Source organism: Harmonia axyridis, chromosome 6 (assembly GCF_914767665.1).
Source record: "Harmonia axyridis chromosome 6, icHarAxyr1.1, whole genome shotgun sequence".
Taxonomy (NCBI): domain Eukaryota; kingdom Metazoa; phylum Arthropoda; class Insecta; order Coleoptera; family Coccinellidae; genus Harmonia; species Harmonia axyridis.
The window spans coordinates 23,416,023-23,541,661 of NC_059506.1; the positions used below are offsets into that span (position 1 = coordinate 23,416,023).

The following is a 125,639-nucleotide window of genomic DNA, read 5'->3' on the forward strand; positions in this document are numbered from 1 at the left end:
ACATTCCAAACACAATTTTATTATCTAAAATATCTTGAAGATTCCTAGGACCAAGCAAAAAACTACTAATTGGATATAAATTTGTTTGAAGATTGAAGCGAAGTTTCATGATAAAATGACATGAATACGATTTTGGGTTAGCTCATTGACTTCATTTCGATGATTTTATTATTTTTTACCGTGATATTCATCCTGAGATTCTGCAAAAAGTTCAGCAGTGCTCGACATTGTTGACCTATATTGGCTAGGTTTCTCTTACTCAATTCTGTAGGCACTTGGCAAGATTTCTTTCCTTTACTTTATGGATTTCCTTCCTTTACTTTATAAGTTTTTTTTGATTTCAACTCGTATAATTTTCACAGTGGTAGAAGGTATACCTATCTTGAAATTCATATAAACCTCTGTTATGTGTAACATTTTCATGAAAATACTCAAAAGTTATGGGGAAAATGTTGTGGTAAGTGCAAAACGCATTCATTATTCAGTTTTGGAGTGAATGCGCTAACTAAACGTCAGAATTGAATCTCCAAATTATCCTCATGATTATATGCAGTGATATTTCACTTCGCGTAGCTCGTTAAAATGTAATAGGAGAAGTTGCATATAGTTTGAAACTTTGTTGTGTGGAGCAGAGTTCAACTGTATTCAGTAGAAGATGAAAGTATTTCTATCGATCCATATATTTGCATTTCAATGCTGAAAGTTTCACAATAAAGTTTATTTCACCTTTTACCATTAAATATCTCGACTCGAATGAATCATCAGAGTGACAAAATGGCGAATGAGCCAGTTTCTGGTATATCTATTTCATTCAAAATCCTGATATGTTTTCATTGTGGTAGAAAAATTCGCTATACTGTCCGACTGAAAAACTCTTCACAGTAGTCGGATGGAACTTGTGATGTGGTTCAAATGATAAACAGGGAAGTTCATAATATTTATATAATTTCATCTATACTTACAGCTATAACTAGATTGTACAAGTTATAAAGATTTATTGTGTTCTTTAATTTTGAATTTGAGCCATTGTTCCCCAAACAGATCGCTCTATCATTCACCACAATGTCAGTAATTTTTGAAATTGGAGCCGGTAATAGTCTGAATTTATTATGACATGCTTAAACTCAACTTGATGAGGTTCGAGCCGAGGAAACGAGAATGACTATTATTAATTCTATCGATACTAGTTCACCGTCTGTACTTAATATAATATAATCATAGTAATGAAATGTTTATTGACCCAAAATGAATACAAGATACACAAGTGAATAAAGGTTAAACATAAGCACCACCTATAGAGATGACAGTTCCAACTGAAGATAATCCTTATATCTTCTGTATTAGGATTGCTTCAAATTATTTTCAAATTCACCTTGTTGTTACTCAGAACAAAATATTTACCCTTAAACAAATTGAATATAAATAATATACAGTGATAAACCTCTTAATCAACCAAATTGAATACAAACAATATACAGTGATGAACTTTTTAGTCAATCATTATCGTCAAATTTGGGAATTTCAATGTTCACAATAGGCGATTCCTAGTCATAATCGGGAAAAAATTGTCAAAATCGACAGGTCAACACTTTTTAATAATTTTTTTTCAGGTCTTTTTTTTGTATTATATTCATTCAATAGAATGCTTTATCAGATTTTTATTATCCATAATTCACATCATCATTCTACTTTCAAATTTAACAATACTCTTTATCCTTCTCAAGTTGTTGGGTAATAAATTATAGACTTTGGTAGCCAAATATGCATAAGATATTTCGTCTTATTCTTTTCTTACATTTGAATGTCTCATAGTCTTTCATTTTACTTCTTGTAGTAAACTCTTGAGCAACTACACTAAAATGAACTGGTGCACTATCATACATAAACCACATTGCCTGTCTTGGTAGACTTGGTACATCCTTCAGAACTGAGGTAGCGTTTGTGCTAAAAAGTTACGGCGCAACAAAGAACTTTTTCGAAAACCATCAAAGGATAAAATAGTCCAAGGATAAACCTCTTGAATTTTTGCCGCATGTTTACCAAACACCCTGTATAGTTAATCGAGATGAATCATTGAGTTTGGATGTTGAATGAGAATTTATGCAAATTTTCATGTCGATTGAAATATCGACCAAAAACCAATATTTCAGTGACCACATATTTCATTGAGTTCTTTGTTTTTGATATTGCATGTGAATATAAAATAGCAATTCAAAACTTTCTGTATATTTCATATAGATCGTTTCGTGAGAAACATAGAAACTTCAAGCAGAATATCGAATAAAAATGGAAAAAGTATCTGACATGAAGTCCGAAGCTATCTAGTAGTAATACAGATCTATTCATAATTTTATGGCGCATGAATAAACGAGCGTTCAAAATATCATGACTTCACGATGATGCTTTAGTAGTATATATATTCTGAAATAAGTTGCAAAATGTGCTCCTATTCCAACACGAATGCGAAGGCAAGTCCAACACTCACGCATGAGTGTTAGAATTGCCTTCTGCATCGAGTATTAGACCATTTAACACCACCAGAAAAAAAAAATAGCGAATAATGTTGCGAATCATATCACTATATCCAAATTATATTATATTGACAATTGATGAGTAATGAAATTTGATAGGATCGGACAGTTTTGATTGATGAAACAGTCCCTCACAACAGGCCAGATATAGGTACTGCTTGTTGATAAACATCAAAAGGCAGCAATACTCATCGTTGTAGCAATACCTAATAACAACAATATACGTCAAAAAGAGGTCGAAAAAATTTCAAAATATAAGGACCTCGAATTTCAGATAATGCGCCAGTGGGGAATGATATCAACGAGAACTATTCCAATTATCATCTCAACAACAGGAATAGTTCCCAAAAATCTCAAGAGAAATATCAAGCAACTAGGACTTAGTGAGTATATAAGTAATATAATGTAAAAAGCTGTTCTTTTAGGTACTGCAAGGACGGTGAGAAAATTCCTAGGAAGCGAAGGACAGGTCCAAGGATCGCGTGTAAGAGGACCAGAAGTTCGACGAGAACCAGGGAAACCACAAGGACCGGACACGACCGAGCTCTACCCTTCTGATATTTCAAATATCTGGGATTGAGTGAATGTTCCTCTTAGCGAGGAGTGAGAAGCTGACGGCGAGGAGAAATCCCACGCGTATAGGCAAAAGTCGGGGATAATAATATGGTTTATTCTGTAAGCTACAGGGTATAAAGATATAATCACAGAGGTGTGAGCCTGTACGTGACTTCTGAATAAACAAAATATAATACAGTAGCCGGTATTCAAATAATTCCAATACGAATAGAAAAACAAATTCAATAGATTTTCTAATGAAAAGTGGCGTATATTATTGAAAACAAAATGATTTCAGTTTACACTGAAACTTCACAGAATAAACATTCATTTCATTCCGAAGAGAGCAATGTTGGATTATTATTGGAAGTATTTAACCCAAATGTACTCGTCATTTATGTTATACTGATAGAAGATTTCAGATGACCCTATAATCTGATATTACGGTTATTCGATATCACAAGTAATCTTCCTCTCGAAACATGGTCGATCCGATTCAGTCAATTTCCTCATTCGATTTCTTGATGTCAATTCCATTTCCCAGATATCAGGAAAAAAACAACTGAAAAATTCCTATATCCTATTTGTACCTTTCGTCATACGAAAAGAACAACAAAAACGATCGTTGACAGAATTTATATTCTTACTGTGGGGTATATATGGATCTAACCGAAAATTGGGGCTATTTTTATATCGAATCGAGGTTACATATTAGATTTGAAATGGATTTTCATCAGAAAAGAGCTTACCAATACCCGTTGCTACAATCTCTGAAAAAAGCAAAAAAGGAAATTCAAGAAAAATCTTTGTCATGAGATTCTACCCAACTTATTCGTTTTCATATTGAAAACATTTCAAGCTGACCGGTTTTTTTTTGAAAATACCGATGTGGCACTAAGTTTTGAATCGGGAATTCTCGATAATTCCTTCTTGCACATCTTGAATTCATATCCAAGTGTAATTTCGTTGTCTGTTTCTAAATCCATTCAATTTAATTTTGTTAACTTTTGAATTTTCAAATAATAACTGCACATAATATTCATGATATGCAGTTATTTCCTAACATATCTACAATACCTACCTACTCAAAATATTTTGTACGTTATCGACGGTCACGCCGGAAAGATCTTAATTCCCTCAAGCGACTGAAAACGGATTTAAGAAATACAGGGTGTCCCAAATCCGATGCTCACTGAAAGCATTTCGAAAACTATAAGACTTGGAAAAAAAACTCATGGGCCCCCGAGCTCTTTTTTCGAAATAAAAGATATCAGAAAGCAGATCATAGATATCTCGATTGGTTCTCGAGTAACAGAGCTTTTCTGAAAATGACTGTTTCAAATATTCCGCTATATCTTGGTTTCTGTTCGAGAAATTAAAAATATTCTGAAACGTTTTTTTCAGTAGTTCTTACGGTTTATATAATACTTATAACAGATCATTGTGATGTCCCATCAAAAAATTAAGACAAAATACTGAGTTTCTTCGAAATGGATGACATTTGTGAAAAACCGATAACGAAGTATTTTTTGACAATCCTGCGGCTAACAAGCTGTGTTGAAAAATATAAGGTGTCCCATTTGAGAAACACCAACTTTGCTCTAATCTCTAAAACGGTAATTAATTTCTATGACCTGTTATGAGTATCATATAAACCATAAAAATCACTGAAAAAAAATGTTTTGAAATTAGCTTGTTAGAATGTGCTTGATTTTTCAAGTACTTAATAAATTTTTTTTTTTGGTGGAAAATAAAATGTAAACACTAGTAAGTGTTTACATTTTATTTTTTAACAAAAAAAAATTATCAAGTACTTGAAAAATCAATATGATTTTCTACCAAGTAAGGACTGAATCCATTAAATACTTGATAAATGAATACTTGACTTGAGTTGATATTGAGAAACTACTTCTAGACTTGAACTTAACTTGATTTCAAGTCAAGCCAAGTCAAGTAGCTTGGATATCAAGTCAAGCTGTGAATCTCTAATTGCAGTTTTGTTATCTTTGAAGGTGCTATTGTCGGTGCATGGATAAACGTGCGCTCAGCTTGATAGAATGTGCTTGATTTTTCAAGTACTTGATAAATAAATACGTGATCAGAGTTGACATTGAAAAACTACTAATAGACTTGAACTTAACTCGATTTCAAGTCAAGCCAAGTCAAGTAGCTTGGATATCAAGTCAAGCTGTGAATCTCTAATTACAGTTATGTTATTTTTAAAGGTACTATTGTCGATGCATGGATGAATGTGCACTCAGCTTAGAATAGAATGTACTTTATTTTTCAAGTATTTGATAAATGAATACTTGACCTGAGTTGACGATGGAAAACTAATACTTGGCTTGTACTGAACTTGATTTCAAGTCTAACCAAGTCAAGTAGCTTGGATATCAAGTCAAGCTATGAATCTCTAATTATGTTATTTTTTGCTTGATAGAATGTTCTTGATTTATCAAATACTTGATGAATAAATATTTGACCTGAATTGACATTGAAAAACTACTACTTGATTTGAACTTAACTTGATCTCTAGTGAAGTCATGTCAAGTAGCTTGGATATTAAGTCAAGCTGTGAATCTCTATAGTGTAAGTGTTAAACGATTCTAGGGCACCTTGTATAAATGACAATTTGGGGCTTTATTCAAGCAGAAATTAAATTATTATTGCATTGAAATTACTTCGTTCTTGAACACCATTTCGATTGATCTCATACTCATAATTCCCAAAACAAAATCCATCCATCCATCCATCCAGGCAGGTTATTATGAAAGGATCCTAGTTTTCTTTCATTTTTCCCAACATAAACGTTTGGAATCGTTAAAAAAGTCTACCCTCTCAAATAATCAGAGTTTATGTTTCGGAAATGATCGATCTTTCCGTTGGAGTTGCAGCATTTTTATTTTCGATTCATGAAATTTCCAAACTGCAGTTTTATAATCCAGATTCCGAGACCTTGTATAATTCACCCACCGAAGTCGAAACAAAGTTTTCCTCGATTCAAGGGACAATTTGCGATCAGTTTTCACGTAATTTAAGTTTTACGACTTCTGAAATGTTTTGCTACAAAGCATGGCAGTTTCTTTTTACTTCATCATCAGGAAAGTTACACCAATTATGCACTACAGAAGAGCTGGAAAACATCGAATAAGAGAATAAATATCTTGTTTCTTATGGTATAGTTTCTAATCAAATGAGTAAACATTGTGTTACATTGAAAAAATTAAATATTAAAGGTAATAATCTACTTCAAAATAAGTATTCATCAATATTTTTTCAATTCTGGATCCTTTATAATGGACTATATATGGCCCCGCAGTTTGAGGTCAGGGTATAAAAGTGACCTAAAAACCTTGTTAAGAAACAAACCACCTGAAGTTTTTACATCTTGCCAGAGACAGTACCTTCATTCCTAAGGGTCTTACAATCAAACTTTCAATAAGAGGCAAAAAGTCAACCAAACATAAACAAACAAACAACTATTCCAGTTTACGATTAGGATAGATGTAACATCCAAGCACCATCCAAAACATTTCTTAAAAAACATAGAAGCTTTTGTAGTCTGCAACTTGGAAAAAATAAAGGTTATCATACCATATTGATCACCCTATTTCAGGAACCTCATCCATGGCGTTAAAATATGAATCAAGGAATAAAATTTAGAGAAAATGATTTTTCCGAAAACTTGAGGACCTGCAGTAGTGTTATTAATTTGTCTCTTGTTTGAATTAATTCTAGATTAATTTATCTGATTTGTTGTCCTCTACGATTTCGTGCCAACCTTATCATAGCCAGATTTCCAAAATCGAGGAGTAAGTGACAAACCTGGGTTTTTGTCAGCACTACGAGCCTCAGCAGTTCTCAGTTGTTCTATAGCGGCGCACACAACACTATTATTATTATTCACTGAATCGGAGTCATTGCGGCTCTGTTAGCCTTCCGGGGACTGCGACCAATGGAATACTTCAAGAAATGGAGATTCAAATTGAGCACATCGAAAACAGTTGCAATCTACTTCGGAGGAACAACAGTAAAGAAAGAGAGAGCAGGAAACGTCAAAATAAAAAACCAGACGATAGAATGGAAAAAGGAAGCAAAATATCTGGGAGTAATACTGGATGAAAGAATGGATTTTAACAAACAGATAAAAGAAAACAGAAAAAAGACAAGGCAATTGCACGGCAGATTGTACCCATTGCTCAACCCTAGAAGTAAACTTTCTATAGAAAAGAAGTTGAAGATAATGAAAATAATGCTAATGCCAAGCATTACGTATGCAGGAGTTACCTGGTACAAAACGAAGGACAATAATAATGATCAGTTGCAAAGTACACTAAATTCAGTATTAAGAACAGCGGTTGGCGCCCCATGGTATATAACTAACCAACAAATCAGAGAAGAACTGAAAATTGAAACTATTGAAGAAATAGTCAATAAGCACAAGTGCGTGAAGGAAAAGATCGTCAGAGCTTTCCTTCTTGAAGAACAAAAATAGTAGTGAAAGTTATGAAAGCCCAACAGGGTGTAAAAGCTGCTCCCTCTAAGAAATAGTATGGAATAAATAGTCAATAAGCATAGAAAGAAGACAATAGAGACGCTGAAAGAGCACGAGAATAAGGAATTAAGAAAGATAATACAAATTAAAGTAAGAAAGACCGATAAGAGGAAATACCTCTTTCAAAGAACTAGATAGAAGAAAAAAATGACATGAAGTAGGGAGGAGAGCCTCCCGATCAGACAACAGCAGAAAATAGGAGAATGAAATTAGAGGCGAAGGGAATGTAAATTCCGGACCTTAAACAAAAAGATGATCTGAGGAGGTCATCGATAAGGTTAACGCAACCGACGACATCCTTAAGAGTCTTGGCTATTACTTCGTGAGTATCCAGAACTGATTTTCCCATGTGAGTGGTTCTTAGGCCAGTCAGCCTCGGACATCTGCACAATATGTGCTTGGCTGTTTCTACCTCCATTTCACAGATCCTTCAGATCCAATCTGCTGACTTAGCCATGCGGTACAAAAGATATTTCCACCGACAGTGTCCTGTCAGCAGGCACACCATTATACCCGAAGCTAAGCTCGTGGTAGCTTCAGAAGCTTTCTGATATAGGTCGATGAGAGCACTTCAAATTTCTTTGCCTGAGCAAGACCCGGAGGGTTTGTTTCTCCAGAGGGTTTTTCTATTGTCCCACTCCCATTGTTAGACCGCTGGCTCATATTGGTCTTTTTCAAGCCCACAGCAGCGCTCAATACCAATATGTGTCAACCTTGAGGCCCATTTGCAAGTTCATCCTCAAATCACTAACTTGTCCCAATAGCCCGAATGTTTCCACTAGTATCACTAATGCCTGCTAAGTACTCTGCTTCACGACAACCCAAAAATGCTTTATTTTTATGAACTGTATCTGCAAAATTTTCACCATTTTTGTGGCGAATTTGAACAATTTCAATGCTTTGTTGAAGCGCGTATCGTTCCAGTTTTAGTACCTAATGGCATAATTTTTACTTGTTAAATGTCAAGTCACAGCTGCCTAGATAGCAACGATTCAAAATAAAACCTCTAATTGGAAAACCTTGTTCTACACCGTCATTCAGTAAGTCCCGGGCCTGGCGCATAGATGGCTGCCCCAATGCCATACCACCCTTTTTTCGTTAATAACAACCGTCAAAAGATGCTTGTCAAAATTTCGGAACAAACAAACTTGATTAGCGTTATTCATAATTTCCAATGAAGTAGTGATTACCTAGGTTGAAAAGCCTATTTCGAAAGTAAAGACGAATATTTTTTCTGGAAAAGTATTGAAGAGTTCGAGGAGGGTTGGAGTACTTATCACTCTTGACGAATAAAGTATCATTCTCAAGATGAATTACCAATTAGGTACACTAATTAGATGAACTGTTATGGCATTAGCAGGAATTTATTTATATTTAATATATCTAAATTTATTTTTAATGAATATATGCACGAGACGTCAGTAGGCTATTTGAACGTTGGGAAAATTTGTTCCTCCTCGAATCAGAAATTGAGAAATTTTCCTCATTTTAATTTTGAAGTCGGAAAATCGGTGTTGGACCACACTGTATACGTTTCACAACATCCACTTTTCTATATAAGAGCGCTATCGTATAAAGATGTGTGCATTCAATTGTTCAAAAGGTTTCTCCATATACAAGAAACGGCGCAGTTTATATTCATACCAACACCGTCTACGAACGTGCAGTTTTGCAGGTGCGTTGATGCGCGCTTTCATTTATCCTTGTCAGAGACCTGCTTTACCCTTCACGAATCTCGGTTTACTATTCGAAATCGTCTTATGTCAGGTCGAATGAAAATAGTCCCCTGAGTGTCACATCAATTTTCTAACATGCAAATGCTAGCTGGAATGTGCGATCCACTTAGGAGTATTAATGATCCGCCTCTGCTCATTTGGGGGTTTAATGCCCTTAACGACCCTGGGATCTTGTTATGAGAAGCCGAAGAAGATTCAGGGTTGATTTGCCTGAGTATCCACCTGAACTGATTCGACTTGGAGATTGGGAAATCGTCCAACGTCAGTTTTCTACCATATAACGCTTAGATATTCAAATAAAGTGTGTCAAATTGGGAAGAGAACGCATGAGGAAATATTACACTGAAATACTTCCTGGACAAATCATTTCTGGTGTCTATGGACCACACTGGCCTATGCGAATCCTCAGAAAGTAATTAAGAAGTCATAGATGCAACCTATTAGTGTAACCAAAAACGCCCCCGAAGTGGAACAGGAAATATTAAGCCAAGAAGAAAAACCAAATCGGAACATTCTTGTTTCCAAGACGATTTGCTAAATACCGAGGTTTATTTGAAAGTATTGTTAGCAATAATTTCATAAATTCCAATGGAATTTGTTACCCAGCAATGTAGTCAACACCTTCAGTGTAAAAATATCAAATTCAAAAATGCATACGATAAAATTTGCTTCTAAAATAAAAATTCGATGGGAGCGAGGATTTTCCTCAATAATTCTTCATACAAGAATTATTTACGAATTACGTTCATTTTTTGGCACGCTGTATACGCGCTATCGTACAAACGTGTGACATTCAATTTTTCAAAAGGTTTCTCCATATACAAGAAACGGCGCAGTTTATATCCATACCAACACAGTCCATGAACGTGCAGTTTTGCAGGTGTGTTGATGCGCGATTTCATTTATCCGTGTCAAAGACCTGCTTTACCCTTCACGCATCTTGGTTTACTATATTCGTAATCGTCTTATGTCAGTTCGAATGAAAATAGTCCCCTGAGTGTCACATCAATTTTCTAACATGCAAATGCTAGCTAGAATGTGAGATCCACTTAGGAGTATTAATGATCCGCCTCTGCTCATTTGGGGGGTTTAATGCCCCTAACGACCCTGGGATCTTGTTATGAGAAGCCGAAGAAGATTCAGGGTTAATTTGCCTGAGTATCCACCTGAACTGATTCGAGTCGGAGCTTGGGGAATCGTCCAACGTCAGTTTTCTACCATATGACGCTTGGATATTCAAATAAAGTGTGTCAGATTGGGAAGAGAACGCATGAGGAAATATTACACTCGAATACTTCCTAGACAAGTCATTTCTGGTGTCTATGGACCTCACTTGCCTACACGAATCATCAGAAAGTAATTAAGAAGTGATAGATGCAACCAATGAGTGTAACCAAAAACGCCCCCGAAGTGAACAGGGAATATTAAGCCAATAAAAAAAACCAAATCAGAACATTCTTGTTTCCAAGACGATTTGCTAAATACCGGGGTTTATTTGAGAGTATTGTTAGCAATAATTTCATAAATTTCAAAGGAATTTGTTACCGATCAGCAATGTAGTCAACGCCCCCAGTGTAAAAATATCAAATTCAAAAAAGCATACGATAAATTGCTTCTAAAATCAAAATTCGACGGGAGCGAGGATTTTCCTCAATAATTCTTCATACAGGAATTATTTACGAATTACGTTACTTTTTTGGCACGCTGTGTACGCGCTATCGTACAAACGTGTGACATTCAATTTTTCAAAAGGTTTCTCCATATACAAGAAACGGCGCAGTTTATATTCATACCAACACAGTCCACGAACGTGCAGTTTTGCAGTTGCGTTGATGCGCGATTTCATTTATCCGTGTCAGAGACCTGCTTTACCCTTCACGCATCTTGGTTTACTATATTCGAAATCGTCTTATGTCAGGTCGAATGAAAATAGTCCCCTGAGTGTCACATCAATTTTCTAACATGCAAATGCTAGCTGGAATGTGCGATCCACTTAGGAGTATTAATGATCCGCCTCTGCTCATTTGGGGGGTTTAATGCCCCTAACGACCCTGGGATCTTGTTATGAGAAGCCGAAGAAGATTCAGGGTTAATTTGCCTGAATATCCACCTGAACTGATTCGAGTTGGAGCTTGGGGAATCGTCCAACGTCAGTTTTCTACCATATGACGCTTGGATATTCCAATAAAGTGTGTCAGATTGGGAAGAGAAGTCATAAGGGAATATTATACTGGAAAACTCCCTGGACAAATCAGTTCTGGCGATGAACTAGCAGCATATGACTTCACCTTTATGATTTCAGTATATCCGAAGAGAAAGTAGCAGTGGTTTCGATTTTAACGAATACAAACACACTGACGTGAAGACTTTCGCGTAATTATTCTAGGATATTTCGCATGTAGATTTTTTACATAGGCGTTAACTTTGCTTTCGCCGTTTTTTCCGATATTCGAGTCTTCATTGTGAAAAACTTCCATCGCTGACCATTACTTACTCCCATTTTGGGGCAGCGTACGAATCCCGCGTTGAAAAAACTGGTCATCTTTTGAAGCGATCCACGATTAGATCCAATTTTTTACTTCTTCATAAGACCGGAAGTGCTGGTCAGCCAGGCCGTGTGCCAATGATCGAAAAAAGTGATAGTCCGAGGGAGCAACGTCTGGAGAATTCGGCGTGTGGGATACGACTTCATATTTCAACATTTCCAAGTACATATGTGTTGATCACTTTCGCAACATGGGGTCGATCATTTTCATGCACTTTATCATTTCTCTCGTTGTATTGCGGCCGTTTGTTTTCCCATGCTCAAACGCATTAATTACATTCGATAACGATTGCCTGTGATTGTTTTCGTCGTTTTTAACAACTCATAATACATTACGCCGAGGTGGTCCCACCAAATACTGAGCATATCCTTGGCATCTTAAATATTCGGTTTGGTCGATTACGAGGAAGCATTGCCGGGATATACCCATAATTTTTCGCACTTGGTATTATCGTAATGAACCCATTTTTCGTCTCCAGTCACAATGCGATACCGAAATCCCTTCCGTCTTAGCTTTGCTAGCAGAGGATGACAAATGATTACAATCATGGATTAGACTGAAAAAAGGGCCTGTTGAATTTTTTTGTTTCATGTTTATAGCACCGAAGAACTTATGAGAACTTGAATTTATAAGACTGCGGTTGCCAGTATCTCAAAATCGATGCCGAAAATACTAATTTTTTTCTAACTCAAAGGGTTTATGAGATCCCCTCACTAGACAACAGTTTTGGGACAGTTATTCGTGCAATACCCTGTATTTACTTGATCCACCGGAAAAATCAAACTTTACATTACCTGTTAAGACAGTCGAAGTGAATGAATAAATAAATATCAAACGTCTTGAACAAATAAATGAATCGAGTTCATTTCTCGCTACTTTAGCATTCATTCTGAAATATTCGCGATCTCCTGTCAAGTAAGACATAGTGAAACTTCTTGAAATTAGACTTCAAAGAGATCTAATCTTCCCATCGTTTTTACAATTCTCTCTCTCTATTTCCGCCTCGCCCGACTTCATGGTAATCCAACGGAGAATAAGCAGAGTCAGATGTGGTTTTAACCTAATCCCTTCGGTGCTTTTTACCGCTCTTCAGGATGCTGAAACCGTTAGATGGGTAACCTTCAGAAGTATATATGTGTCGAGGAACACGTGTAAAATTTTCGTATGTGTACTTCAAAAGTGGTTCTTGACGTGCCATGTTATCCAGAGGTGGTAAGTTGATATCCTGAACGTATTCAGAATGTGCAATTTTAGGGTGAAAACCTTTTTCGTTGCTATTCAAGGATCGAGAATAGGGTCGCTTCCGTGGGCGCTGCATAAAAAGTTGGGAATTCGAATGGAACAGAGCTCAATGCAAGGGATTACTGAATAATTCTGTTTGAGGAATTCTAATTTCAAGCAGAAAATGTTCCGTTTGTCGAATAATTTGTGGTATTAAAAATGGGAATAATCTGCAGTATCAACAGGAGGAAACGTGTTTTGCTACAATATTATCCCTAGATTAAAGTATTATCGTTCATAAATAGTTCTAAACTTCGAAATTAACACCAAGATTTGCATCGCCCTTGAGTTGAAGCACGTTAATAAAGGGTGTTTTTTAGAGCTATAGAACTTTAAATTGCAATAAAACAACGATGGATTATTCGATTGACATGAATTTTATTTATCCGCAAGATAATCTTGTGGCATTACATTTCAAATATGATTTGTGGCATACGACCGCCACGGCTAGCTCGGATGTTGTCCAATTTTCGATGAATTTTTCCAACATTTGTGGCCGTATATCGGCAATAACACGGCGAATGTTGTCTTCCAAATGGTCAAGGGTTTGTGGCTTATCCGCATAGACCAATGACTTTACATAGCCCCACAGAAAGTAGTCTAGCGGTGTTAAATCACAAGATCTTGGAGGCCAATTCACAGGTCCAAAACGTGAATTAAGGCGGTCACCAAACGTGTATTTCAATGAATCGATTGTGGCATGAGCTGTGTGACATGTTGCGCCGTCTAGTTCGAACCACAGCTCCTGGAAATCATGCTTGTTCAATTCAGGACTGAAAAAGATAGTAATCATGGCTCTATACCGATCACCATTGACTGTAACGTTCTGGCCATAATCGTTTTTGAGGAAGTACGAACCAATGATTACACCAGCCCATAAAGCGTACCAAACAGTCAGTTTTTCTGGATGTAACGGTGTTTCGACATACACTTGAGGATTAGCTTCACTCCAAATGCGGCAGTTTTGTTTGTTGACGTAGCCATTCAACCAGAAGTGCGCTTCATCACTAAACAAAATAAAATGGACATAGTGCGCGATACGTATTCCGCACAGAACCATTATTTTCGAAATAAAATTGCACTATTCGCAAGCGTTGTTCAGGCGTGAGTCTATCTACGATGAATTGCCAAACCAAACTGAGAATAAATCACTTGACAGCTGTTAAATCGGTCGCCATCTTGAACAGAAATGCCAACTTAAAGTTATATACCTCGAAAAACAACACCCTTTACATGCACTAGCAAATAGCAATAGCACCTTCAAAGAAAACATAACTGTAATTAGAACCTGAATTCCAGTTTATGAAATCATGACTATATGCGTCCCTTCGTAATTTCGAAAATTTGGGATCTCTCTGATACAAAAATGATGAAAACAATATATAAGTACTGATTATTTCTATAATGAACCACAACAATTTTAGTGATATTTTTGTTACCAGAAATGAAGCCGCGACTAGACGTTAAAGGCCTACTTCGATGTCAATAATTCCTGAATGGACTATATCAGATATTGCATAAATATCATTGAAATTCTGGGAAGCTTAGCACACGACAATTCCTTTGCATATATTGTACCTGTCACAATCTCAATTTGGTATTGATATTTGTTTCTCATGATCCCAAAGGGATGACAAAATAGTCAGAAAGAGAATAAAATACGTGACGATTCCAGAGAATATATTCGAAAAATATTTTGAGTATTGAATGATTTATTGATATAATGAAGATAAGATTTTTCTGAATGAGGGTGAAAGTTTTCAGGGGGTGAATCCTTGCTAAATATTGAAAGAGTTCTTAGGTCTTTCCTTGGAAAGTTTAAAGTGCAACAAAAGATACTACTGCTTATAATGGATCAGAGTACTGTAGCAGTGAATTTGAGAAGCTCCTTGAAAAAAATGGAATAATCCATAAAAAAACAAATACGTACACGCCGGAAAAAGATGGTAAAGTATCAATCGGACATTGATAGCGAATATTAAATGTCTTATGTTTGATGAAAACGTAAAGAGGTTGCTGTAGGCATGTAACAAAGCAAACTATATAAGGTACAAATATGTTGGAGCAGGCTTCCTCGAAATTATGCTGCACATTCACTTCTAAACCGGAACATTCACCATTTTGTCAATTTTAGCTATTCCTATTGAATTAGGTCTGTAAGAAATGTTTCCCATATCAGAATGAATAAGATGGATAGAATGTTATGACAAAAATTTGTTTTGAATTTCCTTTCTCCTGAGATTATAGCAACCAGCGATGAGTAAGCCATTTCCCGATAAAATCCTAAAGTCAAACAAGTAACCTCGATTCGACATCAAAATAACCCCTATTTTTGGTAGGATCCAACACACAGTAGAAATATAAATCCTGTCAACGATCGGTATTCACGTTTTTTCGTATTTTGAAAAGTAAAAATAAACAACAAGGGAATTTTCTTGTTGTTTTTTCCTGATATCTGGGAAATGGAATTGAAGAGATCAAATGTGGAAAATGACCGAATTTTTCCAGAGTATTGAAAGATAACGTGGTATCGAATAACCGTAATATGAGAGTATGAGGTCATCTGAAATTTTCTACCACTAGAAATGACCATTTGGGTAGTGAAGGGTGTTTTTTTTAGAGCTATAGAACTTTAAATTGCGATAAAACAACGATGGATTATTCGATTGACATAAATTTTATTTATCCGCAAGATAATCTTGTGGCATTACATTTTAAATATGATTTCTGGCATATGACCGCCACGGCTGGCTCGGATGTAGTCCAATCTGGACGTCCAATTTTCGATGACTTTTTTCAACATTTGTGGCCGTATATCGGCAATAACACGGCGAATATTGTCAAGGGTTTGTGGCTTATACGCATAGACCAATGACTTTACATAGCCCCACAGAAAGTAGTCTAGCGGTGTTAAATCACAAGATCTTGGAGGCCAAGTCACAGGTCCAGAAAGTGAAATTAGGCGGTCACCAAACGTGTCTTTCAATAAATCGATTGTGGCACGAGCTATGTGACATGTTGGGCCGTTTTGTTGGAACGACAGCTCCTGGACATGATGGTTGTTCCATTCAGGAATGAAAAAGTTAGTAATCATGGCTCTATTCCGATCACCATTGACTGTAACGTTCTGGCCATCATCGTTTTTGAAGAAGTACGGACCAATGATCCTCAGAGGAAAGAAAAGATAGAGGTGCCCTTAGAAGTAAATAGCGTTGTATTGTAATCATTTGCAACAGCATGATGATAAAGTGAGATAGGACAACAATAAATCTGCAAAATTGACAACTAGAGGGGCGGTAAACATTTCAGTGGCGTAGTCAATGGTTCTCTTACTGCCTCTTATTAAGTTTTCGGTGCTGAAATGTTCGGAACAAACATATGCATATTTCGGCAAATTGTTCATTTGCAATATTAATACGTGGCACAATATTTTGCTAATTCTCTATTTGAAGGAAACCTACAAATGTTGAATTAAGTTTTCGATATCTCACAAATACTACGCCATAGACGAGATATATTCTACGCCTATGGACTCAAAACGTGAACTAACCTATGATAGGTTAGGTTTTCATTTCCGATGTTTTACACACTATACATATTTTTCGAGTATTTACCATGATTAAAATTAACAATATGTAACTTAAAATTCACAAACTTTGTATGAAATAACGCCGATTACAAACGTGAAACTAAAATGAACAGTTACCCCTTAACGCACCTCTAGTTGACACTTGCAATAACAACAACAGAACCGTGTTGCCAAATCCTCAGAATATTCGCAAAACATCTATGCCACAGAACGGAGAAAAGATTACTTCTTCCTCAGAATGGCAACGCAGTACATTATAAGTGTTTGTAAACAAAAATGTTATAGCGATGTCAACAAATGCTATAAGGCACCTCTTTCTTTTCTTTCCTCTGAGGTTAGTTCTTAGTCCTTAGGTATAAGGCATAAACGACCTCATTGATTTATTAGTGTTCAATTCTTAGTTCTAAGGTTTAGTCTTAGTCCTTAGTTCTTAGGAACGGTGCATAAACCCACCATAAATAAACAAAATTCATCATCAGATTTTGAAGATATGACATTTCAACTACAAAAATTTGAAGAAACACAGAAATGTTCAATGACACACTACTAATTCCGAAAAGAAGTAGATAGTTTGTAACATAAAGGTTTTCAGATTGTAAATCTCTCCTATGAATATTCCTTTATTCTGATGATGATTCAGAAATGGTATTTTCTTTATTTTCGAACTTATAGAAAGGTTTTCTGTTATCATTTTTGGATAGTAGGTATCAACCTAACTAAAGGTTCTCAGAACGTAAATTTGGGGTCTGACGTCTAAGAAATAAGTAGGTACCTGGTTTTTGAAAGAACAATGCCAAGAAAGTTCAATAAAAATGATTTTTAGTTGAAGGGAAACCAAAATTTTAAATATTCAGCACAAATTGTCTATATAAATATTACAAGAGAGCTCCATCAAACATTTTTCGAAAATTCTTCTTCGAGTCCACATATTTTGTGAATTTCGTACTTCTATACGTACTTGTAATCAAAATGAGCAATAGTGTAAGAATAACGGAAGTCCACAGGTGAGTTTTTATTATCTCTACTGTAGTCAAAATTTTCGAACAATTAAGCCACTTTTTTGAATAACTTTTTATAGAAATAAAAATTAATACCACGAAATAAATGAAACATCAAATATTCCTTTCATGAATGAGTATCTAAACATTGTATGTATTCGATATCATGTAATTATAATTATCATTTATATTTTTGTAGAACTTTGAGAAGAACTAGATCTGTTCCGATTTCAAGGATTGTGTTACCGCAACAAAATATAAATAATATTTCACTGAATGGTGGAGTGAATATATCAGCTTATAATACAATGAGAATAAATATTGGTCATGTAAGAAATGGAGGAAGGTAAGAACAAAATTTAAATTGTATTGTGTTCATTATTCTTGAATGATCATATTACTATGTGTACTTATATTTTTATAGGCCTGCCAGAAGATCAAGATCTGCTCCAAGTTCAAGGATTGAGTTATCAATGCAAAATAGAAATAATATTTCACTAAATCGTGGCGTAAATATGTTATCTGCTAATAATACCAGGACAGCAATTAGTAATGTAGGAAATGGAATGAGGTAAGAATGAAATCTGAATTATACACACCGGCAAAATTAGAGTAACGGACAAAATCTCAACGCAGATTCTAGTTCATTTTCTCTTGAACGATTTGACCGATTTTATAAATTTTTTTAAAATGGTATTTTGATTCTTCAGGAGCATAACTGTTGAGATGCCGACCTCATTTATTTTTTTTATATACAGTGGTAAACAAAAAAAAATTGAAAGTAAGTAATTGAATTATCATATTATAATGTGCATTTATATTTTTGTAGGCCTTCAAGAAGAACTAGATATGCTTCTTGTTCGAGGTTAGATTTACCGATGCAAAATAGAACTAATATTTCACTGAATCGTAGTGTTAATTTAGTTGCTAATAAAACAAGGAGAACAATTGATACAAATGGAATGAGGTAAGAAAAAAAACTGAATTTGAAAATTTTCGTCTAGGATAGGAAATATATATTTCAGAAATGTTTTTACTCCATCGAAAATCGTTTAACAATTCAGTCTATCAAGGGTCTTATAATGGCATATCGGCATCCTAAGATTGCATTGATCGAGTACTTTTGAAAGAAAAATTCGCTATGAATATTAAACCGCTGAAAAACAGAATATTATGTGGATAAAAGATATTGTTTTCATTCCATCTGGTTAAAAAACTCTACATAATATGCTAGGTAGATATGCTCTCAATCATTCATTCGATTGAGTTGCTTCAATATGGATGAACTCATTCAATCCAAATATTTCTGCACTTAATTTTTGTTGTACTCTTTGAATCTGCGTTTAATTTTGTAAATTTGATTTTGTTACATCAGTTGGTGAGTTTTCATTTTTGTTACCTTCTATGAATTTTTGTTTAATATTAGTTGGTGATATCAACTTTGTTCTATATAATATTTTGGTCTTATAATTGGGTGTATCTCATGTTTGGACAAATGAACTTTATTATTATTATTCTTATAATTATTATCAAATAATAATAATAAAATCGAAATAATAATCGATAATTCAATAACACATATTTTGAAAATTCAATAATTTTCCACTACAAAAAGTACTCTTCTCTTTTTTTTTATTGGATACAAGGATGCAAATCGATTCGAAAACTTCATCATACAGATTCATCAAAATTGAAAAATTTCAAGGTTTCTACCTATAAAGTATAATTAAAAATACATTAAATCTTGAGCGTCTGACTTTTGAAGGTCTTATTTTCAGTAAGAAAAATTTGTCAACTTGACCCAAAATGTTCAGTCAGAAATGTTATGATTCACCATTGATTCTGGAACGTCCTGTATATTCGATATAAAATAATTTCATCATGATTACTCCAGACTTCATGCATTTTCTGTCTAATAATTACATTATCAGTATTTCTCGCTTTTCCTAATATTTGTCTAAAATATATGCCGAAATATTTTTACAGGTTGCAATATGCTTCTGGTTCAGAAAACCAGCGAAGGCTTCTTCAAAGGCTGGCTGTTCTGAATCAGCGGATAACTGAAGCGGAAGAGTATATGAGGATGTTAAGACGGTAAGAATGTAACATATTTTCACTCGATAATTTTTTTTTTTTGTAAAGTCAATCCAAGATATAGATGGATTGATTTGTTTGAAAACAATTTATAAGTATATCGAAATTGTATTGGAATCATTCGGAGAAAAAAATGTCAAACCTCTCCTCAAATTTTAACAGTTTACTTTTTGAAATGTACAAAAGCCCTTTACAGTTCCGAGATACAGGGTGTTGATAGAAGAAAAAGCTTCCGAGATACAGGGTGTTGATAGAAGAAAAAGCTTTTTCTTACAGTTAGTCCAAAATGAATGGAGTTTTTTTATGCAATTTAAAACAGCCAATCTTCTCGTTGAAAATGAACTTTTAATATTTCTCGCATGTTTCAAATAAGCCTCTGACTATTTCGCAAGGTTTTGCAGGAAATTTAAATTCCTTTGAATTATTCTTCAGAAATGGTCTGAAGCTTTCAACATCACCTTCTTGGATAAAATAGGCCCATAATATTTTAATTTATTTTCTATAAATGAAGAAATATTTGAAAATCAACGGAATTTCAATTGAATAGAAATCAAATTAAAGCAGTTCTTCGAAATGACCACCATTGTTTTCAATATCTGTTTTGAGTCGCATCGAATTATCTTCAATCATTTTGGTATTACCGATATAATATAACGGTTATTTTCTACTGTAACACTGTAACTGTAGGAGTCATATTCATTAGAACTATCAGTATTTTACACCTACTTCTGTATATAAATAACAAATATGGGTATCTACTTCTTTTACCCTTTCAATTTGCTGCTATTATTTCTCTTTGAAATTATCGCAGAAATTTCCTCTTTACACTCAGGTGCAAAATAACGCATCCAGTTAATATTTGGTAACATTTGAAGTCTCTTATTTTTTTTATTATTAGCTCAATTTTCAAAACTTTTCCGGTAAACTGTAGATAAATTATTAATTTCAAAAATTAAAATAATATACAAATTTAATTTTGTATAATCCGTTCCTTTTTATTATTCCACATTTACTTCAATCCAATAAGTTTGCATTAATTTTGAACTGATTGATTATCAATATAATTGGACAAAATTTGTTGACTTCTCATTGGTAGACTGAGCTTTCGAACTCACATTATGGCACATTGAGCAAAGCCATATCGTAAAAATTTCTTCATTTCTTTAAATTGGGTAAGCTGTTTATTCATCCCTTCAAAATGATTTAGTGCACTTAATGTCATGAATCTAAAAATGAAATGTTGAGAAGGAATGGCCACTGATGAGAATTGGCAATTTGAGAATATTTGACCACGAAATCATTTCACAGGATATTTCAAAATTAGGGATTAACAACCCTGTATAGTGACTAATGAGCCAGCATCTAACGAAATATTTAATACGCAAGTTGAGATTGAAAATTTTATCCTCAGTTCTATGAAAGAAAAAATTGAGCTAAAAATAAGAAAACTTGTTGCGCTTTTTTTGCACGTGAGTGTATAAAGATATTTTCATCTTCATTGTATTCGGAAAATAATAAACAACTTCTTTTTCACAGATCCGCATCTTATTTGAGCCATCAGGTGCAGGTCAGTCTACACAGACAGAACCTCGTGGATATTGATTACAACAGAAAGGGGTAAGGAATTTTTTTTATAATTTTTCGCTCATTATGCATTTGATTTTATTCGATACTGATTCTTCTGTGAAAGTGTATTATGCAAGGATCATGTAATTCAGGTTATTAATACACGAGCATTAACCCAAGGGCGTAGATCTTTTTTTTTTTCTTGAGGGGTGTATCCGAAAAAAAATCTTTTGACGACATTGTTTACTCATATCTATAATGTTAAAAGAAGAAGTGTGATAACGAAGTTTGAAATTACACGAAATAATTGTTTTTATTACCAATTCGATTGTTCTCATCTTATACTGGAAGTTACGAAGGGAAATTAGAGATTCCTTGGATAATTCTAAAAATAAAATGGCCCTCAAACATGAAACTCAATTTTATACATCTTTTAAAACGGTCACCTGCCAAGGTCAGGATGATCTAAATTTTGAGGACTCATTTCTACTTGATCGTGTGTGACAATTTTCAACTCTTATTAGATGAAACAATTCTCGTATCGTAATTCTGATACCACGTTATGGACGAAAATAATAATATGTATTCTATGCAACTTGTTTTATGATTATATTGATCAAGAAATACCTGAATCTTCCGAGTTAGATTAATCCTTTATTAGCAATGATATAATTATTTTGCAGATCAAATGCCCGTCTAGAAGTAATCATCGAGGTTCCGTCTGATGAATATTCATCAGTACCACCGATAAAGGACTTGAAAGCTTGTGAGACTAATAGAGAAAGACTGGCAATACGAAGGTCGAAACAAGCTAGAAGGTGAGAATTCATTTAAATTTAAGATCAGAGAAAAAAGTTTGGAATCGAACTAAAAAAAACCATTTTTTTATGCAACCAAATATTATATACCACAAACAAATTTTCTCTAGCTGTTATGTACAAGTTGTTATTCAACATTGCCATTTTCAGATGTTCACAATTTTTCGGGTTTAACAACTCCTAATACTACTACTCTGAGCTGATCCCACCAAATACTGAGCACGACCTAAATATTCAGTTTGGCTGTCGACATGGAAGCATAGCCGGGATATCCCCATGATTTTCTGCGCTTGGGATTTTCGTTATAAGACCATTTTTCATCTCCAGTCATAATGTGATGCACAAATCCCTTTCGTCTTTGTTTTGCATACAGCTGTTCACAAGCTAACAAACGCCGTTCAACATCTCTCGGCTTCAACTCGTACGGCACTCAATTTCCTTTTCTCTGTTCATTCCCCTTACTTTCAGTCCTTTTGAAATGGCATGTTGCGTCACTCCCAAGGATCCTGCCATATTTTGTTACGTTTGACATGTTTGATATTGATCGAGTAATGCTTCCAATTCTGTATCTTCGAAAACCTTCTCTCTTCCACCGCCATACCGGTCTTCGACGTCTAAATTGCCGTTCTTGAAGCGTTGAAATCACTCTCGGCACGTTCTTCCGCTAAAAGCGGCCTAACCATAGGTATTTGAGAGTATTCGATGAGCATCAGCCTCAGATTTCTTCATATTGAAGCAGAAAATTAAAACCTCCCGTAAATGACGAGATTTCGCTCGTAAGCTGACATGTTTAATCGATAATAACTTAATGATGGAGGTACAAATCGACTAATATTTCGATAGCGTTATGTTTACAAATACCTGAGCGTATTGTATGACATCTACGATCTATTTATTTCGACTACTACTCACCACTACAGCTATCTATTGCAAAACGGCAGATGCAAAAGTTGTACACCAAATAATTCAATTTCACCATTCAAAGGCAATAAAGTCATGGTGAAATGAAATTAAATGTTAAATTAAAAGTTGAATTCATTGAATCATTCGAGAAAATTCCTATCTAAAATTCACATGATAAAATCGGACATTTTTTTTATTCAAGATCTTTCGCTTATTGCATTCAGCCTGAATGCACTGGATCTTGCCCATATTCTGGGAGAGAATATGTATTTTGTTTGCAGAATAAAAGCCTTTATCATTATTATTATTATTATTATCAAATAACAAATTGGCTTTCGGGATAATTATGGTTTGACACAAAACAATTGTCATTTGAAACTTTAATTGTTTCACAGAAATTTCTGAAATTTATACTTTTTTTTCTTTACTAATAATCTGTTTTTGTTTCAGGCGATTGGTGTTCAATACCATTTCGATGATACTCGTCGTATTTCTTCCACTAATGGGGATCGGTTTCATTCTGTATAGTTACCTAAATGGACTCGATCCCCCGATTTTTACAAGAAATATGGTGGGTTGAGAAATTAAATTATACACTATGTCGAAAAAGTACCATTAATTCGATGATAATAACTCATAAAATGTAGACGACCTGAGTCATTGTAAAACCGAATAAGTACAAACGAAAGTATAGTTGACGCTTGAACTCGCTCATGCGATTACGCGACCTATCAGAAACGAGATCAGAAATAAAAAATTACAATATCTTAAGACGGGCAGTTCAAATCTGTATCGGAAGAACATTATTCATATTCTTGCAGAACAATAAAAGTGAACTACCTAATCTAATAGTAACGATTAAATGATCCTGAGGAAATAGCTGAAAATAAATCAAGAATTTCAATTCTAGACATAAAGGTTCATATCAAAAAGCCCTATCAAATAGTGAAGGTTATTTCCTCATCCGTCTCAATTATTTTGTTATTAATTCACTATGTTATCAACATCAGAATAACCTAACTAAAATATATTAACGATCATATTCAGAGGGGAATTTCTAAGAGGGAATTGTTCTTCCTCTATCCAGGTCCGCCGCCAAACATTTTGGCGACCCGGCAAAATAAAATTTTGCCGCCCTGCTTTTCTTAATTTATCTGAATTTTCTTTGTAGTAGCCTCTGTATTTCCCTCAGGCATCTTTTCAATTTCACATGAAATTATATTTTTCAACTTAAAATCACCCTATCAAATTTATCAAAGGTTGTTTTGTCGACTTCATCGAAAAATGTCCTAAATTTTTTTAAAAGTACGACGAACTATAAGTCTATAGTGAAAAAAGGTAATTGAAGGAAGTGCCTGAATAGTACCTATTTGTATTTTATAACTATAGTTGAGAGCACCTAATTTTATTATTTCACTTCTACAAAGAGTGGATTTTTCACTAAGAAATTATATTTGTCTCAAAAATTTATTTCTTGCTTCATTAACTGACTGCGTCCCTAAAATTTGGCGCCCCGGAAAAATGTCCGGTTTGCCGGTCCTGACGACGGCCCTGCCTCTATCACTTTCTGCCAAAAATTGAGCTAATTCGAATTGTATGCTTTTGAAATACAGAAATCATCTATTAGTGGTACTTTTCTCGATATTGTATAAGGTGTGGCATTTAAGAGGATGTATGTGCAATATCTTAGGAATCAAACAAATTGTACAACAATAGCCTGCCTTCAGATCATTAGAATCGAGTGGAAAAAATTTTGGGATTTTGACCAAATTGTAGGTTTATCTCCTATGTAGTGTGAGCTATCCGTGTGTGCATTGGTAACAAAAAATTTAGTTTTTTCACTGTACAGAGGTTGTTAAGAATGTTTTTGCAAACTCAAAAAACCTCCATAAAGTATTACGCATGTTTCTGAAATTTGAAATCACAGTCACAATTACTAAAGTTTTCCAACACCCCTTAACAAGTTCATATTTAATTAGTTCAGGAAATTATGACTAATTGAGTTAACAAGGGCCTCCCCAACGCCCTCTGGGCTATCTGGATAGATAAAAATTAATAATTATTAAAAATGGATTCCCTTTGATTTATACCAATTAACTCAATTACAAACTGAAGTAGATCACCGAAAACAATTCGTTTAACTTCATAATATGATGACTGCGATAACTTTTTTCTATTATTTCTTCCAAAGATTTGAATAACCTGTATAGTAAAAAAATGGAGTTTTGGTTACAACAATCATTAGATCTACGAAAAAAAAAAACGATACTTCACTTGACACATGTTTCCTCTTTATGGTAGTGGTTGCTATTATTACATAAGGGTTGAAGCTACTACTCGAAAGTCACTAAAATTCATCCACCTCGATTCTAAATATTGGTTTCATCCTGGTCATGCATCCTCAAATGCCATTCCGAATGTTTGGACATCATATGCCCCGGAAGGTGGTACTGTATGAAGAAACATTGGCCTGCACCGTAATGATATTGCTCCAGTAACTATTCCATTGAATTGAGTTACTTGAAGAACGTGACAAAATAATTATTTTGTTCTTTTACATAACGGTAACAAATATGGCTCAATTCCTATTGGACATTCTACTACCATGAAGGAAGAATATGAAACAATAGCATTAGTTTTGAGAAAAATTAAATACGAAGAACATCAGTGGTCATTTTGTGTTGATTTAAAAATGTTAACTTCTCCTTGGACAGCAGAGTGGTTATACAAAATATCCTTGTTTTTTGTGCTTTTGGGACAGCAGAGCTAAAAATGAGCACTGGGTTAACAAAAATTGGCCTTCAAGAGATGTCATGATTCAAGGAATACAAAACGTGATCAACGAACCTTTGGTTTCAAGAGAAAAAATCTTACTTCCGCCCTTGCATATCAAGCTAGGCCTAATGAAGCAATCTGTGAAGGCCTTAAATCGAGATGGAAATTGTTTTGGGTATTTGTCACGTAAATTTCCTGGCATTAGCACGGAAAAACTAAAAGCTGGTATATTTGATGGTCCTCAAATAAGGCAACTTGTTAAAGATCCACAATTCACTACATCAATGAACGAGACTGAATCTAACGCTTGGCGTTCATTTGTTCAAGTAGTACAAAATTTTCTTGCCAATCATAAAGCAGAGAATTACGTAGAATTAGTGGAAACTATGCTTTCAAATTTTAATGTTCTCGGCTGTAACATGAGTATAAAAGTTCACTACCTCCACAGCCACCTAGATCGTTTTTCAGAAAACTTAGGTGATTGTAGTGAAGAACAGGGGGAAAGATTCCACCAGGATATTAAAACTATGGAAGATCGTTATCAAGGACGATGGGATAGCCACATGATGGCGGACTACTGCTGGAGCCTTCAGCGAGACTGCCCTAGTAAACTCCATTCTAGAAAATCGTATAAAAGAAAATTTTTATGTGATTAGTGACTAATGTAATTATGTAAATTAAATTTTTGCAATAAATACTTAAATCCATGTGTCTTTGTTTTTTTTAACTGTCAATAGTAATATTATATATTATAACACTTATAACGTGAATTATATACACAATTTTTTAAAAAATCTCAAAAACTAGATCTGATAGACAAAATCTGAGAACTTTTTTACATTCTGCATCCAAAAGTTACTCAGGAACAGTTAAAAAATCGCAGGCACCAAAATGTGTGTTGGCCTGTGTAATCAATGATAACCTTTTTATAGAACTCTTAACTTGCAATTGTCAGTGCAATCCTTAATCAATTATCAGTGCATCCTATGCAAAATTCTATGGCCTAATCTTTGTGATGTGATAATGTTTTAAATTTTTTTTTAATAAATATCTTGTTGAGAATATCTTTTCTTTTAGATAAAATTGTTATTTCATTATATCATTATGATTTTTACTGGGGAGCCATTCAATGATTTTTTATGGGCTCCGATGACACTTCCAAGGTATATAACCCCTGGTCACTTTTAGAAAAAAATCGAACGGTGTTGAATCCGAAGGTCTTGGTGGCCACCGAATATTTCTATTATCTTACAGATTGTCATCGACAAGTACTTGGTTGATTTATAATTTGATAAGAAATTTATATCAATAAGCAGTTTTATTTGCTACAGAATTTTTTTCGGTTCGCATTTGAAAAAAAAAATACGTATTATAACTTCAGAACTAATTACAATGAAAACAAATGATCACACCAATAGATTCAACTGAAAAAAGTTCCTGCAAAATGTTTTTATTTTATGTTCATAACACCAGCAATAAAAAAGTTATGAAAACTTTTCATTCAAGGGGTTCTGTTCTGAGATCCCCTCAGTAGACAAAAAATTTGGGACAACTGATACATATTTTAGTTGTCAAAAAATGGATTGATTCGGTATTCCGTCCAATGATATCGGAAAAATGAGAGTGATTTTTTGCATGTATTTATTAAGAAACAATTTCATTCTCTAATTTTTATTTCGTCAAATACATTACGTTTTGTCTAACAGTGATTCAACATTTTCCAAATGAATACCATATGAAAATTAAAATATAGAACAATCTTTATTAAAATAAATGGTAAAACAAGAATAAGACAAAATATGGTTATTATTCTCTATACCTACAGCTACATTCAAATTCAGTTAATATATTTCATTTTAAGTTTTAAAAAATGAAGAAATTATAATAAATCTGGTTATTATTCTCATACCTACAGCTACATTCAAATTCAGTTAATACAACAAATTTAGGACAACTGATACATATTTCATTTGTCAAAAAATGAAATGATTCGGTATGCCATCTAATGAAATTGGAATTAACTGAGAGTGATTTCTTGCATTTATTTATTAAGATACAATTTCATTCTCTAATTATTATTTCGTCAAATACATTACGTTTTGTATAATAGTGATTCAACATTTTTCAAATGAATACCATATAAAAATTAAAATATAGAACAACCTTTATCAAAATGAATAGTAAAACAAGAATAAGACATAATATGGACATTATTCTCTATACAGTCTATGCCTACAGCTGCATTCAAAATCATATAATACATTTCATTTTAAATTTCAAAAAGTGAAGAAATTATAAAACAATTATAAAATCGAGTTTAATTTTCAGTCATATTTTTTGATACAAGTAGAATTTTGTCCATTAAATATATCCAGTCATTAAACTGCAACATGAATTTTGAAAATGATTTAATGAATCATTCTGGAATAGAGCATCGGCTTCAAAATTGAGCCGAGGGTATAGTATTCGATCATACAATATTAGGTGCTTTCAGAAACAATAGAAACTCTAACTTGAAACTGAAAGTTTGTTCTATCTAATTTCATATTTTTCTCTAACTTGAAACGATCTTTACTTGAAGGATATTCATTTCAAATTGAAAATAAAATGACAGTTCTATATTCCCACTCAGGGCCGGCGTGATTACTTTTGGCGCCTGAAGCAAAGAATTATTTGGCGCCCATGCAAGCATCAATAAGTAACTCATAACCACAACAAAAAAAATAGCACTTGCTCTGATGATAATACATCAGAACCTTTCCTTCCGATGAAGAATTTTTGCAATTTGCGTAAAAAAATTAAATTCTAGTGAATGAAGAATATAAGAATGTTTCAATATACAGGATGTATCACTTTTAATCGTTAAAAATTTAATGCGATATTCTCCTCGTTGTCCTGATTCGGAAAAATGTATATTATATTATATACCTCTATCTCGATCCCTAAGACAGATACAGGTTGAGTCTCTGACTTGTAGATATATTTCAACCGAAGATTCTTGAGGTCAAAGGAAACACTTGTTTCTTTTACTATTTTGTCCGATTCGCCTCGGTTGAAAAGCTACAGGCTGTTGAATATCCATAAAAAAATTTATTTTTAGTTATATCTCGCAAACAGAATGGAATAGAAGGAAATGACTCTCGAAATATAGTTTTTTATTGATGATATAAATCTTTTCCGAACATAGAATTCCATCAAAGTCCAGTCAACTCTATAAAGGCCGCTATACTACGTGAAAAAAAATCGAAAAAAAAAATGGTAAAGGAAAAAACGAAAAATGTCTTTTGATCTCAGAAATCTTTTGTTAAAATATATGTACAAGTCAAAGACTCACACTGTATAACATCACACCAAGTGTTTTCAAATTTTTGGATAAAATAAAACATCAGAACAAATACATATTTTTTAGTTTTTTTTTTCAGTTATTTTTTAGTTTCGACAAAAACTATTTAATTTTGTTATTGTAATTTTGATTAAGATTCAAGGTTTCATAAACCATAGTGAGTCTTTCAAAAAGAAATGCTGCAAATTGTATATCCAAAATATTGTATATGGAAAATAAAAAACATCAAATTTAAAAAACATATTCATAAGTCAAAAATATCGAATTACAATACACATTATATTTCGTAAACATAAAATCCAACTTCCACATGACACTACGTACGATTGAAAAATGATTGCCTAATACCTATGCTATTCATACCACAAGATATAAAGGGCGGTAGGGCCTGCAAAGTTTCAGTATTGCTTCAAAAATTAATTGGGAAATCAAACATGTGTTCCGATGAAAACATTTGGCAATCAACAATAACTAGTTTCGAACGCAAATCGTAAGAATTTTCCATATATTGAATGTGTAAACATCTGTTTCCAAACAATTCAAAAGCAAATGTAGGGTTGTTTTTAGTCTTTATGAAATGCATTATGATTTTATCCCTCTATCAATGAGGGCAATAGGAAATTCTGTTTATATTAGTTGGGCTGCCATGTTTTATTTATTATACAGAGGTGGTTTAATAAAGGCGGTTTGGGGATTTTTATTACAAGGGGATGTTGACAAACGTAGCGGAGCGGAACAACCTAATGTTGTATAAGAGAATCAGGGATGAAATATGATAAGGCGGTCAGCAAACTAGACCGAATTGCTGCCCCTCAAATGGAGACACCTGTAACGGTCGCTTCACTGTTTCACCCCTAACGCCGGTCCTGTATAAAACACATTGAAAGAAAGCCGGTTGATAATATGCGAAGTGAAAAACAACTATGATTTATGATTTATGATATGACTACAAACAAGAGTGCTTCTTACCTCGATTGAAATCGCATGATTACTAGGGTTCTTCCAGCAAACAGCGAATTAGAAAATTAATTCAATCAACACTCACAAATTCAATGCAATATTGTGTAGGCGTCATTCTAGTCCAAGTTATTTATTGATGTTCCCTGAATTCAGTTGAAAATTCGACAGCCGAATCATGTTCTGGTGCCAAACATCATTGTTGCTTCGTTCAAAATTTAAAGGTATATTTCTCTGCTCCAACAAGACGTTAGATAATTTTGAAAAAACAGTTTGACTGACAAGGTTAAACAAATAGAAATAACCTGTGATACTAGATTATCGTCTAGAACCGATCAGTTCTAGACCTAGACGAAAATAATACTATGTTTTCTATGCAACTTGTTTTATAATTATATTGATCAAGAGATACCTTCCTTTACCCTTATTTTCGAATTAACAATGATATAATTTTTTTGCAGATCAAATGACCGCTTAGAAGTAATCATGGAGGTTCCGTCTTATGAAGATTCATCAGTACCACCAATAAAAGACTTGAAAGCTTGTGAGACTAAAGAAAGCCAAGCAATACGATGGTCGAAAGAAGCTAGAAAGTGAGAATTCAATTTAATTTGAGATCAGAAAAAAAAGTTTGGAATCGAACTAAAAAAAAAAAAAATAATATTTGTTTTATGAAACCAAATATTATATACCACCAACAAATTTTCTCTAGCTGTTATGTACAAGTTGTTATTCAATATTGCCATTTTCAGATGTTCACAATTTTTCGGGTTTTGGACTGACGAGGCTAAACAAATAGAAATAATCTGTGATACTAGATTAACGTCTAGAACCGAGCAGTTCTAGACCTAGACGAAAATAATAGTATGTTTTCTATGCAACTTGATTTATAATTATATTGATCAAGAAATACCTTCCTTTACCCTTATTGTCGAATTAACAATGATATAATTTTTTTGCAGATCAAATGACCGCTTAGAAGTAATCATGGAGGTTCCGTCTTATGAAGATTCATCAGTAAACCACCGAGAAAGAACTTCTAAGCTTGTGAGACTAAAGAAAGCCAGGCAATACGAAGGTCGAAAGAAGCTAGAAGGTGAGAATTCAATTTAATTTGAGATCAGAAAAAAAAGTTTGGAATCGAACTAAAAAAAAAAAAAATTAATATTTGTTTTACGAAACCAAATATTATATACCACAAACAAATTTTCTCTAGCTGTTATGTACAAGTTGTTATTCAATATTGCCATTTTCAGATGTTCACAATTTTTCGGGTTTTGGACTGACGAGGCTAAACAAATAGAAATAATCTGTGATACTAGATTAACGTCTAGAATCGATCAGTTCTAGACCTAGACGAAAATAATAGTATGTTTTCTATGCAACTTGATTTATAATTATATTGATCAAGAAATACCTTCCTTTACCCTTATTGTCGAATTAACAATGATATAATTTTTTTGCAGATCAAATGACCGCTTAGAAGTGATCATGGAGGTTCCGTCTTAAGAAGATTCATCAGTAAACCACCGAGAAAGGACTTCTAAGCTTGTGAGACTAAAGAAAGCCAGGCAATACGAAGGTCGAAAGAAGCTAGGAGGTGAGAATTCAATTTAATTTGAGATCAGAAAAAAAGTTTGGAATCGAACTAAAAAAAAAAAAAATAATATTTTTTTTATGAAACCAAATATTATATACCACAAACAAATTTTCTCTAGCTGTTATGTACAAGTTGTCATTCAATATTGCCATTTTCAGATGTTCACAATTTTTCGGGTTTTGGACTGACGAGGCTAAACAAATAGAAATAATCTGTGATACTAGATTAACGTCTAGAACCGTTCAGTTCTAGACCTAGACGAAAATAATACTATGTTTTCTATGCAACTTGTTTTATATTATATTGATCAAGAAATACCTTCCTTTACCCTTATTGTCGAATTAACAATGATATAATTTTTTTGCAGATCAAATGACCGCTTAGAAGTAATCATGGAGGTTCCATCTTATGAAGATTCATAAGTACCTGTGAAAAGACTTGAAAGCTTGTGAGACTAAAGATACCAGGCAATACGAAGGTCGAAAGAAGCTAGAAGGTGAGAATTCAATTAAATTTAAGATCAGAGAAATAAGTTTGGAATCGAACTCAAAAAAAAAAATTAAAATTTGTTTTATGAAACCAAATATTATATACCACAAACAAATTTTCTCTAGCTGTTATGTACAAGTTGTTATTCAATATTGCCATTTTCAGATGTTCACAATTTTTCGGGTTTTGGACTGACAAGGCTAAACAAATAGAAATAATCTGTGATACTAGATTATCGTCTAGAACCGATCAGTTCTAGACATTCCTGCTAAAGCAGGAAGCAAGTCTACGATTACGAAAAGATTTATTGTCATAACTGCAAGTGTCTATAATAATAGCATTCATATATAATATTAAACATATAATTTATTGAGAAGGTTACATTAAACTTATTCATTTAAATTTATTTTAGAAACATGTCTGGCGCGGTCACCACATATAGGGAGTTCCTCCATGACATCAATCATGACGGGAAAATACCACGAACCATTATTTTGCTCTTTTCAAAGGAGATGATGCGCTATAAGGATAGGGTTACGTTAGCAACTTTATGCCTTCAAAATCATATGGATCCTTCATATGTATGGAAATGTATCAGTACCGTGAATAAGAATTGCACAGGGCCAAGGCGTCAGATGTTCATGGAACTGTACAATTCGATCAAGGGTAGTGCAGACAGCAAATGTCACTACTTGGCGTATGACATTTATTCAGGTCAATATCTAGACCTGAATAAACATCATTGGCACGGAGTAGCCAATACGGCTATTCTTATCGGGGAAACCCCCTCCCCTATAACAAAAAGACGGCCATCATTTGTTGTTTCCACCCCCGTGAAAAAACCACGGACTGAGCCATCCCATACGGTGGAACCAGGTGCCTTTGCACATGAAGGTGTCGCTAGCTCTACACTTATAGGGCAGTCAGAAGTTACACTTGACGAAATACAGGCGTTCATAGATGACGTCCAACATGTAGAGGGGGATGTGGCGGGCTCATCTCGGACGACCCGTACGGCAAACGCTACTTTCTAAATAAACAACCGCCGGCCGATGTGTATTTTTTTTTACGAGCAATTCGAATTGCAATAAAACAAATTTCATCATCCTCCTTTCATCGGTTCCGTTATTATGATTTTTAAAAAAAATTCAAAATCTTGTAACCTCACACCTAAAAATAGTAATAATACATCATGTATTGACTGTCATGATTATGGTCAGGTAGAAAGGGAGGAACAGGAGGACGAAAGATAGCATGCTCATAGATAATAGTGGAAGAGTCATATAAAAATAAATACAAATATAGAAGTCTAACATGGAACCATTTCAGAATTCAGAAGATGTCATCCAGAAGAATCTGCTTGGAATGCACCACGGATGAGGATATGGGGTACCATATGACGAGGTTTTTCAGGTGCAAATATCGGCCGAAAACTTATGTAAGACTACTCATACTAGTCATACATAAGTTGATTACACAAGGAGAAATTGATCGGGAGTCCATGTTTAACAAATTGAATAAGCATGATAAAGTAAAGGCGGTCCTGAAGAGTTTAGGAGGAAAACAGGAGTCCTTCGCCTCGGCCCTTATACAAAAATACAAATACTTTTCGAATACGCACTTCGATCTGATATTTGAAATGGCCAGTCAGTACGATACTTTCGAGTCATACTTGCTGCACTTAAATGATCGCGAGTTAGGATCTGTTAATTTCGAACTTCTTTTGGCTCAGTTTGAGATAAATCCCGACGGAGATATAAGGAAAGCCATCAAACTGAAGCCTAGAAGTGAACGGGCCTATTCTCCCGTCATGTTAAGTCGATATGGCAATAAACGACGGCGAGTTGACCAGCAAACCAGTACGTCGGAAGCATCAGGTAAAAATTAAAACTAATATAATATTATGGAAAAATGATTTAAACTGAAATTGAAAATTATAGGTATATAACTTTCGTACTGACCAGGAGGGCTGAGGAATAGGACATGAAAACAAAGTCAGATGTATGTATTATTTATTGTCTAAAATATAAACCGAATTTAATTTAATACAAATATACTATCAGACTATATAAAAAATAATATTTTGTCCCAATTTAAATGAAAGCATAGCAATTATATGCGGCAGCAACATCTACTGGAACGGGAATTAACATAAACAATAATAATAATTAAATTACGATATTATTTCTCACTTGCGTGTGAACCGAATTGTAATTCATACAAATATACTATCAGACTATATAAAAAATAATATTTCAACGCTATTGAATTGAATACATTTCAACAATTTCAACTATTGTAAATACTATGGCCTAAATATTTAAAATGAAGTCATAGAATATGAACAAAACATTGACTAGGATGTTTAAATAGAGATTTTCAATTCTTTTCCGTTTAGCTGCTGTAGGAGATAGAACTAATCGAGCGTTGTCCATTTAGAAAAATTACTTTTGTGAGTACCATCCTATATTAATAATTTTAAATAATTTCACCGATCGCCAACATTATTTATTAAAAATATACATTACAGGCAATAGATTATAATTATAATGTCCATTAATAAAATATTTTCTTACAGAGATAATAAAGATGAAAGAATGCAAACTGTGCAAAAATGAAGAAACGCTGGAGCACCATGTGGGCAAGTTTCTTCATGCGAGGGTTAGAGGGAGGATTTTCATGAAGGTGATTATCGAGGTCATATATCAGTTATTTCAAGAAGGGAAGGACTATGCAGAAATTCTACATATATTGAACAAAGCTCCTAACATAACGGCCATCATAAGGCCCTTCTCCCCAAATAGGCAGTTTATTTGTCCGGTGAGGGTGAAGAGATCTAGAGAGTTCGTCATTAATCACTTAAAACTGTTGATGGTAATGGTGAAGAATTATCCGCATATTCGTTCAACATGGACTTCTTTCCACCACGTGGAAATTATGAAAGCACCACTGGAAGAAAAAATAGTACTGAACGATTTCGAGTCCTTAATGTCTCGGCTGAACTACAGTATTACAGTGGGAACTTCGCCATTACGTAAGTATAACAATTAATTATATTATATGTAGTCAATACGACAGAGCAAATTCTCATAGAGCAGAGCAAATTCTCATAGAGGTATTCATAAATTCAACAGCATCTTCAGTCACGCCCGTCACACCACGATCAGTAACAACAACCACAACCCAATCCATAGAAGCATCACCAGGATCCCCAGTCACGCCCAGAACATCAGGACCACACACGCCCCCCTCAGCAGGACCAAACACGCCCCCCTCAGCAGTACCACAGACGCCCTACACACCAGAACCAGCACCATCATCTTCAGGCACAAGAAAAAAAAAACCAATCCACACCTAAATCTTCAGAAACAAAATTCACCCATTCCGCACTAACATCTTCAGGCTCAAGAACAACACTCGTCCATTCTACACCGACATCTTCATGCTCAAAAACCACACCCACACATTCCACACCAAGTTCTTCAAGCAAAAAAACCCTAAAAGTCACCCATTCCACACCGAGAGCATTGAGTCGTATCCTGCCAGAACCCACAACGAATAAACTCACACATTCAACGCATGAAGAACCTCACCAATCTTCGGGCTCAGATTCAGCTGCGGTTGCAGTGAGGAGTCTTAGAAATAGAGGTAATTCATTTTCTGAACAAATAATATCTCATTAGCTCTTTGTCGCGAAGAACCTCTTTCTCGGAACTTTGAATTCCATTACATTGACATTTTCACTCACAACTATAGGATAAGTCGGTAGATTTGGAATATTTTGTTGATTAGTTTGAGGTGGATGGCGTGAAATTATATTCGCTGCTCAACTTTTAATGTCTGTTGATCCCAAAACTAATCAAAATCTTATCACGAGTAAGCAAACTTCTCTAGAAAACTTCTTCGATAAAAGGAATTGATGCAGGCGAATCTTCAAGCTTTTTGCGTTTAAATACAACAGCTTCAACAGGCGAAAATGAATCTCAAAAAATGACTGTAAATGCAAAGGAACAAATAACCATTTTTTTCGTTTGTAACTCTTCCTCCGCCCTAGGATACGCCACTGATCAAACGCACACCTTTCTGATATTCTGTTATAATATGAAACTAATAAGCCATTGTTTTCGATCTGAAGTGTTGATTCAGAAGGACAAATGCAGTTTCGTTGATTTTCGAAACATTTGAATGGAGCCGGAATTTAACAAGTAATGATTTTGTTCGAGTATACTTTTGCATCTCTTAGCTCGTAACAGGGGGGTAGACCGTAAATCAAGTCGAAGAAGACCTGGTAACAGAGAAAAATTCAAATATGCGGAAGAAGAAAAATCTATCGCTGTATACAACAGATTTTCAACGTGAATTGATTTTAAGATAATCTCTGAGATGTGTATTTTTCATTAAACTAAAATCGCATTTATTCTTATTTCAAATACAAAATCAATAAAAATTAAAAAAAATACATTTTTTCGGCAACCGTCCGGGAAGTGCTCACTTCCCGGACGCTTTTTCTCTGAGAAAGTAGCATTTCCCGGCCTAGTCCGGAAAGTACGTACTTCCCGGACTAGGCCGGAAAAGAATCATAGAATCCATAGCAACCGAGATAACGGCTGACAGTTCATATGAAATTAGTTGTCAAAAATTTGCATGTTTTTTGATCGCAATCGCAATAAAATATGGAAAGCAGCAGCGATAGTGTTATTTTACATGGTTGCCGAAAAAATATTGTACGCAACACGCCCGAAAATGGTTTTTTTGGACTCACAGACTTCCAGGACTCGCTTACGCTCGTCCTGGAATTTTGTCTATTCGTCTTGTTACGTAAATTACTATTCTGCGGATGGGAAAAAGTAATTGAAAATATAATATAAAAAACTTTTCAGGAATGTGGACAATGCTTTATTTTTCTCACAAGTTTACTTTTGAAAATTTTTAACGCCTTCGGTTTCTGCGCCTACATGAAATTAACTTCTACAAATGCCTCAGGTCCTGTTAGTGTGGATATGAAATCTACACAGGGTACATTTTTAAAAGATAGGTGTAGGTAAGACTTTCTTGTGGCCGTTTCATGAATTTCAGAGCATGTATTTAGAAAATGCCTATTTTTCGGCTTTGAATTCAGAGCAGGTTTTTGTCTAATATTGAGTTTGAAATAAATCATTTGAAATTTCACTAGATGATTCATTATTGAACCCACTTCCATAGAGCTGAAATTATATTTTTGTCATTACTTCTTATATAGTAAATAGTTCTAGAGATCAGTAATATCTAATTATACTTTTTCCTAGTGTTTCCTGAAACAATGAATAGGACCCATTCTGTATTACAAGGAAAATATCTAAGATTCAATCAAATGCAAAATCCCAGAAAAATGGATATTTGGCCAATTTAGTATAATTAGAAAATCAAATTTTTTACAAAAAAAATACTTGTTTTTAATTGGATGCGAATCGATTCGAAATCTTCATCACAGAGATTCATTAAAATTGGAAAATATCGAGGTACCTACGCATAAATTATAATTGAAAATACATCAAATGTTGAGTGTGACACTTTTGAAAGTCTTCTAGTTTGTCGCGAAAAATTTTCCATAACAAAAAAAATTTCAACTTGACTCCATATTTCGAATCGAAAATGCAATGGTGATTTATTCACCACTTATTCTGGAATGCCCTATATATTCGATATGAAATAGTATCATCATGATTACTCCAGACTTCATGCATTTTCTGTCTAATAATTACATTATCAGTATTTCTCGCTATTCTTAATATTTATCTAAAATATGTGCCGAAATATTTTTACAGGTTGCAATATGCTTCTGCTTCAGAAAACCAGCAAAGGCTTCTTTTACAAAGGCTGGCTATTCTGAATCAGCGGATGAACGAAGCGAAAGAGTATATGAGGATGTTAAGACGGTAAGAATGTTACATATTTTCACTCGATCATTTTTCGGGAATTTTTTCAACAGATAACTACATATTTGTATTACTGACTATTCCTAATATTAATCTCAAATATATTCCCAATTATTTTCACAGAGGACAACATCTTCTGCTGCTTATCACAAGCGAAGTCTTCTACAAAGGCTGGCTGACTTCAATCAGCGGCTAGTAGAAGCAGAAGAATATATGCGAATATTAAGACGGTAAGGATTTAAAACATATTCACTTGAACAATTTTTTTTATTAGTAGAGCCAAAGTAAAGGTGGGATGATTTTTTCGAAAAAAAATCATATTTAAAAAGATAATTAGCCATGGAGGGTTACAACGCCCCTCAAATTTTCACACATGGTGTTGAAGTTGAAAAAAAAAACGGAATAGCAGAATTAAGAATAGATGCGGATGTTATGAGACGATAAGTATGTAACACATATTCACTTGAACAATTTTTTTTTATTAGAAGACCAAGGGACAGATGAGTTGATTTTTTTTGAAGAAAAACCATATTTGAAAAAATAATAAGCCATGGAGGATTACAATGCCCCTCAAATTTTCACACTATACGTTCTGAAAGATACAGAACTCCTAACCTTTTTCTGCACAGAGACACCTTCTTTTTTGAAAAAAAAATCATATTTGAAAAAATAATAATCCATGGAGGATTACAATGGCCCTCAAATTTTAACACTTTACTTTACGTTCTGAAACAACGAAATTATTGATTCCTCGAAACGAGACGAATAATAAGTGGTGGAAGGAGATCAAAGAGAATCAAATAAGTATTCAAGTTCCAAAATTAAGAAAGGTAATTATTTTATTTCCTTTTCTTCAAATTGTAGTGTCATACAGTTCTATTTCAGAGAATCATGAACGAAGAAAACAACAAGTTAAGCCTAATAAAATAGAAATTTTGAATAAGAAAGTGGTGAGAAGATCTAAGTCGGCTACCCGTTTGAGACCAAATAAAGTAAATATTAGATATATGAATGTACAACAAATTACTTCAATTTGGACTATGATCCCGAACACTCTTCAAGACTGAAACGCAGTCGGAGAATATACGCCATCTGAGAGACTGCACTAATTATTGCATATTTTCGACTTTATAATGAAATCTCAGGTTAACAAGATTTTCATCGACTTTCATCTTATATTCGAAAAATGCAACAGCGGAAACCTAAACAACGCCTCGAAAAAAACAATAACTCACTGATTTTTAGTCCAAGATCACGAACGGAATATCTTTTTAATTAGACCTTGAAGAGAAAAAATATAGAGATTTGCAACAGAGTAAAATTAACATACGAATTTAAAATACTGATATTCCTTTATTTTTCGATTGGAAAATCGTGCATAAATTCGGTCGAAAAAAATAATCAAAAATGCAAATATTCCATCTTTGCGATGAAGGAATTGGAAGAAGAGCGAAAACTTGAACCTGAATCGGAAGAGAATAAATGCAGTGTCATTAATTCTCGGAGAAATATTCCCACCAGGAAGAGATATTCAGAAAGGTTCTTATAGCCATCATTGTGAAATGGGCAGAAGAGACACAAATTGAAACACCTCAACTTGTCAAAAAGCAGTTCGAATGATTTTTTCATGCACTGACAATGTTCAAGCTTTTCAAGGCATTACATTGGCCATACCGATATACCAATACTATCGAATATGCAAGATTCTTTGGAAACGCAGGATGTTTTTTAAATGTAAGATGATGGAAACAGACGAAAGATCCTTCGCTTCCGAAGAAACATTCAAAAAGAAGAGATGCAATACTTGGATTCATTGCATTACATGAACGATTTAATCTTTCCAATTTTTTTTATTGATAAATTTGTGGATTGAAAAAGTAAGAGTTTTTAAAAAACATTTTTGAAGAAGAATAAAGTCCTTTATATATAAAGGACTTTATATATAAAGGACTTTATATATGAAGGACTTTCAGTTAGCGAAAGAACATATATGGTATGGTTAAATTCATTGCATTATTAGAACAATTTCGTCTTATGACAGGAAGTAAGGACCATAAGCATCATCCATTTGAGAATGAAAATTTTAGATTGCACTCATTTTGCTTATTTTATCACATTAGGATTTATATTTATTTATAAATCTGAGCTCCTAAGATGTACGAAGAATTAGTAAAAATGTCTTTCTCTTTTTTATGTTGATATATAAATGGAATGAAGAAGTAAAGGTTTTTAAAGAACGAATGCATAATGTTCATCAATTACGGAACATCAGTTCCTCTTTGGTTGCATATAATGAATGTGAAATGCATGATCCTTCGTGTCCAAAGGATCTGCGAGACCCCCAGAAAGGCAAATATTAATTGGTATAGCAGGAGGCTTTGAAAGCGCAAAATTCTTCATAAATGCAAGATTCTTCAATTAATATAAAAAGAGAAAAGCCAGATGAAGAGATAATCAAACCAGGATTACTTCAAGGATGTTCAGGCACTGATTTTTAAAATTATAATGCAATATTAGGTTAAATGGATCAAGGACATAAGAGCTTCTTGTCGCAAAGCCTATAACCTCTCATAAAATTGATACGAAAATAAAAAAGAAGGTTACAACATTATAATCAAATATCAGGTTGAATGGATGTTTTCATCTTGAATGAATACCTTCATTTTAGAACTTACATGGATAAAAAATAAGAAATAATAAAATTGTTGATGGAGGTAAGATGAAACCAACAACCCAGAAGTGCTTAAGCATTTCAAGGCATTACCTACATTTTATTCGCTATAACATCAAGATAAAAATGCAAATCACTTTGCGACGAGGTTTGGGATCATAAAATAAATTTGAAATGCAAGATCCTTCGTTTCCAAAAGATATGCAAGATCATATGCATCGCAGGATGTTTTTGAAACGTTCAAATATTGTCTTTTAATGTTTTGATGATGATATTTGTCTTCAAATCAAATGCATTGGCCACGGAAAACTTATGTAAGACTACTCATAATAGTAATACATAAGTTAATTACACAAGGAGAAACCGATCGAGAGTCCATGTTCAAGAAATTAAATAAACATGATAAAGTAAAGACGGTCCTGAAGAGTCTAGGAGGAAAACAGGAATCATTCACCTCGGCCCTTATACAGAAATACTAATACTTTACGAATACACACTTCGATCTAATATTTGAAATGGCCAGTCAGTACGATACTTTCGAGTCATACCTGCTACACTTAAATGATAGGGGTTAGGATCTGTTAATTTCGAACTTCTTCTAGCTCAGTTTGAAATAAATCCCGACGGAGATATAAGGGAAGCCATCAAACTGAAGCCTTGAAGTGAACGGGCCTATTCTCCCGTCATGTTAAGTCGTTACGGGAATAAAAGTCGGCGAGATGACCAGCAAGCCAGTACGTCGAAAGTATCAGGTAAAAATGAAAACTAAGATAATATTAGGAAATAATGATTAAAACTTAAATTGAAAATTATAGGCATATAATATTTGTCGTACAGACCAGGAGGGCTGAGTACTAGGACCAGAAAACAAAATGAGATAGGTAAATATATGTATTATTTATTGTGTATAAATATAAACCGAATTGAATTTTATACAAATATACTATCAGACTATATAAAAAATAATATTTTGTCGCAATTCAAATGAAAGCATATTAATTATATGCGGCAGCGATACTATTGAAACGGGAAGTAACATTAACAATAATAATAATTAAATAAAGATATTATTTCTCACATGAGTATAAACCGAATTGAATTTCATACAAATATACTATCAGACTTTATAAAAAAATAAAGAGAACGCCACTAGAAGAAATGTTCGAACTAAACGATTTTGAAGTAAAATAAACGTAAGAATAAATATAAAAGTTATTAGTATAACTCTAGTTTAACTAGTTGAGTCTTGAAGAATTATTTTTCAGTTATAAGGAGTATAAAATCAAAATGCACTATGAAAATGTAAAATAGGTAGCATTTGTTGACTTCTTTTTATGCTGGCCCTTTCAATTTATTACTTGTACTGTGTCTAATCACGATCCCATACAGTGGCGTAGCCAGGTAAGCAGGACCCTAGAGCGAATAAAAAATGGGAAAACCTTTGTTCAAATTCGTATTGAAGTAACTTTTTCATGATATTTTACATGAACCTTAAAAAGTTATCTTGCCATCAAATAGTATTCTATTTAATAGATTTCTAATTACATCTATAATTTCATAAGTGAGATATCATAATAATATAATATTACGTGATATTTTTAATATGATGTACCAACTACAATTGTCTTGTGAAAACAGAAATCATTCGAAAATAATCAAAATAATTAATATTTAGAAGGACTATTTTCGGCAAAAATTCGTTAAAACAAGCCCTTGCAAAGTGATTAACAAGTAAAATGATCTGGTTTTATCAAAAAGGTCAGGGTCTTCTTTATAGGTACGCCACTGATCGTAAGCTTTTGAATATTTGAATTTAAGGCTGACACCTCTTCCGACAATAAATAAGGGTGCTTTTATTTCTTATCATGTTGTAACATTAAACTCCCTAGCCTACAGTACATAATGAATCAGGAATGACTAAAATAGTATAATGCATTCATATCACACATATGCTATTGCTAGTAGTCGTGAAAACCACTTGTGCAACGATTGCACAAGAAGGCGCACAAGGCCATATCCTCGTAGGCCAAAAACTAATCGAAGGTAAGATTATTTTTATATTTGTTCATACAACTTTTTGATATAATGCACAAAATACAATTTTCTTGTGAAAACAGAAATCATTTGAAAATAATCGAAATATTAATGTTTGTAAGGACTATTTTCGGCAAAAAATTCGTTAAAGCAAGCCCTTTTTTCACAGACAGGTTCAGACACGTTGCGCAATGTGCTATTCAAACTTTAAACAGGTTGAAAAAGTTTGATTTAAACCCAAACCTAAAGATACATAAATCAAGTCAAGTCAAACTGTTTTTACATGAAAAGTTTGATTTTCAAACTAGTTTGACTTGAATACATCTCTGATATTTTCAGTTTGTGATAGAAATGCTCATTTTGAATGGGGCAATTACCACAAGTAGCAGTCGTTGGTCAGTATTGACATTAATCTTAAAATATTTTACAGACCACATCTCCATGATCACACATATGCAATCTCGCATTCGTGTGATGATTGTGCCAGGCGGCGGGACCAAGTGATGAGAAGAGCATGGCCATTGCCATATAGACGCAGAAGGACTAATCGAAGGTAAGATTATTTTTGAATTTTTTCATAGATCTGAGTTATAGCAGTGAACTCAAACATTATTTCAATAATCGATGGTTATAATTAGGCTTCGGGTAAATATGTATTGAATATCATCATTTATGATGATGTTCATGAGGATCAGGGACGTCGGCCTAAGAATAGACAGACCACATATTGATCACACTAGTTATTATTTTCTTATAGACTCCACGTGCATATCATAACATATGATGATATTTATGATGAACAGGAACGCCGGGATAGAAACAGGAAGCCTGGAACCTGAAAAGGAAAAGGAAGGGAGAGAAAAATATTTTATAGAGGGAACGCTGTCAACCACTGAAGCTATTCGGCAAAGCTGAAAATAGAATTTCGACTGATTATTCTGATTTTCAGAACTGAACTGGCATTTTATTATTCCATCGAGAAAAGATTCTTATATTCGGGTATATTATCATTTATAATATTAATGCGGAACGTAGGATCTGCAGAAGAAAACCTGGCACCTGAAAAGAAAAAAAGGGAGACAGAGAGAGGTTTTAGAGAGGGGACGCTCTGTCTTATAGACCCCATGTCAATATTATTATTTATGATATTGAACAGGAACGTTGGATTTGCTGAAGGAAACCTGGAGCATGAGAAGAAATCTAAGAAGATGAAAGGGAGAGAAAGAGGTTTTATAGACTCCATGTAAATATCTTTATTTATGATATCGCACATGATGATTAACAGGAACGTCGGTTCAGGCTCAGAAGACAGCCTGGAACCTAAGAAAAACAGAAGAAAGGGAGAGAAAGAGGTCCGTCACACCAGGACCTTCAGTCACCCAAACCACACCAGGACCCATAGAGGTATTAATAAATTCACCAGGATCTCCAGTCACGCCCGTCACACCAGGACCTTCAGTCACCCAAACCACACCAAGATCTTCAGTCACTCATATCACACCAGGACCTTCCGTCACCCATATCACACCAGGATTACTGAATGTTGTTCAAACATCGATAATGATGTGCCTTGTTATGATATGGGTGCGAAAGATTAAACTAGAACCACAATTGATTTAAGAGAAGTGGTTCCTTAAGATGAAATGAAGCTGAGGATGATCCAGCGCGTAAACTAAAATACATGGATGCACCACAAGATGTTACAGTAATCTTGTATGCAACGAAATGGAAGATTACATAGAAGAAAATTCACTTACCGAGAAAAAGATGAAAATATCATTTGACTCCTTTTTAAGGCTATTATAGAGAATCAACTGTTTCAATTCGTTCGAAACAAAGAGAAATTAACGTTAGAATATATCTTACTGATATTCGGCAATTGAATTCTATCGTAGATAATTAATAGAAAGAATGCAAAGGCCGAATAAAATCCGATATTATAAAGGGGTCCAATTTATTTGAAACGACGTAAAATAAACGTAAGAATAAAAATAAAAGTTATTAGTCTAACTCTAGTTTAACTAGTTGAGTCTTGAAGAATTATTTTTCAGTTATAAGGAGTATAAAATCACAATGCACTATGAAAATGTATTATAGGTAGCATTTGTTGACTTCTTTTCTGCTGCCCCTTTCAATTTATTACTTGTACTGTAATAATACTTGTAATAATCAAAATAATTAATGTTTGGAAGGACTATTTTCGGCAAAAATTCGTTAAAACGAGCCCTTGCAAAGCGATCCATAAGTAAAATGATCTGGTTTTATCAAAAAGGTCAGGGTCTTCTTTATAGGTACGCCACTGATCGTAAGCTTTTGAATATTTGAATTTAAGGCTGCCACCTCTTCCGACAATAAATAAGGATTCTTTTATTTCTTATTATGTTGTAACATTGAACTCCCTAGACTACAGTACATAATGAATCAGGAATGACTAAAATAGTATAATGCATTCATATCACACATATGCTAGTGGTGGTAGTCGTGAAAACCACTTGTGCAACGATTGCAAAAGAAGGCGCACAAGGCCATATCCTCGTAGGCCAAAAACTAATCGAAGGTAAGATTATTTTTATATTTGTTCATACAACTTTTTGATATAATACACAAAATACCATTTTCTTGTGAAAACAGAAATCATTTGAAAATAATCAAAATATTAATGTTTGTACCTAAGGACTATTTTCGGCCAAAAATTCGTTAAAGCAAGCCCTTTTTTCCCAGACAGGTTCAGACACGTTGCGCAATGTGCTATTCAAACTTTCAACAGTTTGAAAAAGTTTGATTTAAACCCATACCTAATGATACATAAATCAAGTCAAGTCAAACTGTTTTTACATGAAAAGTTTGATTTTCAAACTAGTTTGACTTGAATACATCTCTGATATTTTCAGTTTGTGATGGAAATGCTCATTTTGAATGGGGCAATTACCACAAGTAGCAACCGTTGGTCAGTATTGTCATTAATCTTAAAATTTTTTACAGACCACATCTTGCAGATCACACATACGCAATCTCTCACCTGTGTAATGATTGTGCCAGACGGCGTGAGCAAGTAATGGGAAGAGCACGGCCATTGCCATATAGACGCAGAAGGACTAATCGAAAGTAATATTATTTTTGAATTTTTTCATAGATCTGAGTTATAGCAGTGAATTTGATACAAATTACTAAAAGAAGAAACCAAGAATTTTGCCTCCAAGATGTTTCCTTCTAGCTTCTTCATGGTCCATGATGCCACCGCTAGTAGTCAATACAACATATTCAATACAGAAAATACAGAAAAATGCTCATTTCCTCTGAGGTTGGGTTCTCTGGTCTCTACCAGGGAAGTTCCTCTGTGGGGGTGTTCTGATCCTCCTATCTTTCTTAGACCTATTTCTTACTACTTTGCTGTGGATGGCGCAAGACACACAGTAGTGCAACTTGGCATAAAGTTTGGGCAATGTGTATTGGTTATATACTGAAGCCTCGGTGATATCTCTGACAGCGGCAGCTTCGACGATATTCCTAATCACGAATTTTTTGATTGCCTTGTCTTTAGGGACGCATCTTGCACAGTTGGTGCAACGGACGGGCTTAACATGACCACGTCCATGTTTGGACCTTCCTCCATTACGCCTTTTGCAAGTCATTTTGAACCACTATAACCGGAACGTTACAAGAATTACAACGCCTGTAAAAGACAAACTGTCTTGAGGGTAAAAGATTGTTGGTCCATTTTTCAATTTGTGTAATTGGGACATCGAATCTAGGCGAGATAACTCCGCATTTGTTTAATCTACCGGTTAAATTGACGATGATTTTGCCACTTCTGTGATCATCTACAATTTCGAATTCACCAATGTAACCCTTCTTCATCATTACAGTCAAGAACCTAATGATAACTTTGGAGCATGGCCTGATCAGAACTTGTCTTTTGCCACGCTTTTCAGCATTGTTGATAGATTTGAGCGCATCGCTCAACACGTTCATACGCACCATCCTGAATTATATCTTGTATAACCTCCAACACAATTATACTCCTGTAAGCTAGGTTACGAAATTCAAATATTATTTCAATAATCGATGTTTATAATTAGGCTTCGGGTAAATATGTATTGAATATCATCATTTATAATGATGTTCATGAGGATCAGGGACGTCGGTCTAAGAATAGACAGACCTCATATTGATCACACGTACGCAAGAAGTGAAAATCACTTGTGTTACGATTGTGCAAGAAGGCGTAACCAAGTAATAGGATTGTCACGCCCAATGCCATATACTCGTAGGCCAACTAATCGAAGGTTACATTATTTTTGAATTTTTTTTATACATATGAGTTATAGCAATGAGTTTAAATATTATTTCAATAATCGATGGTTATAATTCGGCTTCGGGTAAATATGTATTGAATATCATCATTTATGATGATAGGTATTCAATATTGAAAATGATGAACAGGAACGCCGGGATAGAAACAGGAAGCCTGGAACCTGAAAAGTAAAAGGAAGGGAGAGAAAAATATTTTAGAGAGGGAACGCTGTCAACCACTGAAGCTATTCGGCAAAGCTGAAAATAGAATTTCGACTGATTATTCTGATTTTCAGAACAGATCTGGCGTTTTATTATTTCATCGAGAAAAGATTCTTATATTCGTGTATATTATCATTTATGATATTGATGCGGAACGTAGGATCTGCAGAAAAAAACCTGGCACCTGAAAAGAAAAAAAAGGAGAGAGAGAGAGAGAGAGGTTTTAGAGAGGGGACGCTCTGTCTTATAGACTCCATGTCAATATTATCATTTATGATATTGAACAGGAACGTTGGATTTGCAGGAGGAAACCTGGAGCATGAGAAGAAATTTAAGAAGATGAAAGGGAGAGAAAGAGGTTTTATAGACTCCATGTCCATATCTTCATTTATGATATCGCACATGATGATGAACAGGAACGTCGACTCAGGCTCAGAAGACAGCCTGGAACCTAAGAAAAACAGAGGAAAGGGAGAGAAAGAAGTTTTATAGACTGCATGTCCATATCATCATTCATGATATCGAAATACAACGTCGATTCAGAAGAAAGCCTGGAACATGAGAAAAACAGAAGAAAGGGAGAGAGAGAGGTTTTAGACAGAGGACGTCTTCAACCACATAAGCTATTCCACAAAGCTGAAAATAAAATTTGCGATTTGCATGCAAAAAAAAGAATAGGATTGTCAGGTCCAATGCCATATCCTCGTTGGCCAACTAATCGAAGGTTAGATTATTTTTGAATTTTTTATTATAAATTTATAAATGAAAAAAAAAAGTCATTTATGATGTACTGAAAAAATGAAATGTTTGCCGAGAAATATTTGATTTCTCCTGCTTTACAAAAAAAGCAGTTGTATAACTATAATAAATATAAAGTAAGGGAATCTTTAGAGCCTATCTAACCTTTATTTGGTCTCAAACGGGTAGCCGACTTAGATCTTCTCACCACTTTTTTATTCAAAATTTCTATTTTATTAGGCTTAACTTGGTGTGTTCTTTGTTCATAATTCTCTGAAATGGAACAGTATGACACTACAATTTGAAGAAAAGGAAATAAAATAATTTACTTTTGGAACTTGAATACATATGAGTTATAGCAATGAGTTTAAATATTTTTTCAATAATCGATGGTTATAATTAGGCTTCGGGTAAATATGTATTGAATATCATCATTTATGATGATGTTCATGAGGATCAGGGACGTCGGCCTAAGAATAGACAGACCTCATATTGATCACACGTAAGCAAGAAGTGAAAATCACCTGTGTTACGATTGTGCAAGAAGGCGTAACCAAGTAATAGGATTGTCACGCCCAATGCCATATCCTCGTATTCCAACTAATCGAAGGTTAGATTATTTTTGAATTTTTTTTAAACATATGAGTTATATTTTTTTAACTAGTTATTATTTTCTTATAGACTCCACGTGCATATCATAATATATGATGACATTCATGATGAACACGAACGCCGGGATAAAAACAGGAAGCCTGGAACCTGAAGAGGAAAAGAAGATAGGGAAAAATATTTTAGAGAGGGAACGCTGTCAACCACTGAAGCTATTCGGCAAAGCTGAAAATAGAATTTCGACTGATTATTCTGATTTTCAGAACAGAACTGGCGTTTTATTATTTTATCGAGAAAAGATTCTTATATTCGGGTATATTATCATTTATGATATTGATGCCGTACGTAGGATCTGCAGAAGAAAACCTGGCACCTGAAAAGAAAAAAAGGGAGAGAGAGAGAGAGAGAGAGAGGTTTTAGAGAGGGGACGCTCTGTCTTATAGACTCCATGTCAATATTATCATTTATGATATTGAAGAGGAACGTTGGATTTGCAGAAGGAAACCTGGAGCATGAGAAGAAGATGAAAGGGAAAGAAAGAGGTTTTATAGACTCCATGTCCATATCATCATTTATGATATCGAAACACAACTTTGATTCAGAAAAAAACCTGGAACATGAGAAAAACAGAAGAAAGGGAGAGAGGGAGAGATTTCAGACAGAGGACGTCTTCAACTACAGAAGCTATTCGACAAAGCTGAAAATGAAATTTGCGAAATGCATGCAAAAAAACATCTGACTGAATATTCTGATTTTCAGAATAACTGGCATTATATTTTAAATTTTATAATTTTAAAATTATAATCGGAAATAATCAAGATATAATTATGTGGTAAAAATAATAATTTCGATGTTTGCAAGTTGCGATTATAATTAAGATTGCATTATATGGTTTATATTGGACAAACAGGAAGATCTTTCAAGAAGAAGAGGATACGCGAACGTCAATGAAGTTATTCATCTAAAGATTCGCTTTCAATTTATGCGAAGCATTTTTTGGGACCATTATTGCTTTCATAAAAACTCCGAAATTCTTCACAACAAAAACAATTTTTGCAGACAATAAAATATTTGAGTGGAAATTACTTTGTTTTTATTTCATTTGAAATGACTATCAGTGGAGAAATAGTGTAAAAAACATACAAAGAAAATTAAACTAAATTATCAGAATTGAAGTAACCGTTCATATTATATGGTTCAAGATTAATTAACAACTATTACAACATTTTATAACGTTAGGCAACTTTTCATGAAGGTGATTATCGAGCTCATATATCAGTTAGTTCAAGAAGGGAAGGACTATGTAGAAATACTACATATATTGAACAAAGCTCCTAACATAAAGGCCATCATAAGGTCCTTCTCCCCAAATAGGGAGTTTATTTCTCCGGTGAGGGTGAAGAAATATAAAGAGTTCGCCCTTAATCACTTAAAACTGTTGATGGTAATGGTGAAGAATTATCCGCATATTCGTTCAACATGGACTTCTTTCCACCACGTGGAAATTATGAGAGAACCACTGGAAGAAAAAATAGTACTGAACGATTTCGAGTCCTTAATGTCTCGGCTGAACAACAGTATTACAGTGGGAACTTCGCCATTACGTAAGTATAACAATTAATTATATTATATGTAGTCAATACGACAGAGCAAATTCTCATAGAGGTATTCATTAATTCAACAGCATCTTCAGTCACGCCCGTCACACCACGACCAGTCACCCCAACCACATCCCAACCCATAGAAGCATCACCAGGATCCCCAGTCACGCCCAGAACATCAGCACCACACACGCCCCCCTCAGCAGGACCACAGACGCCCTACACACCAGAACCAGCACCATCATCTTCAGGCACAAGAAAAAAAAAAACCAATCCACACCTAAATCTTCAGAAACAAAATTCACCCATTCCGCACTAACATCTTCAGGCTCAAGAACCACACTCGTCCATTCTACACCGACATCTTCATGCTCAAAAACCACACTCGTCCATTCTACACCGACATCTTCATGCTCAAAAACCACACTCGTCCATTCTACACCGACATCTTCATGCTCAAAAACCACACCCACACATTCCACACCAAGTTCTTCAAGCAAAAAAACCCTAAAAGTCACCCATTCCACACCGAGAGCATTGAGTCGAATCCTGCCAGAACCCACAACGAATAAACTCACACATTCAACGCATGAAGAACCTCACCAATCTTCGGGCTCAGATTCAGCTGCGGTTGCAGTGAGGAGTCTTAGAAATAGAGGTAATATAAAATATTTATATCTAAAATAATTTATTCAAATTACAATGAAATTATTATTATTTCAGAAGTCGTATTAAGTGATGTGAGCAAGAAATATGCCACCACGACCAGTCACCCCAACCACATCCCAACCCATAGAAGCATCACCAGGATCCCCAGTCACGCCCAGAACATCAGGACCACACACGCCCCCCTCAGCAGGACCACACACGCCCCCTTCAGCAGGACCACAGACGCCCTACACACCAGAACCAGCACCATCATCTTCAGGCACAAGAAAAAAAAAACCAATCCACACCTAAATCTTCAGACACAAGAACAAAATTCACCCATTCCGCACTAACATCTTCAGGCTCAAGAACCACACTCGTCCATTCTACACCGACATCTTCATGCTCAAAAACCACACCCACACATTCCACACCAAGTTCTTCAAGCAAAAAAACCCTAAAAGTCACCCATTCCACACCAAGAGCATTAAGTCGTATCCTGCCAGAACCCACTACGAAGAAACTCACACATTCAACGCATGAAGAACCTCACCTCGAAAATTTGAATGCACATATAGAAAGGACCTTTTTCGAATAAAGTTAAACTGTACTGTGGATAAATTACAGTACCGTATCTAGGGCGTGGCAAAGGTGGCACTTGCCACGGGTGCAAGGTCTGCAAGGGCGCCCCAAAATATCAAGAGAAAAAAATATTGGAGTACCAGACATAATAATTCGAAAGATCACAACTCGGTTTTTATGTACACGCCTCGCAACAAGCAATGCCGAGGAATCTGGAAACCAAGGAAGGAGATCTTGAGGGGGGTTCTTGAAAAAAAAAATTTTCCAACAACGTTTACTCATATCTGCAATGTGAGAAAAAGAGGTTTGATAGCGAAGTTGGAACTTAATTACTCTTTTTTTTTTTATTACCAATTCGATTGTTCTCACCTTATACTGGGTTTTCCTAAAACGGAGTTACGAAGTAAAATATTCCTTGGATAATTTTAAGGAAAAAAAGACCCTCAAACATGCACCCGCAATTGCTTTATTTTCGAGATACAAGGTGTTTTTACTTGTATAGTCATACTTTTTAGTGATGCTTATATTTATTAGTTTATCGAATCTTTAATAATCATCGCTACAGAATTTGTTGATAACTACCATAAGTTGCAATTAATTTATTCATCACAGCTTACTAACTGGATTTTTATAATAATTTGGATTTTCCTGAGGATTACCAGAGAGCTGTTTGAATTTTTTTTCGAAATCGATAGCAGATACGACAAAACTACAACAAACTAAAAAGTGTTGTACTAGACCAGAGTTTCTTTTCTGCACATTTTTCTATAGAACCAGTGCTTTACCAAAAAATAGTTCTGGTGGAAAGAAGCAGGTACCCTTCCAGAAAAAATATCACCCTGTAGATTTGCATACAAAATAAGCATATCACAAGATGAAAACTTTAAATCGGAAGATCTATGCCAATTCAAGTTAAATTTATTATGAAAGGAAGGTGCTATGAGAAAAAAACTTTAACACCGGTATCTCAAAACCAAAGCGTTTGCAGATTCATATTATAGGACTTTTTTCTCAAAATTATCCGAGAAATCTGTCATTTTCATTTGTACAATTTAGGAACACCGTTTAGATATAATCAATTCAAAACTGATATCTGCACAATTAAATTGCAATTAGAATGAATCACAATAAATTGTATAACACGGTCCAGACAATTTTTCGATGCGAATTACTCAGTTCAGTACTTTGATAACTACAGTATTGAAATTTTGTGACGAGAAAGAAACAAAAAACCGAAAACAACCACTAAGTGCATACCGATTAGAATGCGAAAATTACAGATGGCAAATAAGGGGCGACACCGACAAAGCGGATAGATAAAGGAAAATAATAAACCTCGGATATAAATGTGCTCGTAGTGCAGTAAAAATACTCATCTCGAAAGCGATAATAAACTCAAAAACAGTAAAGGGGTCCGATTTTGTACTCCGTGTCGATTTCAGAGGAAAGTAAAATGATTATTGGTTCTTTTAATGGAAAAATTTTCGTTTTCCGTCTTTGCGAGAATTCTGAAATTTTATATTTTGGAAATATTGGGGGGGGGGGAAGGGTTTAAGTACCACCCATTTCTACTCCTTTGCTGGAAACATTGAAAATATTGCTAGCCTTCCCTAGAATTTGCGTACTAAGCTTAAAATAATCACAAAATATATGACTTAAGTTATGAACAAAAAAATACTATAAGAAAATATAATCGATGAAAAAAAAATCTTCGAAAATAGGGGGCGCTGTCTCAGATATTGCCACAAGTGCAATAGTACCTAGATACGGCTCTGATAAATTAGATTATGTTTTCTGGTAGCATAATCATGACTGCGATCTGTATCAAATTGTTTTTATTTTTTAAAGTGAACAATAAACATTCATAAATATAGAGAGCATATGATAGATAAAGTCTTAAATTTGCCTCTGCGTTATTCTTCAGATTTCATGTTACATATTGTTCTCAGAGTTCTTTTCTGCCGTGTTGCACCATGAAAACTGGTTGAATTTTAGAGTTCCTTCACCAAAAAATTATATCATACTTTTCAGCATTGACTCGAAGTTAGCAAAATACAGAATTTTAAGTATATTTGTGTTCGTGTAATTAACGACAGTTTTGATTCCGTATCCGATTTTCCAATTCCAAGTATAGATTTATATGCGATTCCCAATTTAAAAATTCATCAATATTCACCCCTAAGAATTTGAGATATATTATAAGATTTTCAAGCTCGATTAATTCTGGTTTTGACAAATTTGATTGTTTGGTTCTAAAAAGCATTAATTTGGTTTAAGATTCATTAATATTCTTAACTTAACTTTGCGTCATTAAAGATTTCTTTTTCTCGATAACTTCTTGTATATTTTTTCCGTCCACTAAATATATTAGTGTCATCGACATAATTCGTCGTAAGGCAACAATCTATAATGATGAAGGAAGGTCATTTATAAAAACTATGAAAAAAATGGTTCCAGCTATACTCCCTTGTGCTATACCGGTATTGACAATTTTAATATCAGATTTAATAGACCTTTCAACTGAAACTTGCTGCTTTCTATTTGTGAGAAAAAAACGTATCCATTCATTCTAATTTCAGTAGATGTAACAGATAATTTCTGAGGGTTCTCTTATTGGTGATTTCACGATGGCAACAATTATTATTTCAATTGTTACTACTTTTGTTTTTCTTTTCAATATGACTAATGTTCTAAATTTTTTCGTAAGTTATTTCATATAGACATCGAAAAAATCGAAAAAACAGGTGCTAAGTAATATTTTAAGAAGAAGCATGAGTGCTGGTGGCAACAAAAATCCGAATCGAACACGAGGATTTTTGCAACTGCATGAATGAAAAACAACAAGTTCTTTATTGATAAGAATCAATAGGCCATCGAACTTCAGCCATGTCCAATTAAAAAAATATATATCGGGTGTCCCAAGGTGAGTGGCCTATTAGATTATTATGGAAACTATTGATGGTAAAGATTTCAAATTTTGTGGATAGATATTTGGCCATGTAAGGTACATTTTTAAAATAATTTTACATTTCCAGTGTTGCCGGATGTACGACAATTTGGCAACAACTTTGTTATTTTAAATGGGACATCCGGTATTTCTATTTTTTTTATGATACTCCATAAAATACTAAATCTATTCACTCTTACTTTTCCATCCCTATCTTCAACGGTTTTTGAGTTATTAATTATTTTTCGAAATTTTAGATCAAATTGGCGTATTACGAAAATGACTCTAGTTCGCTCAATATTTGAGATTTGAGTCAGAAATTTTGCAAGTCGTTAGATATTGATCTGATTTGTGTCACTGCTTTTGAATTATGGTTGTCAATAATACAGGACGGACCAAAAAAAATCATCATTTGCCAAGTTACAAAATTGTAAAAAAGTCTATTTTTTCAAATTAGACACCTAGTATATTTTTCAATTTTTGGAATCAGTAGAACACACTCTACAATTTTTCTATTCACTTCCCTATACCTATCTCAACTGGATTCCGAGTTCTTCATTTCATCATTTTCAGTCAGTCAGTTGAGTTTTAACCCAAGGAGAGGCATATTGCCGAAATTGTCGTCAAAAAACTATCGAATGATGCAATAATATACTGGGTATGCTATTCGAAATAAGGAAGTAGTACTTTGTTTCCGATATAACCGGAAGTTGTAGAGATCTAAAAATATTTCAGGGGAAAGATCATTGTCTCAATCCCCAATATGCCAATTTTAAGCTCAAAATTATGATTGGTTTTCCATAAACGTCTAATAGGCCATCCTAGCAAACCACCCTGTATATAGATTCATCAAATACTTCGAAAATTTCTTCTGAATGTATGTTTGGTGAACATTTGATAGTAAAAAAATATTTCAATTGCATAAAAGAATGTGGATAAATATTCTATGATTGCCAAACATAGGATCAACGAAAATCAGATATTTCTTGTCTAATTTTGAGAAGAAATGTCCTTTAACCCTTACTGGAACAGTGGTACAAAAATTGTACCACTTTTTCCCGAACAAGCGCAGCACAGTGGTCCATATAACATACCACTCATTTCATCGCAAATTTGATACGGCACGGAAGCTTTAAAAGTCTACCACCTAATGCATCGCGTGCATATATGCATAATACGCATATCTTGTGCGCAAGCGTAAACATCCCTTTTATCAAACATTAGTTTCTGCGACGCATTCGCAGGATAGTACACGTTTATATGCAAACCAATTTTTTTGCGAACAAGTACCGTCTTTTTTTCATTTGAATTTATTTGTTGAGTGTGTTTATCCTATAAGCTTCAAGAATAGTTTTCATCAAGTAAGTATATTTAAATTTTCTCAATATTTTGTCTAGAATGTAGTGGTACTTTATATGTACCACTGCGCCGTACGTATATAATGTCATGAACTATTATTCCAGATACAATGGAATATTTGCCATTCACATTGAAAGGACTAACCCATGCTGAGCTTATGGAGGAAATAGAAAATATTCCATCTGATGCAGAATCTATTGTTGACGAGGACGAAGCTGACGAGTCAGAACATCCCTTGCGGAATGAAATTTGTATCGAAAATTTGGTTCAAGACGTCGAAGATGACATCAGTGATGACTTGTGGGACTCTGATGATGATATCCCTCTGATCAATTCAGTTCAGAAACAAGAACATAGAATAGGTAACGATTCAAATATCCTTTTTCCAAAGTGGGGAATTACGCAGGCCGTGAATCCAGCCCCACCTTTTGAACATAACTGCGGAATTACTGACATAGTCCGCAATGTTCATAGTAAAACTCCATATGCTTTTTTCAATCTAATTTTTACTGACGACTTACTGCAATACTTGGTATTCCATACAAATTTGTATGCTACGCAAGAAGGTAAGAATTTCATACCTACCACTGTATCTGAAATGAAAATATTTCTTGGAGTCAACATTTTGATGGGTCTCAAACCCTTACCTAGCTATAGAGACTATTGGAGTTCTAGTCCAGATATGCATGATGCATATATAAGCCAGTTTATGTCGGTCAATAGATTTGGATGGTTGCTCACTCACTTGCACCTAAATGATAATTCTCTCCTTCCACAAAAGAACCAGCCAAATTACGACAAATTGTACAAAGTACGTCCCTTTCTAGATATGCTCTCTGTAAATTTCGAAAAATGCCTTCTTCCCCATGAAAATATAGCAATAGACGAATCTATGATCAGATTCAAAGGTAGAAGTTCAATAAAACAGTATCTTCCAAAAAAACCAATAAAAAGGGGATATAAGGTGTGGTGTTTGGCGGATCAAAGTGGTTATCTCTATAGATTCCAAATTTATACCGGGAAGGTCGGAAACGTGGCAGAAACAAATTTAGGAGAAAGGGTCGTTAAAGATTTAACAAAAGGACTAGAGAATAAAAACCATAAATTATACATAGACAATTATTTTTGCTCATATCCGCTACTTCTTTACCTGAAAGAAAGTGCAATTTGGACTTGTGGCACCATAAATTATACAAGAAAGAATATCCCGAAAATGAAAGATGATAAACAGTTAGCTAGAGGAGAAACAGATTGGAAAACTAGTGATAGCGGCTTATCCATTTTCAAATGGAAAGACAAGAGATCAGTGCATCTCCTCTCCAACTATCATGATCCTAATCTGTATACAATAGTGAAGAGAAAAGAAAAGAATGGAACCTCTATTGACGTGAAGTGCCCTCGCGTACTCCAAGACTATAATAAAAGCATGGGATTTGTTGATAAATTGGACCAGTTGAAAACTTACTTCGAAATCAATCGTCAGAGCCGCAAATGGTGGCATCGTATTTTTTTCCATTTTGTAGATGTTGCCGTCGTGAACTCTTATATTTTATATCGCTTGAGCGGCGAAGAAATCACACATAAGGATTTTAGGAGAAGAATTATAGATGGATTAGTAGCAGAGAAGATTGTCTCATTAAAAAGAAAACGAGACAACAGTCCATTAGAAATTAAGAAGCATAAACCGCAAGTATCCATAGAAGTCAGACTTGACAGTTCAGCACATCAACCTGGAAGAGGCACCAGAAGAAGATGCGCAGTATGCAGCACAAAAATTAATCAAGTGAGAACTGAATGGACCTGTACAATTTGTAAAGTTCCTTTGTGTTTGTCCAAAACGAAAACATGCTTCCAGGATTTCCACTCAAAGGTAAAATTACTCATCGTAAATAATTCGACAAGTAACTTTCATTTCTATCTTTCAGGCATAGTGGTAGACTATATGTACCACCTCCTATAGGGTCCCACGATTTTTTTGGAAAAAAATTTTCATTGATTTTTCATTATATATTCATATTTCTTCCTAAATAAATACAAAAACATAAGTAATTATGAACTTTTATTTGTCGTGCCACCCGTGCAAAATATCTTCGCTGATCTCTGTGCCAATAAGGGTTAAACATAATCCCGAAAATGCTTTGGTTTAGAGTTCTTGATTATACAGGTTCCTGAATTGGGGTTACAAACCAAAATGAGAGATTTCTCGTCTAATTTTGAGAAGAAAAAGTCCTGTATACCTACATTATCCCGCAAACGTTTTGTTTCAGAGATACAGGGTATTTCTTGAAGTTCTCTCTTTGGTGATAATTATTCGAGTTTATGAAATCTTTATGAGTAATTGCTAGAGATCAGAGAAATAAGCATCAAAACTAATAATTCATTCATTCATCACAGCTCACTGACTTTTAATGATAATTTGGAAATTCCAGTAGATTTCTGACGAATTATTTGAAATTTTTCTCTCGTAATCTGAAGCAGATATAACGAAACTATACAAGTGATCAAAAAGTTCAGTTAGTCAAATCATCGTTTGTGTTTACATTCTTTTCAAAATACCAGCGGTCCACCAAAAAAAGGAGCAGGAAAAACTCGGTAAAGATATCATTCTGTAGATTTTCAACAGAAATTGACTTATCGACATCTGAAGTGAGGTAAAAACTAAATTGGAATATCTATGGCAAATTTCAGTTGAATATCTTGAGAAGTGTAGATGCTATGAAAAGAAAATCTAAGAAAAATTTCAAACTTTACCAACCCGTATCTCCGAAACGAAGCGTTTACGGAGATTTTTCATAAAATTATCTGAAGAAGCTTTCATTTTCGTTTGTACCATAGAGTAAGTATATATAGAGGAGAAACTGAGGTACTTAACTCTGAAACAGTAATTTAGTTCCAGCAACAACTTCTAGTGGCCGCTCGCATCGCTGATTTTCTGTTCACCTCGAGAAATATTTACTTAACCTCAAAAATTTTTAGTTGATCCGTCTAACGTAGCGTACCTTATTTTTGGTAAGAGATTTATTATGTCGCAGTCAACTTTGAAATCCAACAAATATAGTGTTCCTAACTGTGGAGATATCTATAGTAAACGTCATCGTTTTCGAATGAAGATAAGCAGCCAACAATTTTTAAACTTTTGCTCAAAAAAGTTAGTTATCCATTGCTCAACTCTAAAACTCCTCAACAAATCCGCAAGAAGTGAAATTAGATAGCCTTAAAGGAATTTGGGCCACTGCTATCCCTGAATTATTTCTTCCTGGTGAGTTAAATTTTGTTATATTTTCTTCAGTGTAAAAATTAAACGATAAGCGATTAAGTATAGTCCTCAAGGAGAAGTGCTTACCGTAGACAAGTGTTTCGGGCTATCCATAAATATTATCTTTGTTTGTTTAAAAACTTATCCTCAATAGTAATTTTTCATACGTATATATGATGGGCAAGAAAATTATTATTTACTTATCTGCTATTTGTTAACTTTTTTATTTATATTTCACAGGATCTTCAAATCAAGGGGAGGACAGAGAAGTTCATGAAACTGAAGGAGTTCATCTCCAAAGTGATGTTGAGAGGGAAGTATCAACAGAGACTTTGAAGAATTTTAAGCAGCCTCAGAAAACTTCAATATTTCAATATATAGAAAAAGGTTAACTGAAAATGAACGTTTTCTATCAAAATGTCTGAGCGATCCGATTAGAAAACTGAGAATTATCCAAAAAAAAGTTTCATTATACAAAGAGCACCTAAAAAATGTAGAGAAACTTAATTCATCAGCAAATTTCAGTAGACTGATGAATTATGTTTCTCCAACAGCTTTTAATTGGGCACACTTTTGGAAGTAGTTGTGAGTTCCAACATTTTAAACAAATAGTATAGTAGAGTTTTCAATTCTGATCGAGTCAATTTAGAATATTTATTGCAATGAATTTGATGAAAATATAAGTATCTACTTATGAATGTTTTGCTTCCTACAGATATCGAGGACAACAATTAATTGACGCTAGAAGCTGTGGGCACTGCAGAGCTAATCCTTTTTATGGATAACCTGTTTGATAGCCTGAATATGCAATTGTGAAGGGCACTGATACAAAATTCAAAACTTCTGGAGTTATGTGTGACCCAATTAAAAATTTGGCATACTAGAAATATTTGAAAAATGTAAAACTTTAAATAGATGATTTTTTTATATGACTTTGTTTTCTCTGAACTTAAGCCTCTTATCTTGTCAAATATATTGGATGTGAAAGAACTCGTACAGAAATATAATGGTAATATACCTTATTCAAAAGGAAAGGCTTATTACCTTATTTTCGTACGTTGTTTATTTTCACATTCGAAATCTCGAATTGAATTAAAGTATTTTCGATTCTAAGCATTTCAAATTTTCGCGTGCTCATTTTATAATTTCATAAATAACCGCATGAGGTCGCTGAAAGCAGTGTCAATTTTATCATGAGAGTTTCCATTCTATACATACTTGTTCTATGGTTTGTACCTCCAATTTAGGAACAACCTGTATATTGTTGCGCTGTATAATAAATAAATAGTATAAAATATTTTTATCAATGTGAATAGTACATATAATTTAAAGTGGATATGGAATAACTGCCAGTTAACGTTCAATTCATTTTTTACATCGAAATCCCACCGACTGATCTTCTACGAAAGTGCCTGTTGTCATATTGATCGAAATTCAGATCTGAATATCCTTCAATCAAAATTGGATCTAGTTTTGCGTGAAAAATTTCAAATGACATATCGAAGTACGAATTTGATTACGAAAATCATGAATAAGTCCCGAATTATTCATTAAATTTCATTCAATATATTATAAATTTTGAATTCGATAAGTAAATTTTTATTGTTGAAGCGTAGCTGAATTCTAACTGCCGTATCAAAATATGACTTCATACTCATTTGATTTGTTGAACCGTGGGAAACTATTTTTTAATTCTTTCATTACAATTGCAGTTACAATTTACCTACATTTTCATGGTTGAAACACAACAAAATTATACTTGTATCAAAATGTGACGTTCAATTCACATAGGTCATTGTTCAATTAACTAAGTAAGAGTATTTTCGAAATGTCTTCATTCCGTTAAAAAATCAATGCCAGTGACTTAATTTCAGTAGAAAATAGGATTGATTTTAGAAAGAAAACTTATCTTGTCGACTGTAGACACTTTCTTTGAATACAGCAAGTGCATGCGCCATTCCATATTCCATCAGTTTCTTTCGATAGCTCAGTTGGCAATGATTTTCTACGCCTTCTTTCCGCCTTTTTCTGAATTAGTCTCCATCAGACGATGAAAAATGAGTTCATTTCCGTAACCAATAATGAACTTTTTCGACAGGAAACCATTCACTCTATGCTGAAACCACATCTGAAGGCCTAACGACGTTGATCTATGACTGAAAAATTTCAATTATTCTTATAGCTAATAATGTTTCTTTATGCAAGTGTTTAAGAGGGAACACCATCACGTGATTGCTCACTTCTAAACGAAATTATATATTTTTTCCCCTTGCAACCACCGATTTTTATGGGGTTTTCAAATAATTTCTTCAAATAATAATCTCTATTGCGGAAAGTGACTATTTTTAATTTGCAAATAAAAAAAGAAAGATTTGATAACTTTTTGTTTTTCGCAAAAGAATTTATGATATGCCCAAATTCGTTGTCTACTGGGGAAATCTCATAATCCCTTTGAGCTAAAATTAAGAATGGCACATTTTCGGGTTCGATTTTTGAGAGAATTAATTTGGTCACAATAGCAGCCTCATAAATTCAACAGCTATAAGGAAAAATTGGAAAATTATTGTCTATTAACAGTATACAAAAACATCCAATAGGAACTATTTTCAATATATCCATTGGTGTTATCATTTATTTTTAATTGCAGTGAGTTTTGAAGTTATAATACAAACTTGTTTTTTTCAATTTAAAGCATCACATTTTATATAACAAATTTTCAAAAATATATAACATGAAATATAAATTTCTTATCAAACTATAAAAATCATCAAAAGTTTCAGTTTCACCCGTTGAATAAACCAAGTGCCTATCTATAATATTGTGTGATTATTTAGATAATTTAAAATTAGGCCGGATTAAACACCGTTAGATTTTTTCAAAAATTCAAGATTTTCAAATTGATGAATGTTGTTCCTCAAATGTGAACAAAAAATAAAATCTAACGAAACTCAATCCGGAAACCCTAGTGGCAACAGAATATTCCAATTATCTGAAGTTCACAGGCTATTATAGATAAGCACTAGGGTGATTAGCCGTGTGAAACTAAAACTTTTGATGATTTTCATAGATTGATAGGGAATTCATATATCATGTTATATTTTTATGAAAAAGGAGAAAAAAGCGATTTTATTTGTTGTTCAAATTGTTATGGTTCACATTCAAAAAACACAAGTTTGTTTCATAACTTCAAAATTGACGGCAATAAAAGTGAATATAAAATGTTTTTATTTCATGTTTATATAGCACCAATAATAGAAAAGGTTATCAGAACTTTTCATTTCACGCCATTTCCCTGAAATATTTCGAAAACAGTTGAATTTATCAATTGATTAATTCTCTCAAAAATTGAGAGATAACAGAAAATGTGCCATTCATTTCTATATAGCTCAAAAGAGTTCTGAGAAACCCTCACTAGACAACGAATTTGGGACACCCGATACGATGTACAGGGTGGGCAAATTTCGATGTTTTAGTACTACAAGTTTTAAACCAAAGAAGAAAGACAAAATCTGTTAGCCCATTCTTGTTCTGTTCTGAGAAACTAACAAGAGTAGTATTTATTTTTCGCCACTACCTTTTGTTTTAGAGTTATAAGCGAAAATTGGAAAAATGGCGATATCGAAAAACATTAATATACCGCTAATAACTGATGATAGAGCTCTGAAATTGATACATCATACAGGCTTTTTTAACATAGAGTTCAGTGGTGTGCTCTTATTCTCAACAGGGTTTTTAATTACGAAGCTATGACACAAAGTTATGTTTTTTCAAATGGAAACACTAGATTTTTGTGCCATTTTTTGGAAGCCTAATATTTCCTGGTTTCAAAAATATGTAACATTGTATGGTTTGTATCAATATTAATAATAGAAAATGGTTAAAAACCTCTTTTTATCTAAGAGGCCCCATATTTATATGGTTCCAACTGTAGATAGCACAGAAAAATAGAGGTTCCTATGACAAGAGCAGTGTCCTTCCGTCAATCTGATTATTTCTATGCTTCTTTACTAATCTCTACAAAATTCGAATCTAGATAGAAGTATTTCATAAAATTTTTATTTCAAAATGGAATCGGAAATAACGAAAAGATCCACATGATCAACTGTTTCAATAGAGGGATAGTCATCACTATCAGGTTAAATATCATTAGCAACAAGAAATTTTCTTGTTTCTTCCAGGCCTAATTAAATTGTTCAGTTAAATCATATATGCGTTGTTTCATATGTTATTTGAAATTGATTGGTAAATAAATAAATAATAACTTTATTTCAAGGAATCCTCACGATAACAAAGATCAAATGAAATAGACGTAAAAAAAAATATAACTACAAGAGTTTAGTAGCTTCAAAGTATTCGCTCAGCGAATATGGCTCAATATTTATAAGGGAGTTTTTTAGTCTTTTTTTGAACACATTCAGGTTACATGAAATTCTTAAATTACTAGGAGGTGCATTGAACAATTTTATGCACATGTAAGATGGATGTTTTTCCGTCAATGATAATCTGTGAATTGGATAGTGTAGATTTTCTGATGTGGTTCTATAATTATGATGAGTTGTATGTACTTCTCTATGTTTGAAAAAAATACTAAACACTCAAATATATATAAAGCGTACAGATTCCTTTCTTTTTGAACACTCCTCTGCAAGACTCTCTAAATGACATATGATACATAATCCTAACAATTTTTTTTTTGAACTCTGAAAATTACATCTACCGCAGAACTACTGCCCCAGAAAATTATTCCATACCTCATAATCGACTCAGCATTTGCGAAATAAACAATCATTAATTTTTTTTCACTTATATACTTTGACAATGTTCTTATGCCAAAACTAATCTTACTGAGTTTGATTGATAAGTACTCAATGTGGTCGTACCATTTCAAAAATCTATCAACATGTAAACCCAAAATTTTTTTTGATTTTTCTATTACTACAATTCTATTTCCGAGCTGTAAGGTGTCATCCAGATCTCTACTCTACGCGATTTATCAGTACTGAAAATTAATGCATAGAATGAATAATGTACTTGTGCGTATTCAAAACATTTTGGAGACTGCTGAGATTAATCTCATTACAACTCTCTCTTTTGAAACAGTCGATCATATGCATCTTTTCGTTATTACCAAATTCATTTCGAAATGAAAAATTTATAAAATACTTATATCTTGATTCGAATTTTGTAGAAATTAGTCAAAAGAATAGAACTAATTAGATTGACGGAAGAACACTGCTATTGTTATAGGAAGCTTTATTTTTCTGTGCTCATCAACAGTTGAAACCATAGAAATATTGGGCCTCTTAGAAGTCTTAGATGAAAAAAGGGTTTTCGAGCATTTTCTATTATTTATATTGATACAAACCATACGATGTTATATCTATATTTTTGAAATCAGGAAAATTTAGGCAAAAATGGCATCGAAATATAGTGTTCCTATTTGAAAAAAAAATAACTTAGGGTCTTAGACTCGTAATTGAAAACCCTGTTGAAAAGACGAGCACGCCACTGGATTCTAGGTAAAAAAGTGCGTGTATAATATTTTAATTTCAGAGCTCTATTATCAGTATTAAGTGAACGAGAATGGACATTCAGATTTTGTATATCTGTTTTGGTTTAAATATATTTTCAAAGTATTCGTGAAAAAAAAATCAGAAATTATTACAAAAGAGGTAAAATAAAAATTTGTGTGAAAAAAATAATCGACCGTCGTACATTGCTGCCTTTCACTTATTTTTCTGCTTTTGCTTCGAAAAGACAAAGAAGATAGGGGATATGAATGGGTAGCAAAGTTTGACGGATACGCGGAAAGCCATGTGGTGGTAATTCCTCTTAATGACTTTTGAGAGCCCTTGAAATGCAATATTTACCTGGATTCGTGATTTTCCTCCAAATTGCTGGAAGGTACTTCTTTATATTCTGCTATTACGATATATGTTATATCGCAGGAATAAGGACATAGTAACAAAGCCTACACATAATCTAAACGATCCTCCTAACTCGTACAAGCTCTTAGCTTCTGAGAGGTGCCATAGATACCTAAGACAGTCATGATAAAAAACAAAAAAAAAAAAAACAATCGTTATTACCTCCGTTAAGAAAATGTAACCTTATCAAACTCTGTTCCATTGGATGGCTTTTCACTCCATTTATAATTTCCACTCTTCATATAGATGAAGGGGGCAAAATATATCGTTGAATGTATGAATATTTGCACTCTACACATTTCATTCAATTCCGAAATTTAGTAAAAAATCTGATCTACATATGTGCCGAAGAAGGATTATTCTTGAGGTAGCTATAGATACGTTTCAAATTATGTCTTGATTTATACTAGTGAGAATGGTCAGTGTAATATAAAGAATATATGAAACCTGAAAGTCCGCAGGATTCTGCGCTTTATCACATATCATATAAATGAAATGAACGAACGAAGAACAGATTACTATAACGAATCGAATACAACAAAAAAACATATGAGAATGAATGATAAAGGATCGATATTAGTTTCTTCACAATAAAAAAAGATAATGTTTTGTTTTCTTTTCAATGCTCTTGTTGATTCGACGAAAACAATAGAAATTTTTTCATTTGACGTTTTGACGAACAGAAAATATAAATGAATACTTAATATTATTAATTTCTATACAGGGTATTACTGAATTGGTCGTATGAACTAAAGTGAGGGATGCTTTCGATAATTTTAAGAATACCAAGTCTTATGAACATTCTTTGTTTTCGGGATACAGAGTATTTCTTGTAGATCTACTTTTTCGTTATGATTATACGAATTTATCGAATCTTGATGAATCATTGCTACATATCAAGAAAATAAGCACCAAAACTTACATGTAATTAATTTATTCATCACATCTCACTGATTGGATTTTAATGATTTTTTAAAACATGTCAAAATCTGATATTCTGATGGTTTCAACTAATTTCAATGCATTATTCTAGCCAATCATCCAGGATTATACTGATAACATTGCTTCCTAATCGATAATAGGTTGTTTACATTGATGCCTCAAAATTTTACTTTAAGTTTGTCATTATTCACAGCTCAAAGTGCTTCGAGGTTTATTGAAAAATGAACAAAAACCAATTCAGTGCCATCACCCAAGGGAATATTCTAGATTTAAATCATTTTAAGAAAATAATCTTCCCAAATACAACTCGTTCTTCTAATTTCATCACGTAATTTTATTATTATCATCACTCAATCTTGTTTATTTGAGACAAAAACATTCAAACGAACCAAATATGAATTAAATCACTCGTTCTAACAGACTCGTTGTTTTATCAATCGGTTTGTTTTCATTTTTTTGCCAAATAAACAAGTTTTCGTTAAGAAGGAAAAATTATCGATAACATTTGAAGCACTCGATTATTTTTTGTGGTTTCGACAAATAGTGATGCCTTATTCTAGCCAATCATTCGGGATTATATCGATAACACTGTTTCCTCATCGTTAATACCTGAAATACCTCGTTAACATTAAAATGTCAAAATTTTGTTTTGAATTTGTTATTATTGAATACTCAAAGTGCTTCAATTTATTGAAAAAACAACACAAATCAATTCAGTAAATTGTTGAAAAAATTAATCTTCGCAAATACAACTCGTGCTTCAAATTTTATCACATATTTTTTTTATTTTCATCACTCGATCTTTTTGAACCGAATTTAGATTAAATCACTCGTCCTAACAGACTCGTTATTTTATGAATCGGTTTGTTTACATGGTTTGGCCAAATAAACAAGTTTTCGAGGATAACTTCAGGAAACTTAAAAATTTAGTTTCTTAGTTTCTTTTAGATTTTTCGAAACTATCAGTGGTCCACCAAAAAAATTCTGGAGGAAGAAGTCGAGCACTGTTCCCATAAGATATATCACTCAGTAGATTGCAATCAAAATTCGAATATCATGTGATGTAAACTCTCAAATTGAACAACTATGCCATATTTCAGTTAAATATATTACTTTGCAGATACTATGGTAAAAAATCAAAAAAGAATTTGTAAAACTTTTTCTTCTTAAAATCTCCCACATTCAGTTGTAACTCTAATTAAGAGACATCCTTTATCTCTTAAAGGATGTTTCGGGAAGGACATATAACTATAAGCCCTTTTCGAAATATTCACTTATGTCAGCGAAATGTTTAAAGTACATCAAGCGAATTATACCTATCAGAAACCGCTAAGACTTCGTCTATAATAGACATATAGGCGTATAAAGGGCAGTTCTTTCAAAGACAGAAATATTTCAAAAATCTCGAATATAATCGAAGTGATTTTTCATCCAAAATCTACCATACAACCGAGTGAACAAATAAAATAATGAAACAATTCCTGAAATCAATATTTCCATAAAAATTAAAAACAGAAACTCTCCTGCAGAGCTCCATCGAAATTTCATTTGCATAAATTGGAATACAAAAAATCGGTGTCAAGAGATAATTTTTGTTTCTGGAGAAGATATAATAGTGTTTAATTTTTTGTCTGCCAGAAGATTTTCACGAATTTATGCATGACGTAAAATACATAGTTGATATTAATTTTTTCTTATCTAGTAGTCCATATAGAAAAGTACATACAGTTATTGAGAATTGAGAGTTCACAATATTATCTGGTGAAATATGGAGGTTTGGGAGATCTTTATATCAATATATCATATACAATATAAAATGAACTGGATCCTATGTTGATCCTTTCAATTTATTTGGATATTTAACGTTTTTTTTTCAATGATATAGCTAATTTTATTACTACCTTTCATGAAAGTTTCGAGATAGATGTATCAACGAGAAAAGTTCGGAAACACGAAAAAAAAATTTGAAAGAAAAAACCAATTTTCAGCACAAAATTGTGATCAGTTTTCCATAAATTTCTAATAGGCAATCGCGGTGAATTTTCCTGTATAATGCAATGTATATTTGCATTGAATTATTTAATGTTCTACCAAAACATTTTCTTAGTATAACAAATGATAAGGCTTTCGTTAAAAATTTTTATCTTGACTACTGCAAATGGCTATAATCCATAATCGAATTGAATGTACTTTGAATTTTTTTCTGTGTATTACATATTATGTATACTATGAAATGAATAAAACTAATCTTTTTATCAATCTATGGTCAAAGTATAAGGTATGTCTTTTACCTGAATGGCTGTTGCTTGTAAATGATCTACTTGAAATTTCTTGGTGTTGTTTCATAGTATGGATGATTAGCATTGTATGTACTATAATTATGAATTTTGAAATATGTTTTTTCTGTGAAATGCTCATCAAAAAGATATCAATATAATTGTTAGTAAGTTTATACTAGACCAATCCATTGGCGTTCCATAAAGATTTTCTTAAAAATTTACTCATTAGTGAACCAATATATTTATGACTATTGACAGTATGGTCATCACATTGATCTTCTCATTATTTGACAAGTCAATGGTGGGGTCAGGAATGTATAATGGCCCACTTGTTTGAGTAAATGCATATCCTTTACATCCCAAATCATACCTGCAAATCTGAAGAAATTAACTTCTTTCCTACTGGCCCTTTCAATTTATTACTAGTACTAGCCTTTTGACAATCCCATACAGTGGCGTAGCTGGACCCTGGGCGAATAATAAATGGGAAATACTCTGTTCAAATTCGTATTCATGTAACTTTTTCATGAAATTTTACATAAACCTTCAAACGTTATTTTACCATCAAATAGTATTCTATTTAATAGATCTACATCTATAATTTCATAAGTGATAATCATATAAATATATAATTATTTGATATTTTCAATATAATGTATAAAAAACAATTTTCCTGGGAAAACAAAAAGCATTCAAAAATTATGAATAATAATCAATGTTTTGAAGTATTATTTTCGGCAAAAAATTCGTTAAAACAAACCCTTGAAAAGCGATCCATAAGTAAAATGATTTAGTTTTATCAAAAACGTTAGGGTCTTGTGTATAGGTACGCCACTGATCGTAAGCTTTCGAATATTTCAGTTTAAAGCTGAAACCTCTTTCGACAATCAATAGGGGTTCTTTAATTTCTCATTATGTCGTACCATTAAACTCTCTATTACCTACAATACTAAATGAATCAGGGATGACTAAAATAGTATGACTTATTGTCAGAAGTACTACCTTCCAAAATAAGCTTAGGGCGTTTCCGAAAATTCCAACTTTCCAAGTCCTTTAAATATCGTCTTAAATAAGGTCTGCATCCAAAATTTACTCAGTTTAGTGGTGACTTTTGTACGATTCATACCTAATTTCAAAATGTCAGGAAAAGAACCATCCGGGGAACCATCTGGGGTACCGTCTGCTGAAAGGTGAGAATTTTTTGAAATGACAAATAATTAAATTTAACTTTGATCAAATAACCTATAGTCTTTTGATTCAATTAGAATGTTCTGCTTATTTGTACTTAATTATGCTAAATATATAGTGTTAATTGTAGAAGTGATAATAATTATGGCTGATTTTCAAAGATCTGCTGGTAGGTGAGAATCTTTTGAAATGATAAACAATTAAATGTAAATTTTATCAAATGACCTACATTCTTTTGATTCAATTATAATGTTTTGCTTATTTATACATAATTATGAAAAACATATAGTATTAATTTTGAAAGTGATAATAATTATGGCTGATTTCCAAAGATCTTTAGACCTATATCAAACATAAGAATAATGAAACTGTCACGTAAACTGTACTCTCGAAATGTCCAGATTTTGTCTAAAATAATTTCATGTTTTTTCAAATAGAATTTTTCAGATTCAGCTATCATTATTACTCTTTCAAGTTTCATTGCAATTGACGCATGAATGAATGTGTTTTTGAAAGCTCATTGACTTTGAAGAGTGTTTCCTCATTATGCTGTCGATACTAGATACTATTGAATTTTTCATGATTTTGTAAACCCCATCACGAAATTCAGATGTATTCAAGTGAAATTAGTTTGATTTTACTCACAAACTTGACTTGTTTTGAAAATCAAACTTTTTATGTTGGAATGTTTAACTTGACTTGATTTGTTTGAAGTTGAATATTATATTGCGCATCGTGTTTGAACCTGTACCCTGCCACTCCCCAAATGAGTTATTGTTCATAATTAGAAGAGGGCGCAATTAATCAACAAGAAAAAGAAATATACAGATTTTTTTTTTATGTTGCGGTAGGCGATTCCAAAACAATGAAAATTGGAAAGTGAAAATTCTTCATTTGAGGAATGCCAGAGAACAGGTTCAGACACGTTGAGCAATGTGCTATTCAAACTTTAAACAATTTGAAAAAGTTTGATTTCAAGCCAAACCTAAAGATACATAAATCAAGTCAAGTCAAACTGTTTTTACATTTAAAATTTGATTTTCAAACTAGTTTGACTTGAATACATCTCTGATATTTTCAGTTTGTGATAGAAATGCTCATTTTGAATGAGGCAATTACCACAAGTAGCAACCGTTGGTCAGTATTGTCATTAATCTTAGAATTTTTTACAGACCACATCTTGCAGATCACACCTATGCAATCTCGCATTTGTGTGATGATTGTGCCAGGCGGCGGGATCAGGTGATGGGAAGAGTAAGGCCATTGCCTTCTACGTCTAGAAGGCCTTCTACGTTTAGAAGGCCTAAACGAATGTAAGATTATTTTTGAATTTTTTCATAGATCTAAGTTATAGCAGTGAATTCAAATTTTGTTTCAAAAATCGTTGGTTATAATTAGGATTCGGATGAATATGTATTTAAAAGGTGCCAAAATATTAGGCCAGTTGAAAAGTCCCCGGTCTGATGCACAGATGGCGGTGCTAGTATTAAATCCATATGATTTTCAGTTAGCACCAAACTACAAACGGTACTTGTCAAAATTTGACAGCAGTCCGACCACTAATTGGTGAGACATTGCACGGGCGTAGCCAGGTTTCAGTTTCGGGGGGGGGGGGGGGGGGGGAAACAAGGGCGTATATAAAACCGTTATTATAGCTCAAACGATTGTTGAAAATTGTCGTATTTTTGTGTCTCTTCAAAAATCCACTAATTGAGGTAGTTTTGATTTCTTCGATTTTATATGTTTTTGGGATGCTGAATCTGAGTCTGAGGTTTGCACGAAAATTTCGTGACAGACCATTGAAAAAATTGCAAGAAAAACTTAAAAAAAATCAGTTTTTTGCATATATTTTGCATTAATTTTTCGAAAAAGACCTTTCCATATACAAACAAAGTAAACAAATTTCCTATAAATTTCTCTCATCAAGGTTTTTCGTCCGATCAACCGTTCTTGCACAAACGATAGTTGAAAATTTTATTTGTCTCTACAGAAACCCACTTTTTCCACTCCAAAACTTTGATTTATCATTCATGACTTGTCTTCTACCCAATTATTCCTTCTTCTAATACAATCCAGATGGGTTGAAACTATAAAGCTTCACTTTAGAAAAAAGGATTCAATGTTTTATCATCGAATTTTGGTGGCAAACCTCAGATTCGAATTCTGTATCCCAGGAACAAAAAATTAAATCGAAGGAATCAAAACTACCCCAACAACTAGGTTTTAGCAGAGATAGATGCAATATCCAATATCCAATTATCAACTATCGTTTGAGCCAGGTTTATCAGACAAAATACTTGATAGAAGAAAACGCCGAAAGATTTTTTTTTTGTACCTATTTTTTTTTTGTTTCGTCACGAAATTTTGGAAGTTAACTGCAGATTCGGATTCAGCACCCAAAAAAATAAATACGATCGAAGAAATCCAAACTACCTCATAACTTTCCCTTGAGGGACACATGTAAGATATTGCGTTGTGGCTTCTTTCGTTATTTGAAAAAAAAAATGGAAAATGAGAATTTGGGTGCGGATAAAATATTGCTTGTTGAAGGAAAAAAATACACTTGAAGCAAAATCATGGCTTGATGAAGAGTTTGCATCAGAAAAACCAACCTTTATTGATCTGTAGGCTTAGTTTAAACGTGTTGAAATGAGCACCGAAGATGGCGAATACAGTGGATGCCCAAAAGACGCTGTCACCGATGAAAAAGGTTTACAAAATAATTTTGAATGATCGTAAAGTGAAGTCTATCGAGATAGCAGACATTGTGAAGATATCATCTGAACGTGTACATCATATCATTCACGAATATTTGAACATGAGAAAGCTGTGTGCAAAATGGGTGCCACGCGAGCTCACAATCGATCAAAAGCAACAACGTGTTAATGAATCTGATCAGTGTTTGAAGCTGTTTAAGTGTAATTAACTTGAATTTTTGCGTCGATATGTGACAATGGATGAAACACGACTCTATCATTTCACTCCGGATTCAAATCGACAGTCAGCTGAGTGGACTGCACATGATAAACCTAATCCAAACCGAGGAAAAGCACAACAGTTAGCTGGCAAGGCTATGGCATCAGTATTCTGCGATGCGCAAGGTATAATATTCATTGATTACCTCCATAAAGGCCAGTCCATCAACAGCGATTATTATATAGCGTTATTGGATCGTTTAAAGGATGAAATCGTTAAAAAAAGGCACCATTTGAAGAAAAAAAGGTGCTGGTTCATCAAGACAATTCACCGTGTCACAAATTAAAGAGAACAATGGCAAAATTTCATGAATTGGGCTTCGAATTGCTTATGCGTCCACCGTATTCATCAGATCTGGCCCCCAGCGACTTTTTCCTGTTCTCAGACCTCAAAAGAAAGCTCGCTGCAAAGAAATTTAGCGCCAATGAAGAAGTAATCGCCGAAACTGAGGCCTATTTTGAAGCGAAAGACAAATCGTACTACAAAATGGTATCGAAAAGTTGGAAGATCGCTATAATCGCTATATCGTCCTCAAAGGCAACTATGTTGAATAATCGAATTTTGCCAAAGAGATGTATTTTACTATGATAGACTAGGGACTTTTCATTTGGCCTGTTATGCATGCAAATATGTTATTATATTGAAATAAAACATTTTTCAAAGGTTATATTTGCTTATATACAATAAATTTATTGATTTTCACTATTACAATATGACATGATGTAATTATGTAATTAATTGTCAAAGATAAACTCACGCCTATTTTCACCTCAAATATTTTTGAATTCTTAGAAATATTGTTTCAATTCATGACACAATAGGATAAAAAGATTAATCCAATATGTCAGTAAGATTAAAATTTTAGGGATCAACAGCAGTTTTCTTATTTCTTCAGATTTTTAATTTAATTTGTTGAAAGAAATTGATATCCGGTATTTTATATGACGCATTGTAATTGTAAATTACTATTACTATTTAATTTTTTTCTGGGAATTTTGCAGATAAAAACGAAAATGATTCAAATATGCACTTCATCTGAAAATATGTCTTGAACACGTATTAGAATATGCAGTAACATATTTATGTTAATTAATCGCTTCAAAATGATGTTAAACTAAGAAATCGGTGGATTCAATATTGTGAGGAACACTTTTGTATATGACATTCGATTGTGTACTTTTGTGAGTGACTTCATTGGGGACCACTGAGTAGGCTTCTGTACTCATCAAATATAACTGATTGATTTAATAATATTCTAAATATTTTTATAACGAACATAGCCAATTTCCGGATATTCTCCTATTTGAGAATAATATCCCATTGCTAAAAGTGGGCAGTTTTTCACTGCCTTTTTCGTGTTTATTTTGATATCTTTTTCCATATCTATTTCTGGGCTAATATCTAACAGATGTGTGGCATGATTAAAATCTCCTTTTCTGACGCTAGTTTCAGAAAGATTATTTTCGCTTTTACCTCATTAATACAATTATACAATCAACCAAACATGCAGTGAAATTACAAAATCTGTTTTTCACACTGTTATAGGCAGTGTTCTTTTCTACCGTCATTTTGACATTTCAGAGGGAAAAATTCGATTCAATTATATCAAATATAGGCTTTGTGGCGTGTGCATTTCAACCACGGCCATTTCAGCTCAGAAATATATACGGAAAAGACGTAGTCGTAGGCTTTAAAAGAACGAATGCATAATTTTGATCAATTGCGAAACATCAGAGTATAACTGAAATTTAACTAGTTATTATTTTCTTATAGACTCCACGTGCATATCATCATAGATGAAGATATTCATGATGAGCACGAACGCCGGGAACGCCGGAAACGCAGGAAGCCTGGCACCTGAACATGAAAAGAAGAAAAGAAAAATATTTTAAAGAGGGGACCACTGAAGCTATTCAGCAAAGCTGAAAATAGAATTTTCGATTTGCAAGCAAAAAACTTCTGACTGATTAGATATTCTGATTTTCAGAACAGAACTGGCATCATATTATTTCATCGAGAAAGGATGCTTATATTCGGATATATCAGCCTTTAACAAGTTCCCCACAAAAATAAAAGCGATAAATAATGAAAGATTGTTTAAAAGTCAGGTCAAACAATTACTGCTGATCCTGGAGCCATATTGCTTATCGGAGTATTCTGAATGTAAATTGGATGAAAATAGATAATGTTTAGAAATATTACTGTTTTGTTATTTGTGTTGATTTTCTTGTATGACGAATTTCATTTTCATAATCATGTATTGTTATTTATGAAATATAGGGATTACTAACTAACTTTAGTACTTTCTTGAAAAGTAAATTAATTTCACAATATCCTTTGGAATTATGAATAATTAAAAAATTATTATCAAAAATGATCAATATAGAACTACATTGTAGTAAAAATAATAAATTCGATGTCTGTAAGTTGCAGAGATAATCAACATTGCAATTAATGGAATTTAGTAATGGGTTCAAAAGTGAGCCTAAAAAGAGCCTAATATTATGGTCTAATCAGATTTTCCATAAGATATCGATTAGCTTGGTGGTTCTGCTAGCTCAACGTTAAGCTAGCAGAACCCTCAATTTTCAACTCAAAATCACCTTGTCAAATTTACCAAAACGTCCTGCATTGTTTAAAAGCATGACGCTCTATTTATAAATCTATAGTAAAAAAACAACGTAGTTCTTAAAGGTGCAAAAAGTTTTGTTTTATTAATTGACAATGCGACCCTACGATTTGGCGCCCCGGCAAAATGTCCGTCCCTGATCGGCCTTCCAGTGCGTGGTGCATCTTTGACATCGAAATTTCCGGAAAGGAATCGACGAAACCAAAATTGCATTTGATTGGCTGGTACAGTATCAGGTCCAAAAACACAATTTACATTTTCAGTCACCTGGCTGGTATTTTTGTCTTTATCTGAGAAAACTTTAAAATATAGCGTATAGTCACGAAACTATCACAAAACTGTCAGAATGTTTTTGTGGTGCGAAATCTCATCTTTCTGAAACCATATAGTGAAACCCGAGATACAGATAACTAAAGCCATCTATTGAAAAAATATTGAAAAAATAGAAAGAGCACTCCACCTTCGGTGTCGGGCTCTTTTTCCAAAAATGAAAATAACCGAATGCAGTTTTCCAAAGAAAACACGCTGTAATGCGAAATTATCCGGTCATTTTGATGCACGAGTGTAATTCGGGGGAATATTTCCCGAATAAACTGTTACATTAGATACATGTCAAACTGATTTAGAATAGAATTGTGTATCGGTAGTTCAAGTATCGATACAAAATATCGAATATCGCAACGGAAAGTATCGATACAGTAAAATATCGATACGTATCGGCCAACACTAGTTGAGATCACTTCCATAGTTCATCGAGCGTTTACGGCTTCAAGCAGTCTGGACGGTCTCCACTGCTTGAAGCAGTCCGTACTTCGTGTACGGCCGCACTTAGTATTGTCATAAATCTTAAAATTTTTCACTGTCCGCATTCAGATCCACATTAGCATGAAAAGAGAATCAATTATGCGATTGTGCAAGAAGGCGTGAACAAGGGATTGTAACGCCAAAGGCCGAAAATTAATTGAAGGTAAGATTATTTTTATATTTTTTTATACATCCGATTTATAGCAATGAGTTTAAATATTATTTCAATGATCGATGGTGACAATTTAGAAATTACAAAATCTGGTTTTTCATCTGTTATAGAAAATGTCCTTTTCTACGGTCCATTTGACATTTCAGAGGAAAAAATTCGATTTAATTATATTAAAAATAGGCTTAGTGGCGTACGTATTTCAACCACGGCCTGTTCAGCTCAGAAATTTACAGGGTGTCCCGTAAAGACCACGTCAAACCGGGGGAGATTGTAGATCAAAGAATAACCCACCTGCTATGACAAAATTCCCATCATAAAAGTCTTACCGTTTTCGAGATATTTTTTTTTTTTGAAAATAATGAATTTTTGCTCCTTTCAATAGTTTTGTCCTTACGGTTGGTACAATTTTACATCTTCTTGGTTAATTTTCTCAGTAAAATATTGCTGAAGAATGATTTTAACGTTTGCATCGAAAACATCCTCCGAACCTTCTAAAGGGGGGCTATGAGAAATATTTTAATTGGAAATTTTGGTAGTGAATTATTTTGTTCATGAAGTTTAGCCCATCGTAGTGGAAAAAAAATGTACCGAGCTACTGCTGCAAATTACACCAATAAATTGTCTATTTTATAGTGATTTCAAAAAGGTATCACACAAGTCATTTGTTATTCAACAAAAAAAAAAAGAAAAAAGATATGGCTCATACGAAATTCAATTTTGCCGGCAAATTTTGCGCAAACATCATGCAGATCCAGATTTTTTTAATAAGATCATTTGGAGTGACGAGTCTTCCTGTACCAAGGATGGGTACATGAATCTCCACAATTTGCATTGCTGGAATATCATAAATCCACACGAGGTGAGAGAAGATAAATCACAATATCGATTCAAGATCAATTTATGGACTGGTGCAATTTTGGGCCCGATGGAACTGCCGCCATCACTGAACGCAAACAATTATTTGGAATTTTTAACCAACCAGCTGCCCATTTTATTGGAAGATGTGCCACTGGCGCTGCGACGTATGTCTGTAGTTTCAACATGATGGATGCCCAAGCACATTACGGACTCGAAGTTACCGCACATTTGAATTTTGAATAGAACTTATCCCCACCGGTGGATTGAAAGAGAAGGTGAAATTTTGTGGCCTCCTCGTTTACCTGACCTAAATCCTATGGACTTTTATTGCGGCTGCCTAAAAGACAAAGTATACGCAACACCCATACGTGATGAAGCCGAATTGAGAGAACGCATCCGCAATTCGGCTTCATCACGTATGGGTGTAGCGTATACTTTGTCTTTTAGGCAGCCCCAATATTGGAAGTCCAGAGGATTTAGGTCTTCATGTACCTATCCTTGGTACAGGCAGACTCGTCGCTCCAAATGATCTTATTAAAAAAATCTGGATCTGCATGATGTTTGCGCAAAATTTGCCGGCAAAATTGAATTTCGTTGAGGTGAATAATTATGCGAGTTATATTTTCGCAAGTCAACAATTGCCATTGTTCACTAAGTAATGCAACATCGAAGATTTCTTAACAGAATTGACAAACTTGATTTTGTTAGAAACGTACCCATTTGGATAAAAACAGCCATATCTTTATTCTTTGAGTAACAAATGACTTGTGATACCTTTTTGAAATCACTATAAAATAGACAATTTATTGGTGTAATGTGCAGCAGTAGCTCGGTACATTTTTTTCCACTACGATGGGCTAAACTTCATGAACAAAATAATCCACTACCCAAATTTCCAATAAAAATATTTCTCATAGCCTCCCTTTAAACTGTTTGGAGGATGTTTTTTATGAAAACGTTAAAATCATTCTTCAGGAATATTTTACTGAAAAAATTAATCGAAAAGATGTAAAATTGTACCAACCGTAAGGCCAAACTATTGAAAGGGGCAAAATTCATTATTTTCAACAAAAAAAATATCTCGAATAGTTTTGCCCTTACGGTTGGTACAATTTTACATCTTTTCGATTAATTTTTTCAGTAAAATATTCCTGAAGAATGATTTTAACGTTTTCATAAAAAACATCCTCCAAACAGTTTAAAGGGAGGCTATGAGAAATATTTTTATTGGAAATTTGGGTAGTGGATTATTTTGTTCATGAAGTTTAGCCCATCGTAGTGGAAAAAAATGTACCGAGCTACTGCTGCACATTACACCAATAAATTGTCTATTTTATAGTGATTTCAAAAAGGTATCACAAGTCATTTGTTACTCAAAGAATAAAGATATGGCTGTTTTTATCCAAATGGGTACGTTTCTAACAAAATCAAGTTTGTCAATTCTGTTAAGAAATCTTCGATGTTGCATTACTTAGTGAACAATGGCAATTGTTGACTTGCGAAAATATAACTCGCATAATTATTCACCTCAACGAAATTCAATTTTGCCGGCAAATTTTGGAAAACATCATGCACATCCAGATTTTTTTGATAGGATCATTTGGAGCGACGAGTCTTCCTGTATAAGGATGGGTACATGAAGACCTAAATTCTCTGGACATTTCAACATGCCTAAAAGACAAAGTATACGCAACATCCATACGTGATGAAGCCGAATTGCGAATGCGTTCTCTCAATTCGGCTTCATCACGCATGGGTGTTGCTTATACTTTGTCTTTTAGGCAGCCCCAATAATAAAACTCCATAGGATTCAGGTCAGGTGAACGAGGAGGCCACAAAATTTCACCTTCTCTTCCAATCCACCGGTGGGGATAAGTTCTATTCAAATGTTCGGTAACGTCGAGTAATGTGCTGGGTACCATCTTGTTGAAACTACAGACTACGTCGCAGCGCCAGTGGCACATCTTCCAATAAAATGGGCAGCTGGTTGGTTAAAAATTCCAAATAATTGTTTGCGTTCAGTAGTGGCGGCAGTTCGATCGGGCCCAAAATTGCACCATTAAATATTCCAGTCCATAAATTGATCTTGAATCGAGATTGTGACCTATCTTCTGTCACCTCGTGTGGATTTATGATATTCCAGCTATGCAAATTGTGGAGATTCATGTACCCATCCTTGGTATAGGAGAGTCGTCGCTCCAAATGATCTTTTTGAAAAAATCTGGATCTGCATGATGTTTTCCAAAATTTGCCGGTAAAATTGAATTTCGTTGAGGTGAATAATTATGCGAGTAATATTTTCGCACGTAAACAATTGCCATTGTTCACTAAGTAATGCAACATCAAAGATTTCTTAACAGAATTGACAAACTTGATTTTGTCAGAAACGTACCCATTTGAATAAAAACAGCTATATCTTTTTTTTTTCTAATAACAAATGACTTGTGTGATACCTCTTTGAAATCACTATAAAATAGACAATTTATTGGTGTAATGTGCAGCAGTAGCTCGGTACATTTTTTTTCCACTACGATAGGCTAAACTTCATGAACAAAATAATCCACTACCAAAATTTCCTATAAAAATATTTCTCATAGCCCCCCTTTGAAATTTTCGGAGGATGTTTTTAATTTAAACGTTAAAATCAATCTTCAGCAATATTTTACTGAAAAAATTAACCAGAAAGATGTAAAATTGTACCAACCGTAAGGGCCAAACTATTGAAAGGGGCAAAAATTCATTATTTTCAAAAAAAAAAAAAAATATCTCGAAAAGGGTAAGACTTTTATAATGGGAATTTTGTCATAGCAGGTGAGTTATCCTTCGATCTACATTCTCCCTCGGTTTGACGTGGTCTTTACGGGACACCCTGTATATCAAAAGAGAAAATATTATTATCATCCAGTGTAATTTTCAAGTCAAGGAAATTTACAGAATTAGATATGGATTTCTCTAAGGTGAAATTTATTTTGAATTTAGAGTTAATTTTTTCAAGTTCTATGTCTGTTCCTGACCATATACAAAAAATGTCGTCAACATATCTTTTCCAGATGACTATGTGTTCGCTGAGTGGTAAGAGCATTATTTGTTTCTCTATGTGGTCTTATTTTCATCCATTTTGACTTCTATACGAATTTCATTTTCACAATCATGTATTGTAATTTATGAAATGAAGGGATTACTTACTTACCTAAGTACTTTCTTGAAAAGTAAATTAATTTTACAATATTTATGAAAAGGAAAAAAAGGGATTTAATTTGTTAAAAAAATTGTTATGATTCACATTAAAAAAACAACAGTTTGTTTTATAACTTCTGAGTTGACGGCAATAAAAGTGCCTATATGTTTCATGTTTATGACACCAATAATAGAAAAGGTTATCAGAATTTTTCATTTTACGCCATGTTCCCTTATATTTTGAAAACAATTGAATTTAGTATTCAATTGATTTTCTCAAAAATTGAGAGATAATAGAAAATGAGCCTTTCATTTCCTTATAGCTCAAAAGAGTTCTGAGATCCCGAGACACTAGATAACAAATTTGGGACACCCGATACAATGTACAGGGAGGGCAAATTTCGATGCTCAATTTTTTTTTTACTTTGAATGAAGGCATCGACTGCTATGGTCATTAGCCTGTATTAGTAAAAATATACGAAAAGGAAATGAACTTTCAAACACTATAGATACTCAACAATTAAAGGATTCGAAAAAGCCATCGACCCACTAACAAATACTGGGACAGACAAACCTATAAATGAGTATATAAATAAGTTATCTATTAGAATATAGATATATAACTATGTAAATAAATGAATATATAAATATGTGAAGAAAAATGTGAACAGATAAATATATACATATGTGAAAAAAGTGTAAATAAATAAACAAAAATGCTTTAGTACTACAACTTTTAAACCAAAGAAGAAAGTCAAAATCTGATAGCCCATTCTCGTTCTCTACTTAGAAACTAACAAGAGTAGTATTCATTTTTGGCCACTGCCTTTTATTTTCGAGTTATATGCGAAAATTGGAAAAATGGCGATATCGAAAAACATTAACATCTCCGCTAATACTGACGATAGAGCTCTGAAATTGAAACATCAAAGAGGCACTTTTTTACGTAGAATCCAGTGGCGTGCTCGTATTCTCAACAGGGTTTTTAATTACGAAGCTATGACGAAAACAACAAGAATTTGTACACCGTCTGGGTTACTGTCAAATACCTACAGCAAGGGCTGCAGTTCGAACATTCATAAAGTCATGTATTCCATCAATAATATTATTATTATTATTATTATCTTATTTAATTTTTGTCCACCCTGTACCAATTGAAATCAACATATGATAAATTTTTGGAATCAGCTACTAGAGTAATCGAAAAATTGAGACGAAATAGGGGTGTTCCATAAAAAAAAATTACTCGAAAGTAATTCACCCTGTATATTAGATTATTATTTTAAAATACGGTATATTAAAACAAAAAATCGAAGTGTTTCAGGATTATTCCTTAAAATGGTCTGTTTAGCTAAAAATTAATTTGTTCCATACTTCACGGACATAGTGTATACAGATTATAGGGGACCTGAAGTCCGCAGGATTCTGCGCTTTATCGCATATCATATAAATGAAATGAACGAACGAGAACAAATTACTATAACGAATCGAATACAACAAAAAACATATGAAAATGAATGATGAAGGATCGATATTAGTTTCTTCACAATAAAAAAAGAATATGTTTTGTTTTCTTTTCAATGCTCTTGTTGATTCGACGAAAACAATAGAAATTTTTTTGACGTTTTGAAGAACAGAAAATATAAATGAATACGTAATATTATTGATTTATATACAGGGTACTATTGAATTGGTCGTACGAACGAAAGTGAGGGATGCTTTCGATAATTTTAAGAATACCAAGTCTTTTTCGTTATGATTATACTAATTTATCGAATCTTGATGAATCACTGCTACATATCAAGAAAATAAGCACCAAAACTTACATGTAATTAATTTATTCAACACATCTCACTGATTGAATTTTAATGATTTTTTTCACATGTCAAAATCTGATATTCTGATGGTTTCAACTAATTTCAATGCATTATTCTAGCCAATCATCCAGGATTATACTGATAACATTGCTTCCTAATCGATAATAGGTTGTTTACATTGATGCCTCAAAATTTTACTTCAAGTTTGTCATTATTCACAGCTCAAAGTGCTTCGAGGTTTATTGAAAAATGAACAAAAACCAATTCAGTGGCATCACCCAAGGGAATGTTGTAGATTTAAATCATTTTAAAAAAATAATCTTCCCAAATACAACTCCTTCTAATTTCATCACGTAATTTTATTCATTATTACATTCAAACGAACTAAATATGGATTAAATCACTCGTCCTAACAGACTCGTTATTTTATCAATCGGTTTGTTTTCATATTTTTGCCAAATAAACAAGTTTTCGTTAAGAATGAAAAATTATCGATATAATTTGAAGCACTCGATTATTTTTTGTGGTTTCGACAAATAGTGATGCCTTATTCTAGCCAATCATTCGGGATTATATCGATAACACAGTTTCCTCATCGTTAATACCTGAAATACCTCGTTAACATTAAAATGTCAAAATTTTGTTTCAAATTTGTCATTATTGAATACTTAAACTGCTTCAATTTATTGAAAAATCAACACAAATCAATTCAGTAAATTGTTGAAAAAATTAATCTTCGCAAATACAACTCGTGCTCCAAATTTTATCACATAATTTTTTTATTTTCATCACTCAATCTTTTTGAACCGAATTTAGATTGAATCACTCGTCCTAAAAGACTCGTTATTTTATGAATCGGTTTGTTTACATGGTTTTGCCAAATAAACAAGTTTTCGAGGATAACTTCAGAAACGTAAAAATTTAGTTTCTTTTAGATTTTTCGAAACTATCAGTGGTCCACCAAAAAAATTCTGGAGGAAGAAGTCGAGCACTATTCCATAAGATATATCACCCAGTAGATTGCAATCAAAATTGGAATTTCATGTGATGTAATCTCTTAAATTGAAAAACTATGCCATATTTCAGTTGAATATATTACTTTGCAGATACTATGGTAAAAAATCAAAAAACAATTTGTAAAACTTTTTCTTCTTAAAATCTCCCACATTCAGTTGTAACTCTAATTTAGAGACATCCTTTATCTCTTAAAGGATGTTTCGGAAAGGATATATAACTATAAGCCCTTTTCGAAATATTCACTTATGTCAGCGAAATGTTTAAAGTACATCAAGCGAATTATACCTATCAGAAACCGCTAAGACTTCGTCTATAATAGACATATAGGCGTATAAAGGGCAGTTCTTTCAAAGACAGAAATATTTCAAGAATCTCGAATATTATCGAAGTGATTTTTCATCTAAAATCTACCATACAACCGAGTGAACAAATAAATAATGAAACAATTCCTGAAATCAATATTCGTTTAACATTCATCTCTCAATATTTCAAATTGAATCATTTTGCGCAGCCCTTCATCTATTTCCATAAAAATTAAAAACAGAAACTCTCCTGCAGAGCTCCATCGAAATTTCATTTGCATAAATTGGAATACAAAAAATCGGTGTCAAGAGACAATTTTTGTTTCTGGAGAAGATATAATAGTGTTTAATTTTTTGTCTGCCAGAAGATTTTCACGAATTTATGCATGACGTAAAATACATAGTTGATATTAATTTTTTTTTATCTAGTAGTCCATATGGAAAAGTACATACAGTTATTGAGAATTGAGAGTTCACAATATTATCTGGTGAAATATGGAGGTTTGGGAGATCTTTATATCAATATATCATATACAATATAAAATGAACTGGATCCTATGATGATCCTTTCAATTTATTTGGATATTTAACGTTTTTTTTTCAATGATATAGCTAATTTTATTATTACCTTTCATGAAAGTTTCGAGATAGATGTATCAACGAGAAAAATTCGGAAACACGAAAAAAAATTTGAAGGAAAAAACCAATTTTCAGCACAAAATTGTGATCAGTTTTCCATAAATTTCTAATAGGCAATCGCGGTGAATTTTCCTGTATAATGCAATGTATATTTGCATTGAATTATTTAATGTTCTACCAAAACATTTTCTTAGTATAACAAATGATAAGGCTTTCGTTAAAAATTTTTATCTTGACTACTGCAAATGGCTATAATCCATAATCGAATTGAATGTACTTTGAATTTTTTTCTGTGTATTACATATTATGTATACTATGAAATGAATAAAACTAATCTTTTTATCAATCTATGGTCAAAGTATAAGGTATGTCTTTTACCTGAATGACTGTTGCTTGTGAATGATCTACTTGAAATTTCTTGGTGGTGTTTCATAGTATGGATGATTAGCATTGTATGTACTATAATTATGAATTTTGAAATATGTTTTTTTCTGTGAAATGCTCATCAAAAAGATATCAATATAATTGTTAGTAAGTTTATACTAGACCAATCCATTGGCGTTCCATAAAGATTTTCTTAAAAATTTACTCATTAGTGAACCAATCTATTTATGACTATTGAGAGTATGGTTATCACATTGATCTTCTCATTATTTGACAAGTCAATGGTAGGGTCAGGAATGTATAATGGCCCACTTGTTTGAGTAAATGCATATCCCTTACATCCCAAATCATACCTGCAAATCTGAAGAAATTAACTTCTTTCCTACTGGCCCTTTCAATTTATTACTAGTACTAGCCTTTGGACAATCCCATACAGTGGCGTAGCTGGACCCTGAGCGAATAATAAATGGGAAAACCTCTGTTCAAATTCGTATTCATGTAACTTTTTTATGAAATTTTACATAAACCTTCAAACGTTATCTTATCATCAAATAGTATTCTATTTAATAGATTTCTAACTACATCTATAATCTCATGAGTGAGATATCATACGAATATATAATTACTTGATATTTTTAATATAATGTACAAAAAAACAATTTTCCTGGAGAAACAAAAATCATTCAAAAATTATGAATAATAATTATTGTTTGGAAGGACTATTTTCGGCGAAAAATTCGTTAAAACAAACCCTTGAAGAGCGATCCATAAGTAAAATGATTTAGTTTTATCAAAAACGTCAGGGTCTTCTGTATAGGTACGCCACTGATCGTAAGCTTTCGAATATTTCAGTTTAAAGCTGAAACCTCTTTCGACAATCAATAGGGGTTCTTTAATTTCTCATTATGTCGTACCATTAAACTCTCTATTACCTACAATACTAAATGAATCAGGGATGACTAAAATAGTATGACTTATTGTCAGAAGTACTACCTTCCAAAATAAGCTTAGGGCGTTTCCGAAAATTCCAACTTTCCAAGTCCTTTAAATATCGTCTTAAATAAGGTCTGCATCCAAAATTTACTCAGTTTAGTGGTGACTTTTGTACGATTCATACCTAATTTCAAAATGTCAGGAAAAGAACCATCCGGGGAACCATCTGGGGTACCGTCTGCTGAAAGGTGAGAATTTTTTGAAATGACAAATAATTAAATTTAACTTTGATCAAATAACCTATAGTCTTTTGATTCAATTAGAATGTTCTGCTTATTTGTACTTAATTATGCTAAATATATAGTGTTAATTGTAGAAGTGATAATAATTATGGCTGATTTTCAAAGATCTGCTGGTAGGTGAGAATCTTTTGAAATGATAAACAATTAAATGTAAATTTTATCAAATGACCTACATTCTTTTGATTCAATTATAATGTTTTGCTTATTTATACATAATTATGAAAAACATATAGTATTAATTTTGAAAGTGATAATAATTATGGCTGATTTCCAAAGATCTTTAGACCTATATCAAACATAAGAATAATGAAACTGTCACGTAAACTGTACAACCATAACGTAAATTTTACTCTCGAAATGTCCAGATTTTGTCTAAAATAATTTCATGTTTTTTCAAATAGAATTTTTCAGATTCAGCTATCATTATTACTCTTTTAAGTTTCATTGCAATTGACGCATGAATGAATGTGTTTTTGAAAGCTCATTTACTTTGAAGAGTGTTTCCTCATTATGCTGTCGATACTAGATACTATTGAATTTTTCATGATTTTGTAAACCCCATCACGAAATTCAGATGTATTCAAGTGAAATTAGTTTGATTTTACTCACAAACTTGACTTGTTTTGAAAATCAAACTTTTTATGTTGAAATGTTTAACTTGACTTGATTTGTTTGAAGTTGAATATTATATTGCGCATCGTGTTTGAACCTGTACCCTGCCACTCCCCAAATGAGTTATTGTTCATAATTAGAAGAGGGCGCAATTAATCAACAAGAAAAAGAAATATACAGATTTTTTTTTATGTTGCGGTAGGCGATTCCAAAACAATGAAAATTGGAAAGTGAAAATTCTTCATTTGAAGAATGCCAGAGAACAGGTTCAGACACGTTGAGCAATGTGCTATTCAAACTTTAAACAGTTTGAAAAAGTTTGATTTCAAGCCAAACCTAAAGATACATAAATCAAGTCAAGTCAAACTGTTTTTACATTTAAAGTTTGATTTTCAAACTAGTTTGACTTGAATACATCTCTGATATTTTCAGTTTGTGATAGAAATGCTCATTTTGAATGGGGCAATTACCACAAGTAGCAACCGTTGGTCAGTATTGTCATTAATCTTAAAATTTTTTACAGACCACATCTCCATGATCACACATATGCAATCTCGCATTTGTGTGATGATTGTGCCAGGCGGCGGGACCAAGTGATGGGAAGGGTACGGCCGTTGCCTTCTACGTCTAGAAGGCCTTCTACGTTTAGAAGGCCTAAACGAATGTAAGATTATTTTTGAATTTTTTCATAGATCTAAGTTATAGCAGTGAATTCAAATTTTGTTCCAAAAATCGTTGGTTATAATTAGGATTCGGATGAATATGTATTTAAAAGGTGCCAAAATATTAGGCCAGTTGAAAAGTCCCCGGTCTGATGCACAGATGGCGGTGCTAGTATTAAATCCATATGATTTTCAGTTAGCACCAAACTACAAACGGTACTTGTCAAAATTTGACAGCAGTCCGACCACTAATTGGTGAGACATTGCACGGGCGTAGCCAGGTTTCAGTTTCGGAGGGGGGGGGGGGGGTGTTTGAGACAAGGGCGTATATAAAACCGTTATTATAGCTCAAACGATTGTTGAAAATTGTCGTATTTCTGTGTCTCTTCAAAAATCCACTAATTGAGGTAGTTTTGATTTCTTCGATTTTATATGTTTTTGGGATGCTGAATCTGAGTCTGAGGTTTGCACGAAAATTTCGTGACAGACCATTGAAAATATTGCAAGAAAAACTTTAAAAAAATCAGTTTTTTGCATATATTTTACATTAATTTTTCGAAAAAGACCTTTCCATATACAAACAAAGTAAACAAATTTCCTATAAATTTCTCTCATCAAGGTTTTTCGTCCGATCAACGATAGTTGAAAATTTTATTTGTCTCTACAGAAACCCACTTTTTCCACTCCAAAACTTTGATTTATCATTCATGACTTGTCTTCTACCCAATTATTCCTTCTTCTAATACAATCCAGATGGGTTGAAACTATAAAGCTTCACTTTAGAAAAAAGGATTCAATGTTTTATCATCGAATTTTGGTGGCAAACCTCAGATTCGAATTCTGTATCCCAGGAACAAAAAATTAAATCGAAGAAATCAAAACTACCCCAACAACTAGGTTTTAGCAGAGATAGATGCAATATCCAATATCCAATTATCAACTATCGTTTGAGCCAGGTTTATCAGACAAAATACTTGATAGAAGAAAACGCCAAAAGATTTTTTTTTTTGTTTCGTCACGAAATTTTGGAAGTTAACTGCTGATTCGGATTCAGCACCCAAAAAAATACATACGATCGAAGAAATCCAAACTACCTCATAACTTTCCCTTGAGGGACACATGTAAGATATTGCGTTGTGGCTTCTTTCGTTATTTGAAAAAAAAAATGGAAAATGAGAATTTGGGTGCGGATAAAATATTGCTTGTTGAAGGAAAAAAATACACTTGAAGCAAAATCATGGCTTGATGAAGAGTTTGCATCAGAAAAACCAACCTTTATTGATCTGTAGGCTTAGTTTAAACGTGTTGAAATGAGCACCGAAGATGGCGAATACAGTGGATGCCCAAAAGACGCTGTCACCGATGAAAAAGGTTTACAAAATAATTTTGAATGATCATAAAGTGAAGTCTATCGAGATAGCAGACATTGTGAAGATATCATCTAAAGGTGTACATCATATCATTCACGAATATTTGAACATGAGAAAGCTGTGTGCGAAATGGGTGCCGCGCGAGCTCACAATCGATCAAAAGCAACAACGTGTTAATGAATCTGATCAGTGTTTGAAGCTGTTTAAGTGCAATTAACTTGAATTTTTGCGTCGATATGTGACAATGGATGAAACACGACTCTATCATTTCACTCCGGATTCAAATCGACAGTCAGCTGAGTGGACTGCACATGATAAACCTAATCCAAACCGAGGAAAAGCACAACAGTTAGCTGGCAAGGCTATGGCATCAGTATTCTGCGATGCGCAAGGTATAATATTCATTGATTACCTCCATCAAGGCCAGTCCATCAACAGCGATTATTATATAGCGTTATTGGATCGTTTAAAGGATGAAATCGTTAAAAAAGGCACCATTTGAAGAAAAAAAAGGTGCTGGTTCATCAAGACAATTAACCGTGTCATAAATTAAAGAGAACAATGGCAAAATTTCATGAATTGGGCTTCGAATTGCTTATGCGTCCACTGTATTCATCAGATCTGGCCCCCAGCGACTTTTTCCTGTTCTCAGACCTCAAAAGAAAGCTCGCTGCAAAGAAATTTAGCGCCAATGAAGAAGTAATCGCCGAAACTGAGGCCTATTTTGAAGCGAAAGACAAATCGTACTACAAAATGGTATCGAAAAGTTGGAAGATCGCTATAATCGCTATATCGTCCTCAAAGAATAATCGAATTTTGCCAAAGAGATGTATTTTACTATGATAGACCAGGGACTTTTCGATTGGCCTGTTATGCATGCAAATGTGTTTCTAAAATATTAAAAATAAGCATTTAAATACGCATTAAAATATCGTTATTATATTGGAATAAAACATTTTTCAAAGGTTATATTTGTTTACAATAAATTTATTGATTTTCACTATTACAATATGACATGATGTAATTATGTAATTAATTGTCAAAGATAAATTCACGCCTATTTTCACCTCGAATATTTTTGAATTCTTAGAAATATTGTTTCAATTCATGACACAATAGGATAAAAAAAAGAATCCAATATGTCAGTAAGATTAAAATTTTTGGGATCAACAGCAGTTTTCTCATTTTTTTCAAATTTTTAATTTAATTTGTTGAAAGAAATTGATATCCGGTATTTTATATGACGCATTGTAATTGTAAATTACTATTACTATTTAATTTTTTTCTGGGAATTATGCAGATAAAAACGAAAATGATTCAAATATGCACTTCAGCTGAAAATATGTCTTGAACACGAATTAGAATATGCAGTAGCATATTTATGTTAATTAATCGCTTCAAAATTATGTTAAACAAAGAAATCGGTGAATTCAATATTGTGAGGAACACTTTTGTATATGACATTCGATTGTGTTCTTTGGTGAGTGACTTCATTGGGGACCACTGAGTAGGCTTGTGTACCTACTCATCAAATATAACTGATTGATTCAATAATATTCTAAAAATTTTTATAACGAACATAGCCAATTTTCGGATATTCTCCTATTTGAGAAAAATATCCCATTGCTAAAAGTCTGCAGTTTTTCACTGCTTTTTTCGTGTTTATTTTGATATCTTTTTTCATATCTATTTCTGGGCTAATATCTAACAGATATCTGGCATGATTAAAATCTCCTTTTCTGACGCTAGTTTCAGAACTATTTACACAGCTTCATTTCATGTTTTTGTCGACAGATTATTTTCCCATTTACCTCATTAATAGATACAATTATTCAATCAACCAAACATGCAGTGAAATTACAAAATCTGTTTTTCACACTGTTATAGGCAGTGTTCTTTTCTACCGTCATTTTGACATTTCAGAGGGAAAAATTCGATTCAATTATATCAAATATAGGGTTTGTGGCGTGTGTATTTCAACCACGGCCATTTCAGCTCAGAAATATATACGGAAAAGACGTAGTCGTAGGCTTTAAAAGAACGAATGCATAATTTTGATCAATTGCGAAACATCAGAGTATAACTGAAATTTAACTAGTTATTATTTTCTTATAGACTCCACGTGCATATCATCATAGATGAGGATATTCATGATGAGCACGAACGCCTGGAACGCCGGAAACGCAGGAAGCCTGGCACCTGAACAGGAAAAGAAGAAAAGAAAAATATTTTAGAGAAGGGACGCTGTCAACCACTGAAGCTATTCGGCAAAGCTGAAAATAGAATTTTCGATTTGCAAGCAAAAAACTTCTGACTGATTAGGTATTCTGATTTTCAGAACAGAACTGGCATCATATTATTTCATCGAGAAAGGATTGTTATATTCAGATATATCAGCCTTTAACAAGTTCCCCACAAAAATAAAAGCGATAAATAATGAAAGATTGTTTAAAAGTCATGTCAAACAATTACTGCTGATCCTGGAGCCATATTGCTTATCGGAGTATTCTGAATGTAAATTGGATGAAAATATAGATAATGTTTAGAAATATTACTGTTTTGTTATTTGTGTTGATTTCTTTTGTATGACGAATTTCATTTTCATAATCATGTATTTTTATTTATGAAAGGGATTACTTACTTAAGTATGATACTTTCCTGAAAAGTAAATTAATTTTACATAATACTTTGGAACTATGAATAATTGGAAAATTATTATCAAAAATAATCAAGGTAGAACTACATTGTAGTAAAAATAATGAATTCGATGTCTGCAAGTTGCAAAGATAATCAAGATTGCATTAAATGGTTTATATTGGACAAACAGGAATATCTTCCAAGAAGAATAGGATACACAAACATGAATGGAGTTATTCATCAGAAGATTCGATTGCACCTTATGCGGATCATTTTTTTTTTGGGCCATACACCATAGCTTTGACAACAACTTTTTGAAGAAAATAAAATATTCTAGTGGAAATTGCTTTGTTTTTATTTCATTTGAAACGAATATCAGTGAAGCAGTCGAGACGGCTCACAAAAAAACAGATATTCTCAGTATTAGGGAAATAGTTCAGCACAATCAATCCTGCAGACAATAAATGGTTTATAATCATTTTCGTGTGCATTTGAGATAATAGATCTGCGTTATTAATTAAGGTTCTCCCAACACATTATATTATTAACATATATTATTATTCATTTCATTTTATAAGAAGGTTGAGATCTGATTAGATAGATAAATAGTTCATTTCCAGATTATATACAAAAGCTTATGCATAAAAACAAAAAGTGTCAAAAAACATACAAAGAAAATCAAACTAAATTCTGAGAATTGAAGTAATTATTCATATAATATGGTTCAAGATTAATTAACAAATCTTCAACATCTTTCTTGAATTTACTTAAACCATTACAACATTTTATATTGTTAGGCAACTAATTGAAAATTTGAATGCACATATAGAAAAGACCTTTTCTTAATAATGTTAACCTATTGTGTGGATAAATTAGATCATGGTTTTGATTTTTATTTTCCAAATTGAACAACATTCATAAATATGGAGACCATACCATACACAGTCATGATAGACAAACTCTTGAATTTGCTTTACATTTCATGTTACATATTTTTATTTTCTGCACAATGAAAACTGGTTGAATTTTAGAGTTGCTTCACCAAAAAATTATATCATAGATACTCGAGAATTGACTCGAAGTTAACACAATACAGAATTTTAAGTGTATTTATGTTAGTGTAATTAGCGACAGTTGTGATTCCGTATCCGATACTTTCCAATTCCAAGCATAATAGATTTATTATATGCGTTTCCCAATTTTAAAATGCATCAATATTCACCCCTAAGAATTTAGTAGTTTTTACTAGATATAATGTAAGATTTTCAAGCTCGATTATTTCTGGTTTTGATAAATTTGATTGTTAGGTTCTAAATAGCATTAAATTGGTTTTAGATCAATAAATTTTCAGCTTATTCATATCGAACCATCAAAGATATTTTCTTTTTCTCGAGAACTTCAGGTATATTTTTTCCACCCACTAATATATTAGTGACATGATTCGTCGTAAGGCAACAATCTAATGATGAAGGAAGGTCATTTATAAAAACTATGAATAAAATGTTTCCAGCTATAGGTACTCCCTTGTGCTATACCGGTATTGACAATTTTAATATCAGATTTAATATACCTTCCAACTGAAGCTAAATGTTTGTTCTCTAAGTGATGATAATTGCATTTATGAACTGAAATATAGCGGTATTCGTTCATTAACCTTTCAGATAGCCATGTTGGAATTTGGAGAAAATATTGTGTTCATTCATAGAATTGAGAAATCATCACCATTTCAGAAATTTTTTAAAAAGCAATAAACCAATCGGTCTGTAAATACTCAGATCATCAGGATCTCCCTTTTTAAATATTTGTATGATAAGAGCAATTTTAAATTGATCGAGATAACTTGAATATTTCATCGAGTTATTTATGATGTAACAGATCCTTTCTGATAGTTCCCTATTTATATTTGACTACGGCAATGATTATTATTTTAATTGTTACTACTTTTGTTTTTCTTTTCAATATGATTACTATATAGATAGATTACTATATAGATAGAAGTTCATACGAGTTTATAGCTGGGTATCTCAAATGAATCCGCACTTGAACCCATTTTATTTGCTCTTTATATAGATGACTTGGTGCACAACGTTGAAGCAGATGAAGAAGTTCTGTACGCAGATGACGCATCTTTTCTCAATAGAGCAAAAAGTGAAAGTTTATTGAAAGTAAAATCAAACAATTCAATTGGGAGTGCTGTTGATTGGTTCGAGAATAACAGCATGAAAGTCAACACTGAAAAAACAAAAGAATTACTTATAACTACAAAGCGAAGTAACTAGGAAAGTATCTCCCTTCTCGGCTTGACAATCAGTGGAAACCTAGGTTGGGCTCAACACATAAATGAATTGAGTAAAAAACTCTCAACAGCACAATTCGCAATAAGGAAAATTAAAAACTCACACACAGAAAAAGAAGCTCTCTTGGTGTACCATGCTCAATTTCATGGAAGAATGACATACGGCATTATCCTTCTGGTAGGATCTTCTTGAAGCAGAAGAATGCTGTAAGAACAGTGGCTGGAGTTGATCTTATGTAGATCTGTAGACCGCTCTTCAAAAAGTATGGAATACTTACTTTCACATGCTGTTACATCCTGGAGTGCCTCTTATATGTCCATAAGAACAAAAACAAGTTTCAAAAACACTTGAGTGTCCATGATCATCATACGCGATTCAAGGACAAATATGTGACTCCTTTACATTGTCTGGAGAAAACACGAAAGATGTTTATATACAACAGTTTGAAACTATACAATAAACTGCCGGAGAGCATAACCTCCCTTTATCCAAATGCCTTCAAGGGAAGAATCAAAGCACTGTTCAGGGAGAATGCACTTCATTCCATGGACGAGTTTTTTCCATAAATTTTTAGTCGATCACTTGTGATTTTTTTTCTTGTTTGTCTGATAATAATTGTGCTATATTGTAATATTATTTGATGTACTGATAGTATATATTATGGTCGTATATTGGATTGATTTTGGCACCATCTGTAATATTGAGATGAATAAATATTAGGAGAAATGTGTCTGAGATGGCATACTTTTTGAACTGGGTTTATACCTATTAATATAAATATCTTAAAAATGATAGGATCAGACGAAATTATAGTGCAATGTATAATATATTCAATGGTTCACTCAAAATTGAATATATTAACAAAATGAAATTGTAAAATAACAATCAAACAAGGTCTTCATATGCCATCTCACCTTCAACACTGTGGATGAGATGGCATAGGTACATGATAAATTATGACCTAGGTACATATTTCGCAAATACATTTTTTTATTTTTTCTGTCAACTCCTGCACATTCTGCATGACACCACTGGTCACATCCATTGCATTTGAGCTATATTTCTTCGGAACGAGATCGAGAAAACATGTCATTGCAGTATATACATGCAATGTCGTCATTTTCATCGCCTTTCCCATCGAAAGGATCTTCTGTGTCCATTGTCCATTAATTCATTTTTCATATTTTTCCTTGGGAAAATGATAGCTGGTGGAATGTAAGTCCCAACTGCATTCATACCGCAGACCACAGTGAAATGATGTCCTCTTTCAGCACTAGTCAGGACTCCCACCTGTTTTCGGCCGCGTATGGCAAAAATTTTAGTATTTTTCGAAGGTACTGTTGAAAATCCTGATCCGTCGACATTCCATATGTCGTTAGCCTTCAAATGATGCTTTTCTTGTACAACAGAAAGAAGGGCGAAATATTTTCGAATCTTCTGCTTGTTGAAAGCACTAGCTCTAGCGAATGAAGTTGATTCTGGGGTTCGAAGGCTTATACTAGGATTTCTATCCGGAATCCATTTATCCAATCCCATCCTGCCATTTTTTTGACATGGGAAAATCTGGGGGAATTTTCTTTGCTTCCGCCACTTCATAAGCAAGCTTTCTGACGTTGGTTGTTGTAAAACCAAAAAATCGTATTTCTAAGTTTTTTAAATGCTCAACAATTTCCCTTTCTAAGGTTTCATCGAAAGTGACTTTATGACCCCCCATGTAATTTTTCCTCTACCCTTCACTTTAATGTGCTAGGCACATTGGACGTCTTTGAGGCTATCGACCAGCCCATTTTTTTTTCCTGAACTGCCTTTATCGCTTCCTTCATATTCTCTTCGCTCTAGGAATGTCTTGTTGATTTTCGTTGATAACGCCCTATTCCTTGAAAAATCATAATTAAATTTTCTACTCGAAAAGGAAACTTAACAAAGTGCCTGGGTGAGATGGCATACCTACGCCATCTCATCAGCATATCACGTATGCCAACTCACCCAGAAGCAAACACCAGCACTTTTTTCTTTCTTAATAACAATGGTGGATACTAAGATGAAAACAAAAATATTATTCTGAAACTAAAGTTTATGCTGAAATAATAGAATATATTTGCACTCACCGATATACCTGTTTCTTTCAAATATTCACCGACATTTCAGCCGACTCGATAAACTTTCCTCGCATGCGCTGACCAAATATTACTGCAGAATTTACTAGAACTCACGCAGACGTTTAACTACGTCTTATTCTATAGTATGTGCATTGAACTGGCGCCTAATTCTGAATGTCAACCGAGAAACACGTTGAATGCCATCTCATCAGCTATGCCGTCTCAGACACATTTCTCCTATTATTATTATTATTATTATTAATTCCGAGATTAGTACCTAATTTTGACTAAGATGACTGGACTAAGTAGCAACTGTAACCGTTTCAATGATGCTGGAAGGCATCGAAGCGTCAACGCAGTTGTCATAATCTCCAGAAATAATTCAAGCGGAATTGAGCTTTATTTTTATTCTCCCCGCAGATGAGTTCATTCAGACATCATGCTGCGTCTTTATCTAATTCTACAGAAAAAATACTGCCTAGGGTCAGAAATTATGTACATTGAACACGAAATTAATGTTACAGAAAGTTCATAATTCACTGAGAAATGGAGAAATAAACGGCATAATCATAAAAACGTGAATTACCCGAAAGAAAAACACATTTTTCATTCATAATGATACAAAATGAAATATTTTTATTCTGTCGTCCGAGTCTCGATTACGAGATATTTTTCGTGACCCAAAAAATCTGAAGGTTCAGTAATTCGCAATGATGCCTACCTTGTTTTTCAACTTTCATATCTACCGTCTTTTTTAATTGAAAGCGTGTTCTGAGATGCAACGTTGATTTCGCTTCTATTTTTAATGATCCAATTATACTTACTTTGAAATTGAAATTAAGAGTAAATAATATATTTGGTTTGAAAAACCGCTAAGTTTACTGGGAGTTTTTCATTGAAGCCTCAAATAATTTTTTTTGGTGAATTATAAGTATAAATATAAAAATTGACATCTTTGTGTATATTTCTTCACAATAATATATCTTCATAATATATTTGGTTTATTTTTGTCTTGAAATATAATTCCAATTCTAAAAATGACAAAATTAATTTTGTCATTTTCGTTATTCGTGATCGAGATCAGCTCTGAACGGTGACACGGCGTTTTTCTTATTTTACATCCTCCAAAACGTAAACTATGAATTTTTCAGGTGGGATTAAATTTTTTCCTGAAAGATTTCAACGGTTGTTTGGAAATGATAAGCTGAAATCTATAATAATATGGATATTGAAATGCCTGTAGGTCATAAATCGAATACTGAATATACACTGTTCAACAATTGATAGGGATCACTTACTTGTTCTAAATTTATTTCTGAAATATTCGTTCCAAGATTATAAATTTAGTCAGATATCAGAGTATTTTCAGTTGATAATATGGTTCACTTGAGAAAAGAATGAAAAAATGGAAAGTTGGAGAGAAAAAAAGACTTTATTAGGAAAACTCAAAATTCTGTGTTTGAATAACATAAAAATTTTATGATGAAACCACAAGAAGGCTGAAGTTTCGGTTAAGCTAGTACCTAGTTGGTCCCCCACGATCTCGTCTCAAGCATTCTACCCTACGAGGCATACTTTCGATCAAACGATTTATAAAATTTTGGGGCAAATTCGTCCAAATATTCCGTAAAGCGTTAGAAAGGTCCTCCAGGTTATTGATCGGTTGTTCTAAGGTTGACAATTATCTAGGCATCTCAGACCAGACATGTTAGATGCAATTCATGTCTGGAGAGCGAGCTGGCCAGTCCATCCTATCAATAGCATGAGTTTCTAGCGCTTCATTAACCAGACGACTACGGTGTGGACGGGCATTATCGTCAATTAAAATGAAATTCTCGCCCACGGCAGCCGCAAACGGAACAATTATGGGTTCAATAATCATATCGTGATATCTCTGGCTGGTCATGGTGGTGTTCTGCAGAACAACCAACTCTGTGCGTCGGTTCGAACAAATGCCTCCCGATACACATATAGAACCTCCGCCAAAAGCTGTTGTGGGTACCATAAACTGTTCTGCATACCTTCGACCTCTTTCCCTCCAAGCAAGAATACGTCCATCGGAGTTGACCAAACGAAATCTAGACTCATCCGTAAATAAACATCGGCTCCAATCTTCAAGTGTCCAATTGCGGTGCTCCTCAGCCCATTGCCATCGATGAACCCGGTGTTCTTAATTCAAACGGGGATGTTGTAACCTCCTACGTGCTCTCAAACCACGAACATGTAGTCGTCGTCTTAAAGTCTGGTTCGAAATTAGAACTCCTGTTGCAACTCTCAGTGATCTATTGAGCCGCGACGCCGGGTAAGTGGGATTTCTCCTAGCATTGAGGATCAAAAGACGATCTTGGGCAGCTGTTGTACTGCGCTGCCGACCTCCCCCATGAGCATAAGCTACTGAGTCGTTTTGGATGAACCTATTCCAAGCCCGACTCACGACACTTTGCGAAACATTCAACCGCCGGGACACTTCTCGCAGGGACAAACCTTCCTGTATCCACCGTATGATTTGGTCCAGTTGCACAGGAGCCAAACGTCTTCTCGGCATGACTGATAAGCTGATATTGTTCTCATTTCTTCAATTATTGTCACCTTATGTGTTTGAACGAAAGAAAAAAACAGATTTAATAACAAATACCACATTGCTTTTCACTCCACCTGTAACAGCCTACAGATAATAATCGATTTTGTGAACAAGAGCCGATGAAGTGAGGAAGACTTTGATATAATCAACTCAAAACATCTTACTTTTTCCTTAGAGAACATATAATGTACAGATATTCACGAGATAACTTGAAAAAAATACAAATGAAGAGAAGTTCATAAGTGATCCCTAGCAATTTTTGATCAGTGTAAAATTTGAGTTTTGATGAGCTAAAAGTCTTCATTTTCGCAATATTGCAGGCCTGAACCGTCCATTTTCCGACTCAAAACAACCTGAAGGCAATCAATTCGACCCGAAAAGATTTAATCTCTGTTAATGGACTTCCAAGTATATGATTCCTTCAGGAAATTAGATTAAAGTGCAATCAACAAAGATCCCCAGTGGAGCATTTATGAAGTTATCCTTTACTGATGTTCAGTCTAATATGAATTATTCAGCAACACTCTCTCAAGACACTGGAGCAGAATAAACGGCATAATATATAAGTCGTGCAGATAATACGTATTATATTTGAATTGGCGAGTTACGTATAAGTGAAATTAGCAACTGGGGGAAATAAACTATATAATATTATCAATGCCTACTGTTTGTTCGTTACACAAGAGTATTTTCCTTCGGACAATTCATTTGGATATTCATTATACAAGGTGTACACTTTTAAAACGGCCTTGCTTCAAGGGAAGATTATACAAGTGATTTGCAACAAAAAATGTCATATAACACATTGTCGAAATGTTAGCGGTTATTCTTCAATTTAACATTTCTTGATTTCACGGAATTTATCACTTTTTTCCAGAAAACCAATTATATCTCATTCATTTCAGCATCCTTATCGAATTTGATAATATATTCCGAAAGAGCATTAAATTTGCCTTAGTATGAGAAGTCAAAAGGCAAAAGAGTTACTGACGAGTGTGGTGAGGTGATGAATATAAATATTCTGAAGAGAGTGAAATGAGTCGTATATTTCCAATCGTTTTATGAATGAGAAACTATTAATGAGAATATGTTTTCTTTGCAGTAAAAACTTAACCATTTAGCAGGCTTTCGAACGACATATCAAGTTTTGTGCTAGCTACTTTCCTTCTGCTGTAATATCATGGCTAACGTGATGACAATGAAAAAGACGAAAATACCCAAACTTTCCATTGCCCTATTTCAGAGCTCCTTTTTATTGGATAGTGAGATAATTCTCATGGATATATTCCATGAAATCAAAAAATGTTAAATTGGAGAATAACCAGCAACATGTTCGACCATATGACAATTTTTGTTGTAAATCACTTGTATAATCTCCCCTTGAAGTTAGGCCGTTTTAAAAGTGTACACCCTGTATAGTCTGTTCACCTTAGTAGTGCCATGATGTTATAGAACGTTTTCCATACTGTGGATTGATTGTCTGAATATTCTCACGTTTTAGAAAATGTGGTAGTTCTAAGAAGAACTGATTGAAATAACTAATAATGAAAGAACATGTAACCAACACTGTTTTAGATCAAAGAAATAAAAGCGCAGGTCTAGAATTAGCTTGTTATAGGCATTTTAAGCCTTGTTTGTTGGGACTGCTCATTAGGACGCTCAGTCTTGTCGTAGCAGCCATTTGCAATGGAAGTGCCGGTTGTCGCTCCCGCCAGGTGCGAGTTACGTTCAGTCATTAAGTTTTTGCAATAAAAAAAAACTCCACCTATAGAAATTCATCGACAATTGGAAGAAGTGTACGGTGAGAAATGTATGGACGTGAAAAACGTTCGAAAATGGTGTAGAGAATTTTCTTCTGGCCGACTAAACGTTCACGACGAGAAGCGGAGCGGCACGCTGTCACACTCGGACGAAACAGTGCGGAAAGTTGAGGCGCTTGTGCTGAAAGATCGTAGGTTGACTCTCAAAGAGTTGGCCGAAAAACTCCAAGATGTGTGCAGTAGAGACTCTATTCATCATGAAATTTGCGAACGATGAAGAAGTTCATGAAGCGGTCATTTCGTTCTTGCGCGAGGCGGCGGGATCGTGGTTCGAGGAGGGGATACAAAAGTTTGTCGTACGAATGAGGAAGCTCATCGAAGTGAATGGCGATTACGTAGAAAAATAGCTTAGATTTCAAGCTTCACAGCAATGTACGAAACTTAGTAAATAAATGTTATTTAATGTGAAAAAAATAAATGGCGACCTCACTTCAAATACACGCCTCGTAAATGCCATTTTAAAGTTGTTTAGTGATCTTGGCAACTTCCTTTCTTAGTTAATCACCTAGAGATATTTTGGAGAAAAAAGAAAAACCATTAGGGACGAAAAACATCATGAATGATGAATGTCTGTGCGAATCGAACTTCCTGATTTCAGAATGAATTAACAGTGAGAAAGGGACGAGCACAAATTTCGCGAGTGCTGACTATTTATCTGATGAAAGACGTGCGGAGCTACGGTTGAAAAATTAGGCCAAGATCTGGAATCCTAGTGAGAGGGATATGGGAAATCCCTAGGGATTCTGTGGAGTGTTGGGTTAATCTGAGGGATTTAAACAGGGCCAATATCGCATGGAGTTGAGGAGAGACGGTATAAAAGTTTTTCCTCTCGAATCAGCTCTAACGAAATTCATCAGGAAAGTTACAAACAATTCGTTATCGATCATTTAGCTCCATATGATTTCATTTGAAATGATTAGTCTTTAGTAAAATAAATTGATATAGTTTATTATAAAACGAGTTGCAGAATGGGCTTCTGGGAGTGTTGGAATTGCCTTCTGCAACGAGTATTATACGATATTTTCTCTTTTTGAGTCAAGTTCTTTGAAATTAAATGAAAAATTCAGATTATACAAACTAGTCACTTTTGTATTGTATCTTGGCAGTTGGTGTGACTGTTATGAAAACTGACAAATTACGGAATATGAATTTGAACCTTACGTTTCGGATTTTGAAATAATTTACAATTACGCATTAAATTCGTTAATTATGTCTGACGAAATCGATTTATCACCACAGGAATTGAGAGAAATTGCAAATAATGTTGCAGATCATTCCACTATATTCAAATTATATTATATTGACAATTATTGACGTTTGTTGAAAATTGATAGTCTGTATAGCCAACCACAAAAAGAAAAATATAACTGAAAATGATACTTTAATGAGTTCCTCACAGCACTGTTTCAGAACTGTAATGAACTCATTACGATACTGAAATAGAGGAATTCAATTTAGTTGTCCATTTCAGTAATGACATCATATGAATGAATGAATGAATAATATTTGAAATAATTCCCATACTTAAACCTATACTTAAAATTATGGTCACTAAACTTATGATCTCTTTATATATACCAGAAAGTGCTTCAGATGTATCACAGCCTCGATAAACATACCTTGGAGATTACCAGAGAAACTAGATCCACTCCTAAAAAGAAGTATTGTAATGGTATGCTTTGTTCCAGGAATGCAGTGACACGACAATCTTTTCTATACTTTGGTCCCGAATTTTTCAACAACATTAACATAACATGATAAATTCAATATTCAGAACGTTTCCTCAGTTTTCTTTGTTCGAGGTCTAACATCATAATTCAATAATTCCGGTACAACTTCTCATAAAATTAGATTCTCTGATGTCATTGAGAAAATGGTTAATACAAATCAGCGGAACAAGAATAGTACATGTCTTTTTTTGAATAAGCAAAGAAGCAGTGAAAATTCTTGAAAAAAAATCATCAATCAGTAGGCGAATTTTAAAGGTTTATGTACCTTGAAAGTCATTATTCATTTGGATTCGTCCTATCTTCCCAGTTTCTTATTGGAATGCAGAAAATACAAAAATTCTGTGAAAATACTAGTAGTTATAGCGAATTGACCCTACTAGCTGAAGAAGTCAATCCGGGAATTTTAAAGCTTTAAAATTGAAGATTCCCATTTTTCGAAAAATAGAAAATATGTTTTACCATAATTATTATGGAACAATAGTTCTATCGCGAATTACTGGCTTCGATAGTCTCATTTAGATTTCGAAAAAAATTTATATTCAAAAAACATTATAAATTATTGTCCATAAAAGTTTTTTTGTTAAGAATGAACAATAGTGTTTCATTAAGTCTATACATCACATACAATAATTCTCAATATAAAAATATAAAACATTCAAATTAAAAATATGTAATAGGGAAAATGCGTATTGACTTTCTTCGGGTCCTGTATTCGTTCTTTTTAAAATTGTACATATACCGACCAGCAAAATTAAGGGATCGGACAAAATATCAACGAAGTTAACTTTTTCTTGAACCTTTTGACTAATTGTGGTAACTTTTTTTGTAATGAATGTTAATTCCTTGAGAACATAACAATTCAGATGACGTTCTTAGTTACTTCGTTTTGTGTTATATAAAGGCGTGAACAAAAAGAATGAAGAGTAAAGATTTTATCCAGAATACAATGTGGGGTGAACAGTTGACTGACGGGATTATTTACGAATGCACAGATGTTGCCCCATCTTTTCTGAACATTTCTTTTTTTCAGTATTGCGATATGATTGAAATTTCAATCCAACGTTGAATTATGAAATATTGTGTATCTCAGTTCATCGGTTGGAAAATGATGGTTGATGATGATGATGGTTAACTTTTCCATGGGATTTAGGTATACTTCTGGTTCAGTGTATCTATTGAAATTAAATTTAAATACCTACTTGGTGACTCAAAATATAAATTTCTTGTTCAACAACGGTACCATAGAAAGTTCTGTAATTTCTCCCAAAATTAATATACATAACGCCATTAATAAAAAGAGCATATGTTCAAAGAAGATTAAGCAACATCTGAGTGTCGGTAAACATTATGTTATCGATTCACTTCACAGGGTATTCTTTCTTTTAATTTTTGTTTATTCACCCCTGTATATAACAAAAAACGAAGTAACTGAGGACGGCATTTGGACAGTTAGGTTCCCAAGGAATCAAGCTACAATACAAATAAAAATAATTGGCTTTTAGGTTCAAGAGAAAATGAAATACAAACTGCCGGTGTCTATACGATATTTCAATTCTGCTTTTGCTATATCATTTTATGCCAAAATTTTCAAGAAAATAATAAACCACGCACAAGTGATCATTTCAACAAACAACATTTCACCAATAAATAATATTAAATTAGGCAAAAGTTTGTTATACATTTTCGTCCAAACTAATTGTCCGATTTGGACTTTTTTTTTTTTGAATGACAGGTCATTTTGTTCTGCACTGTGTGAACCGTATCCGCATAAAAATCTCTATTTCACCAATACTGGATGTCGAAATTATAGCCTGTTTTTTTTTCATAACATTTGTAACACTCTGTATAGTGTAACAGTAACATTATCAAGTTGGAATTAAACTCATACTTTAGCCTTATAGTTTTTCAACATTTTCTTCTTTATTTCACTTCATTATTTCTCTTAATACCCGAGAAATTTTATTTTACAGCATGACATGATTTAATTGAATTTAATTAACATTATAAGCACGGACGTTGCAGGATGTATCTAGACTTCTAGACTAAGAAGCAGGCTATGGAAAAACAGAGAATACCAGTTTTGGTCAAATGAAAATGCTTAGTTGTAGTGTAGTATTTTTTCCAAATTATTTTATTGACGAATATGCAACGGGAAACACTAAATCTTACACGCGAAGAATGTGCTCAAACAGTAATATTGTTTGAGGAAGATTGAAGTTACCGAACAATTGGTGGAAGACTTATGTTAGTCATATACAATCATTTTTTTGACTGGTCGCATGAAAATTGTGATTATTGATTTTAAAATTTCAAAAGATTTTAAAATCACATGTAATGCCATTTTCGCCATATATAGGGCAAGAATTTTGCAAGATAATGCCAGGCCTCACACCGCTCGAGTTGTGAAAAATTATCTAGAGGAACCCAAATTTGATTCAAACAGAATCTCTGGAATATTCTTGGGAGATGACGTACGCAGACTGATTGCAGTTTGGGAAGACCTGGACCAAAATGACAGGAAGTCTCTTATGGGTCATTTTTGCCAAGAAGTCATTCTTGCCATAGATGGAAATACTCGCTAATTATATTATCGTTCCACTTGGTTCTTTTTATTTTATTTCGTTTTTTCGTTGTTAAGTTTTGATGAAAATCAGGTTAAGCTATAAAATGGCGTTTCTCGAGTACTAATGAAAAAGATAATGAGTGAATCAAAATGAAAATGTTGAGACCTGAGTTTAAGTTCAATTTAAAATTGATAATGTAACTGTTACACTCTGCAGAGTGGTAGATACAATTTTTATGAAAAAAAAACAGGCTATTATTCCTACACCCGGTATTTTTAAAAAATAGGTTTTTATGCGAATACGGTTCACATAGTGACGTTCAGACGAAAATAACTTGTCGTTCCAAAAAAAAAGAAAGTCCAAATCGGAAAATTAGTTTTGACTTGAGTAATAAGAAAGATAAAAAAGTGAATTGAAACAAAATATGTTGAAAAACGATAAGGCTAAAGTTTTAGTTAAATTCCAATCTAATAATGTTACTGTTACTCTCTACAGAGTGTTACAAATTTGTGAAAAAACCTTATAAAAAAATATTAAGAAGTTGACCTGGCGTTCAAAATTAAAGTTGAAATTGAACAAGTAGTTTTGACGAAAATGTATCTTAAATTTTCTATAATTTTAGTGGTGCGTTAATTTATTGGCGAACTGTAGATTTCTTATAAGAACAATTGATTATTGACTCTACTTATTTATGATTGCCGTTTTGTAACTACTATTAATTGATAAATTAACACACATATTCAAGGAATATAAAAACCTTTTTATGAGCTCAGAATAGAATATCATTCTAATTTTCAGGAAAGCTTCTGAATTATATCCAGAAAAAACTGACAAACCTCAAGAGTCTATAATAAAATTTCCTCCAATTTTATAAAAGTCTCAACAAAACTTGAAAGTTCAAAAATGCACGTCTGGATATAGAATAACATCCTCTTAAAAACTTTAAAATCATCCAATTCCCAAAAGTACCCAATTTCTCAAAATCAAATCAAAACCAAACCTCTAGAACACCACCAGCCAATCCCAGAAAACCATCCACTTCACCCAAATTAATTCTTCCACCCTGCCAAGAAACTCGAGACTTACCAGAACGGATAATCCTCGAACTGTGAAATTACTAAAAAAAAAACAACAAATCCGCAGAGGACAAGGGAGAAGATTGTATTTAGAATATTTTGTAAGACGTAAGTACGCAGACTGATTTCACTTTGAAGACCTGGACCAAAATGGCAGGAAGTCTTTTATGGGTCATCTTTGCCAAGAAGTCATTCGTGCCATATATGAATATACTAGCTACTGATATTATCGTTCAACTTGGTTCTTCTTATTTTGTTTCGTTTTTTCGTTGTTAAGTTTTGATCTTCATTTTCTAAAAAATCATGTTATGCTATGAAATGGTTTTTATTGAGTAATGAGGAAGATGAAGAAATGAATACAAAAAAAATTGTTGAAAAACGATAAGGCTAGAGTGTTAGTTTAACTAACTTTAAACTTGATAATGTTACTCTATACAGAGTTACAAATTTTATGGAAAAATCATATAAAAATATCAAAAAGTTGACCTGTCGTTCAGAAAAAGGAGCCGAAATTAGACTACTAGTTTTGACAAAAATTTATCTGAAACTTTTCCCTGATTTTAGTGGTGCGTTAATTTATTGACGAAGTGTAGATTTCTTGTGAGGACAATTGATTATTGACTCTACTTATTCATGATTGCCGTTTTGTAACTACTATTTATTGATACAATAACACAAATTTTCAAGGAATATGGAAACATTTTTGTGAGCTCAGAATAGAATATCATTCTAATTTTCAGGAAAGCTTCTGAATTACATCCAGAAAAAACTGACAAACCTCAAGAGTCAATAATAAAATTTCCCCCAATTTTATCAAAGTCCCAACAAAACTTGAAAGTTCAAAAATGCACGTCTGGATATAGAATAACATCCTCTTAAAAACTTTAACATCATCCAATTCCCAAAAGTACCCAATTTCTCAAAATCAAATCAAAACCAAACCTCTAGAACACCACCAGCCAATCCCAGAAAACCATCCACTTCACCCAAATTAATTCTTCCACCCTGCCAAGAAACTCGAGACTTACCAGAACGGATAATCCTCGAACTGAGAAATTACTAAAAAAAAAACAACAAATCCGCAGAGTACAAGGGAGAAGATTGTATTTAGAATATTTTGTAAGACGTAAGTACGCAGACTGATTTCACTTCGAAGACCTGGACCAAAATGGCAGGAAGTCTTTTATGGGTCATCTTTGCCAAGAAGTCATTCGTGCCATATATGAATATACTAGCTACTGATATTATCGTTCAACTTGGTTCTTCTTATTTTATTTCGTTTTTTTGTTGTTATAAGTTTTGATCTTCATTTTCTAAAAAATCATGTTATGCTATGAAATGGTTTTTATTGAGTAATGAGGAAGATAAAGAAGTGAATTACAAGAAAAATGTTGAAAAACGATAAGGCTAGAGTGTTAGTTTAACTTACTTTATACTTGATATTGTTACTCTTCACTCTATACAGAGTATTACAAATTTTATGGAAAAACCATATAAAAAATATCAAAAAGTTGACCTATCGTTCAAAAAAAGGAGCCAAAATTGGACGAGTAGTTTTGACAAAAATTTATTTCAAACTTTTCCCTGAATTTAGTGGTGCGTTAATTTATTGACGAAGTGTAGATTTCTTGTGAGGACAATTGATTGTTGACTCTACTTATTCATGATTGCCATTTCGTAACTGCTATTTATTGATACAATAACACACATATTCAAAAAATATGGAAACATTTTTGTGAGCTCAGAATAGAATATCATTCTAATTTTCAGGAAAGCTTGTGAATTATATCCAGAAAAAACTGACAAACCTAAAGAGTCAATAATAAAATTTCCTCCAATTTTATAAAAGTCTCAACAAAACCTGAAAGTTCAAAAATGCACGTCTGGATATAGAATAACATCCTCTTAAAAACTTTAAAATCATCCAATTACCAAAAGCACCCAATTTCTCGAAATCAAATCAAAACAAAACCTCTAGAACACCACCAGCCAATCCCAGAAAACCATCCACTTCACCCAAATTAATTCTTCCACCTTGCCAAGAAACTCGAGACTTACCAGAACGGATAATCCTCGAACTGTGAAATTACTGAAAAAAAATAACAAATCCGCAGAGAACAAGGCGACGTCGCACGGTTCGCGATAGAAACGCTCCAATCCGCCCTTCAGATCGACGCGAGGGAAACTGAACGGGAATTCGGATCCGGATTCTGGACTCAAGGCGCCAGCCTTCCTCCCCGGATGCGCTCCAGGACGCACACAAACTTGGGCAAGTTTCTGAGGTTATGGCCAGACTGGAGTTTCGGCATCGTAACCCTGGTTTCCTCTGGCGGCAACTTTGGACGCTGGTTTTGATGTTAACGAAAACAGAATTGCTCCAGGTGGAATTATCGATCAGTTTGGTGACCGTAATGTGGCACTTGACACTCTGTTTGGCTCTGAATAGTTTCGAAATCTTTTTCGTTGGCTTTATCTTACTTTTTAGATAGCCCATCGTTTCTTGCCGATGTTGGAATCAAAAGTTATGGTCTAATTAGTTTGGGGATTAAGTGACATTCGACTCTCTAATTTGACTCTTCAATACGACAGGAGTTTAGATATCGTAATCTTGGTTTTCTCTGGACGTAACTTCGGGAAATTTGAAAGCTGTTTGATGTTTGCCAACACCGACTTGCTCCAAGAGGAATTATCTGTTAGTTTGTTGTTCGTTTGATGGCACCGGCAACATAGTTTGGCTCTAAATAGATTCATAATTTATTTTGTTGGCTTTATCTTTGTCTTCAGATATTCAATCATTTTCTGCTTCCTGTCTTCGTGGAATTCAAAGGTACTGCCCAATTTGTGTAAGGATTAAGTTGCATTCGATTATCTAATTTGACACAACAACTCCACATGAGTTAGAATTTCATATTCTTGGTATCGTATGGCGGTACCTACGGGTATTTTGAAGGCTGTTGGAAATTTACCAACACAAAATTACTCCAGTTGAAATTATAAATAAGTTTGGTGATCGTAATGTGGCACATGAATCTCTATTTTGGCTCTGAATAGTTTTGAAATCTGTTTCATAATATATTTTTCTTTCAGGAGGTAACTTTGATAAATTTGAAATTTGCCATCACAAAATTACTCCAGGTAGAATTATCGATCAGTCTGGTGACCGTAATGTGGCACTTGACACTCTAGTTTGGTTCCAATAGTTTCGAAAACTGTTTCGTTGGCTTTATCTTAATTTTTAGATAGCCCATCTTTTTTTGCCGATGTTGGAATTAGAAGTTATGGTCTAATTTGTTTGGGGCCATTCGACTCTGGAGGAAATTCGTGGAAATTTGAAAGCTGTTTGATGTTCGCCAACACCGACTCCAAGAGGAATTATCTGTTAATTTGTTGTTCGTTTGATGGCACCGACGACTTAGTTTGGCTCTAAATAATTTCAAAATTCATTTTGTTTGCTTTATCTTTCTGTTTAGATATTCAATCATTTTCTGCTTCCTGCACTGAGAGAAGTGTTTATTTGATATAATTAAAAATGCATTATAGTTAATAAATCATTAATTGGATATATGGACAAACAAATATTAGTTTCATGGAAATAAAGAACACAAGCCAACAAAATGAAAAAAAAAAGGTGCCAGAAATCTAACATCTGATTTTAGATGTTTTTAATGTGCTGATTCCAAAAATGCCACCAGATTTTTTCTATCAGCTCTCGTTTTTGAGATACACGTTACAGATTAAATGATATATTTTTTTCTGATAAAGGACAACAAATAAAGAGATAAATATGTACTTAATCGTCAAAATAGAAATTTCCCAGAATCTAATTAGCCAAATGGATACCTGGAATTTTCCCTGACCCAATGTTCCTATACTAGGAACTACTCTAAGTTTGGTGTACCAATGGTTTGGAGAAAACCGCGGAACCATCATGACGACTGCTATTTTTGTCTCGTTAATATTAAAGGCATAAATAGAAACAATAGACACAAATGGACATATCCTGATCTAGATTCTGCAAGAAGGCCTGTAGTGCATTCGGAAGAAATACCCGTTCCATCATTCAGCAGTCTACCCGAACTGACAGAAGATGATACAGAAACATCAACGTCTGACGAAGTTAAAAGAATTCAATCAGAAAACGACAGCGATTTTGAAGCAGATTTAGCAACTCCGCAGTGTTTCAATCAAGAAGAACTAAACGATCTTATAAGAGACCTGAATCTCTCAAAGGAATCCACTGAATTACTTGCATCCAGATTAAAAGAAAAAAATCTACTTTGTCGAGGTACTGATATTGCATTTTATCGTAAAAGAGATAAGGATCTGCTTCTTTTTTCACTCAGGAAAATGACTTGGTATTTTGTAACAATATAAAAGTGCTCTTAGAAAAAATGGGTTTGCCTGAATACACTCCAGATGATTGGCGCCTTTTTATTGACAGTTCAAAACGTAGTTTAAAATGTGTTCTTTTACATAACGGTAACAAATATGGCTCAATTCCTATTGGTCATTCTACTACCATGAAGGAAGATTACGAAACAATAGCATTAGTTTTGAGAAAAATTAAATACGAAGAACATCAGTGGTCATTTTGTGTTGATTTAAAAATGGTTAAATTCCTCCTTGGACAGCAGAGTGGTTATACAAAATATCCTTGTTTTTTGTGCCTTTGGGACAGCAGAGCTAAAAATGAGCACTGGGTTAACAAAAATTGGCCTTCAAGAGATGTCATGATTCAAGGAATACAAACCGTGATCAACGAACCTTTGGTTTCAAGAGAAAAAATCTTACTTCCGCCCTTGCATATCAAGCTAGGCCTAATGAAGCAATTTGTGAAGGCCATAAATCGAGATGGAAATTGTTTTGGGTATTTGTCACGTAAATTTCCTGGCATTAGCACGGAAAAACTAAAAGCTGGTATATTTGATGGTCCTCAAATAAGGCAACTTGTTAAAGATCCACAATTCACCACATCAATGAACGAGACTGAATCTAACGCTTGGAATTCATTTGTTCAAGTAGTACAAAATTTTCTTGGCAATCATAAAGCAGAGAATTACGTAGAATTAGTGGAAACTATGCTTTCAAATTTTATTATTCTCGGCTGTAACATGAGTATAAAAGTTCACTACCTCCACAGTCACCTAGATCGTTTTCCAGAAAACTTAGGTGATTGTAGTGAAGAACAGGGGAAAGATTCCACCAGGATATTAAAACTATGGAAGATCGTTATCAAGGACGATGGGATATGATGGCGGACTACTGCTGGAGCCTTCAGCGAGACTGCTCTAGTAAACTCCATTCTAGAAAATCGTATAAAAGAAAAATTTTATGTGATTAGTGACTAATGTAATTATGTAAATTAAGTTTTTGCAATAAATACTTAAATCCATGTGTCTTTGTTTTTTTTAACTGTCAATAGTAATATTATATATTATAACAGTTATAAGGGGTTGTCCATTAATCACGTGATCTTTTTTTAGCATTTTTTAAACCCCCCTCCCCCATTGGTGATACGTAGTGAGGTTTAAGACCACCCCCCCTCCCCCTTCTCAACATCACGTGTATTTTTAGTACCTACAACGAATCTTAAAATTTTCTGAATATTATCTTAATTTAAATACAGGTATAAACTATAATCTTTCTTCTGAAATTGAGGACCATAATAAAAATGTCTACTCCAGGTTGCAAGTTTTTTTGATTTCCATAACAATAATAATAAACGAAAAGTGTAATCATAGGAAAAACATGTACTGTACTAGTACATGAATATATTTAATGTAGTCAAGGTCACTACACGCCGCGCCGTGCCGCTTAATATTTGTTTAAAAATCGCGCGTTTGACGAAAAAATAAATACACGTGATATCTTACTACACCCCCCCTCCCCCTTGTGATATTTTCGTGATTTTTATCAAACCCCTTCCCCCCTCCTTTCAAGCTTCACGTGATTAATGGACAACCCCTAACGTAAATTATATACAAAATTTTTAAAAAAATCTCAAAAACTAGATCTGATAGACAAAATCTGAGAACTTTTTCACATTCTGCATCCAAAAATTACTCAGGAACAGTTAAAAAATCGCAGGTACCAAAATGTGTGTTGGCCTGTGTAATTTATTCGAAATCCTACCAATAATCATCATTTTTATTATTACACTTCATTTATTTGCGCATAACTCATATTTATAATGCTGAAGAACCATTTGAAGGAATTGAATTTAGTTTAGGTTAATCATTGAGTAATAATTAATAAACCTTATTCATATGTAATATCTATCCATGCTGAATAAGAATAATATTTCTATTCAGTAATGGTTAACGTATTTGTTAGGGTCTGAGAAGAACCGTTTGCCAAACTAGGTAATAACCTAGTTTAAAAATCTTTAAGAGTCATCTTGATCGCATCTGTTCCATCTAACTACTGTTCTGCCAACATTACTAATAACTAAGCAGGTACAAACGATCTAAATCAAAATTCAGTACAGATGGGCTAAGCGGCGTTCAATAAGCACATAGTAACACAGATTTTATGTTTGAAAAGGAAATTCAAATCAAAGGAAAAGTTCGAGGACAGATCTTTTGTCATGAACGGGTTGGTCAAAGAATGTTGACCAACGTTCACTTATCTCCGGTTGAGATGTTGTTTCAACCCCTGGAAGAGCGGCTTTCCAGAGGTCTCGGAGAATGAATAATTATGTAAATTTACAAAGATGTTATGTGTGAGTCCAGCCCGTCGCTTCGATGGACAGGTCTTTTTAGTTGACTTTCTTTCCCTAGGGACAGGATTAGTTTTCTGGGTTAATAAAAGTCGATTGAAATTTTGAAATTAAATATAATGAAGAGAAAAAAAACCAAAATTACAATATCCACGAAATTTTTATATATTTAACTCAATGGCCAAAACTTTATGATTAAAAAGAAATGACTCTATTATTCAAACAAAAGAAACAAAATAACCAACTTCGTCTACTCAACTGTTAACTTGGGAGAATCGGGAGTACTCAAATAAAATTATCTTCATCGAGAAATTATTCGAAATCATCAAAACAAAATAAAAATTAAATAGCCAAAAAATGTTAACTTGCCCTTATCCCGCGGTGCTAGGTGAGTAATTAGGCCCTCCCTATACCTAGTTTTCAACCTTGTTAAAAATTACTCTGATCTTCAAAAGAAATTGTTTTAATCTAAGTCCGGTTTCGCAACCTACGTTCGAATTCTCAAGCCTTCTCAATAAGAGACCCTAAGCGATACTGACTTCTTCCTTAATCCTCAACAAAATCGTAACTTCGTACTTATCTAAGACCGCCCCAACAATTGCCCAAGATACCATGCCAATTAGATCATTGGTTAGAAAATTTTTTATCCTTCTCCATTTTTTCGTCAACAGAGCCCACCTTCAACCTCAGCTCAAACTATATTTTTCTACTATCTCAACAAAAACCATACTTCGACTTTGCCCAACGAACTTTTTGCTATGTTATCTGGGAACGATCATAACGGTTCTTCGCATGTATCGAACTTAGATAAGTTAAAATTTCCCCGTATCTAAATCAGGCGCGGATCCAGGCCCCACTTTTGGGGGGGAACTTTTAGATACTCAAAATAGTGAAAATGTGGACCTCAGACCCTTTTGACATTTTGGGATGTGATTTTTTTACCGATCATTAAAATGGGTTTTCACAAAATGTATTGAAGAATTTTTGCTTATCTTGTAATTATATGAGCCTTAGTATGTCAAATTCTAGAGGTCTGGCAAAATTTGAGAGGTACCCGGGCCATTTGAAAGGGAACGTTCCCCCAGTTCCCCCCCCTGGATCCGCGCCTGATCTAAATTATTTTTCTTATCTGTGAAAAAAATTTCGATTTCACCAACGCAGTGAGACGATAACTAAGAAAAGCAATAATTGAAAAATAAAACATCCTGCTTCTAAGATAAGATCAGTTTACACAAGTTGCGTCCGCTCTTTTGAATTTAACGTATATTCCTTCCGAATAATAATTCCAATAATTTCAATAATTTCCAAATTTCCGATTTACACCTTCAAGGAGATGCACTTCTCTTTGAGGGATGTGTTCTTGAACTTTTCCACGGATTGGATCGCTGAGTGAATAAATTATTAAATTCTTGTAAGAGTTTATTCATAAATAGCAAATGTTCGTTACCTACCAGTTGAAAATTTGTTGACACTGAATTTATATTATTCGTGGAGATACGTAAGTTTATATAGATTATTTATCACAGAAATATATCAAATATTATTATATTAATACCTTGTAAGCAAATATTTTATTCTCTATTAATGAACTTTTTTGAATGCATAATTTAACTATTAATGAATTTATCTAATATAAATCTGCTGTAATAGTTGTGAATAAATAACCTCCAAATAAGTGCTTTATTATATGGATTTCTCTCAGTGTGTCTTTGTGTAATTAAAAGTTACTGCCGAATTTGTGTGAGGATTAGGTGGAATTCGATTATCTAATTGGACACAACAACTCGACATGAGTTAGAATGTCATAATCTTGGTATCGTATGGCGGTAACAATGGGTAATTTGAATGCTGTTGGAACTTTGCCATAACGAAATTACTCCAGGTGAAATTATACCTTGACACTCTAGTATGGCTCTGAATAGTTTTGAAATCTGTTTCGTTGGCTTTATCTCACTCGTCATATATCCCATCATTTCCTGCCGATGTTGGAATCAAAAGTTATGGTCTAATTAGTTTGGGGATTAAGTGCCGTTCAACTCTCTAATTTGATTCTTCAGTATGACAGGAGTTTAGATATCGTAATCTTGGTTTTCTCTGGAGGATATTCCTGGAAATTTGAAGCATGTTTGATGTTTGCCAACACCGACTTGCTCCAGGAGGAATTATCTGTTAGTTTGTTGTTCGTTTGATGGCACCGACAACCTAGTTTGGCACTAAATAGAGATTTGTTTTCTAATTAGTTTGGGGATTAAGTGCCATTCGACTCTCTAATTTGATTCTTCAGTATGACAGGAGTTCAGATATCGTAATCTTGGTTTTCTCTGGAGGATATTCCTGGAAATTTGAAGCATGTTTGATGTTTGCCAACACCGACTTGCTCCAGGAGGAATTATCTGTTAGTTTGTTGTTCGTTTGATGGCACCGACAACCTAGTTTGGCACTAAATAGAGATTTGTTTTCTAATTAGTTTGGGGATTAAGTGCCATTCGACTCTCTAATTTGATTCTTCAGTATGACAGGAGTTCAGATATCGTAATCTTGGTTTTCTCTGGAGGATATTCCTGGAAATTTGAAGCATGTTTGATGTTTGACAACACCGACTTGCTCCAGGAGGAATTATCTGTTAGTTTGTTGTTCGTTTGATGGCACCGACAACCTAGTTTGGCACTAAATAGAGATTTGTTTTCTAATTAGTTTGGGGATTGAATGCCATTCGACTCTCTAATTTGATTCTTCAGTATGACAGGAGTTCAGATATCGTAATCTTGGTTTTCTCTGGAGGATATTCCTGGAAATTTGAAGCATGTTTGATGTTTGACAACACCGACTTGCTCCAGGAGGAATTATCTGTTAGTTTGTTGTTCGTTTGATGGCACCGACAACCTAGTTTGGCACTAAATAGAGATTTGTTTTCTAATTAGTTTGGGGATTGAATGCCATTCGACTCTCTAATTTGATTCTTCAGTATGACAGGAGTTCAGATATCGTAATCTTGGTTTTCTCTGGAGGATATTCCTGGAAATTTGAAGCATGTTTGATGTTTGACAACACCGACTTGCTCCAGGAGGAATTATCTGTTAGTTTGTTGTTCGTTTGATGGCACCGACAACCTAGTTTGGCACTAAATAGAGATTTGTTTTCTAATTAGTTTGGGGATTGAATGCCATTCGACTCTCTAATTTGATTCTTCAGTATGACAGGAGTTCAGATATCGTAATCTTGGTTTTCTCTGGAGGATATTCCTGGAAATTTGAAGCATGTTTGATGTTTGACAACACCGACTTGCTCCAGGAGGAATTATCTGTTAGTTTGTTGTTCGTTTGATGGCACCGACTACCTAGTTTGGCACTAAATAGAGATTTGTTTTCTAATTAGTATGGGGATTGAATGCCATTCGACTCTCTAATTTGATTCTTCAGTATGACAGGAGTTCAGATATCGTAATCTTGGTTTTCTCTGGAGGATATTCCTGGAAATTTGAAGCATGTTTGATGTTTGCCAACACCGACTTGCTCCAGGAGGAATTATCTGTTAGTTTGTTGTTCGTTTGATGGCACCGACAACCTAGTTTGGCACTAAATAGAGATTTGTTTTCTAATTAGTTTGGGGATTGAATGCCATTCGACTCTCTAATTTGATTCTTCAGTATGACAGGAGTTCAGATATCGTAATCTTGGTTTTCTCTGGAGGATATTCCTGGAAATTTGAAGCATGTTTGATGTTTGCCAACACCGACTTGCTCCAGGAGGAATTATCTGTTAGTTTGTTGTTCGTTTGATGGCACCGACAACCTAGTTTGGCACTAAATAGAGATTTGTTTTCTAATTAGTTTGGGGATTAAGTGCCATTCGACTCTCTAATTTGATTCTTCAGTATGACAGGAGTTCAGATATCGTAATCTTGGTTTTCTCTGGAGGATATTCCTGGAAATTTGAAGCATGTTTGATGTTTGCCAACACCGACTTGCTCCAGGAGGAATTATCTGTTAGTTTGTTGTTCGTTTGATGGCACCGACAACCTAGTTTGGCACTAAATAGAGATTTGTTTTCTAATTAGTTTGGGGATTAAGTGCCATTCGACTCTCTAATTTGATTCTTCAGTATGACAGGAGTTCAGATATCGTAATCTTGGTTTTCTCTGGAGGATATTCCTGGAAATTTGAAGCATGTTTGATGTTTGCCAACACCGACTTGCTCCAGGAGGAATTATCTGTTAGTTTGTTGTTCGTTTGATGGCACCGACAACCTAGTTTGGCACTAAATAGAGATTTGTTTTCTAATTAGTTTGGGGATTAAGTGCCATTCGACTCTCTAATTTGATTCTTCAGTATGACAGGAGTTCAGATATCGTAATCTTGGTTTTCTCTGGAGGATATTCCTGGAAATTTGAAGCATGTTTGATGTTTGCCAACACCGACTTGCTCCAGGAGGAATTATCTGTTAGTTTGTTGTTCGTTTGATGGCACCGACAACCTAGTTTGGCACTAAATAGAGATTTGTTTTCTAATTAGTTTGGGGATTAAGTGCCATTCGACTCTCTAATTTGATTCTTCAGTATGACAGGAGTTCAGATATCGTAATCTTGGTTTTCTCTGGAGGATATTCCTGGAAATTTGAAGCATGTTTGATGTTTGCCAACACCGACTTGCTCCAGGAGGAATTATCTGTTAGTTTGTTGTTCGTTTGATGGCACCGACAACCTAGTTTGGCACTAAATAGAGATTTGTTTTCTAATTAGTTTGGGGATTAAGTGCCATTCGACTCTCTAATTTGATTCTTCAGTATGACAGGAGTTCAGATATCGTAATCTTGGTTTTCTCTGGAGGATATTCCTGGAAATTTGAAGCATGTTTGATGTTTGCCAACACCGACTTGCTCCAGGAGGAATTATCTGTTAGTTTGTTGTTCGTTTGATGGCACCGACAACCTAGTTTGGCACTAAATAGAGATTTGTTTTCTAATTAGTTTGGGGATTAAGTGCCATTCGACTCTCTAATTTGATTCTTCAGTATGACAGGAGTTCAGATATCGTAATCTTGGTTTTCTCTGGAGGATATTCCTGGAAATTTGAAGCATGTTTGATGTTTGCCAACACCGACTTGCTCCAGGAGGAATTATCTGTTAGTTTGTTGTTCGTTTGATGGCACCGACAACCTAGTTTGGCACTAAATAGAGATTTGTTTTCTAATTAGTTTGGGGATTAAGTGCCATTCGACTCTCTAATTTGATTCTTCAGTATGACAGGAGTTCAGATATCGTAATCTTGGTTTTCTCTGGAGGATATTCCTGGAAATTTGAAGCATGTTTGATGTTTGCCAACACCGACTTGCTCCAGGAGGAATTATCTGTTAGTTTGTTGTTCGTTTGATGGCACCGACAACATAGTTTGGCACTAAATAGAGATTTGTTTTCTAATTAGTTTGGGGATTAAGTGCCATTCGACTCTCTAATTTGATTCTTCAGTATGACAGGAGTTCAGATATCGTAATCTTGGTTTTCTCTGGAGGATATTCCTGGAAATTTGAAGCATGTTTGATGTTTGCCAACACCGACTTGCTCCAGGAGGAATTATCTGTTAGTTTGTTGTTCGTTTGATGGCACCGACAACATAGTTTGGCACTAAATAGAGATTTGTTTTCTAATTAGTTTGGGGATTAAGTGCCATTCGACTCTCTAATTTGATTCTTCAGTATGACAGGAGTTCAGATATCGTAATCTTGGTTTTCTCTGGAGGATATTCCTGGAAATTTGAAGCATGTTTGATGTTTGCCAACACCGACTTGCTCCAGGAGGAATTATCTGTTAGTTTGTTGTTCGTTTGATGGCACCGACAACATAGTTTGGCACTAAATAGAGATTTGTTTTCTAATTAGTTTGGGGATTAAGTGCCATTCGACTCTCTAATTTGATTCTTCAGTATGACAGGAGTTCAGATATCGTAATCTTGTTTTTTTCTGGAGATAACTCTTGGAAATTTGAGGCATGTTTGATAACACCGACTTGCTCCAGGAGGAATTATCTGTTAGTTTGTTGTTCGTTTGATGGCACCGACAACCTAGTTTGGCACTAAATAGAGATTTGTTTTCTAATTATTTTGGGGATTAAGTGCCTCTGTCCTTAGATATTCAATCATTTTCTTTATCCTGTTTTCGTGGAATTAAAAGTTACTGTCCAATTCGTGTAAGGATTAGGCTGCATTCAATTATCTAATTCGATACAACAATGCCATATGAGTTTGAATGTCATATTCTTGGTATCGTATAGTGGTAGTTAAGGGTAATCTGAAGGATGTTGGAAATTTACCAACACAAAATTACTCCAGGTGAAATTATAAATGAGTTTGGTGATCGTTATGTGGCACCTGAATTTCTAGTTTGGCTATGAATAGTTTTGAAATCTGTTTCGTAATCTTATTTTTTCTGGAGATAACTTTCTGAAACTTGAAGGCTCTTTAATATTTGCCATCACAAAATTGCTCCAGGTAGTATTATCGATCAGTTTGGTAACCGTAATGTGGCACTTGACAGTCTAATCTGGCTCTGAATAGTTTCGAAATCTTTTTCGTTGGCTTTATCTTACTCGTCAGATATCCCATCATTTTCTGCCGATGTTGGAATTAAAAGTTATGGTCTGATTAGTTTGGGGATTAAGTGCCGTTCAACTCTCTAATTTGATTCTTCAGTATGATAGGAGTTTAGATATCGTAATCTTGGTTTTCTCTGGAGGATATTCCTGGAAATTTGAGAGCTGTTTGATATTTGCCAACACCGACTTGCTCCAGGAGGAATTATCTGTTCGTTTGATGTTCGTTTGATGACACCGACAACCTAGTTTCGCACTAAATAAAGATTTGTTTTCTAATTAGTTTAGGGATTTAGTGTCATTCGACACTCTAATTTGATTCTTCAGTATGACAGGAGTTTTGATATCGTAATCTTGGTTTTCTCTGGAGGATATTCCTCGAAATTTGAAAGCTGTTTGATGTTTGCCAACACCGACTTGCTCCAGGAGAAATTAACTGTTAGTTTGTTGTTCGTTTGATGGCACCGACAACCTAGTTTGTCTCTTAATAGTTTCAAAATTAATTTTGTTGTCTTTAAATTTGTCTTTAGATATTCAATCATTTTCTGATTCTTTTTTTCGTGGAATTGAATGTTACTGCTCAATTTGTTTAAGGATTAAGTGGCATTCGATTAGGTAATTTGACACAATAATGCCACATGAGTTTGAATGTCATATTCTTGGTATCGTATGGCGGTAACTACGGGTAATTTGAAGGCTGTTGGAAATTTGCCAACACAAAATTATTCCAGGTGAAATTATAAGTTTGGTGATCAATATGTGGCACCTGAATTTCTAGTTTGGCTCTGAATAGTTTTGAAATCTGTTTCGTAATCTTTTTTTTTTCAGGAGGTTACTTCGATAAATTTGAAGGCTCTTTGATATTTGCCATCACCAAATTACTCCAGCTAGAATTATCGATCAGTTTGGTGACCGTAATGTGGCACTTGACACTCTAGTTTGGCTCTGAATTGTTTCGAAATCTGCTTCGTTGGCTTTAAATTACTCTTAAGGCTGGTTTTAGAGTCACGCTGACCGTCGGCGCTAACAGGCCAATATGTATGATTACTTATGAAGCGTTTTAGAATAACGCCGACGGCTCAGCGCTGAGGCATCGAGCGCGTACGCGCAACGCGTCGGCGCCGCTGACCACGCCGCGCCGACGCGCTACTGAGCTCAGTTATCGTTACTGTGTTACGTAAAACGCATGCGCTGACGGGGACAGTCAACGCAACAATGAATCGCGATATTGATACTGGTCGTGTGATTGAAGTTGTGGTTGGGCATGACTGTACCTCACGACGTTCAGCGTGACTCTGAAACGAGTTGCTAGTTGCTACGCGCGTAAGCTTCAGCGCTGACGGTCAGCGTGACTCTAAAACCAGCCTTAGATATCCCATCATTTCCTGTCGATGTTGGAATCAAAAGTTATGGTCTAATTAGTTTGGGGATTAAGTGCCATTGTACTCTCTAATTTGACTCTTCAATAAGACAGGAGTTTAGATATCGTAATCCAGGTTTCGTCTGACGGTATCTAAGGGAAATTTGAGGCTGTTTGCCAATAAACTGTTAGTTTGTAGTACGTTCAACGGCATTCGATACTCTAGGGTTGGCTTTAAATAGTTTCAAAATTGTTACGTTCATGTTTGTTTTACTCGGTAGATTCCACATCATTTACTGCCAATGTTGGAATTACGCTCAATTGGTGTGACGATTAAGTGTCATCCGACTCTCTAATTCGGCTCTTCAATGCAACTGGAGTTTCGATATGATTCATCTGATTGAATACGATATTGACGACATCATTTCGCTCCATGACGAACTATATCCATATGTGAATTTATAGAGCATAATTTGGCACTTGCCGCTTCAGTTTGGCTCTAAATAGTTCATTTATTGCAGATGATGGATGTATAATTCACCTCCCAATAAGTGTGGGGATCATTATTTGACTATATAAATTAACTCTTCATTGCAACTGGAGTTTCTACATAGTAACCCTGGTTTCGTCTACCGGATATTCCGGGAATGACCAAGAAACAGTCTAACACTACACTAAAAGCAACATAAGGAAAAAACGCAAGATGTGCATTATCAATAAATGCAGACCAAATCAGAGTATACCTGAAATATTTCAAAATTCTAGACAACAACAACAATAAAGCACAAACAAAATCCCGAAAGAAAGAAATATTTTCATTCATTTATTTATTGAATACGTATTCAATGTTTTACAGGTTCAAACCCAACTACAGAACAAGGAGCATAGGAAAAACAAGATATATACATTTAACAGATTCTGAGGATAAAAATGATAACAAAGAATGTGGCACTCCAAAATAATAAGATCTTATATTTGAAATGTAGCAATTAAAAATATCCAAGTGAGGACTTACATTGTTGCAGGCATAACACAAATTATAAAGAGGTGAATACCTCAATGTATTCGTTCGGGGTGTCGGCATATAAATTGTATTTCTAACTCTAGAAGCTGGGTATACGGACCTAAACTGAGGATCGCTTAAGCCCTGGGAAGTGATCCCTCTATTTTACAGACCGAGATACTGGCTGTTTAGGTATGCGCTCAGGAGTGTCTTAAAATGATCCTCGAGGGAGCAGATGTCTACATCACCATGGACACCCAGACCACGCTGAGATCCCTGGAATGGTACTGCCAGGGGTCTCTGTTGACCTGGGAATTCCGTAACACCATAAGGCAACTGGCCAGAGGAAATAAAATAACTCTACTATGGGTACCAGGGCACTGTGGTGTTTAAGGAAACCAAGATTAACACCTGCTGGACCTGAGCCTTTCTGTGGGCTAGGAAAAGACCAATATAAGGCAGCTGTCCAGCAATGGGAATTGAATAACAGGATAACCCTCTGCACAAACACTCCTGGACTTACTCAGGTCAAGAAATTCGTGATGAATACACCTACCTACTCCAGAAAGCTCTTGAAGCTGTCACGAGCCGATTTTCGGGTGATGGTGGGACAGCTGACAGGGAACTGTCGGTACAAACATCATTTGTACCGTACGGAAAAGTCAGCAGATGAGATTTCCAGGCTCTGTGGATCAGAAGAAACAACAGCTGAACACATGGTATGCAAGTGCCCAGAGCTGGCTGGTCTTAAAACCATTCATATGGGGAAGCCGGTCCTGGATACCCGAGAGATAACGATAAGGAGATTGTCAGTTTTATCAACGCCATTGACGACCTCCTTGGGTCTCCATGAATGAGTAGGGTAGAGAACAAAAGATCAACATGGTCGCAGTTCCCGGAAGGCTTAAATCTAGAGGCTAGTTTTGGAATAACAAAATTGAGTCTTTAAGAATGCAATAATCTTTTATGATACCGTTTATCAGTTTGAGAGAAAATACATCTGAAGGACATTCTCTACGAGATTTCAAACTATTCATCCTTTGTCTGCTCATAAGCAGATTCTGTGGAAAACCGATATGCGGGTAAACACCATCGGCTCTATATGACAAAAGTTTTAGACAAAGCCGCTGCACAGACTCAATTCTTTCAATATGGATTTGGTCGTAAGGGGACCATATTACAGACGCGTATTCTAATCTTGATCTGACATATGCATTATATGGTCTTTAACGAGACTTTGTCAGAGTATTCGCGGCATATTCTTGTTACGAACCCTAACATACCATTCGGAGCAGACAAAGTAGCATCAATGTGTGGCACAATCGAAAGTTTCGAATCAAAATTCACTCCCAAATCAGTCAACACTGCTGGACGCTAAAGCACTTTGCTCCCTATTGTATAATTGAAGAGAATAATGTTTTCATTTTGCGTAAATGGCATAACATTCCATTTTTCCGCATTCATAGCCAATCCGTTTCTTTTACACCATTCTTCAACGCGTTGCAAATTAGCGAAAAGCCGCAAGCATACCTACATTGTTTACACTCACAACACAAAAAGTTCCCAATTGTGATTACACAAGGTAATCCTAAAATTGTTAATATCCAATTTTGTTGCTAGTAAAAACAAGTATACCAAACAGTACCGGCTGAAACATTTTAAAATTAGACTTTCATTTCTATTTATCTATTTTAACCCTAAATTCAATTTCGACGATTCAGAGTAGGACTTTGCGTTAAAAAATAACGAAGGAATATAGTACAATTATGGAAATACAAGGGCTGATTTTGCAGTTCGTTAGGAGACTCCCCTAAATTTTTGTTTTGTTATGTTGGTACACTTTTCATATGAACGTGTGTTGAGTTAAATTTCAATCTGCCAATTCATTCTTTCTTCAGAAGCCATTTGTATCGACGTGTCACAGTATTTTTGCACAATGAAAAAAATCAAGTATCATGCAGTGATTGAATTTTCATTTTAAGGTTTAAAAGCAAAGAAAATTTATGAACGAATGTGGAAAGTGTATAAGGACTCTTCGCCTTCAATTAGTAAAAAAAAATTCATACGAATATCTTTTATAGTTTCCGAAACAACCTCTGGGCGCAGGAAGGGCGGTTTTTTTCAATTGATTTTTTTGTTTTTTCATATTTTAAACCATAAATTTGGTGAATTTCTGGAGGTGGTTAAATTTGTTTCCCCGAAAGATTTCATAGACTCGATATTACAAATACTAAACTAAAAGACTGCTCTGACTTTCCAATTTTTCAATTACTACATCTAAATCTCAATCGATGCCTTTCATCATGATGAGCACATTCAAGTACATCAATCGATTTATCGTGAAGAATTTAAATGAACTAATTCCTATGATTTTATTCTACCCCAACTCTTCCTTTGACCATGTCGATTCTTTCCCAGAAGCAATTATACGATGTGCTTGTTCGCTGCTGTAACTGCATCAAAACCTTTTATAGTCAACCCTACTCCTATTAGATCCTCAAATATTGAATGGAATTGACAAGCGGAATTAATGGGTCATATTCCATTACCTTTATTACATCTGTGGAAGTGGATAACGATATGAAACATGTCAACCTGAAGCATCAAAGGGTTTGAACCATGTGTAAGAGGATCGCATATTGACTGAAATAAAAACGAAATAATTGATATACATACTTATACAGAGTTGTGGGTTCGTTCGATATATATGTAAAGGTTATATATAATATATCATTTGCATTTCTATCATATGTATTTTCTATCATAAGAAATTCGATCAAAAGTATGTATTTTCTATAAAAAGTCAATTCGATCCTTTGATAGACTGAAGTAAACAAAAATTTTAAAATCAAGGGTTATGGAATATTGGGTGACGGAAATTTGATCAAAACACAAATGATAAAATTCATTTGATCGAAAATCAAAAGATCGACTTTTCATAGAAAATATATGCTTTTTTATCGAATTTCTTTTGATAGAAAATACATATGATAGAAAAGCAAATGATAAAAATACAATTGATAGAAATATAAATAAGTGAAATAAATGTCCACTTTTTTATTAATTTTCATTGAAAATGGGCATTCTTGAATGATTCTTAATGGTTTTCTATGATGGCACATAAGTATCTATGCAGATTTGTTGAACGTAGTAGGGAGTGAACAGGGGAGCTGGGTGGGTAAGAATTTTTGGAGAAACGTTATAAAAATGGCGAATCTAACCTAACATAATGTCACAATGACACTCGAAAAGGCACTTTGACCTAGATGATCATAGATATTCAAAGAATCTAACCTTACCTAATTTTAGCAAACAAAGCGAAGTAAAAAATTGGCCCTATTCCAAGGGATCTTTCAGTGGTTTCAGAAAATATAGAAATTGTCACAATTACAACAAAAATGTCACAATGACAGCCACAATGTCATGACAGCAAAAAGGTTTAAAAATTGTTAAATTCTTCATATTGTAACTTATGCGAATAAATTGTATTGTATTGTAGAAAGATCACAATTACCGCCAAAATACCACAATGAGCCATAATGTTCAGAAAATGAACGAATTGTCACAATAACAGCCATACTTAATGTTACAATGACAGCCTTAATGTCATAATGAAAGCCATAATGTCAGTGACAGAAAAAAAGTCACTTCGTCAAAGATGCACATGGATACTCAGAAACGTTGTTCGCAATTCTCCAAGTTTCCAATGAATCTTTTATGACTATAAAGATTTGAGAAACTCGCAATAAATTAATCTTCTGGGAAACAATACTTATAGAAATTGGTCCTTCGAGCATGCAACAAATAAAACTGAAAGCCATCAAGTACACGTACAATGTTTCTCAGAAGTGAACGCGGGAGCACAGAAGCAGCGTTATATATACATCTATAAATTTTTTATGCGTTTTTCCTTCGCTTTTCATCCCAACAATTTTCCGATTTTTCACCGAGGGTCATTTTATTTCTGAATACGAGACTACCTCGAATCGTTCCGATTGGCTGGTTTCAACATCGGCACAGATTTTCAAGGCTGTTTTCGTTGCGACCCTCTGAACGAGTTTGGATTGGATTTAGTCCAAGATTACTATTTTTCAATCTTTATGTCAATAGTCGGACCTTGGGAAGATATATGGTTATTTTTCGGAAGACACATTTGGGTGATACATAATCCTAAACGTTCCGACGAAAAATATTCCTCCCTTTTGCAAATTTCCTCAATGTTTTATACAGGCTCGAGTGAATTATTTCGTTCTAGAAATAAAGTATGGTCAGGAAATTCATACGCATACTCGTATTGAAAAATTTTGTTTTTTTTTGACACAAAATACTGCAAATCCTTGTATGATAATTCATTTGATTTTGAATCTTTTCGGTTTGGTTTGATTTCAAAAATTTTGAAATTCATCATTTCACTGAATGAGATACGATTGAAAAACCGTTCAATTTTCAAAGTGATATAATTTTTCTTGATGAAAAAATCAGTGAGTCAAAATTTGAAAAAATTGATTTTCGCCAGAATGAAAATGAAGAGCTGAGTTAGAAAGGTAGAGTACATTGGGTGCTTCTAAAAAAAATGGCTTGATTTGTTCATGAGAAGAAATTTCTTATTTTTATTTTACATAACACAGCTTTCAACTCGAAACTCCATATGAAAATCTCACTTCAGTATTTAGATATGGTGCTAATATTGAAAAATAACGAGTGGAAGTTTTCACTCCAATATTGATTCAACAAAACTGGAAACTACCGAAAGTTAACAAATTCAACCTTTGCAGTTAATTCTTAACCATTAAATAAACTCATAAGTTGGTCATTAGCCATGATAGAAAATTTTTTGACAACATTCGAATTAAATTCAAATTTTGAATTAATTCCCAAAAAATCCATTCCAAAATTTCGCATTGGGCATTATGATGAAAAACCTAAAAATATTGTATTCTCACTTATAAAAAACTGAAATATCCGTGATATC

The 125,639-nt window shown here is 33.9% G+C and overlaps 2 protein-coding genes and 4 long non-coding RNA genes across 6 annotated transcripts; 3 read left to right on the forward strand and 3 right to left on the reverse strand.

Annotated features, from left to right (window-relative positions):
* Positions 1-18,219: 18,219 nt before the first annotated feature.
* On the forward strand, positions 18,220-24,859 carry LOC123682767. The gene is made up of 6 exons (XM_045621551.1): positions 18,220-18,362; positions 18,621-18,758; positions 19,778-19,885; positions 21,422-21,502; positions 22,135-22,269; positions 23,623-24,859. Exons 1-6 carry the CDS (start codon positions 18,265-18,267, stop codon positions 23,750-23,752), a joined length of 690 nt encoding a protein of 229 aa, XP_045477507.1. The 5' UTR covers positions 18,220-18,264; the 3' UTR covers positions 23,753-24,859.
* A 14,762-nt stretch (positions 24,860-39,621) lies between these two features.
* Positions 39,622-43,911, reverse strand: LOC123682773. Its single transcript, XR_006747872.1, has 2 exons — positions 40,219-43,911; positions 39,622-40,185 (listed from the first exon to the last, which is right to left on the reverse strand). It is a non-coding gene; the product is annotated as an uncharacterized LOC123682773 (long non-coding RNA).
* A 2,197-nt stretch (positions 43,912-46,108) lies between these two features.
* LOC123682768 (40S ribosomal protein S26-like) lies at positions 46,109-47,001 on the reverse strand. The gene has a single exon (XM_045621552.1). It carries the CDS (start codon positions 46,586-46,588, stop codon positions 46,244-46,246), a length of 345 nt encoding a protein of 114 aa, XP_045477508.1. The 5' UTR covers positions 46,589-47,001; the 3' UTR covers positions 46,109-46,243.
* Positions 47,002-58,997: 11,996 nt separating this feature from the next.
* On the forward strand, positions 58,998-60,140 carry LOC123682770. The gene is made up of 2 exons (XR_006747869.1): positions 58,998-59,214; positions 59,452-60,140. It is a non-coding gene; the product is annotated as an uncharacterized LOC123682770 (long non-coding RNA).
* LOC123682769 lies at positions 60,021-65,596 on the reverse strand. Its single transcript, XR_006747868.1, has 3 exons — positions 65,301-65,596; positions 65,082-65,250; positions 60,021-61,367 (listed from the first exon to the last, which is right to left on the reverse strand). It is a non-coding gene; the product is annotated as an uncharacterized LOC123682769 (long non-coding RNA).
* Positions 65,597-69,957: 4,361 nt separating this feature from the next.
* Positions 69,958-74,721, forward strand: LOC123682771. Its single transcript, XR_006747870.1, has 2 exons — positions 69,958-70,860; positions 74,297-74,721. It is a non-coding gene; the product is annotated as an uncharacterized LOC123682771 (long non-coding RNA).
* Positions 74,722-125,639: the final 50,918 nt, after the last annotated feature.

Bases quoted from the DNA above. Each gene is read 5' to 3' on its own strand.
- LOC123682768 (XM_045621552.1), bottom strand. From the start codon at position 46,588: ATGACTTGCAAAAGGCGTAATGGAGGAAGGTCCAAACATGGACGTGGT.
- LOC123682767 (XM_045621551.1), top strand. From the start codon at position 18,265: ATGCAAAATAGAAATAATATTTCACTAAATCGTGGCGTAAATATGTTA. The intron at 18,759-19,777 runs GTAAGAAAAAAA...ATATTTTTACAG, and splicing joins ATTGATACAAATGGAATGAG to GTTGCAATATGCTTCTGGTT. The intron at 21,503-22,134 runs GTAAGGAATTTT...ATTATTTTGCAG, and splicing joins ATTGATTACAACAGAAAGGG to ATCAAATGCCCGTCTAGAAG.